This window comes from Anomalospiza imberbis, chromosome 18 (genome assembly GCF_031753505.1).
Source record: "Anomalospiza imberbis isolate Cuckoo-Finch-1a 21T00152 chromosome 18, ASM3175350v1, whole genome shotgun sequence".
Taxonomy (NCBI): Eukaryota; Metazoa; Chordata; class Aves; order Passeriformes; family Viduidae; genus Anomalospiza; species Anomalospiza imberbis.
In genome coordinates, this window is record NC_089698.1 from 9412604 (window position 1) to 9554575 (window position 141972).

The 141972-nt window shown below is 48.4% G+C and overlaps 2 long non-coding RNA genes across 2 annotated transcripts; one reads left to right on the forward strand and one right to left on the reverse strand.

The window, feature by feature from the left end:
• Nucleotides 1–6263: 6263 nt before the first annotated feature.
• LOC137484789 (uncharacterized) lies at nt 6264–94273 on the forward strand. The gene is made up of 4 exons (XR_011005036.1): nt 6264–6432; nt 7636–7764; nt 93109–93302; nt 94046–94273. It is a non-coding gene; the product is annotated as an uncharacterized lncRNA (long non-coding RNA).
• On the reverse strand, nt 58319–65165 carry LOC137485002 (uncharacterized). Its single transcript, XR_011005146.1, has 3 exons — nt 64799–65165; nt 63507–63642; nt 58319–58851 (listed from the first exon to the last, which is right to left on the reverse strand). It is a non-coding gene; the product is annotated as an uncharacterized lncRNA (long non-coding RNA).
• Nucleotides 94274–141972: the final 47699 nt, after the last annotated feature.

Below are 141972 nucleotides of genomic sequence, written 5' to 3' on the forward strand. Positions count from 1 at the left end.
AACATCTGCATTGGCAGGGGTGCTTCAGCCTCTGCCACTCCTGTGCCATCACCAGGTCTCCCCTCACCTTGGCTCTAGCAGAGAGGCACAAGTTCAAGTGGGAAACAGGCAGTGGTTTACTCCTGTAGCAGTTACGTGCCTGAATTCAGGGTTTGGTTTCCTCCTTCAGCCGTTCTGACAGCCCAGTCCCTCCACAACCCCTGAAGTCAGACATGTAAAGAGTGACTCCTTGCTAAGCACGGGTTTTCCTGTGCATGACCAGCCTCAGCCCAGGCTCTGGCTCTGTCCTGCTCTGATTCCATCCCTCTCTGAGCTGTTCAAGTGTCAATGCTCTGCCTCACCCACCCCATGGACCTGTGCTCCAGGCACCGTGTGCCGCTCTTAATGGCTTGTCCAGTCCTGGGTTCTCGTGGCTGTGCACGGAGCGCTCGGAGGCCACGCTCTTGGTTTCCTGTCGTATTTCATGGCTTTTGATGGCAGCTCAGCTGAGGAGTTATGAAATTCATATCCTCCCTGCCTAGGAGAAAATGGCAACTGGAAGATTTAATGTCCCAGAGGGTTGGTGTAGGAAGTTGTACCAGAGGGGAGGAGGAGGGGGCTAAAGCTTCAGGTCCTTCACAAATCTCTGTGAGTCAGGCTTTCCAAAGGTTGGAAAGCTGTGAATTACCCCAGCTGAATTACGTGCATGGCACAGTGTTACAGCACTTGTACTGAGCTCCCTTCCCCACCAGTAATTCCAGGATTTATGTTTGGAGGAAATGGCCTTATTTCATTTAGTGATGGATTTCACTCACCAGCATACAACACTTGGGGATCAGGAAAGACAAACTCATGGTAAAATCTATCACCTCTTTCTCTGTGCTGCTTTGGAGTCACAGATTAGGATCAGGTCCAGGGGTTTCCAGGGGAGGCTGGAGCTGACCCTTCTAAACAAGGCAGGGGATGGAAGCCTATTTTGTGTGATGACTTGGTGGACACTGACCAGCTTCTGCAGGAATTTTGGGCTGGAAACATCAACCCTGATCACTCAGGTGCACAGAGCACATGGTGTGTGTTAAGGACATGCTATGGCTGGACTCCAAACAGTGTCTCAGCTCTGACCCTTCTCCAGAGCCAGTCTTTTAATAAGGAAAAACATTAGTTGGGGATTTTTTCCCTTTCAATTGTACTATCCTTCTAAAACTAAAGCTTTACCACTTACATGGCCTAAGAGCTGCAGCCTGGCTTTGTGTGGCAGCAGTTGTGATGAAGCCAAATGTCAAGGATCAGCAAAGAGAAGCTGTTGGCTTGGCACATTTTACTGTTTACATGTTTACTTCTCTTAAAAAAAAAGTATTCAGTTTTATAACAAGTTGTAATGAAACAGTAGCTAAAAAAAGATTCTTTTATTTTCTTCCTTTAAAAAGCAAAAGCTTCATCTCCCTCTGTAACTCACCACAAAGTGTTTCAGCACCAAATTATCTTCAAGTCCTCAAAAAGAGGAAAAGGATTTAGAGGAGATGGAAAAAAAATAATTGAAATGCTTTTATAATGGAAGATTTTGTGAGAGTAATTTAGGGAGAGGCAACAAAACCAATAATTAAAAATGCTGATGGTCGGATGGCAACTATTTTTGGACAAAGACACAGATTCAATCCTAGAAGAATAGCAACTGCTCTGTGGCTCTTGGAGGCGTTTTTCCCCCTCATGGATGTGTTGGCTACGGAGCTGTCTGGTTGCTGTTACCAGAGTCATTTTAGTGAAGCTGTTCCTGCCACGTGGTCTGTTCTCATCTGCCTCTTCTGACAGGAGACATCAGAAGCCTGAGCAGAAACTATTCAATCATAGTGACAGAACCCCTTTTTTTGGATGGTAAGATGTTCTGTTGGTTTCGTATCTGTAACTCCGTGTTTGTCTCTCCACTCGCATCCAACTCCCTTGATAAAATCCACCATGAAGGGCGCCTCTGGGAGATCCCTGCCCTGCCCTGCAGGACTCCAAGGGGAGGATCCCAGATCCTGTGTGCTTGTTCTGGCTGGTGAGCAAGCAAGGAATAGGATCATGGAATATCCTCAGTGGGAAGGGCTCCACAGGGGTCATCCAGTCCAACTCCTGGCCCTGCATGGACACCCCAACAACCTCTCCCTGTCCCTGGGAGTGTTGTTGTCCAAACACTCTTGGAGCTCTGGCAGCCTCGGGGCTGTGCCCATTCCCTGGGGAGCCTGGGCAGTGCGCAGCACCCTCTGGGGGAAGAACCTTTCCTGATCTCCAACCTAAACCTGCCCTGGCACAGCTCCAGCTGTTCCCTGGGTTCTGTCCCTGGTCACAGGGAGCAGAGATCAGAGCTGCCTCTCAGGAGGAGCTGCAGCCCCTAGTGAGCTCTGCCCTCAATCTCCTCCAGCTGAACATTCCAAGTGACCTCTGCCATCCCTCTAGACCCTTCACCATCCTGGTAGCTCTCCTTTGGAATAGGTAGCTTGGTGGGAGACTAGGGATTATCCTAAATTTTGGGTTGTTTCTAGTAGGAATGCTGTACAATTGAGAAAATATAACTGGTGATACCTACAGATTTTGTTAGCTCTCTGCCAGGTGTATCTTCCCAAAAGCTTCACAGTTTAGTCTTATGTACATGGTGTCACCTGGTTGGTGGTGTGGAGAGCCTGGAGCTTGTTGATTAGGGCTTGATTCCCAAACCAGGCAGATCCCGTCCCTGCTTTGTGCTGCGTTCCTTGACTGCAGAACAGAGCTGAAAACCAGCTCAGCTGATGACAGGGGTGAAAGGAGAAAGAATCCTCTTCTCTTTTATGTTTGTCAGGATGCAGGGTGCTGACCCAGATCTGCACAATCAAAGTGCATGTAAGCTGCAGAGGGCAGTTCCACAGGACAGCATCTGGGCACATCTAGGCTGGCTGGCAAATCACTGCCTGCACCAAGATTACAAACATCACTGTAAGGCAAACAGACTGGCTGATGCTCCCTATTTAGAGCAGAGATGTGTGGGTTTTCAAGCTCAAATTCCCTGGAAGGATAAAAGGACATTTGTCAGGTCTGAATCTATGGGTGGCAGTATGTGGCTTCAGTGGTGTTCATTGCAGGGTTGCAGTGGATAGGTAAATGTGGGTGTGGATAGGTAATGTATGCCTTGTGACCTATACACTTCCAAGTCCTGTGTCCTTAAAATTCTGTAAGATCCTGTGGAGTAACTGGATTCCTGCCTTGGCTCCTCTCAGAACAAATTTTGTGTCTTCTTTGGGGTGTTACAGACTTTTCACTCAATGGACTTCATCTCTGTGCTTTTCCCTTTCTTCCTTCTCCGTCCCAGTTTAAGAGGACTCCTCGCAGCCCCCTGCCCAGGGACAGGGGGTTTTGTAAGGGATTTTTAAGGGTCTTTGGAGTGGATCCTGTCACTCCAAGGGCACTGGCAGCAGTGCTGCTGCTGTGTCTGCACTGTGCTGGCCATTGCTGACATCCAACTTCTCCAGGAGCAGGATGAAATCCAAGTGGCAGGGCAGGCACCTCTGAGGAGATAGCTCCTAACTGTTCCCACAGAGCTTGAAGAAAAAGATTTGACGGATTTACAGAGGAAAATGGCTGAGAAGGGATTGATAAACACACAGAGAGATCTAACTAGTGTGTCCCATCACTCTGAATAGCTGATCATAGCGAAAGTGCTTCAGGGCAGTGTCGGGAAGGATTTGTTGATGTGAACTCGTGTCTCCCTGAGAGAATCATGCTGTTTCGGGGAAGGGACCATCCAGGGAAGGTTGTCGTGAGGAAAAATGCAACAACAGTGGGGTGGGCATGTGTGTCAGGAGCAGTTGGTGAGATGCTCACCAGTGCTGTCTGAAGGCAGAGCTGTGAGGATGCCAGCCAGGACTTGAGAGCTGAGCTTCCTCGGAGCAACAGCACCGAGCCAAACCCCACTCCCCAGTGCCGACACTGGCCGCAGCAAGGCCTCTGTGCCAGCCAGGGTCCCAGGCATGAGGAATTCTGTGCTGCAGTTGGGAATCGCCTGTAGATGCCCTGATTAGGCTGCCCTGCAGCAGTCAGCAGTGTGAACTGGCTTAGCTGAACATCTCTGGTATAAATCACTTCCTACAGTGCTGTCAGTGCCAGGAAAGGCTCAGGACAGGAGAGAAACCATGGCTTTGTCACTGACCTCCTCAAGGGAGGAGTCAGATTTGAGCAGCTCTTGCTTGAAGACCTGGGGAAGTGTCCATTGATACATATGAATAGTTTAAGGAGGACCCTGTGTCACAAACAACTGGGCTAAAGTGAGAACTCTGCAGAGTTTGAGCATCAGAGGGGGTGAGAACTGCACTAAATATTCCCCAAATTTCTGCTTTGCCTTTGTTAGATCTCACATAAACCATTAGATGCAGTGCTGGGGAAGCTTTACCTTATGTGAAGGTAAAATGAAGTTTTACCTTGTGTGGAGAACATCACTGTCAAGTGAATTGTGTCATTTTTTAATGTTGAGCTCCATTTCACCTGCACTGACATATTTTCTTGGACTTTTAATGGAGTGAACATATATATTCCCAGCAGGGCACAATGCTTCAAATACTTTATTAGCATGTATCATATACTTATCAAGTCTTTAAAATATTTTAGCTTTGCACTCAACTATTCTGCATGAGAGTAATCATCAGAGTTCATCATTTCTGGTTGTTAATAAGGGAAAAAAATCCAAAGTTCCATACTAGCGGAAGCATCAACACAAATATTTGTACCCCACTTTGAAGACGAAAACTAGGAAGTTCTGTCTAAGTGCAAGGGAAAATAAGAGATACTAAGGCTCTGAAACTTTCAGAAGTGTGAATATTTTATGTTTGCTTTAGTAGGAGAGAGGTGTCCAACCCTTGGAAAGCTTTCTCCTAAAACACAGGATTGCTGGGGATATTTGTGTGCATCCAAGTAATTTCTGTCTGACAGGCTCTAAGCTGGGATGGCAGGCAGGGTGATCACGGTGTCCCCTCACCTGGGAAGGCTGAGGTGAGGCAGCTCTTTGTAAGGATGTTTTCCAAAGCTTTTGTAAACAAGCTGTGTGTGTCTCTTACACTTCAGGCCAGGCTAACAAATTGAGATGAGCCGCAGCAGCTCTGTGAAGGCTGGCTCTGCACACACAAGGGCCTGAGCTGATTTATCTTGATGTTTGGTTGAATTCTTCGCATTTTGGGTCCCTTCTGTAACCTTTTCACCTCGTTCTTTTTTAAGGTGGCTGCCTGGCTGTTACAATTTATCATGAACGCATCTCACTTCACTTCTGGCTCCTCTGACGGAAGGAACAGCCGGTCTCCGGGAGGTCAAAGACATTATTTTCCCCTAGTCTTTCTCAGTTTCCAGTGCATATTTGTCACTTTGAAAAAGCATGAATTCTGGATTTGATGCACTTTAATTGATTTCACCCTCAACAAGTCCAACTGTCCATCAACCTTTCCTTTTTCTTTCCTCTCCCCCTTCTTCATTTCTTTCCTCTGTCCCTTTGCTTTGAGAGTGATGCTTTCACCCTCCTGCATGTTGGAGCTGTTGCAAAGCCCATGACCCTATCAAGGCTTACTGTCACTAGCCATTCCTCTCATTTTCCTTATCCTCCAAGCTGAACTTTGGATGCTGAATGAGAATAATGTAGGGGTACTGGTCTTGTAATATCTCAGTGATGTTACACTTGTCAAAGTAAAAGTAAAAGTGGTGGCTGAGGGTCCCCTTATTTTGAGACAACTGTGTAGAACTGGAAATGTGAGGGAATTAATTAATTATATGCTGGCATTGATATTTAAAACAATTTGCAGTGTAATGGCAGAGATGAATGTGCTGTTTCTTCTTTCCCTCTGGAAAGATGTGTATCACTGGTGCTCTGCATATATCCAGGGTTATGTGGTTGTAAATTCGGTGTGTAAAGTGGCATTGTCACCTCAGAAATGGAGATCATAGAATCATCCCGAGTTGCAAGGGGTCCACAAGGACCATCCCAAAAATCCTATGAGGTGCCATCACACTCTTGTTTGGTGAATTCTTCTGGCACGGAATAAATGTGGGTGTATAACAACTTGTCCTTTGCACAAAACCCCTTAGAGTATGTCCTGGAAACCAGGGGCTGCTTATAGTGGAAGCTGAAAGAGTCACAGGTGTTCCTCTGGGTGCTGCCCAGCATCCTGGATACTGTCAGGACGTGGGGCAGGGAACAGGTTTCTGTTTACAGCAGAGCAGAGATTCCAAGTTCTCTGCCCTCTTATGAGGTGTCCACCCGAGCTCCGCAGGGAGAAGGGTGTTCCTGGGGTTGTTGTGCGCTCACTGAGGAGCACCAGCGCTCAGGGCGAGCACAACTGGCTCACGACACGTTATGTGAGTGTTTTCAAGCTGCAGCCAAGGAATCCAAGCCAGCTCTCGCCCTGTGCCCGGCGCTGGGCTCGGAGCGCGCCGGGAGCTGGGAACTGCTGTCCATGGTCCTGGGTGAGCAGCCGGAGCGCCGGGGCTGGGCCGGGGCCCTGGGGACACTGGGGATCCCTCCCTCCCTCCCTCCCTCTCTCTCTCTGTGCCACACCGTGTCAGGCACGTCTGCTCATCAAGGTTTGCCAGCGGGAGGGAATGGGGTGTCCTTCAAAGAGTTATCGAGGACTTCCACCGGTGCTTGTGGACCTCATGCCGACCTTTCCTTCCTTCCCGCTGCCAGAGGGTGGGTTTAGATGAGCTATTAGGAAACAAGCTCTTCCCTCTGAGGGTGCTGGGGCTCTGGCACAGGTTTCCCAGAGAAGCTGTGGCTGTCCCTGGCCTTCTGGAAGTGTCCAAGGCCAGGTTGGGCAGAGGGTTTTTAAAAGACATACAGATGTGGCATTTGGGGACATGGGTTAGTGGTGGCCTTGGCAGTGCTGGGGGAATGGTTGGACTCAATCTTAAAGGTCTTTTTCAACTTTAATGATTCTGTATTCTACCAGGAATAGTACGAGCTGGGGAAAATACTGTATTAAGGGAACTCTGCATGACAATACTGGAGCTGGGAATGCCACAGATCCAATCTTCCCGTCCTTGGGATGTACATTAGGAAAGTAGCAAACATTAACACTGCATTGTGGCTGCTTATAATAAAATATCAGATAACCTCAGAGTTCTGGGAATGTTCAGCTGATATTGGAATCATTTGAAGATGTAGGCTCAAGATTGATACTTGGATTGGGTTTTAAATGAAGATCAGCCTTAAAACAGTCCAGTTCAAGTCTGGTGTTGAGAGCATCCTGCTCTAGGAACCCCTTTGCTAGAAATCTGGGGTTTTAAGCAGTTTTTGTGTCTCCTGTGCTGTATCAGACAGCCCTGAAGAAGCCCTTGCTCCTGAGCAGCCCCACATCCTCAAACAGCCACACCTTCTTCTCCCAGCCCAACCCCAGGAGCCAGTGGGGTGGGAATTTTCCCAGGTGGCTCCAGGGAGGCTGCACAAGCCATGGTTTGGCAAACATGGCTGTGGAAGTATTCAGAGCACCAATTTTAATAGATAGACAAATGAGGAGGAGGAGGCAGAGCTCGTGAGAGGGTGATGCAAAGCAATTGCATTACACAGTTGATGATTTCAGTCTGAAGAGCTCTGAATTCCCCACTGAAATCTTCTCTTGGGAGTCTTAGTCCTTAAGTTAAATGACTAATTAGAGCCTGTTCATGCCACAGATCAGCCAAGCAAGGCAATCTCCTAAGAGCTAATGATGCTTACTTGCTCCCAGAGGAAGATGAAGGTCTCAGGATCTTGCAGAGAGATTTTCCCCCTGGAAATCTGTGCCTGCTACCAGGAGAACTTAGGTGGGAGGGAAGCAAAGAAAAATCCTTCCCCATCAGACTGGGTCTCCATCATTCCTTTTCTCAGACCAGTTTCTTTGCCTTGTTCTTCTTTTGCTTGAACATCTTGTTTAGTGGGAGAAAAAATGTGAAACTAAGTGCCCCAAGCTGAGAGATGTTGGGCACCCAGCAGGACCCTGACCTCCCTTGTAGGTGACAAATTAGATGGCATGTCAGCCGAGGAGGGAGGGAGGGGCATGGCTCACAGGGCAGGGGGGTAAAGTTACAAAGCCAACATCTGTTCTGAGGGTCTGTACAGGCTGCAGGCCTTCCCATTCCCTTTGGGAAGGCACGAGGGAATGGCCTGGGGTCACTGCAGGACAAAGGCAGGGGTGTGCATGGGGTGGGTCTGAGGGGATGTAGAATAGGTGCAGATATAGAAATAGATACTGAGGGGTTGCTTGTGGAGGGATAGAAGGTGGAGAATGAGTCTTCAGAAGGAGCAGTGATGTGTTCATCTGTGAGGTACAAAAATCTGGGTTTGGTTTTCTTATCTCAGGGCCCCACAGGAATTAGTCATCCCTGAGTAATGGGGGGAAGCAAAGCTGTTATTCATCCCTCCCAAAGTCCCTCCTCTGATCGTCTCCATATCCTCTGTCTCTGACTTGTATCTTCTTTGCTATTTATCCTCATGAGCCACTGCAAGGGGAAAAAAAAATCGGTAGAACTGGCAGTCTGAAATCATCTGGAGAGATGATGTGCCACAGCTTCCACAGAGGAGCAGGAGTCTGGGCAATGGCATCTCACAGCATTCAGCTGTGAGATTTTGCCCCAAATGCCTTCTGTCATCTCAGCAGACCCCATCCTTTTTACTTTAATTGATTCTGTCTGGCTTTAATCTGGTGTGAGAAGAGACCTCACACTGTGAGCACTGAGAGCTGGTTTGTGCACGGTGAGAAGCACGAGGTTATTTTATTGGAAAAGGGAGACAAGGATGTTTTGGGAAGGACACTGCCTTCTGTAAACCCATTAACAATTGAAATAAAGCCTTTCACTTCCATACAGGGTTTGTGGGAAGTGCTTGTACAACTGGAAAGCAAAGAGCTGTAATAATAATCTTCCATTATAGCCATGTGTAGGGTTTCCTGAAGTCATCCACAATTGGGTTGGCTCCATGCAGTGGGAGACAGTCCTGGAGACCTGGCCTTTCCCTGGAGATCCGGGGGAAAGGAGAAGGGAATGGGTTTGGCTGTGCTCACCCCAACTGCATGATGGCAGACATGAGAATAAATAGGGAAGCTGAAAAGGAAACCTCCATTGTGAGTCTGCTCAGGCAAAGTCTAAACAGTTCAGGAGTTTGTTTTATCAAATCAAAATATTTTGGTTGAGCGGTGGTGTTGGCTTGAGTCAGTCTGTCTGGGCTGACACAGTGTTGGAGAAACACTCAGGTTTGAGGGGCTGGATCGCTGGCACTGGGGGCTCGGGAGTTCTGAAGCCACAGGAGAGGAGGGTGTTGCTCACTGTGGCCTGGGGAGGCTGGATGGGAGCAATCCCATTTCCCATGGCTTGGGTTTAGAGTGTTCAGATATTTGAAGGCCTCTCCAAAGCTGCTCTGCGGCTCTGTTGAGTCTGATCTGCTGCTTGGAGCACAAATAAGGGTTTCAAGTGGAATGGGAAGATTTTTGAGGGAAAACAGATTAATAAGTATGGAGAGTTAATTATCTGCAAACCCCCAAAATGGCATGAGTAATAAAATATAGATAGGTACACACTTATTCCTATCATGCCATTAGTGGTCTGTGTCTCTGTGTCAGGGAATGATGTGCAAGACAACACTCCAAAATACAAAATTACTGCCTGCAGCACTGAAGGTTCAGCTCTTTGGAAGTATGGTCTGGTTGAGGTGTTCTTCCAAAAGTATCTTGCCAAAAAACCTGAGGATCTAAGAACAAAACAAGTAAAGCAGTTGAGGATAGGCTGGAATAGATCCTGTGTAGCTCCTGACCTGTCCCACATCTCCCCCAGATACAATTCCCTGTGAGAGCTCATTGTTCTTCTAAAAAGAGATTTGTTCCTACCTGTTAGTTTTGCTTAGGATGTGATAGAAACTGTAGAAAATAATACCATGTGGGTTTTGTTCAAATATTTCCTCCTTTCCTTCCCTATCCCAGAAATCTTCCTATTTTTTAACTTGTTTTTAGGCATTCCACCTGACCCTTCAATATTTCCATATTTCAAGGGGATTTAGCCAAATGGTGTGTTTCCATGGCTGATATGCAGCAATAATGCAGGGTTAATACCTAATTAGTTCCCAGGGACATTGAGCTTTTCATGGATATTCAGTAACAAAAGCAACAACAAACAAGCTGAATTCCTAGGTCTTAATTCATCGGGGAGGAGGAAATAGGAACCTAAAAATGCAGGAATTATTCAGTGCAGTCTGAAAGCCCCGTTCTTTCTCTCATGAAGCCCAGAGGATGCTATAGTAGCTGACAAGGGAAATATAACCTCCTCCTCCTCCTTCCCTCCCTCCCTTCAGGGGGGCTGGAGATGTGTCTGCGTTTGCAGCCCTGACATCTCCAAACAGGAAAATTCCCAGTTCTGCAGCACACTTTAAACAGCTCCCTGCCCGTTCTCTCCCTGCCTCAACCCCCAGCCAAGCTGACCCTGGGTTTTTTTGACATCCAGCCATACCTGATCAGTCGTATCCCCAGCAGCTGGATGTGATCAGAGCTGGCCTTCCACCTCACAGGATGGCGAGCATATGGGCCTGCGGGCTGCAGCCATTATGTTCCTGAGCACTGAGCTTGTCTGCCCCTGGCTACAGAGGGTTTTTTCCCCTCTCAAGCAATCGCAAATAAACCTTTCTGATAAGTAACAGCAAAACAAACAGGCCCTTTGGCTCTGTAGGCAGTGAGAAGGAGGGAGGAATAAAAACCTGACCCAGTAACAAAATCTTTGCTGTGTTTAGGCAGTGCCTCCAGGAAGGAGAAGCTGTCTGCCCTCAGCCAGACAGAGCTTTTCTGGGAGAGGGAATGGTTTCAGGATGATTAGCCCTCAGTGCTTTGCAGCCAGGCCCTGGTGTGGGAGCTCCAGAGGATGGAGGAAGTTTGGCTCACAGCACAGCCCTGGAGATCATCTGGACCATCAAAAGGGCACTTTGAGCTGACCCATGTGGGCAGTCTGGTCTCAGCCTGGAACTGAAGCAGTTGAAGGCTGAGGGTTGTGAGGGTCCTCAGCCCTGAGCAGGAGGGTGGTGCAGTGCAGGAGTTTAGGGCAGCTGTGGGAAGAGGCTGGGGACAATCCCAAACAACCTCTCTACATCCTTTCCTATTTCCAAAAACTTTCCAAAAAGTGTCTCAGGTTCTGGAAGGACTCACAGGAGGCCTCTGGAATTTGGCATTCTGTGTTCCAGGTGAAATGTAACCAAGTCCCATGTCTTGGGGGATTCACTTTGGTGCTTGGAGAGCTCAGGACGGGTCCCTGAGTGTCCCCACCACCTTAGTGTGACCTGAGCCCTGATCACTGTGGCAAGTGTGAGGCAACAGAGATTTTTGCATGGAATGTGTTACTGAAATGGTGGAGTTTACCTTCCTTTCTGGAGTGCCAAAGAAATGGGACTTCAGCCTTCCCAGACAATCCTGGCTTCCCAAAACTATAGAGCTTAGAGTATGTGCACGCCCGGGCATCCAGATGAGACCTGACATAGTCTTAAATTATGGTCTAAGCCTAAGGAGGGGAAGAACACCCTCGTTTTGCTCTCTGAGCCCTGCTAATACAACACCCACTGTTGCTGCCTCATGTGTGTGGTACTTGAATACCCAGGGCCACAGAAGCCTGTGGATGAGCAGGCAGGGGAAGAGCTTGTTTTGAGATGTTCAAAAAAATGTGATGAAAGGTGATGAACTAAAAAGCTGCCTGCTAACACAGGCACAACCCCTTTCAAGCCAGGAGTCTGTGTTCTGGGTAGATGTCCCATTTCTCCAGGGTTGTTTGAGGGGCTGAGCCTCTCCAGTGCTCTCCCAGCTGATGGTAACTGCAGTCAATAAATGATGGACTTTTTTCACTTGGAAGCCAGACCTGTGAGGAACCTTTGAGCCCTTTGCCTGGGCAGATATGGCCAAGGTTATCACCCTGGCAGGGCTGCGGTGAGCTCGGACTCTGCCTTGAAACGCTGCCAGAGTCTGCCCCAGGCTCGTGCTGAGAGGCTGGAAGCACATGAAGGGCCCGTGGCGCTGTCACCTCGGGCTGACAGAGGCCAGAGCACTGATGTCACCACACAGTTACAACAGATGGCACCAGGGACAAGCAGTGTCGCTGCCAATGCCTCTTCTCCTTCAGCAGGAATCACTTCTGTGGAGTGGTGGAGTTCTGCACCCCTAAACACTTGAGCTGTGGAGAGGAGCTGGAAATCCATCTGGGAAATGCATTCAGAGAGGGGAAAATGAGAGCATAAGCCATGGGATCAGCACCAAGTGGGCCAAACATCGCTGTCAATTACGTCCCAAGCAGCTCTATTGAAGCAAACAGCATTAATTGTAGATTTATGCCAGCATTTCTGAGAGTCACTTCTGGGACAGAGCCAGTTCTGGTAGAGGATTAATCTTGTTGGAAAACTCCCTCTTGTTCTTTGCTTGGTGTCTGACACTCACATATGCACAAAAACAAATCTCGGTGACCCTCCGCCAACCCAGTTAACTAGCAGGGAATTTGGGGATGTGAAACCTTAGCTTCCCCTCCAGCACAGCTCTGCATCTGCCACAGCCCTTTTGGAAGGCAGGACAAGCCACCTGCTACTTGTTTTGCTCAAAGAGAAAAAGTCTGTTGGGCACATAGGAAACAGCTAATCTGGTCCCACGGGAGGGAGCAGCCATTTGTCATTCCCACAGTCTCCAGCACAGGTACTCAGCATCTTACAGGGCTGGGATTTTCTGTGGGTGTTCTTCCCACCTGCCAATATTTCAGTGGTTGGCTTCATCTGATGGGGGTATTTCTCAGGCATTGGCATTTGGTCATTCATCTCAGGACACAGAAAAATACAGTGTGTTCTATTCCCACACATGCATCCCTTCTCAACTTAAAAATTACCAGAGAAAGCCACGCACTGCGTGTGCTGGGTGTGTGTCTCCTTTGCATATGGACACATGTTTTATGATGGGACATTTGTGCAGTTCAAGATCTTCCAGAAACATGAATCTTCTCTAGTTCTGACTTGTCTGTGCCTTAAGGATGGTCAGTGGCATCCTCTCATCACACTTCCATAGTGTCATTGCACTCCATGTAACACTGGAGTGTGATTTTTTTTTTAATTTTTTTTAAATCCAGATTTGCCAGTGGAAGTGCTTCAGATGCTTCCCTGAAGTCTCAGCAGCAGAAGGGATAGTTTAAATGTCTCAAGCAGCAGGCTGGGAATGCCTCTATTCCTCAAGAACAGCAGGCTCAGCTCTGCAGGCTGCTCAGCCTTTCCCCCTTCCGAGGGCAATAAATTGAATACCATTCAGTTTACTGCCTGCCCACAAGTTTCAAGTGGAAGAGGTGAAGCAGAGCCTGAGGCCAGCCACTCCATGGGTACAAATCAGTGTGGCTGTGCTGGCTTACCCCAGCTGTGGGGCTGGCCCTGAGGTTTTGTGTTCACATTATCCTGGGGCTCTTATTGCAGGAATGCAGGGTTGGCCAGATGTGCTGGTCACAGTATCCCCTCCCGAAGTGGCAAGGTACCAGCTGCCACTCCCTGCCCTTGAAGCAGCCTGGTGTGGCCTGCCTGCAGCATGGAAGGTGCTCTGGGATCCTTGGGAATAGCCACCAGCACATCAGGGCTAACCCTGTTCTGAGACACAACACTGAGAGAGTAAGAGCAGTCGAGGAACTTTTCCCCCTTGGAAGTGATGTTCATCTCCTCCCCCAACCCAGCATATGGAATTCTGGATCACATTTCTCTCTCTTGCCAATAAATATTGCAGATTTATTGCTCTCTACCTGGTGGGTAGTAAATTGCATTCCACCTCTGTTATAAGGCTCTTTGCTATGACACAGCCTTGCAGCTCCATTAAACCTTAATTACAGCAACACTTCATTGGGTTGCTGCGATGGCCCGAGTGCCATTGCAGTAGGGAGGAAGTATGGCCAAAACAGGCTGATGCAGAGGGGCTTTGTTTTGTTTTCTTTCCTCCCTTTTTAAGGATTATGGAGAGTTGAGCCCAGCAAGGGGAATAGAGGGAGCCTCAGCCTCCTGCTCTCTGCTCATTTTCCACAACAGCTGGCGTCACCTGCCGCAGCCCCGGCAGCTCCTCTGCGCCCTGATGAAGTGCTCAGCAAACAGCCTTGCAGGCTGCCTCTAGTAAAGGGCTGATTTGCATTTGTGCTGATGGGATGCATCCCAAAGCCAGAGTTATCCCTGGGTTTGGTTGTGTGAGGAGTGTGGAGTTTGGCCAAATGGAACACCAGGAGCAGCATGGCACTTGGATTTCTATAGGCTGCAGCAAGACAAATGTAAGAGCAGCTCTGCAAGTGTGCAGGCTCGTCCTGCAGCAGGCAGCTTGCTCTGTGTCAGCTCAGGGCACTGTTTCTGGTGCCATCTGTCCTTCCCTGCAGCATGTGACAGTGAGTGAAGCTTTGCTTCAGCAGCCTCTGGCTGCTGAGGCAGCTCCTCGGAGGCCAGTGCTGCCTGATGTGCTCCCCAAACTCCTGTGGCCCTGCTGCCTGAGACCCCAGGAGAGGCTAGGAGAGGGTGGAGGGCTCCATGCCTGGGGTCATTGCATGTGTGGATAGATGGTTCTCGTCTCTCCTCTCCATCCAGGCATGGAGGAAGCACAGTTTGGAGCTCCAGGAGAGGCTGCCGAGTGCCTGTGCTCCCTCCAGACTGAGGGGATTCTGCTTGGCCTTATGGCTTTTGTTTTGGAAATCCTTCCTGGTGTGGGATGAGTCCCTCAGCCCCTGATGCAGGTTCAGTAGGAGTGTGCATTGTACAGACACCTCTCCTCGTGTGGATGCTCAGGCCTCTCTGTGGGATGATGAGCTAACCAGAAGGCACTAATGGCTACGCCAGCCACTTGGATTTGGTGCTGTTCCAGAGGTGAGTCTGTGTTGTCAGATCTGCCCATGACAAGGACTGTTTCATTCCCAGTTTGGAAATCATTTGCCTCCTTGGCCATACTGGTGGGATACCAAGTGTCAGATGTGGAGTAGCTATGCCAGTAACCAAAATGCTGGGATTATCCTCAGGATTCCATTTACCTTCAGTACTGATCTGGACTGGTGTGATCACTCTGTGTAATGCTCTTCACTCTTTTTTAAGTCCACTCATGTGAGCAAGGATGTTTGACAGAATTTTACCACACCTATGACTTTGTCTGGTACATCCACACAGGGTGTACTCAGCTATCCACAGGGAGCTGCAGATAGGCAGCACAGAAATCTTCCACACCACTACTAGTGCAGAAAGCAGCTACCAGGAACCAGCTAAAATCCTTCTGCAAATTGAGTTGCTAAACTCTTTAACGAACAACCAGCACATGGGAAATACTTTCCTATGGAGAGCCTGTGTTCGAGCCTTGTTTGTCCTTATTCTCCCCTCTTGCAGCAACCTTGAGATGTCAGACGTAGGAAATGTGGCCACAGCTGTTTATGCACTTAGAGGGTTTTTTTCAAGGCCACATCCTTCTATTCTCCCATAGATTACTTGAAAAGATGCTGTGGGGACTCCAGCAAGCCAAGGTCTATGTGCCATGTGCAGGTGTTGCCAGGAGATTGACATTCTGAACATTTGAAAACTATCAGAGAACTCATTTGGTGGTGGGTTTTCCCCCTCTCCTCCTTCCTTCCCTCTCGAGCTGTGTGCTGCAAGACTTTTTGCTGGAGATTGATATTTCTAGCAGAGCCACATTATTCAAGCCATAGTCAAACAGGGCAGCACGTATTAGGAAGGAGGTGGGCACCTCATCCTTTTCAAAGTGTTCAACTTCTCTGGGATGAATTGTCCCTCACCAAAGCCCTGTCCAGCCCTTGACTTATCTTCCTCTATAGGGTAGTTAAGTCATGCTCACACTAAGTGGCTCAGAAAATACCACTGCATCTTCTAAGAAAATGTCATCACCTTGATGAAAAATGATTATTTTTATATGTGAAAATGGATAAGTTTTGAAGAATCTTTGTTTTAAATAACATGAGGGAAATAGTATCAGAGGTCTGACTTTGGTAGGTGCAAACCAAAGGAGTTTGTTCTTTCTTCTTGGAGGGAAAACTTTTAATTTTTAAAATGCAGTTTATGTGTAGACAAATTAAAGATGTATAAAATTAAATGGGAATGTTTTGAAGGGATTGAAAATATATATTTTGATTAACTCAAATGAATTTAAAAATAAATCATGGGGAAAATGAAATGTTGGTGGAGGATTTTTTTGGTCCTCATTTGAAATGAAAAATAATTTGCAACTTGACACTTTTCACAGAATGAAAAGTCCATTTGCTGATTAAGGTCCAGATTCATCCCGGCTAATTTCAGGCACTATTGAACTGCTTAGTGCCAAAGGGCACTTTAATCCACCTGAGGTTTAAATTGCCCTCTGGAGGTACCTATTTCTTCCTTTGATAAGACAAGGGCAACGTGACTGGTCCTACGTGTGCCTGAGGTAGCCACCTGAAGCTGGGTGCCATGGACAGGGTGCAGTGCTTGGCCTTGTTTTGGTGACCGCTCAGGTCCCTTCCAGCCCAAACTATTCCATGATTTTATGATTCTGGCTGCTCTGCATGCAGCTCTTGTGTTCATGTGCCCTTCTATCTCTCCCCTCAAAAGCTGAGGTACTTGGGCTTGGGTTGGATTCAGAAGTTGGACTTCATGATCCTCCTGAGTCCCTTCCAACTCAGGATATTTCATGATTCTATGATTGATTTTTTTTCCTGAAATGGGAGGAGATTTCCACTAAAACACAGTTTATCTACTTGTTTCCTGTTGGTGGGGAAAAAAAAATCTGGAGAACTGGCAAGATCTCCTGATGAGAAGGAAAGGAACAAGATTTGTGGTTAAGATTGAGGGAATCACAGGTTTGTTCTCTTTTAAGAACCACATCCCCCGAGTCTCAGCTCCCACATCTGCTTGGCAGAAGGCAGGTCCTCTCCAACAGCTCCTCCACAATGTGCCAAACACTCTGCTCCATCTTTAGCACTCCTTGACCCAGAACAAAAGTGAAAATACTTGGCATGCCAGGAAAGGTTAACAAATAAATGATGCACAGCCTTCTCCTCCCCATGACATCACTTCCATGTGAGAGAACAATCTTTGTGCCACACCTGGCAGTCTGGTGACAGCAGAGGGACACATCTGCTGCAAGTCATTTCCCATGCTGTCCTGCCTGGCTGGGTTCTCCACTCCCCTCTGGGTTGAAGAGGTAAACGCTGGGAGGTCAGGTCTGGCTCACTTTGTCACCAACCAATGTCATCTTGTCTTGTCCATGGGGGCTTTGGTCACCTGTCCAGTCAGCCAGATGGCTTTGCTTTAGGTAGCTGGACATTTGGGAAGTATTATTTCTTTTGAATATGTAGCCTGTACTGTTCTTATTTTGGGTTCATAAAACATAATGAGATATGGGTCAACATTTAAGCTGTGTGGAAAATTACATCCTGGAAGACTTTGTGGAGCCGAAAGCTTATCTGGTATTAACTCTAATTATACCATTGAGCTGTGCAGCAGCAACTGTGGCCTTTGGACTAAGACCTTATTCTCCTTTTAGAGAGCTCTCCATGGCTATTACACCTGGCGACATGAGCAGTGTTCATCCTCCACTGCATTTTGCTGGGAATCATGGAAAGCTTTAAGTTGGAAGGGACCTTAGAGATGATCATGGGCAGGGACACCTTTCACTTGATGGAGCATCTCACCACATGGAGATTGTCTCACTTCTTTGTCCACTGTGGAGCATTTTATTCACCTTTCAAGTTTCCAGAAACTTTCTCAAACTTGTTGCAGCAGCAGCTCCTTGGCAGAGCGTGTAGGATGTGTCTGAGTGTTTCGGTCTGAGCATCGCAGGCGTGTGCTCTTGGAGGCGAGCAGGCAGCATAGGAGGCTGGGGGAAGGAGATTAAAATATAGTTGTTGGCTGATATGAAACAAAAAAAAAAGCTTAAATAAACCACAAATTAAAAAAAAAAAAAAAAAAAGCCCTGTGAGAAAGAAAGAAAGTAACAAGTCTGTGGAGGATGGATGTTTGGAACTGTTCAGCCTAATGCATGCCAGATTCCTTCTCTCCTCGCTCCCCCCACCCCCTCCCGCTGCCTTCCCCTTACCAAATGCTGTCTGCTAAACTTCTGAAACACCCTTTGCCTTTTTGACCCTTCAACTCATCTTGAACTTAGGAAAAATTGGGGAGGCGGGAAGGACTCGTTGCCTGCGCAGTGCATGTGGCTGTGCTGGGGCAGGGGGTGTGCGCCGGGGGTCTGCGAGCGGGGGGGGGCTGACATGGCTTTGTGTGCTTGATGCTCCCCTGAAAACAATTTGTATCCTGTTAATAGAATTAGTAAATATTTGTAGCTCCCTTTGAAGCCTGTGTCCCCAGGGGAAGTCTGGGGGTGGGGGGGCTCAGAGAAATTAGAGACAAGTTACTGATTTAGTCATCCTGGCCCCTTCCCCCCGCCTCTCTCTTTCATTTTCCCCTCCTTTATGAAGACACTAAACAGACAAATTGGAGGTTTGAAACGAGGCTTGTGCTGGTGCCTGCGGAAGTGACAGGGGTGGTACTGGGGGGCCTGAGAGCTGCTAATGCAAAAGCCATTCACATCTAATGACCCCATTTGGGAGCCAAGTTCCTGAGGGCTGGGAGGGCCCTGCCAGGCACAGAGCCCTGCAATGGGCAGGTGCCCGGGGGCTGGCAGGGCTCTCTGGCAGGGCACTGCCCCATGGCACATGGGGGTTGCTCCAGACAGCAGGATTTGCCTCATGGGACTGTTTCCTGGGCTCTTTCAGCTCCACCACCCTAAGTAACCATAAAGGAAGATGTGTGTATAAAATTTCACTTCTTCCAATTACAGAACCACAGGATGGTTTGGGTAGGAAGGGATCTTAAAGACCATCTCATTCCTACCCCTGCCAAGGCCAGGGACACTGTCCATAGACCAGGCTGCTCCCTCTCTCTTCTTCCTGGTGTAGGATTATAAACCATAAAGGACAATGGAAGAAGAAAGTGATATCGGATCGGAAAACTGAGTCATGTAGGGCTGAGACGTTTCATTTCCCGTTATTATTCCTGACTTCTTTACAGAACTGCACAGATGCACAGGCTGAGCTTAGATCACCTGCAAGTTTTTAGGGGGTGGCCGTGTTCCAGCTCTCTGCCTTCAACAGCTGGCAGTTGGAGTCCCTGTGAGTGACAAGGGCCACCCAAAAGGAGGCTCAGGTTTGAATTGGGGGAAATTCAAAGAACTGTTAGCATCTCCTGATGGCAGCATTGCTTGGGAGTGATTTTGACAGGCTTTAGGTGGAAGTTTGTACCAGTTATGTTACTTTAAACCTGTGTTGTGCCATTGTTTAGGGAAACTCTCACTGAGTTGACAAATCCACCCAACTCCATAGCTCTGTGATCATGCAAAGCAGCTGAGCTCTTACAGGTGAAGTGACCTGTAAAAATGTACATCTGAAGTGAGCTTTTGCCTTACCCACAGTCTGTAAACAAACTGCTGAGTGGGGGGGACCAAGGAGGGGACACCACATTTCCTGGAAACCACTGGGGCTGGGTTGGAAACACCTTGTGCAAAAGAAGTTGCTGTGCTCCAGGTGTAGTAGAATCAGATAAATGTGCATCTTGGTGCCTGTCCAAATTAAACTGGTTGGACTTGAAAGCCTGTGTTTTGAGGGTTCAGTGTTTGTAATATCAATGCTTTCTATGTTTTTGAACCCTGGCTGGGAAGGAAATGATGGAGGCAACACTTAGCTGGGAGAAAGTGTTGCTGCTAGAAGGTCATCCTGTGCTGGAGATGAGAGGCAGCACTAGATGGGAGCCACCTAAAAAAAATCAGCTGGCCATCACACAGTTTTCCTATATGCTTTAGAGGACCCCCTTGTTCCTTGGAAACAGAACAAGCCATTCCAAGTGGTGGTGGGTCTGCCTGCTGGGTGAGGCCAGGCAGTGATGGCATCTCACACAGCTGAAAACATGTAGGAAGTGAGGGAATGACTCCCCAAGCCTGGGTTGTGAGGTTGGAAACTTGCCTTGTGAATGTGGGGGGCTGTGGATAACAAGGAAGGAACCTCAGGTGGGTAATTTCTGCCTTGAGGGAAGGAGCAGGCGAGGTAGGCTCTGCAATTGTTGGATATTGGGTTGTCTGCGTGACAGGAATATTTAATGGGATTGACAGGCTTCCCTTCCATAGCAAGAGGCTGCCAATGTCACCTCAACAAGTCCTGGTGGAGAGAAGCTGGGGGTCAGGAGAGTGATCCCTCAGTGTCTGCTGAGTTGTCTGGGCCTCTCCAGGAGCTACCAAGTCACCCAGGATTACTAACTGAAATATGTGCTTCAAGTTAGGATGGATAAATCCATTTCTCAGCTGGGAGTTTGGTGTCTTGGAAGAACCCAGATAAAATTATTTCATTTTTTTGGTTGAAGGTTGGCCTTCAACATTTGCTCACCTAAAGAATTAAAACCTTTTAAAAGCCCCAACCTTTAGCTGAAACATTAACTCTGTGTAAGAAATTAAACCATAAATTGTCTGAAGCTCATGAATTTTCCTTTCTTGAGAGCAGGTTTAGAAAGAGAGAATTTTTGCAGTTTTTTCTCTCAAGTCTTGCTTGTTTTTTGTGCAAAGGCACCAACAGGAATATTCACAAGCCTTTACTAAAGAAAACTTTCTTAGGAAAATAGTTGCAAAGCCCATTTAGTATGCTTCAACCAGCTGGATTTTCTGGCAGTTCCAGCGAAATCTAAACAAGGAAAATGATTGTCTTTTTTTGTTGTGTTTTGCAATATTTTTCTGTCCAGACTGGACAGTACAAAGCACATCCTCTGTGGGAAGGTGTCACAGGCTGCAGATGAGATAAAGTTCCCTGTGATTATATGGGGTGTTTCCCAACTGAGAGTCAGCACATGTGGAGGTCCAGTTCTTTTAACGCTCACAAGCAGGGAAAAGGGAGGAAGTGGAGTCCATTAAGGAGAATAGTAAAACCAGGAGTCAAGTAATGAGGGACTGCTCCAGCAACGTCATGTGAGCACCTCTCCCTCCCACTCGTTGCAGGAGGTATGGGCCAGTCCTGAGCCCCAGATCGTGTGAGCAAGGGCCTCTTTTGCAATCCTATATGTCTGCTGTACCTTTTCCAGACATGCATCTCTGGTTTTATTGAGCACACAGCTTGCTGTGGTCCTTAGTTCCCAGCAGCTCTTTCCACTCCCCTTCCCACCCACAGCTGAGAGACCTATTGCCAGGTAATGATGTGTCAAGCAATAGCAAGGTGGGGGAAATCACTGAAGGGAAACACTGATGTAGTGGTGGAAGCATCCACGGTTATTCTATTTTCCTTCATGACCTGGTTTTCTACCCCCAAAGCCTTTAAGTTGCTGCTGTTTCTCCTTAGGTGAGTAGGTGGCTTTGCGCACTGAGAAACAGCAGCAGGTCTAAAAGTGTTGTACTGTTTGTCTTGTCCTAAGGTGAATTATGTTCTCAAATCCCCGGACTTGGAAAAAAATGCTTTGAAGTAGTGAGCTTTAACTTCTCTTGGGTCTGTACAATGACAAAAGAGTCTAATTAACTGTGAGTTTGTGTTTATCTGACTTCTTCCAAAATTGAGTCCAGTACATCTCAAAGCTCAGTCTAACTCAGTATGACCTGACCTTGTTGGGCTCCAGGCCAGCAATAGGTGACTTCTCCACGTTCCCTCAGGGTGCTGCCTTCAGTCTAGCAGAGGCTGGAAGCATCTTAAATTGCAGTGTTGTAGAAAGCTCTGCAGAACCAAATCTGCTCCTGGATGAGCTCCCTGGAAAGTGTTGGCCATCTACAGCCTGGGCTCTGTCTGAGTAAAAGCGATCTGTCATCCCGGGCTGCACCCTTTCCTTGTTCTGATCTCAGCTAAAACAAGGGAAAGGCTTGCCTGGCTTCTTGCTGCATCATGTACCATTTTAATGGTTTCCCATATGTTAAATATTTTCTCAGTAAGTGGGAAATCCAGTGTTTCTAGTGAAGCTGATATTAAATAAAGCCGTTTTGAAAGTATTCCTGGATAGCAGATCTGCAAATGTGCAGAAACTCCTTTTTTTTTTTTAACATCAAATGCTCACAGTTGCATTCTGAGATTCCCTGCAAAGACTCAAGCCTAGACTGTAAAATCTAGTTTGAAATTTAATTTCCACCAATATCAGTGTGGAAGAGATTAAATGGGGAAGTCCACAAGGAGAAAGATTTTTCCTGGTAACAAAACAAACTCCACTGTGAGCTGGTGACAGGTTTTATCAAAAATATTTTAAAAGCTGTCATTTCATATTGTTTCTGCTTTACAAATTTGAAAATGCTGTAGAAGCTGGAGCCATTTTTAATCTCTTTAGGGAACTAATTTTACAAATCAGCCACTGTAGCTTTGATTACAACAAACTTCACTTTCTGAAAACTGCGGCTGTTGTGAGGAGGAAAAAACACATTCTTATTTTGCAAACAATTTTGGTAAGTTCAGTAAAAATATAGATAAATTATTCCAAAAGGACCCAATTGTCTTTCCAAATGCCAAAAGTAACAAAAAATTCTGGCTAAAAATTCTGTTTTTGAAAAAGAAAAAAGCCTGGTTTCAACATAAAACACTTCTGATGCCAAGAATTTAAGCCAGCTGTCATTGTCTTTTGTATCCATAAACAAATGCTTTGGTCTCCCTAACAAATCTCAAATGAGGAAAAGGAGAATGGGAAAAGCAAGGGCCGTCTGTCTGCCGTGCCTCAGCCAGCCAGAGGGTCTGACACGGATCTGGGGCTGTTTTCCTGGGATCCTTGCCGTGGTCAGGGAGCTGCTGAAGGTGAAGTCACCTGGGGAGGAGAAACCCTTCCATCAGATCCAGGGAGAGGAGATCCAGCTTGGCCGTGGGTGTTCTAGAGAGCCTGCCTTGAGGAGGTGGCTGGTGTCCCACCATTCCTGACCAGCCATTCCAGCTGTCCAAGGACATTGGGTGGGGCTCTGACCAACTTGGTCAAGCAGAAGATGTCCCTGCACATGGCAAGGATCAAGTTGGTACCAGATAATCCTTAAGGTCCCTTCCAACCCAAACCAATCCATGATTCTCTGATTCCTGTTTTCCGTGGCTGTGCTGTGACACTCAGTGGGAGCAGACTGGGCAGAGTGATGTGTCAGCAGATTTTTAACAACTTGTTGGAACTTCTGAACAGCTGGAAACCAGGAGTGATTTGCTCCTCTATCTCTTTGGTCCTAGATCCTTTATTTTTTTTATTTTTCCTCTCTAAATGTTAACTCTGCTTTAAAGCAGGAATTCCTCCTGGAATGTGGGGGACAGTATCCCCTATGTCCTATTTCCTGCAGTGCTGACAGCAAAGCACTGCAAATGTGGATGAGGATTTTTGGGTGCATACACAGCTTGCAGATCTTTGTTCTGTCCCATAGATTCTGAAGCCTCAACTGCTATAATTTTCTACCTTACAGGATTGTCTGGTGCCTGCTAAGTTTGGGGTTTCCCTCTTTCAGGCTATTATGGGAAGTCTTTCCCACCTGGTTTCCTGGTAATGCGATACTTGTCGGAACTATGTAACCCTGAGATCTTTTTTGAAAAATGTAGTATTTCAACCAAATCAAGATCTGTGGCTCAAAGATGGTGAGGTAACTGTGGGTGAACAGGCTCTGATCACACCAGCCCTGTCTCCATAGGAATCCAGGGGAAAAAAAAAAAAAAAAAAGGTGATATCATTTCTGAGTCTTCTGCCTCTGTTTAGCTTCAAGTTGTTGGTGAAGGTTAAACAGAGATGTTCCCCAGATGGTTCATCTTACCAATTCTCTCTCCTTTCATTAGTGATCTGTGTTGTTCTCTACTTCTGTGATCAGCTTTCGAGTGGTTAATTGATAGGGACTGTTTAGTTTTAGTTTTTTAACTGCCTTTATCCCTGTGACTCCACCTGGATTCAGGGAATCACTGGCCATACCTGCTAGAATGTCACAGACCAAGTTTTTTTTTGAGTGCAGGGTATGTCAGCTGTACACAACTTCCACATGTTCAACACTGATGTAAACAGACTCTCCCCTTCTCTTTGGAGTCAAACCCAAGGTCAGGAGAACAGGAGGTGCTCAGCTGCACTTCACTCACCACAGGACAGATCTGGAAGTGATGCTAAGTTACTTGGGAAGGATCCTGGATGGATTCCTGTTCTGCTCATCCCTGGGCACAGAAACCCTGGGCAGCTCTGCCCTGCCAAGGCTTGGAGCTGATAAAACATCTGCCTTTGCACTGAGGAGACGCTGCAGACTCGGGTGACTGTCACTGAGCTTCAGGATCGAGGCTGGGCAGAGCACGGGGTGGAGTGAAAAACCTCCCAGGGTAATTAATCCAGTCCTATTACTCCAGCTTTCGGCTTTGTTGTTTTTTTTTTTTTTTTTCTAAAGCTGGCCTGCAAAACCCAGGTCTCAATTAATACTATTATCCTGGGGATGACATTTCCTCAGTCTGTCGTCGGTTATTTTTTAATTCTCTAATTTGTTCTAATCTGCACATTGCCTGCACATCAAGTCAGCCATGAAGACGCTGCATTTCCAGGTTCCTTCCTCTCCATCCTCCCAAAGAAATTAAAGCAAGGAGGCTGCGGGACCACAAGTGCAGGAAATAGAATTAGGGAACATATTAATTGGGGCATCAAGTAGGATTTTGTTCCAGGCAGTTTCCTTCCGTGAGCCACTTTGATGCTTCCCCTTCGCAGCTCTGTTTCTCATTAAAAGTATCCCTTAATGGCAAATGTTGTTTATGCATGTTGCAATTATGTCATGCTGTAGCCCCTATGCTGGCAGGCCGGGCTGATTGGCGGCAAGGAGCGGGAGGAGGAGGAGGTCAGTTGTGGGGAGGAAGAGGGGGAGGTAAACAACAGACAAATAGTTGCAGCTTTGTGGTTGAAGGATGGCTGCTCCAAACCCCTCGGTGTGTCCAGCCAGGCCGGACACGGCGTGAGAGTCAGGGCTCGAGGCTGCTCCTTCCAGGCGGGTTTAGGCCTTCTGTGCTTTACTGGGCTTGGGGTTTGCAGCACTGCCAGCAGAAAGGGACAGGTAGTAGTAAAGCTCTGCTTTGCAAAATGAAACTTGGGCTCCCTTTTCCTGTTTTAGCTACCGTTTGATTTAAGAGAAATAGGATTCCGGGCTACTTAGCGGGGTTTTGGGGGGAAGGGAGCATGGGCCTTTGGAGTTTCCTCTGTTCTCCATGGCTCTTGTGTCATGGCTACAAACCTTCCATAGGGATCTTCTTCAGGGCACTGAGATTTGCTCTGATCTCCTCAGACCCAGATCCTTGAGCGAGGCCGCTCCTGGGTGACTCTTGCCAGCACTAATTCAAGGCTGTGAGAAGAGCTCATTTGTGGGAGGGTATTTGTTTTTCCATCCAGGCAGCCAAAACCTCCAGCTTCGCCTCTCCCTTTGCTCGCACACCGGGAGTGCAGAGGGTTCATTCTGCCCTTGATCTCTGAGCTTCTGTGATCAGCTCAAGGCAAACCTGATGGTGGACTTCACTTTGTTCTCTCATTTTTTAATCGCTTCTACTGCAAAATGGATTTGCCCCCATGTCTAGATCTCAACAGCAAACAAGTAACAGCCATCATGAAAGAAAACAGCTCGTGTGTGGGGAGAGCAAGCCAAGCTGTGTCCATGCCCAAGCAAGTTCAGGAGCCAATACAAATACCACTGCTGTGTTTTGGAAACTCTTGGCCTCTCTGGATTTTGGGAGCCAACACACAGCGACTGAAGCTGATGGCGAAAGCAGTGAGCAAAAACCTCAAAGCTGTAAAAACCAGAACGTGAAACAAATCTAAGAGAGGGAAGAAAAAAAACCTCTCTCCTTCCTTCCTTACTAATATCCTACCTAAAGAGACTAGAGCCTGAGCAGGCAAACAGGCCGAGAAAACCACAGGAGCTGGTGAATAAGGGGAAACAGACAAGTGTAGGAGTCGCAGAGGAGAAGTCACTCAGTGCCTAGAGCCAGAGCTGCTGTGAAATGACTCATTTTCACTTTGCATGTATGATATTTGCATGCAAAACACATTCTGCAAACCGTCACATGGGGATTCTGCTCATGGGTTTTGATCCGGGATGAAATTTCACCCTTTCCTCCAGCAAAGTCGTTTATCTTTCTTTCAGGGAGGAGGGAGGAAGTGGGAGGGAACTGCAGGGAGAGAGAAAGAAATTGTCCTTCAAGCATAAAATTCAGGGATTTATCCCTCAAAAGGGTCACTCAGCTTCTTCCCAACATGGGGACAGAAGTGGGAGATGCTGGTGAGAGCACAAGGTCAGGGCAGAGGTGGTTCTTGACTCTGCTACCTCTGCCAACCTCTGGCCTGAGCTGGAGCGGTCCCAGTGCAGTCCTTGGCCAGAAACTGGGAGCCTTTGCACTACTTTGAATTAAATCATTATTCAGCTAAAAATCTTCTCTGGAATGAAGTAAAACTCCAGAATTAGACCCATGGCGTGTTCTGTTAGTCTTGAGAGAGATGCAGGGATATCCCCTGAACAGGGCAGAAGAGCTACTTGGCCTTTGATCTATTCCCTGTGAGAGGTTTGTAGTGTTTTTCAGGATGTTTTCTGGTGTATCCATCAGCAAAGGGACTGGGATCCTCAGTGATGGACAGACTATGGTGTAAAAATACTGATAATGCCAGCATGTGTGCTGGGCTAGAGGGGTGTTGGCTCTCAGGGTAAGGCTGAGCTGACAAACACAGGAAATGCTGGTTTAGGAATAACTGAAGAGGTTCATAGCCTGACAAATCATAAACCTAATCCTGCAATAAGTCTTGCTGCTGTTCCTGGGGGTTTCATTGCTTTGGGGCTTGGACTGGTCTTGGTGTCCCTGTAGAAGCAGGTTTGTGGCAAGATGTATCTTCACTGCTTGCCTACCAAAGGGATGGAGTTTCCCAAGACTAGGATTGCATTCATGCAGTCTCTTAACATTCTCCTGTCACTTCTTCTGTGCCAGTGGCTGTTTCCAAAGCCTTACAATGCCATGTGTGGCCTTACAGGAAAGTCAAACCTTTGGTGCCCTGCTGGTGCAAGTGAGTGAGCTGAGTCTGTCAGCAGCTGCTGTTTGCCCTCCCAGAGCTTCCTAAGCCAAAGGAGCAAACCCAGAGGTGGGAATCCTGATGGCAGAGCTGTGCCATTTCCATCAACCCTATCTGGGAGTTGATAGTCTTTTAAATTTTAGTACCTTACCCACACAGGAGTTTCTCTGGCAAAGCTCTGCTGTCTCTGATGCTTATGAGTGAGATCTGCTGCTCTTGGCATGACAGGGAGAGGCAGGGGTGAATGCAGTTGGGTTACAGAGCTGTGCTCTTGGGAGCCTTTTCCCTCTGGATAGTGGCACAGTTTCTCCACTTCGGGATCCTGAGGGCTGTGTCAGTCATGGCAAGGACTGTGCCTTGCTCAGATGGATGCATTTGGGTATAGGAGGCCATGCCAGGGCAGGTGATGCTAACAGGGGATTTTAGGATTTGGTTTCCAAGGTAGTGATTGAAGTGGAAGGCTCACCCATGTGAGCCCAGTCCTGCACATCAGGTGATGAGAGAGTGGGTAAGGATCTGCCTTGCATTTGCTACCTGTGTTCAGACCCTCCATCTGCATGGAATAACATCTCTCTGGAGTTTATCCCAGAATTAAACCTGTCCAGTTGTTCTTAGGCTGTACCTGGAGTTTACATTGTGCACAGACCCAAACCTGAGCTCACATCAAACTCGCTGTGTTCTGAGCATGGGCTGATCTCCAAAACTGAGAGTGGTGAGCTTTGGGGCACCCTAGCAAAGGAAAAAACCTTGGTATGAGCCTTCCCCTTTGCCTGAGCTCAGCTGTGTGGGTAGGGAAGGGGCTGTGCCTGGGCTGGGGTCACCAGTCCATGTCCAGACTGCAGCACTGGCACTAAGGTTGTTCTGTTCTCTGATGCCATAACCCAGCACAGCTGCAGTGGGGTCTCCAGACACCTGAAACAACATGGCAGCAGATCACTGCAATAGTAAAAAGTGCTTTGAAAGGACCTATTTTAGTGCCAAGGTGGAGGAAGGACATCCCAGAACAAGCACAGCTCATAAACAGAGGCAGAACAACTGCCTCTGGCGTCCTTCTCTGAGCCCATGATTTTTACAAGGACTTTCAGCATTTCCCGACTGTTGGAGATGTTGGATCCTGAGTTTGGAGGGCTGTGTGGACAAAGGAGTGAGGATGCAGTGTATCAGCCCAGTTGTCCTCTAAAGATACAGTTTTCTCAGAAGCCTGAGCAAGGAAGGAGGAGGCATCACCAGGTAAACAACCTTAAATGAGAGCTATTTTGCTGGAAATGTTTATATATCATTCCTGAAAAATACACAAAGCATTGATAGTGTAGCACAGAGGTCAGTTTGTGCAATCAGGAGTGTGAGTAGGTGTCTGTGTTTGTTTGTGAGATATATTCTCCCCTGGAAGTAAGTTTTGGAAAACAGGTGAATTTTTGTTGACAGGTAAGTTTTGATGACAGGTGAATTTTTGCTTTAGAATTTCCTAAAATATACTGATCCATCTGCACCGAGTGACTGGGAAGAGCAGTGATAAACCCCAGCCCTCGTGTCTGTCTGCCAGTGTTTCCTGACAGAATGACACAGGCAGATGTGTTGGGGTGTGTGGATAATAAATCTAACTAAGCAGCACTGGCTGCAGGCATGGGTTGGCACTGCAGCATGTTCTGGGCCTGGCATGTGCCAAAGGCTGGATCTGCTTGATGGCACTGTAGAATTTCCAGAACTCTGGGTGTCCAGTTAGAGCTGCTGCACAAACCAATGTCCTGGTCACTCTTTCTGTGCAGAGACTGATTTTCATCACTGGCCAAAAGAGGACAAGTGGGGACATCTATGGTGTGGTGACCTTAATTCAACTCCTGACCCACAGCTGGAGGAGTATCAGAAAGCCAGGACAAAGTCTCTCATTTGGTAGTAGAAATTTAATCAGGTGACCCCAGAAACCCCTTGATCAGAGATTTTTGGCTTGTCCATTTTGTTGTGTTGTAACACTAGGGAGAAAGGCTGAATGTGCTGCTGTTGGCTCATGCCATGTTGATGCCTCAGGGTGCTCGTGAGGAGGTAACACCAACACTGTGCCACTCTGCATCTGTGCCAGCTCTTTGGTCTTGGATGTAAAACTAATATGATTCAAAGAATTGGGAAAGGAAATTGGTCTGGAATTAACCTTGTTGCAATGCCACTATTCCCAGCACGCTGTGCCATTGTCTGCCTTTTTCTTGCTCTGAATCTCCACTGCCCCCACTTAGATACACAGAGCAACTCTGCTTGTGTGTGCCCTCAGAATCACGTATGTTCCCATATTCTGCTCACAGGCACCAAACCTCACTGTCCCTGCGGTGCTGGAAATATCTTCAAATGAAAGATTTTCATATGAAAATGCCTCTGTAATTTAGCCTGCTTGTGGAAAAAAGAGTGGAAACGCCTCAAGTCAACAACACAGCTCTCAACTTGGGTGGCCAAGGGGTAGCAGGTGGGGTGCTATGGCAAAACAAAGCCCAGCTTAGTTACAGAAACCTCTGTCAGAGAGGATTTCTTTTTTCTCACACACATGTACATACATGTGTGCATTTATCTCCTGCAAGCACAGCGGGTTTGCTCGAGCACACAATTCACTCCTGTTGCCACAGACCCTTCTGCTGACTCAGTCCTTGGAACCCTGGTGTGAGCAATGCCAAATTGCACTTGGGTGTTGCTTTTGATTTGCTTGCTGCTGAGTATTGAAAAGAAATACATCTATATTGAGGCACTTTTGTAGCAGAGAGCTGAGATCGTGAGCCCCAGCTTTGGATCTCCTGCTGACCTGGATGCACCTGCTTGGACAGGGGAGACACCTGGGTGAACACTCCCTGTGAGAGCCTCCTCAGCTGAGCAGGAGCAGCACAACTGAGTCAACAGCATCATCCAAATTCCAAAGTGTGGGCGGAAGGAAAGAATCACCCTTTGTTGCCGAACCCAAAATCCTGGAGCTTTCTTTGCCGCGTAATTTGCCGGCATCAGCAGATTCTGGGTGTTTTACTGCCAGCAGCCGGACTGAACTTCCTTGAAGTTGCAACATCAGGAGGGTTAATTATGTACAAAGTGCTGGCCAGTGCCGAGGTCTGGCATGCAGGGCTCCAGCTGTGCTGCGGAGATGATCCAGAGGTGATTGTCACAGCCGGGGTTTGCGTGTTCCTGGGCTCGCTGAAGGCAGGGCAGGGCTCTGGAAGGAGCTTCCCTTTCTGTGAAGGATTCTGGTTCAAAGGGAATCACATTAGTCTGTGGAGGGTTAGTATTCCCAGGAATGGAGCTAGCAGCCCTTTAATTTGGTTCTTTCTCAACACTTCCTAGCGTTGCAAATGCCATTTTCAGCCATTACAGAATTATACTTAACAAATATAAGAAAGGAGTTTTGGGGCTTGTTCTTTTGGTATGAGTACCTGAAGTCTTTACACCTGAAGGAGTTGTTTAATGTTACTGAAGAACTGGTGAGTTGAGTTTAGCTGAGGTGTGTGGAGCTTTGTCCATAAGGCTTGGAGTGAATGTGGTGTTGAGGAGATCCTCTCTCCACACTCCTCCATCCGTTTGCTGAGCCCTCCAGAGAGGCAAAGCATTTATTCTGCTCTTCCCAAACACCCAGCAGCACTGCCAAGACTCCATCCTCCCCCTCCCAGCAGCGCTTCAAATATGGTTTGTGGATTTCCCAATATTTGTAAGCTCGTCAGTCAGGGCTTATCTCCTTGCTACATAAAAGGACAGAAAGCACACATGGGCCTTATCGGGGAGCCAACAGCGCCGGAGGCGAAGACATGGGAAGTGTTCTGTCAACAATTCAAACACTGCAATTAAAACGTGGATCAATTCCTTTTTCACTTGCACTGGTGGTGTCTCATCTCTGGCTGCCAAAGCTGTGCTTGACACTAGGCTTAGCCAAGATCATGGTGTAGGTTCTTAAAGCATTAAATGTTCCTCTTTCCTCCGTTGCCAGGCATCTGGTACCCCCATCCCGGTTCAGCCACTTCATTTTTTTGGTTGAAAGAAACCTTTAAACTCATCTTATCCCACCCTGCTGCCATGGCAGGGACACCTTCCAGTACCCCAGGTTGCTCCAAGCCCTGTCCAGCCTGGCCTCGGACACTGCCAGGGATTCAGGGGCAGCCACAACTTCTCTGGGAAATCCATCCCAGCCCCTTCCCACCTTCACAGGGAGAAATTTCTCCCCCGTATCCCATCTAACCCTGCCCTCAGCAATCTGCAAACTGTCCTTGATACTTTCAGTTTAAGGTCCTTTGCCCTAATGGGAAAATGTTGTTCTCCTTTGCCCAGTGCTTGGCACTGCGATGTCCCCACTTTGTATTTTAATACAATTTTTAGTTAATTATGACACAATTCAGTTACAACAGCAGCAGACTGGCAGATGCCTTAAATGCTTGGCTGTCATTTGTCTGGCCTAGGTCAGATGTCAGAGCTGCCAAATGTCAGTGTTGCCAAATGGGAGGGGAAGAGACTTAAATACAATTTAAAGTAACTTTTCCCCCCCTTTTTTGGTAAATGGACCATTTTCCTTTATGCTAAAACATTATCAGAGACCTCCAGCCCCTGTTTTCTTGTTAGAAATACCTGACAAGGGAAAGCCCAGTTGTTTGCACTGCTGGTGGGTGATTTTTTTAAACAGTAGTAGAGTTTGACTTGATTTTTGGCTTAGATGTGCAGTGCAACCATCTTGTGTCTTCCTCACTCCAAAGTGAATGGCTGTTTAATCTCCATCCCATAGGAAAAAAAAAAAAAAACAGGACATGCAAGCCCCCTGAGATGGGCTCTAGCTTGACACTCCAACTTAGTGTCCTCATGGCCACTGATTGATTTCAATTAACATTCCCATGCTCCAGGCACTATAAATAACCCTTGTCTGGCCGGCTGCTTCCCCACTGCCAGCTCAACCTTTCTCCTTTAGCTGCTGCTGCTGCTCATCTTGCTTCTTGGCTTGGCCTCAGGCTCAGTCTATAATTCTTTCCAAACTTCCCTGTATAAAATAATCATGTACATGAAGTAAAACAGGAGTCTCATATACACACTTAATAACTCTTGTGTACTGTATGAGTGGGAATTCCACTTCATAACCCCCAGAGCTTTCAAATGGTTCTCATTTTCGGCGGCATTCCTCCTGCGAGATCTAAAACTTCCCATTTTATCCCAAGCCGTTTCTTTCCCTTTCAACCCTTGGGTTTCTCCGCTGGATTTCGGGGGACAGGCAGCTTTGTTGTCCCTTTAGGCTGTGGTTTCAGCAGGGAGCTGATAGCCCTGCTCCTGAGCTCTCAGCCAAATGTCAGGGTTCTCTTCCCAGCACCACATTTTCCAAATTAAAGCTTGGGCTCGCTTGCAATCCAGAGCAAAAGGCTCTGAGATTTAGACTAAACTGATAAGATAAGCTTACAGGGACCCAGAGCTAATGTTCTACACGTGTTCCTCTGTCTGCCTACCTGTTATCTTGTTCCCAGTGAAAAAGAGGAGAAAGAATATCGGGTGCATTTAGACGCTTGGTGGATGTGACAGCTAGCTAACATCTGTGTATAGATATGGATATATGGATATATAGATCCATGGATGCAGGAGCACCGCTGACAGATAAGAGCCAGCAACCTGCACATTTCTGAGGCCAGCAGGGACAGTTGCATCCAAGAGTGCAGAACTGGAGGGTTTCAATCTGGGGGTGTGTTGTTTAGATGACGTTTCAAAAGCCAAAGCAAAATAGACACCTCTGTGATAAAATACACGTGTTTCTCTCTTTCCCTGCCAGCTGGAGATGGGGTTGGAGTTTCCCAATCTCAAAGTAAAAAAATAATAATTCATTATTTGTCTCTATTGCACCTGGCATTTTTTCTTCTTTTTTTTTCCACCTGGCCACACATCCAGTGGAAGTTCTCCAAACACCCTGATGTATCGGTATTTTTAATTTGGAAGATTTGTGTTGATTTGGGGATTACTCCACAAATATGGGAGAAGTACAAGGGATGATAGGTGTTGTCCTCAGAACATCTGGCTTCAAAAATTCATGATCCCTGTAGAAATATAGTGATAGAATAGAAATACAGTGATATAATAAATCAAAGGCGGGCACTTCTCCAGGCTGGCAGAGTCAGAAGTGCAGGAACATGCATGGATGGAGAAGCCCAGGGAGCAGGGAAGGCTCGTGCAGATGAGGGGTCATGGTCGGAGCCCTGCAGCCACTGCATATGCCACTGTCCCCATCTCAGCACAGGTGACCTGCCATGCTGGCCAACCCCCTGAGCTGTGCTGGCAGCCCCCTGAGCCGTGTTGGCTGCTGGGACCCAACCCTTCCCTCCAGTGCCACAGCTCCGGCTGCGTGTGGAGCCCATGTGCTCCGTGCGTGTCGTGCAGTGGCTGCTCACCCTGGTAATTAAAACAGTGCTTTCAGTGGTACATTCTTGGGCTTTTTCCTTTTTTCCCCTCCCCTTTTTCCATGTTTGGAGCCTGGCCTCGGTCCCTCTGTTGTGCCCCTAGCTCTATTTGCTGAGCTCTCTCAGTGCTGTATCTCCGTGATGGGCAGCTTTGGCCAAGGGAAAGGATCATGAAATCGTAGAAGTGTTGAGGGGCTGGACCCAAAAAGTGGAACCTCTAGTCCAGATATGGTCTCACCAGTGCCCAGCAGAGGTGGATAATGACCTTCCTTATTCTGCTGTCCATGTTTTTGGAACAATTTGCCCTGTGTGTGATGAGAAGATGCTGCCAGCTCAGCTCCATCCTAGTGCCCACTGCAGAACTGGTCCCAGGTGCTGAGCTTTCCCTGCTGCATTTTCATCTGAATCTCCAGGTCTCAGTGCTGAATTTCCTCCTTGCTGCTGGGACCACCTGCCCTTTTTATTTCTGTAAGGTTTGTGGTGCTTGTGCCAGTGCAACTCATTTATAAAGAGCAAGGTTCTGCTCCATGTTCTTAGTTGGTGTTCATTTTTCTACCCATCCTTTGAGAAGGCAGCTGTGGCGCTGCCTTCAGCTTCTGGTTTTTACCTGGTGCAGCAGCAATCGAAAAAATATAAATCTGTATAAAATAATTCAATACGTTGGCAATTAAAAAAACCTTTGAACAATGATTAATTTAGAATGAACATTAAAAACACCAAAGAGGACGACATTTTCTTTTGTGCCTGCTACAGTGGTGATATTGATCACTTTTCATGCTGCTTAATGCTATTCGAGAGGAAAAAAAAATACGAAGAAGGAATTTTTTCAATTTTTTTTTTTTTTTCTGGAGGTGTTGAAATTTGCCAATTTGATGGGTTGGGATTTAGCAGAAAATAGGAATAACAAGCCACTAGGTCAGCAATATCAACATGCATTTGTGATATGTTGTCATCCTGAAAGATTTTTTTTTTCCATAAAAAGCAGTGCAGGAAAAAAATCCACATAGGTCTAATCACACAATCTCCCAAAGCTATTAGTGGATATGCTTATAGATAAACAAGAAACAAAACATCCTGAGAGCAGTGGGAGAAATAAATAGATTTTCTGGAAGGGAGAGTGAGTGTGAGAGCGAGGGGAGTAATAGGGCAGATGTGTGTGAGTTTGCAAACTGTTTTTTGCATTACAGGATGTCATTTATTTAGTTTGAAAAAACATGTTTTTACGGTGTTATTCTGTGCCTTTCAGAGTTCTCATGCGCTGGAAGCCAGCTCTGACTTCTGTGTCAATGGGCACTTGGGGACTCCAAGCCCTGAGTTATTTGACTGTCAAATGCTGTTACTAAGTCACTGGAAATCACTTTTTTTTTTTCCTTCACAAAATTAATTTGTTTTACTCCAAGATGCCCAGAGCAATCATTTATATTATAAAGCTGCAAGTGGCAGGAGAACATCTAAAAATAGCACATTCTAAAAGCTTGATGCAGACACAGGAGGAGAGGTTTTTTCTTTATTCATATTCTGCATTGTTATTTAATCTAAAAAACCCCAAAAAGGTCAAATGTGGGAAGTCACATGGTGTACAGCTGTACAGACCATGATCTTGTCATTTGTGTCAAGTTAATCGATCTCAAAGAGATACTGGGCCACATCTTGCCAAGTCCTGTAAATTGCTGTGCTGGGCCAAAGTCTTACCAGGCAAATTACTTTTAAATCCCAGACTGGTTTGGGTTGGAAGGGACTTCCAGTTCCAGCCCCTGCCATGGGCAGGTACATCTTCCACTGTCCTAGGGTGCTCCAAGCCCTGTCCATCCTGGCCTTGGACACTTCCAGGGATCCCGGGGCAGCCACAGCTTCTCTGGGCAACCTGTGCCAGGACTCACGACCCTCACAGGGGAGAATTCCTTCCCAGTATCCCATCTAAATTTCCCCTCTTTCTGTTTGAAACCATTTCCTCTTGTCTTGTCACTGTAGGCCCTTGTCCAAAGCCCCTCTCCAGCTCTCTTGGAGCCCATTTAAGTGATGCAAGGGGCTCTAAAGCTGCTAAATTGGGATGTTGATATTTTATCTGTGAAAATGCACAAGTTGCTCATGTGCCAGCTTGGGCTGAGTTGTCTGGGCCTACAGAAACATCTGTGCTGTGGGAATCTCTGCATCCAGCAGATCACTCTGGGTTCCTTCTGTTCTCCAGGTGAGCTGGATGTGCTCAGGGTGCCATGGGCTGCAGCCTCCCACAGGTGTCTGTCCCAGATCCTCTGGGCTGATCTGCTCTGGCCTTCTCACTCTGACTGCGAAAAGAAAACTGCCAGTCCATGCTGGTGGCCTCTTCCAGGGCAGGAACACCCCTCGGTGGTTGTTCACAGCAGGCTGGGTTTGTCCACAGGGATGGGTTTGTTTCTAAAGGTTCAGAGTCCTTGTATTTTTGCCGGACTTCGGAGATGGGATGAGCTTTGGCCTTAAACTGAACCTTGGCCCTAGACCTCAGGTTTTGGCTGGCTTGAGGGCTTGTCCCCAGTTCACTGGGATCTCTTCCCAAGCTTTTGGGAAATGTGGCCCAAGCAGATTATGAGGAGGTGTGGAGATGTGTCTAATTCCTGACCCACCTGCCTTGGCTTCCCTTAGATGAATGAATTCTGTTACAAAACTTACACAAATCTAATTAAATCGTTAAGCCTCTTCTACCACCTGGAAATCTCATTCATAAGGGAAAGAATTTGACCTTTTCTCTCTCTTTCTGGTCTTCAGCATCCCATGTCCTCCTTGGCCAAGCTTTGTTATGGCCATATAAAGCAGTACCTAAAGGATGGCCAGACATCACTCCCTTCATGCCACACTTCGTTTATAAGCCTGGATTATGCTTTTGTCCAGGACAGTTTGCCTTACCCTAAAATCCTGGCAGTCTAGAGGAGAGGAAAACCAGATTAAGTGATCCTGATAGCAGGGGAGCCAAGAGCCGGTGTGAGGAGCGGCTTCTGCTCGCAGCAGACACCGCTGCCAATCTGGCAGCTGGACACAAGCATCCCAAACTGGCCTGGCCTCGTGCGATCTCATCCCCTCCGACTGCTCCAGCACGTGTTCAGGAGGCTGGGCTGGCACCAAGAGCTGGGAACCCTTGCAAAAGCAGAGGTCATGGAGGAAATGTTTAACAAATGTTCAGCTGTAGCAGCAAGGCTGCTGTAAAAATTGCCCAGTTGTGTTTTAGGGCTGTCACTCATCTGCTTTGAGCTATGTGTGACTTTTCGGGAGTTAGATGCTGTCTGTGGAGCAGGGGGGCTGGGAATATCCAGTGAATGGGGTCAAGTGCTTTCCCTACAAGGTGCAACATGCAGAGTGCTGTGGCCTTGCCTGCACTTGTGAATGAGCCCCTGCTGTAGGCAGACCAGATTCACAGAATATCCTGAGCTGGAAGAGACCACAAGGATCATCAAGTCCAGCCCTGACAGGACACCTCAACAATCTCACCCTGTGTCTGAGAGTTGTCCAGATTCTTCCTGAGCTCTGGCAACCTTGGGGCTGTGATCACTTCCCCAGATTGGGCTGCTGAGGCTGCACTTGATGATCTCCAGTGGAGTCCCAGTGGTGGTGGAGGGTGATTTGCCTGGTCATTGTGGTGGAACTTTATGGAATGCTGTGCATTTTAAAGAAATTCTCTTCTTGGAATCTCTTGATGCCAACATGAGTCACATTCCTTCTTCCAGGCAAGGGATCTGCAGCAGAAGGAAGGAAAGAAGGGAACTTTGCAGTAGATAGAAAATAAAATAAAGAGAATAAGGACATGGAGTGTTGGAGTGTGAAGGGAAGACCATCCTACCACTGCCACCCCTTGGGTGGTGTCCACCCTCCAGCCCCAAAGGGAGGAAGGAACAATTCAGCCAGACTCCACTTTGCTGCCCAAGCTCTCTGGGCTTGGCACAGGGTGAACCACTTGGTTTTTAATGTCAGGGACTTTCCTCTAACTGAACCTTGGAGGAATGGTTTGTACAGGTTACTGGACCATTCTGACCTTTTGCCTGCTTTATCAAAGACCAGAGAAAAGATCCTGTCGTTTATTTTATGTGAGGCCAGAGACTGGCCATGCATGGTCATGGCTTTGATAAAAGCCGAAATCCCGGCTGAAACAATAAATTAATTTTGACAGCTCAGGTACATATTGCTCTTCTCATTCAATAGTCAGTTCAGTCACTTTTCCATTTCCATCAGTGGCAAAGGGAGGCTTTGAGTTTGGGAAGTCCTGATGCTGTGACTGAGCACAAGGCACTGGGGCATGGCACCTCCATCCTGCAGCAGGACAGGGCCAGGCTGTGGAGCAGATCTAGGAAAGCTTTGCATGGTTGGTCACATGGATTCAAGCTGGAGAATACAGTAAAATTGCATGGATAAATTTTAATTAATAATTTAATGGATTCTAATATGTTTTTCTCTCTGGAGGTGGGGGGAATATATTTCTTGTGAGCTTTGGATGCCTTGGTTGTACTTCTCATGCACTCTGTTCTCCCACTGTTGAGACTTGGTGCAAAAAACTCTACTGTTCCCATTGTTCCTATTTGGTTAATCTCCAAATGATATTTTTAATAGTGCACAAAGTTTTCCTGTTTCCCTTTGTATTTCCCTGAAGTTTTATAACCACTGCAAGCATGCAAAACACTCAGGAGGCAGAGTTACTGCTGTGACTCAGTCCCTGCTCCTTGCACAGTTCATTCTCTTCATTCCCAGCTTCTCCCCAGCTATTCAGTGGTACCTGTAACCTGTCTCATCAGTCCCAGCTGATGATAATTTAAAGTCGTTTTGCTGTATCTCGTCATCCTTCTGTGTTCCTGAAGGTGATCATCATACTTATCTGGCAGGTTTTTCCCTTTCTTCAGGAGTTTCCCCAACTGTGTCATCCATCTCTCCTCCAAATCCAAAGGCTGCAGACAAGGAGCATCTCTTCACTTACTGGCTGATGTGTCCCTAATTTCCCAGACTGGCCGGGGAACATGACAAATCACATCAAGTGTTTTGTTATCACAGGCCATGTGTTTTTCCCTTTTTATGGGATAACGGTAGTAAAAATCCCAAAGTTTCACTTTCCTTCTTTCCTAGATGGGATGATTTCTTGGCTGATCATCTGAGATGAGTTACTGGGAATGTTCTATACTGGGATGTGCTGCGGATGTGGCTGGCAGTGGCTTGATGTGTCTCTCAGCGATGGAGATATAGACAGCACCATCATTTCTGCCTGTGATGTGTGGTGGTGGGTTTGTTCTTGTGCTTGTTGTGCCTTTGGCTGCTTGTTTGTTGTGGCCACTGTGTTTTCATGTTTGATTCTGGGTTATCATGTAGCTGTGGAGACCCCCACTGCGCTCTGCATGTCGTTGTTGTGGCTTCCTGCTAACCAGTGTTTGTTGTGGGGGATAATATGTGGTGATGTTTTTTGGCATCTTCCTTTGCTCTGGCTGCTTGATGTTTGCATTGTAGCCATAGATTTCCGTGGTAAAATGAAGAACAAACAAGCTTTCCCTTTCTAGTCATTTGTGAAACTCAAACATGATCTGGTTCAGCACGACCACGAAAACTTGGAGATCAAACCGAGCAAATTGAAAGTGTCCCACAACACAGAAATTCCCTCCTTCTGCCTTTCCCTGTTGTCTCTCCACAACCAGATTCCTGCTGCCAATTCCAAGCAGAAGGGAGGTTTGCCCACTGCTAAGAGAGCTGCTTCTGATCCCACTGAGTGGGGTGAGACAGTGGTGACGGACTAGCTCCTGAGCAGAACGTTATGTTTGGTAGTAGAAGTTTAGTAGGTTCTAAAATGTGAATTCACATATTTTGTCAGCATTTTGACTCCATAAATCCATTATTTTTATCATAAAATAATAAGCTCTGTGTCCTTGGAAATTGAGAGGAGGGGTGGGGGCAGTGGTATATGTTTATATCAAACGTTTTCGTGCAAAGAAAAAATGCAGTTTTTGAAAGGCTTTGTTTTGGTGATTTGCTTATGAGCTCCATTCCGCTCCTCTTGTTTCCCCCACGGCTCCAGTGCCAAACGTCTCCCTTTACCTGTGCAGATTAAAGCAGGGGGGATCAGGGTTTTATGAACCCAGCATTTTTCCCTAAAGATAAACCCAGTGGATAAGCAGGGTGGGAAAAACGTAGCTGTGAGGTACTTAAAATGAGACATTTGAAAGCTCCTTGTGAAACCTTTTCCCCGAGTCTTTTCTTCTTATAAGAGTCAGAAAGCCCCCCTTTCCCTGCGCCAGCCATGATCAACAACACTGAAACTCAGACAGTTGTAATCAGCCCTAATAGGAGCAGAAAAGCCAAGTGCCACGCGTTATTATGCCTCAGCCCCTGTAGTGCCGGTATCCGGAACCTCACTTGTGCTGGGATAACAGTAAACAGATGTCAGGGCAGTAGTTGCAATACTGGGTTACCCTTTCGAAATCCAGCTTGCCCCATGGATTTTTGCAGTTCTTGTTAAGGCCCCCTCTTACTGAATGCTTTTTCTTTCTCTCTCTTTCCTTCTCCGCAGGGTTATTTTATTTTTTGCAGGATCAGCTCCCTTGGCTGATTCACCGTGTGGCTCCATAAATAGTTGGATTGGCATAATTGAGGGGTGAACCGGATTTGGGAGTGAGTGGCTGGTGATTGAGGAAGGAGGGGGAGTGTGATGGGATAAGCTGGGCTTACCACTGAGAGAAATGTTTGTGGAACCACGGCTTTTCCACAAGGAGCCACAAGTCTACTGGAGAAGCGGAGAAATGCTCCGACCACTGGAGGAGTGAAACTGCTCTCCAGGCCAGATGCTGATATCATTGCTCTGAGCGTTTTGGCTCTGGCCCCAGCCTCGTGCAGACGTGTGTACCCATCCCTCAACACACTGAGCTCTTCAGTGGGATTGGACACAGGATTCTGTAGGGTGACACTGCTCTAAATATCTTTGACACCAAGGCAAAGAACTCCATCAGCTGCTGTGGAGCTGAGTTGGTTCTAAAAGTCATGTTAAATACCTGCCTAAAGAGTTATGGAATTGGGGTATTGCACCAAACCCAAATCTGGTGATTTTGAGGAGAAACAACCATTTTGTCTGTGGTGGGGTCACACAGTTGCTTGCTCTTTTGGGTGCTCCAGCAGAAGAGGGAGAGGGGGGGAAAGAGAGGGTGAATCAGGAGTGGCAGCACAGATTCTTAGGTTGTTTTCAACTGGTTGTGAGGGAGCACCTCAAGGACTGGGTTTCCCATAACATCCAGCCCAGGGTGTCCTTAGGCAGCTGCCCTGGACTTGCTCCTGGATTCCCACTGCTCCTCTCATGCTGTTCTTGCTGCCACAGAGTGAGCTGAGTAAATTACAGACTCACAGAAGGGTTTGAGTTGGGATGGACTTCCAAAGATCATCTTGTTCCAATCCCCCTGCTGTGAGCAGGACACCTTCCACTAAATTGGGTTGTTCAGAGCTCCATCCAACTTTGAATGCTTTCAGGGATGGGGCATCTGCCACCTCTCTGGGCAACCTGAATCAGCTTATGCTGGGAAAAATGAGCCCAGCAGCAAAGAAGAAAAATTTTCCTTGCTCTTCTAATACATTCTAGACCTTCATCACTGCCAAATCTCATCCTGAAGGGAGCAAGGATTGTAGTCAGAGCAGGAGGAAGGTGAGGAGGCAGTGGTGAGCTCCTCCCCAGAAGGGAGAGGTTACATGAGTGTGCTGCGGGTGAAGGAGGATGAGTGTGGCCCTTTGCAGTGACTTGTCCAGCAGCCAGCCTGCCAACACTTGGCTTTTGGCAGCTTCAATTCAATGTTGTCATCAGCTCTGCCCACTTCTTTGCAGGCAGGCCAAAATGCTGTAATTTGGAGGTGTAGCATTTTTAACTATGAAAGGGATGATTCTAGGAGCATCATAACCACAGAGTGGCTTTCAACAGAGGGGTGTGGGCAAAGAGAAGGCAGTTTGTTGGGTTCAGGGGCATTGTTGAAGGGCCTTCTCTGGAGAAGGTGGACCAGGCTTCCTGTACTAGAGCTCTCTCTCCTTTTCCCTTGGTGTGAGTCTGCAGGGAGAAGTCGGAGAGATGGGGATGTGTGTGTGGATGTGGGCAGTGACACATTCCTAGGGCATGTGCAGAATTCCTGTGAATGACCACAGCACTTTGCTGAGCAGCTATCAGAAGGTTTCTCACCCTTCCTCGAGGGAGGATGCTGTATTTCCAAAAAAGCCTCCCAATGGATGTAACGATGTTCATCCTGTTCTGTTGTGACTGTTGCTTTTCCTGTGGCTGTTTTGCTCCTCATTTTCTCCCTGGGAAGAGGCTGTTCTCTTGAGCAGCAATATCCCAACCCCAGTTTGGTTCCTGCAGTGTCCATATTTCGTGGGACTGTTTCTTATTTAGCAGCTGCCTTTGCAGGGGTGTGAGGATGCTCCACGCCGTGCCAATGATGTCAGGCAGGCTTTGCTCCCTGGTCTGGAGCTGCAGAAAATGTGTAAGAGATTTCATTGCTGCTAACAGGCATTGTGTTTGCCTTCCTCTCTGACGGGGGGAGAGATTTGGAGAAAGAAGTTAAAGAACCAAAAAAGGCCTTCCAGTGGGATGTTGGGGCGGGAATGTTCCTGCCTGTGTTCCCACATTGTTCCCAGCCTTCTGCCAGAGTCCAGCTGTATGACACAGGCCTCCAAAATGCAAGGGAGATCCCCTGATGAGTGACACACGCAATGGCAACTCACTGCCTGTGCCCACATGGCCACAGCCATCGGCTGGGTGCTGGCGAAAAGGGGGCTGGCCTTACCCAGCAGCATGAGTTGGACCCTGGGCTGCTGCAGGGTTGGACCCAGACCCATCTGTGGCCCTGAGGGTTTGTATAAAGGCTTTTTCTTCTTGGCAGCCTTCTGGGAATCATTTGCTGATGTGTAGATAGCTAACGGTGTCATTGTGGTCAGGCAGGTAGCCTGGTGTCCGGGGTATTCTGGGGAGAAGACTAAGGGAATGCCGGGTTCCTGGGAGCAGAGGAGCCGCCTCCAGCAGCAGCAGAGCACCTTTGCTGCTAATGCTTCCAGGGAGGGAGCTTGAAGAAATGCTTGGGTAGGAATAAGTAGAGCTGGCAACAAATGTGCGTTTCATTTTATGAGCATTTCATGGTGAAACTTAAAACTTCCACAAAATTTGGGGGACTGGATAGCTCAGGGGATTAGTAATGGGATACAGAGCCTTTCATCTCACCAGTGCCTTTTCAACTGCAGCTCAAGTCAATACCAGTGACTGAAAGTTGTTACCATCTGATGGCTTATGTGCAATGAGTTGATGGTCTCAGTGCATTTCCTGGCAGTCAGGTATCTGTGGCTGACGCACACAAACACCCCAGAGAGCCTGGCTGCTCGCCAGCCCTGTTGGCAGCTTCTGCCCATGGCTTGATGAGTCTAAGAGCGAAACATCCCATTTGCTTTTAGCTGGGAGCTCTATCAGGTACTGTCCTGGCACGTGCAGCATGTGAGAAATGCCAGGTGGGGAAGCACTGGGTTTATGTGGGCATCTTTCATCTGTACTGTGGTCCACCAGGAATACTGCTTTGTTACAAGGACCTCCTCCTCGGATGCTCACCCCTCAGCAAAGCTGTGATGTACAGGAAATTTATGTTTTGCCAACAGAAGGAAGACATTATGGCACAGGGCTTTGTGTTTAAAGTAATGTCACTGCTTTTCTGCCCCTCACCAAAGTGCTTCTAAGTGGAACGCAGAGCACATTTTAACAAGCATTTGTTTATTAATGCATCTGTGATGTGAATCTAGCACAGGGCTGCACCATCATCATCTCCATTTCCAACTGGGAAAACTGAGGTAGGGAGAAACCAAATGAAGGAGCAGCTCTTCCAAGATAAAAAATTCAGGAGTTTGTGGGTGCTCACCCTGGTCCAGTAATGGATTTAGACCATCGGTGCACTCTGCTTCTCCCTCAAGATATCTGCCCTCGCTCCTTCCATTGTGGATCTAAAAGCAGCCCCTCAGAGGAAACCTTGAAAAAGGCTGTTGCTTCAGGGATGTGTCCTTCCCATTTTTTAACTCGTGGTTAGGACATAGTTTGGAAAAAAGAGACTCCTAACAAAGGTGTTTAGGTGTAGATTTTGTTGCTTCTGTTCCAAGTTGTGGTGATGGGATGAAGAACCAGTGAAGATGTGGTTAATCCTCTGGTTAATGACCCGTTACCAGCCCTGGGGCTGGTTGTGGCAAGACTCCCTCGACACCAGCAGCAATCCACGGAGGAACCAGCCCCTGCTGGGGTGTGAGCATCCCTGAGTTACCCCATGCTTTGGGGAGCTCCATCCCGTGTCTAACCGGAGGATTCCCCTGGCTTTGGGAACAGTCTGGTGTCAACTGTTCCCTGCAGGAATCTCTGCACCCAAGTGGCAGTGAGTGGGATGAGTGTCCTGTGCCCTTCTGACCTTTCCACGCTCACACTGAGCCAGGCACAAGCAGGCCAGGGGGAAACAAATGATGTCAGCTCCCAGTGGCGTTATTTTTAAGCACTTTGTATATATTACTTGTCCCTGTGTATCTCTGGGCTGTTCTTTCTCCTCCTCCCACTGCCTCTCTATCACCCTCAGAGCTTTTTTTTTTCTTTTGGTTAAAACCAACATCTGTAGATTTGCTCTTGACAAAAATAAAGCCATCCATCTCCTTTGCCCTGCCACTCTGTCATGTAAGCTCAGGAAAACGGGCTGGTCAAGGTTTACAGTAGCTGTGGCTGCCTGCAGTGGGAAAGGCACTTATCTGTGAGGAGGGTTTGCAGTTCTCAGGAATGCATCCTTTCCTCGGATGAGGGGGTGGCTTTTGTTTATCCTCTGGCACACAATGAAATGATGGGAAAACATGCTTGGATGCACTGCAGTAGTAAGGTGGGGCAGGGCAGTGGTTAAAAATGGAACGGAGCCTTTGATCCCCGTCCAGAGCAGATGACTCCCAGAGTTTGGGCTTTAGGGTGGACGTCATGTTCTTTCTCTCCATCTCTGTGTACAGATGGAAGAGTTCCCCTCCTACCTTGTGAGGGGAATTAATTCTCTCGGGCAGGCTTGGGGGAGAGAGGAATTACAAGTGAGGCTGGAAGGAAGGAAGTGGTTTGGGATAAGCCATGCCTGGCTCAGGTGGGTGCTGGAGGAGGGGGTACAAGTCCGAGCCTTCCCAACAGACTGTGGCTCCATGCAACACATCCCGAGATCCCAAACTCCACGGCAAAGAGCAGCTGAGCCCCTGGGCTGCTGCCTTGGTGGGGGCTGCAGGGGCTGGCAGGGCCAAGCAGTGAGTCATGACAGCGGCTGGCGTTTGGGACAATGTTTTTCCTGTTAATCTCCCCCACCATCTCCCCCAGAAAACACAATGGAAACTCCATAATCCAGGAGATAGCCTGGGGCATACCACAACTCCAGAGGGTCCTCGCAGGAGGCTCCAAGTCCTCCCCAGATTTCCCAGCAGCCAGACCAGGTAGTAAATAACCACAGGAGTCCAAAAGATCGAAGGGGCTTGATAGAAGGATTACGTGCCTGCGCTTAGTCCTGCTCTATCCCAGATCTGGAGTGGGACGCTCAAAGGCTCTGGAGCACTGACTCCTTGGAGCCAAAGTATATCATCTGTTAAGTCTCTGGCACGCCAGACTTGCTTTAGAGTGAGCAAATTGAAGGTCATCTCTCAGAACCTGGTTAATGCCAGATGCCAAAGTAGACAGAGAGGGAGGCAGAGGGATGATGGATACTCACATGTACAGATCAATGTGTGGCTCAAGGCGTGTTTGTTTCTGCCCTGGTTCGGTTTCTGTAGCTGAGGTATATTGTTTTTATTATTTATAGTGTTGGGGGGAGGAATCCTGTGTGTTTGAATTTATTTGCTGTGCTGTGTGGTTGATTTGGAACACGTCCTGTTGCAGGGTTTTTGTTATTCTTTTACTAAGGAGCTAGGCAATCATTTGGCACTGACAACAGAAAAAAAAAAAAAAAAAAAAAACCTCCAGATTCCATTTAACCATTTACCTTTTCAGCACTTGGCCACTGTGCACATTTTAGGAATGGCCAAGGGAACCTGTCTGGCCTTGATTCAAGAGATGGAATTCTTGGGTGGAATTTTAGCACATGCCTGAGGGTGAAAGCGCAGTGCCAGCCATGGCCACGGCAAGGATGGCTCTGGCCGAGGCGGCAGCGCCGCTCCGGAGATGGAGCGCGGCAGCTGCTCCGCAGCAGCACGGGAGCCTGAGCCAGGAGGGAAAGAGGATCCATTTCATTGCAAGTCAGCTTTCAACTCGCTTCAGGGTTTGAATGTGAATCATTCACTCCACTGGGGAGATGACTGAGGACTCTCAGTTGCAAAAAAAAAAAACAAACCCGATGGAACGTCCAAGGAATGTGAGTGGGGACTTGGACCCAAGGACTTGGGCAGCCTGGAGGCATCCTTCAGGTGCTTAACCAGGAGTCCTGATGTTCCCTTTTTCTTGAGCAACTCAGGGTTCTGGACTGGTTTTCTCCTTGACTTAGTGTGTTTTTTGTATCTCTGGTTGGCAGAAGAGGCCTGTAACAATACTCTGGGGCTTTGCTTCTGAACTGAGCCACAGCTCCCCTGCATGGAGCCAGCTGCATGTCTGCAGTGGAGTGAGAAGTCCCAGGAAGAGGGAAGGCAGTGTGAATTCCCTGTTTGGGTTACCACATGCAGACAGAGCTGCTTTTGTAGGCCTCTGAACAGGGCTTGGGGAGGTCCCAGTGCAGATGTTGACACGTGTTCTTTTGGTCACAAGGCTGAGCCTGAGTCAAGAGATTGGAGCACAGCACATACAAGTGTAGGGCTAGAGAAGGAAACTTGATGCTTCTGCTCAAGACTTTCCAAAAAAATCAGAACTCTAGAGGCACTGAACACTGAGTCCCATGGTTCTGGGCAGAAGATAAAGGTCATCTTTAATCCTCAGAGCCCCTCAGCAATTCAGTTCTCCAGTGAATTCTTCCTCCATGGTGCCCTGTGTCAGGGATTTCCCCAGTCACATCTTTCTGCAACTGGAGCTAACAGCTCAGGCTGTGCAGCCAAAAGCCAAATGGAACACCTGTCCTCAGAGCACGGGCAACAGTTCTGGCCTCTTACATGTGCAAAAGCAGTTTAAATGGATCACCAGGACCAGGAAACCCAACCTGCATAGCCTGGAAGCTTCACATTGTAAGTTGGCTGAGGCAGTGTTAATTCAGCTGCTTTGCTCTCCCTTGGCATGAGCTCCACTTGTTTTCCTTGTGATGTGCAAGCCTTGACACTTGGCTACTCCTGACTTTTCATCTGCACTGAACTTGAGACCCAAACACAGGCACTTTGGCTGAGTGGACACTTCAGGAGAAACCTGAGCTGGTGGAATTGCCCACCTTAGTGTCATTCCTAATTCTTCACTTGGACTTGGGGGATTTGTTTCTCACTGTTGTGCATTTGGGGAAGAGATACCGCTGCTGATCCCTTCTTTTTGTCTTCTCGTTTCATTTCCAAAATATTGGAGGCAGAGGAAGTGCACAAATGCTTGGTTTTAAAAATGTGTAGCATTGCCCTTCCTAATGAGTTTTAAGGTGTGTGACTGTCAGCATCAACATGTAGATTTAAATTATATTCTCAATCTGATTATTGGAATTACAGAAATTCCTACTGATTTCAATGCAGGCTGGTACAAGGAGACAAAAGGTGGCCCTGACTCACTACAGACTCCTTGGACAGGAATCAGCATGGATAGGAAGCAATACTCCTGTATTGTTTTGGACTGACCCTCCAAGGTGTATTCACATTTCTGTGGCCAAATTCAGCACAATATTGTGGGTTTGTTGAGTATGTTCCCAGTAAAACTGGTCCAGCCTTTCTTCTCCCTCTGCTTTGTGTAACAGGTTACACTGAAAAGGAAAACCAGATTTTGGCTAAAATCAAAACATCTTCCAAGAGTGTAAGCTTCAAGTAATTTTCCCATCAGCTGACATTGGCATTACTTCCTTTGGCTTTCAGTGTTTTGTTTGCATACCATCAAAAGGCTCTTGTTTCAATGGACTTGGGTCTTGTCATTTCAGCAGCAGCATTTCACTTCATCCTGGTTTCTCTGTTGCTGTAAGTTCTTTGGTGTTACAGTGAGCAAGGGGGTTGGTGTCCCCACCTTTAGAGGGAATGGCTAATGCCTCTTCCAAAAGGAATTCAGAGACCATAGCTTTGGAGGGGTAGGGTAGGGCTTCCCACAGCCATGACTTAGAGACAGGGCTTGGGGCAGGAACTTTATGGGCTTTGGTGTTCAGCACCAAACTGTGACTGTTGTTCTTGTCATGGCAGGGCTTTGGTTTTACCAGAATGGCAAAGATATGGTTTTTGTCCTAATTAAAAACTCTGGGACTTTCTACTTAATGGAAAACTTCAAAATCTTGGCTGGGTTTTCTTCAAATGGGACTCTGAAGTGAGTTTAGTCACACTGGAGATTATGACAAGGGTGTGAAAACCCTGACCTGCTCCTCAGGAAAGTCACCTTGGATTGAAGCCAATGGTGGTTTTTGGGGGTTTGAACCCACAGAAGTGTTTGAAACAAAGATGTTCTCAAGGCTTTGAGGAGCACAGGTGCCCCAGCTTTGGGGCTGCTGAGTGTCTCCCGTTTCTTCATCCCAACACTCCATTTCAAGGGGTTTATTTAAATGTTTGTTTAAATGCATGAAGTTTCCCTGGAAGGGTAAAGAAGGATCCTTCCTCAGTGTCCTTGATGGGGAAGAAAGGTGTAGTGAGCTGTGAAGATTCCTTACACTGACATGAGTTTTAGTTGCTCACTCTTTGGCTTCCTGGTCCATCGGTGTTTCCAAACCAAACCCCAGAGGATGATTTTCCCATTTACAAGGCTGAATTGCTTGTCTGTGTTCCTGAATTCACTGCATTTGTTTGCTTCTCAGCCAGCACAATTTCTCAGCAGGTGCCTGTAGTAAAACCACAGACCTATGAATGAAAGCACAGACAGTTCTTTGGAGGCACTTTACTCCCTTGTTGGTGCTGGTGGGGAAGGTGAAGGGCATTCTCCTGCTTTTTTCCCTGGCTTTGGTTTCAGTCTCTTCTCAGGGCTGTGGACCATTAAGTAGGGCATGCTCCTTCCCTTGTGCCACACTGAAGGCTTGGGTTTACCCAATCTAAAGATATATGATTGCATTCTGAATGGAAATTACATCTGAAACCAGTTTTATCAGTTTCCTGGAAGATGACAGGGAGAAAATATGTGAAAAATGTCTTTTCACCTCTGTTGGGACTTTTTTTCTTTGTCTTTTGTTGCCCATTGCATCAAGCTCCCTTATCATTTCACCATGAGAAAATGTTTTCACCCAGTAAAAGAGAGGCCAAACCCTTATGGGTTCATTAAGGGGTGAGTGGCGTGACCAGAGATACCTGATCTGGCTATGAGGGAGCGCCAGCTCTGGGACCTGTGCTTTGGGCTGGCTTTTATTTGCTTGGTGGTGATGGTTTGGGCAGGGAGACAAAGACACGTTTCTCCTTCCTAACCCAGCTCTGCTTGCAGGTAACTGAGAGGAGCAGCTGGTGCCATTCCCAGCTCCACATTTCCCCTCCATGTGGACAGGAGAGAGCAGCAGGACTCTCCTCAGTGGCACTGGGGCTCGCAGTGTGAAGGAATGAGGGAGCATTTGACAGCTCCTGACTCTCTCACACAGAAACAGGGCAAGAAACCTTCTCACTTTCAGTGACGTCCCCTCTAGGCAATATATTTTTCCAGTTTCTCCCAGTGGATGCAGCTTTACTATCTGTGTAACAACATATTAGTTAGGTCACTTCACAGCTATGAGTCTGTTGTGCAGATTCCCTCTCTTCTAGGAATTCTGCCGATGAATCATCAACACTTAGAGCCGCAGTTTGATGTCTTTATTCACACTTAATGCTCGTACTTGGCTGCAGAAGTAATCCTGTGCAATCCAATGGGACTAACTGTGGAGCGAGATACCTTTAAATCTTCAGCCTTTTAACAGGAGTAATGGGTTACAGCCAGATTTGTGAATAAAACTGAAATGCAGTCCTGGCTTTCTGAGGGGTTAGGAGGGAGTACAGGGCTGAAATGTTCCTGATGAAACCTAGACCCATGTGAAAATTCCCTGCTAGCTGGCTTTGTTGTAAAGCCTTGGATGTGATCCTCTGGGGAAGGGCAGTCAGACCCACCTGGCCTCACTTCTCACAGGGACCACTGGAGTTGGGAAAAAATTACATCCCAGGGTGGAGTTTTTTGTTACTTTATTTCATTTGTTCACTATTGTTGTAATTAGGATGTTCCAGAATATAATTAATTGTCTTTCTGAACCAATAGCTTTTTAATGCTGGACATGACAGGATATTCTGTCTCATACTGAGGACCACAGACTGTGGAAGATGCAGTTTTGGCATATGCAATCCTGCTCTTCAGGAAGGAGTTTGGGATCTGATGAGGATGCTGTTTATTTGTAGGAAAGGATTGCTCTGATCTCCATTCAAATTCTAGGTGGATTTGCTGGAGTTGTCTGAACCTGCAGTGATGTGCAGACTTTAGCTTAGCTTTCTTAGAGCGTGAGGGAAGTAAGTGCCATTAACCTAATTTTCCCATGTGGAAAGAAAAAAGAAGTATTTATTTGAAAAAGCAGCAGTGCTGTCATTGGTCAACACTATCTTGGTAATGTGGTGCTTGATGAACTTCAGATGTAACACCAATAGATTTGGATTGGATATTGGGAAGAAATTCTTCCCTGGGAGGGTGGTGAGGCCCTGGCACAGGGTGCCCAGAGAAGCTGTGGCTGCCCCTGCATCCCTGGCAGTGCCCAAGGCCAGGCTGGATGGGGGTGGGAGCAGCCTGGGATAGTGGAAGGTGTCCCTGCCATGGCAGGGATTGGACTGAGTGGGCTTTAAGGTCCATCCCAATGCAAACCATTCCATCATTCTATAAACTTTAAAAAAAGGAAAAGAGATCCAGATCCAGTGAATCACAACATGCCTGTGCTTTATTGTTATTTAAGAAAGAAAAAATCAGCAGAGTTGTGGATCACAAATCTTCATTCAGTGAACTCCTGGGAGTCAACCTCAGCTGCAGGGCTGAGCCCCAGCCATGGAGGGGACAGTGCCACTTCCTGTGCAGTGCCCTGGTGTGACAAAGACCTGACAGGGGCAGAGGGCAGCTCCTGGAGCTTGGCTGTGCCCCGGGCACCTCCACAGCCCTTTGCCATGTGCCCAAGAGGAGAAACCCCAGCAAAGACACTCCGGTGCAGCTGTACAACATTACCCTGCAGGGGAGGAGGGTGGGGAAATGAGGAACAGCCACACATCCTCCCTCGGGCAGGGCTTGGTTTACACTGCCCCACTGAGGGTTTGTTTTCTTTTAGACCAGATTGGGTTGTGGCCATGGGGCTGGACATGAAAACACAACTAGGCTCGGTCCCAGCACTGCTGGTACCCTGGCCCAAGCTCCTGAGAGGACGAAACAAGACTTGAAGTCTCTCTTTCTTCAGCCTCTGCTTCTCCCCCCTCCACTCCCTTCCCCTCCCAAGGTGCTTTTAATCCCTTTGGTTAATGTGAAATTAAGATAATAAGTCAAAGAGAAGAGAGGGCTGGGAAAGGGGTAGCAGGGGGAACAGGGAAAGAAAAGAAAATAGAAAAAGGAGAGATTCTTCTGACAGATAATTAGGGAGATTGGTTTACCAGCCAGGGACTAATGCTGGCTTCCCAGCTCAAACAGTCCCTTGTGACTCATTTTGTGACTTTAATTTCTATGGGGTTCCTTAAGCAGGTGCCCTCTGACAGGTAGTCAATAGGGGACTTCTGGCTGAGCACCAGCGCCTCTTTGGAGGGGTCAGAGCCAGAGGTCAGAGAGCGGGGCCTGCAAGGTTGGCAGGTCAGGAGCCATCACGGTGACAGATGAACCTAAACGTGTTCCCTTCTCCCGGGCTGTCCCTGCCAGTGGCAGCACTGGTGACCCTCGGGACCGGCCCCCTCTCTGCTCAGGGACATCCCTGTTCCCTCTGCTCGCACCTCTCAACTGCTCTTCATTAGCCAGAGGGGCTGTTCACAGCCACGATCCGATGGGGAGAGGGTGCTGTCTCCATACCTCTCAACTGGTCCTCATTAGGTAGAACAGTCCCCTTTTGTCCTGCATGAAGCCCCTTTTGTTTCTGAGCTGCAGCAGGGCTGCAAGAGCAGAACCTGATACAAAACAATGCAGCATTATTTAGCCAGAGCCTAAAGTCAAGGAGGGAGCAGCATTTCGGGAAGCTCTGGCTGCTGTAGCGTGTGTGTGTGTGTGTGTGTGTGTGAACACCCATGGATTCTTGCTGTGCATCCATCTGTTCTTCCTGCTCCAAGCTTGGTTCCTCTTGGAGTTTCCAGCTGGTGTTCACAATGTCCGCCACCAGCCCAGGTTGCAGGACCCCTCTAAGAATGTATTTCTAAGGTGCTGTAGCTACAAGGAGCTGCTTCTCCTCTGCCCCTCTATGTTCTGAGAGAACTCAGTGCTCCCCCCTTTCCTGGACAGGTTGCCAGGGGGTCCCCTGCTCTGGCAGCATTTCCCTGCTTGGCAGAGGAATCTGGGACCATTCTGTTTTGCTTCCACCCCTCCCAGGCTGCCTCCCTGCTGCCAGCAACTGAGGTTGTGTTGGCTGGAGCCAGATTAGTCATTCTGTCTGAGATTTCTTTCATATTGAGGATAATGATGACAAAAAAAGAAATTAATTTTCGTTATAATTAGATTTCCGCTGTTCCCTGAAGACCTCATGCCTTTTTAAAAAGCAGCATCTCTCACCTCTGTGTTGGTGGCTGCAAACCTGCTGCAAGGTAGGATCCCCATAGGAGTGTCTGGTAGGTTATAAATCGGGTGGCAGAATTAAATGCTTACATGCCTGGAGTGCCAAGGTCGGGTCCCTGATCCCATTAGCCACTTCTTTCGCCTTGAAACAGCTGGAGCAGAGCTGAGCATCAGCTGCAGAATACCTCCTCCGAGTAGAAACTGCAGAGGCAAACTGGAAAGAAATGATCCCAAATGTCGTGCTTTTGGGTCCCATCCACTGCAAAAAAAGTGAGGGCTGTAATTAAACAGAGTCCTACCCCAGAGAAAGAAAACAAAGCCTGACTTGGGAACAGTCATGGAGCCAAAATGCTGTTTGCAATGAATAGCATTTGCAAAATTAAGGTAATCTTTAAATTTTTCTTAATAAGAAAAGGAAACCCAATGTGCATCAAGCTCCAGCAGAGCTTCAAAGAGGCAGGAGTGAAGACAAGGAGCTCATTGTCTGTGTGCCAGTGATCCAGAGAGAGGAACCTCTCTGTCCTATGCCAGAGTCTGAATATGAAAGTCCTCTATAAATCCAACCTGATTTGAAAGTTAATTGGAGTAGGAAAACCAGGACAGCAGGATGGAGAAATAGGGCTTTGTGGGTTTCCTGGTACACCTCTCCCAAAGAGATCCTCCTGAATTAGCAGAAGGTTTTTGTGGCCTGGAGGGCCAGCATTTACACCAACATCTCTGCCAAGGCTGTTGCGTCACGTCGGTCAAGGTTTGTTTTGATACAACCACAGGCGGCCTCACGGGTTGCACACCAGTCACACCAGCATTTTGGCCACCTTGGGAAGCCCTTGCCTGGTGATCACTGAGTCCAAAGGGTGCTGTGGGAGCTGGAGCCATGGCTGGGTTCTGCAGCCACGACCCATTGGGTGTCGGATGTTCACACCCTGTTGTACAATTGAATCCTGTGCAACCCAAGGAGAGAAGCTGGTACCAACCTTCCGTGTGACTCAGGCAGCAGTGACACATGGCCTTGGGTGTCTCTGGCAAGCAGATGTTTCAGTGGCCAGCTAAGAATTTTCAGGGGGGGTGGTATTTTTGCTGTGGAAACCTCCAGCGCCATTTGCCGAAGGGCTGGAAATTGTGCCAAGTGGCTGAGCAAGGGTTGTATGCAGCGGTTTGGACCAGGCTGGTGCCTGCCTTTCATCCCATGCTCCCACCTTGCTGGTGGGTGGGATTTTTGGCTCACTGCACCTGCAGCAGGGTGGTCACCTGAGAGGACCAGTGCACATGGCAGACTGGGAGCCGTTTGCTCCTGGAGGGTGGATTTGCTCTGTGGATGCTGGGATGGGGCCAGGCATAGCACTAGGCTCCAGGGCTGCTCCCTGTTTACAGCTCTTCCAGCAAGCATGGGCCGAGGGTGGGTGGGACTTGGAGTCCTGCAGTTGAGGGTTTTGTGTTTTGTTTCAAACCGTAAATATAACACAATTGTGTTTATGTAACGCAATTCTGCGAGATGCTGCACACGGGTTTTAAATAGAATAAGGGTTAAATTTAGCCTCTCTTTTTTTTCCTCCCATTGATTTTGCAGAGATAGATTTGTGTTTAAAAGACTTCTCACCCTGGAGTTTACCGGACTCTGTGCTGCATGATCTCATTGCTAGGATCTCACTCTTTCTCCACCCTTCCCTCCCGTTGTTTGCTATTCTGACTAAAGATGAGACAGAAGAAGTTAAACAAACTTTTTTTTAAGACAGGGAACGCATCATCCTATGTGTTTATGCAGTATTAAACACAACAAGATCATTATCTGGAGACACTGGAGACCGGATTCCCTTTGGATATAAATGAGTAAAGTTCCCATCAAGTACATGATTTACACCAGTGCGGGCTTTGGCGCCAGGGTGTATAAAGATGAGCAAGGGAAAAAAAATTCAGCTATGCAGAGTTGGACTTTAACATTTCTTATTAGCCTCCAATTAGCAACTGGAAAAAATTATTGGAAGAAGGAGAACAAATAAGCTGAACATCATCAGAAGAGCAGACTTTGAAATTATGAACGTATTTTGTGTTTTTAAACCTCACTTGGTTCTTTTCCAGTCATCAGCAAAGGGTTAGGCCAACGACTGAGTCTGAATTTCCCCACTTCTCAGAAGTCAACACTTGTTATTTACATCCCTAATATCAGCAAAATTATATCTGGGAGTCAGAGCTAAGTGCCAGTGATGCAGAGGGGTTTGCAGATTGGGCTGGCTTCGCCATATGGGATGTTAGGAGCAGCTTTTCTCCAGCTCCAGCCTCTCCCAAGGTTATTTTGAAGTTTCTGTTGTGATTCACACATCCTGGGATGTCTGCAGTAAAGGATTGGAATTTTGTGCTTGGAGGCAAATCTTTGGGTCAGCTAAGCTAAGTAGTAAACAACACTTCGTGTTTCCAGGGCACTCCAATAGCAGCATTCCCTCAAAAGCCTTCGATACAAAGTCATTTTAGGTTTACTGGCAACATTTCTGAGGTAGAAATTCATAATCCACCCAAGCCAGAGCAGGATCCCAACTCAGGCCTGTTACTGTCCAGCTGCTTCCATGCTGCTGCTTCCTGCTGAGACACCAGAAATACTGGGTTTTATTCTCTTAGGAAGGAAAAATTTTATCTGACTTTTGGAGGAAAAAATGACTGGTGAGCCAAATTATTTGGTCATATCTTATTCGTGTTTTTTATGCAGCCTGGAAGAGTCTTCCAGTTTGTCACTGGCTCTTCACTCATATTTGTGAACTAAGTACAAGTTTGAATTTTTTCCAGCTCTAACAAGGATGGCATCTGTCTGGGGAGCTGGAATAGGCAACAGGCAAAAGTAAGTTTGGGTTTTTCTCTAATATGGATCCAGGATTTAAAATAATCTGTGCACCCTGAGGACCTCTCTGTTTCCCCACTGTTCCTTCAGGAGAGAATTGCCGAGGTTTCCTGGCAGCAGAGATTTGATGCATCAAGGAAATCTGGATAATTTCCCGCAGTGGGAGATCTGGATGGAGCAGTTGTCTCCCAGTTGGTGAGGTTTAAACTGGTGAATGGAGTGGCACTTGGAACATTCTCCTGGCTTACTGGGGACACAGCACAGGTATGTGATGTTTATTGGTTCCGAGCTTGGCCCATGCTGGGTTGAAGCCTAGGTTTGTTTTTGAAGGTGGGACGATGCTGTGGTTGAATGACACATCATTCAATGCCCATTTTTGCCAGTTGGACTGTCTGTGGTCTCTTCCGTTGCTCCATTCCAGGGCTCCCTAAGTCCGAGCTAATTGGGTGCTGGCTCCAGGCTTTCTATTTTAATGCTGTTTGATGATAATCATCATTCCCGCAGGATGAATGGTTGAGAACAAAGACAGGAAACGTCCCCCTGATTAGATAGAGGCAGGAGAGCCATTGGAGGAAAAAAACAAATGACAAAAGTGACAAATGAGGGTCCTGTAACTTCTGCCATCCTCCTGGGGCATGTGGAAGGGCCTGGAAGGAGACATGAATAAGACTTACTTACTGTTTTGGAAAACCATGCCTTGGAAGTCTTCAGGTTTCATCTCCATCTGCAAACAAAGGCCAGAGGAGAGATAAGGCCAGGCAGCTCCCAGGGCTGGGCTGTTTTGGGGACAGTTACACAATCCCTCCTTCATTCCAGTCAGATCAAAACTAATCATCAATGCTGCATAGGAGGGAAAGAGGCAACATTCAGATGTAGGTTTAGGTGATGAGCAGGGTACAAATTACACTTGCAGTGTATTCAGAGCACAGACCTGAGCGCAGCTGGAGTGTGACCTTGTTTCATGTTGACTTGTGTTGATGCCATGCCCGGGCTAAGCTTGGTGTGTTCCTTGGGAATCACTGGAGAGGCAAAATGAGCCTCAGCAGCGACCCAAATGTGTGCAGTGCTGCAGAGCAGAAGGGTGTGGTCTATCTGGCATTCCATGCATGGGTAAATGTGTCCTTTACAGTACTGTCAAACAGTTTCAGAATCCTAAAAGGGCTTGCAAGTGTCTTGCTGCAAGGACAGGAAGGTTCTGTGGGAGTTGGGCTTTAGGTGTCAATCCAGAGAACACTGAGAACATGGAGCTTGGAGCAGGTCGTGTCCAGCCCTGGGTCCTGTCCAGATCCCAGAGATGCCATGAGAGTTTAGTTTTACCTTTTTTTTTTTTCCCAAGGACAGAGGTGCTTATTTCTTGGGGGAAGGATCAACAAAAGTAAACTCATTGACTTCAGACAAATTGACATCAGAATATTGTAACTTCTTAAAAATGGAGAGGTTTTCATTTTCAGTGGTTGAAAACTGAGTGGGAGCTGGAAGTACAGGGGAGCTGGTTCTGATTAGCCCCAAATCCCCACATGCTGTCGTGCATTTTGGGTTTATTTTTGTTTGTTAAGTTTTGTTTCAATTAATTCTGTTTAGTGCTCATGTTTAGAGCATGGCCTCGGGTTTGTTTATGATTATTGTGCACTGAGGGGATGAGCAGAGTCTGGGCAGCCCTGAGAAACCCCCAAACTGGGGCGTTGGATTAGAGGGCACTCTGAGATGCCCAAGGAGTTTGACATTTCCGTGGCTTGGAGAAAACCTTTAAAAGGTTTTCTGAGGGTGGATGAAACATAAAGGCCCAAATCTTTCCTTCTCTGTTTTGACTGTAAAAGAGGCTAAAACCTGATCTGGAGAACAGCTCTTGGGCTGGTATTTTTGGAGGTTCTTCCCCAAACCTTGGTAACTTGTCCTGCTCCTTACCAGACCCTTTGAATTAAGGGTTACTGTGGTTCTCAGTGCTGTCTAGGTTTGAAGCCAATAGAAATCTCCCAAAGGAAATGGAAATACAAATATTCTGATTTAAATACCTTTAATTTAAGCTCTGGAATGAAGCATATTTTGTAATGCTACAAGATTTTTGTTGATGGTGTTTCTGAAAGTGAGGGTGACTTGCTAGGTGTGCTCATATAAACCCAAGTCTTCCCTCTGTGTTTAGTGATAATTTATAACTACTCTTTAAGATCTCTGCTGTGAAATAAATTAAGGACATGCCTGGAAAATACTGGATTGGCTTAAATGTGCTGCAGAGTCATTTTCGTTTCTTTTATCCTGCATTTTTAAATTAAAGAAATGTGATGATTTAAGGCGTTTGATCTCCAAATGTTGCAATTTTTATTAGCATTTGTTTCCAGTTGTGTGTTTTCCCGGTAATCGGTTTATGGAACCTTTCACCCCCAATCTCCTCCTCCAGGGTCGTGTGCCTTGCTCAGGTCCAGCCATCTGGCTCTTCTCTCCCACCACTGAGCAAATGGGGGTCACTTTTTTTTCTGGAAAGAAAGAAGAACAAATGCTGCTGCAGCCATTGCTCCTTGGCAGCTCTGTTGGGTGGCCTCAAGCTGGGTCAAGGACTTAAAAACTGCAGACTGACCTCCTGGTCCCTTTCTAGGTAGGATATTCCAGCCTGAGAATGAGATGTACAATGTTGCTGGAAGTTCTGCCAAGCAAGTCAACCTAATGCATGATTTCACTTCTGAATCAGATATGCTTCCCCCTCCTTTGGAGGGCCTAGTGAATCAAGATGTGCCTTCAAAACCACTCATTTCAAAATCAGGCAGATCTGTCTTTTCCCATCTTGGGACCAGTTCAGACTCTGTTTGAAGTCCCTCATGTTCACAGGCAACAGCCCAACAGTTGGCCTAGAGCAGCACTGAAGGCAGAGCTGGTCTGCTTCAGAAGGGAGGTTTTGCAAAGATCACTGAAGTTCAGAAATCCCTAAGAATTTATTCTTGTCTTTTATTTCCAGTAGAAACACTTCCAAAAGTGTTTCTATGTCAGTCCCATTCCCGTGTACCTTTGTCTGTGTATTATCTGTGGATTCTACTAGCCCACACTCCTTCAGCTGCTCTGATGTGCCAATGCTGTGAGGATTCTGCTCTCCCAGAGCGCTGTCCGGTCAGCTTTGGTGCATCCCGCACGAGCTCCCACTTCAGCAACGTGCCATTCCCTATGTTAGAAGGGAAAAGCTGTCGTTTGGTTTAACCAGCCACAGCTCTGGGGCTTGGGTTGCTCTCCCAAAGCTCAGCCTATGGTTCTGACCTTAAATAGGCTCTGTAACAAGTCGTTCCAGCCTCTGTGTGCGTTGTTAACTGTTTCCATGTTTTTGACAGATGGCTTGGTGTACCTCACAGCGAAGCCAACTTCCTGTTGAACAAACAATGAGGAAAGAGGAGGGAGGAAGAATGGGGTGTGGGAGAGAACACAGGATGCCATTTATATTTTATTTATGCAAGTGTTGGATTTATTTTTTTTATTATTTTTAAATCTTGGGTATGCCGAGGACTGAGAATTTGGGGAGAAACTGGAATTTTGAGGCTTCATTTATGAGGAGTCTTCAAGGTTTCCAAACCTCCCTCCAGAAACTGAGACTTGTCATTGCTCCTGTTTTACTGATACCATGGGGAGTCACAGTTCAAAGAGTGGAGTTACTGTCTTGTTAGTCTTTTATAAGGAACTGTCCATCCCTCCCTGGCAGTGATGTTCATTTTGGAGAAGCTTTCAGGATTCAGGCTGCACAAGGCTTTGCTTTCAAGGTTTTATTCTTGTCTGAAATGCCAGAAGCTATCACCAGGCTTCATCTCTCAGTGAATTCCTTTGCTAAGTGATTCTTATTTCATGACCTCATGGTCCAGCACATTCTTTTACTGTCCTACAGAAGATTTTGGTGGTATTTCTTTTTGGTCGGAGCACAGGACTGCAACTCAGACTTAGGTCTGACAGGGTGAACTTGGAGAAGCCAGGGCAGAGTCTTGTCAATCTGTAATATAAACAGGAATATTTGACTGTTTTTGCCAAGTATTTTTAAGATCTCGTGGCAGAGAAAGCCTGGAAGCCTCTCCAGCTAGCAGAGGTTGTTTATGTTACTGTGGTGACCAGCACAAGACTTTCTCAGTCCTGTAGGGAAGTACTGGTGGCACTGACAGAGCAAGAATTCCACATCAGCCACAGAGTGGGACCCAAGTGCTGGTAACTTGCTTGATGAATGGCTTGAGAAGCAGCACAGCTTCTTGTCTGTTATTGTTCAAGTCCTTATTGGCCACAACTCCTGTCCAGCCCCTCCCTAGCAGCACACAGTGAGTGATTCCCAGGGTTTCTGAGGGCTGGGTTTGGAGCTGTCTCTGCTGTCCCCTCTGAACAAGGGCTGCTCTTGCAGGATTTCAGCCCTGGCTGGCACTTGCCCTGCCTGGTCAGCGTGATCAGTTTTGATGGACACAGAGTTCAGCTGACCCCAGCTCCTCGAAAAAAAAGCTGGCTCTGCTCTGTGCTTCGCTCTATGCCTTGCTCTGCTTTCTGTTTACTGTGACCCAGCTCTTCTGTTTATTTCTGAATCTGCTTTTTAATATGTTTCTCTCAAATTTAATGTTTTTCTCATTCTTCTATGTTTCTGCATCCCTCCTTGGGGTGATTCATCCTTGTTTACAATGGACTTCTCCCTGGACACTGTGCAAGGTGTGGCTGATGGAAGTGAGTTCCTCCCACTTGTGATTTTGCCACCATAAAACAAAACAGATTTTGCCCCTGAATCTTCATAGGTCCTTGTCAGCTCCTCAGCACAGTCAAATGACACCAGGAAAGCAGAGCTGGTGATAGTTCCAGTTCCGAAACCCCTCTGCTTCCTTGTTTACTCTCTAGTACCTCCAGGGAACTGCACCTGGGTGATCCCTTCTGAGATGTTGCGAGGGTCTGCTGGACCAGGCCACCCAGCTCTGGCCAGAGGCTCTTGGACAGTAATTCCTGCCAGAATATCAAACACCCATCCTGAAATGCTGCTGACTGCCTTACCCCAAGGCTGTACCCCACATCAGGGTATATCAGTATATATTGGGGTATTTCCCCAAAAAAACTGGCAGTTCCAAGGATGGAAGCATGGATGAGAAGCATCCATGCAACCCTCCAGTTCTGCAGAGGCATTTGCAGGGATCCCAAGTGGTTCTCTGTCCCTGAAATAGCACAGCCTGTTAAACGCTCCCAGCTGAAGGAAACCCACACTCAGTGGCAGGAGGTTTGGGAGGCACCACGATGCCAAGTCCCCTTTGCAATCCATCATTCCCCTTTCCACAAGTTTCCCAGGCAATGGGAGTGTTTTTCCATCCTTCCCTGCTAGTAATGAAGTAAAGTATAAAGTGAGTTATAAAGATGTTTAAAGCAGTTTTTGCCCTGGCCTGGCCTGGAAGAGCTGAGGTCATTCCCAGTGCACATTAGAGAATATGTGGAGGGTCTTTGGAGCTTTCTTCCAGGGAAACAGCTAATAAAGCTGCCTGTGTTTGTTGTTCATGCCAAGACACATTCCAGCATCTGATTATTTTATGTCATTACTTTAATGTGGAAAGAAAGAGCGAAGCATGGATTTTTCCAGGTGGATTGGCCCGTCTGGGGGAGGTCACAGCTTAGGGTAGGTGTGTTGGATTAAAACTGACCCAAACTACTCTGTCAGAAATAAACTTTGTGCAACTAAACTTCAAATTTTAGTGTCACTAAAGCTGAATAAGGAAGGGTATGGCAGCAGAACCAACAGCTTCCATTTGGAGGCATTTGCAGACTTGATGTGGAATTGAAAAAGGAAAGAAAAAGAGACAATGGTGTTGTAATTGCTTAAGTGGCTCAAACTGCAAAGGAAATGTTGGAAACTCGTGTAAAAGACCTCCCTGTAGCCAAATGTAGTACAGAAGGTACCAAAGAGGAATTTTGCTCCCTCAGAAATTCTGTAGTTTGAGGAAGGGATTGTTCCCAATTGGAATAAAATGCTAAACTTCCCATGTCCCACAGGCCCACTTAAAAGATGGATTTAATGTTACCAAGACACTTTGTCAAGGGGATTAGTCGCTTGAACTTTTTTGCTGTGGTAAATAATGCAGAAATCTAACAAACATTCTGACATTTCTTGGAAAAAAAGTCATCAAAATCAATACTTCTCTTTAGATCTCTGCTTTTTAAAGGTAATTACCCCGTTTCAACTCTTTTAAACCAGCTGTGCTCTGTCTGAGGTCTTGGTCTTTGGCTATGTGACCAGTCTGTACTCATGGGAATAGGGAATAATGATTTTGTGAAACTGGATACATGAGTATGGACTCTCTATAATCAGAAAAAGTCATAGATTCATGTTCTGTAGGTCTGGTTTAATTTTTCACTTTTGTGTCACTTCATTGGCATTTCTCTTAATTCTCCCCAACACAGCCAGAATTGGAAACAGGACATATAAGTCTGGGAATTTGTGGCCAGCTTCTTATCTCCCATTGGTTTTCCACCACTATAACTTCAATGACGGATCATCTTTTTTTGTTTAAATATTCTGGTGTGAGAGAAATGAAGACCAAAGGACTTGGGATAGTTTATGATGGGTTACTGGATATAAGTGGAAAATTAGAAGTGATCCATATCCGGTCTATTCAACTCTGTTATCCATTTAATCATCGCAATTCCAGGCACTGTAAATTTCTAAATGTTATTTGGAAATGAAGTGGCTCATTACAACTGATGTTGCTAATCCTTTTGCTGGCAGTAACTCCCCTGCTGAAATGACATAATTTGTGTCTTGCAGTGATCAATGGTGTTGTAGGCAGGTTAAATCTAAAGCCCAGTTTGCAATGGTTTTGCTCATTATCTTACAACACAGTTGTTAACTGCTACATGTGGCTGTTATGTTTGACGTTAGATGGCGAAGGGAAAATAAATATTTAAATCCTGTTTATATGTGGTCCTGCCAAGCAGCACGGAGTTAGGACTGGTGTCCAGTCCTCCCAACTGGAACTCCATGGCTTTGGGTTCTAACTAAGGTGGAAATTCCCGGTTTCTGCTGTGCACTATGTGGGCTTTCCCGCTTATAAAGAGGATCCTAAAGAGAGGAGCCATTAATTTTCCAGGTCTGAGGACAGACGAGAATAAATAGATCTTATTCTCAAGATACTAAGGAAAACTAGCAGAAGATTGGCTGTTGCCAACAGCTGTCTACGTCTGGTCTAAATTGTAATATAGGATTCCTGTCCACAAGTGGTCTGTGAGTAAGTTTTCATTGAAAATTCTTTGAGATCCTATATTTCCTAAACTTCTGCTGGAGATACATTGCATGCTGCAGCAGCTGCAGCTGTGAAGACTGTGGGCAGTGCTTGACAAGCTGGGTAAAATGGTCTCATGAGTAGGCAATATGTTCATGCAGATCAGCACATTTTCTGACTGGGTGTCTGAAAGGTGGATTAATTGCAATCTGAATTGAAATATATTGACTTCAGGGTTTGGTGGAATGTTGCAGGGATGAGCCCAAGGAGATACGGATGTTTTGGATCCAGATGAAAACTTTAAAAATTAAAATAATCAGATTTGTTTCCATCCTGAAAAACTGGGTCTGGTGTAGAAGGTAGTTCATTGTTGATCTGTGGTGAGGCTCAGATGATTTAATCCCACTGTATTAGTACCTTCTTCTAAATCAGTGTTTAGTACAGCACTCATCCCTTATCCACATTTTTGTTCTGTTTGGATTTGTGGAAGTTTCTTATCAAAAGGAAAACATTCAAGGTCTGAACGTAGATTTGAGAAGGGAAATGAAAAGCACTGGCAAGCCAGAAGGGAGGTATCGGGTTGGTTGCTCAGCTTTCTTAATAAACTGCTCGAGTTTAAACATGGCCTTGCTCCTTCAGCCCAGCTTCTCCTTCCTGGCTTCAGCTGTAGAAAAAATAACAACAAAACCTTTTATTGTGGTGGAGAATGTTGCTCACAATGCCATAGAATCACTGCATTCACCCATCACAAAGACAACACAACATCGGTCTGAATCTTGGGTGGATCCAGGGGTTGAATATCGGCAAATTCTATGAATCTGTTTGGGTTTGGGTTTTTTTTGCTGGTTTCTCATGCAAAGAATTCAAGTCTCAAAAAAATATGTGTTCCAGTGTCTCAGGAACAGTTTCACACCCATCCTCTAGCTCTAAGGACTGTAGGGAATGTGCAGGGTGGACACAACAATGTGGGGCAGACATGAAAATCATGGATGACCTGCAGTGATTTCTCTGCTGGGCAGGTAGGGATACACAACATGCCATGGTTCTTGGAAACCCTTCCAAAGCTCCAGGCTTGGACGTGCCTCCAGGTATTTTTGAAATGCATGGTACTATGAATGTGTTGGAAACCATAGGGCTTTTGGTTTCCTTCAAATTATTTCACTGGTATTTTCTTGAGTTGCCCTGAATATCTTAGACATGAGTGGAGAAGAAGAAAATTTGCAAAACTTAACATTTCGGGACTATTTAGCTTTTTGATAATGATATTGGTAAAATAATGAGATTATTCAAAGCAATCACCTGCTCTTTTGTCACCTTGAGTCACTTTTGAGGAACTTGTTGAACAGGAACAGTGGATTTTGCATCCTTCATGTTTTTCCCAGAGCTCAGAATTTCTCTGCAGTGGCTGTTCTGCACTTACCCTAGGGACACAGGATGCTCTGCTTGCAGATCAATCTTTCACACAGTCCTAAATCCTGCTGGGGTGTGGGAACCTAAAGCCCAGGGTTCCTAGAAGCTGGGAGATTGAGGTGATTGATAATGAAGCAGATTTTCCACTGAAAGCCAAATGGTTTGTGCCAGGATTTTGTTGAGACCAGCATGCCACTGAGGAACATCCCAGGATTTCTCTCATTTGGACTCTGAAGTTTTCTGCTGCAATTTCTGACCAGTTTGGGTCATGGTCCCATGCCTTTGGTGAAGCTGCAGCAATGAGTGGGTCATGAAAAGAAAGCTCTTCCATCCACCCAGATCTGACCCACTTAAGTGTGTCCAGATGGACAGATGACCTCCAGAGGTCCCTTTCAGCCTAAATTATTCAGTGACTCCGTTTCCAGCATTCCAGAGGGAGTGTTAGGTGAAACTGGGACCATCCCATCTGGGGAGGAGGATAGAGTTGTATCTGCAAGTTCTGTATCTTGACCCCATCCTCTGCCCTGGCCATCCATCACTGGGCACTGGTATTTTATTCTACCAGGATGTCAATCACCTTTTCAATTAGTGAGTGGGAGGGGAGAGTGTGGCTGATAGCACCCAATCTTCCATTTGATTTAGGATGAATCACACTTAAGAGGGCATCTGGGGTTAAAGAACACAGGATTCTGGACACACATATAAATCAACAGACTTGAGGTTTGCATTATTCACCTTCTGGAGTATGAAGTGATATGACTCATTGGATCATAAAAGAGATCAAATAGCTTTGTTGCTAATAATTCTTTCCTTGACCCATTCCCTGGCACATTAGGTTTGTAAACAGAGTTTTAATGGCATCCCTTGGAAGTAATAACATCATGCCTTTATAGCACCTTGGCTGACTGTATCCTCCTGGCTGTAACTGTGCTTGGGTTTAAGCCTCAGCCATTTGTGGGAACTAATGTGCTTCCATATCTTAAGTTTGCAGTTATTGCCTTTTTGAGATTGATCATCTCCAGTTACTCTGCCTCCCACCCCTCCTCTTCCACAGATGACATTTGAACCCTCCCAAGAGCCCACAACTCGGCTTCTCCCAAATGATAAGCACACCCTGTAATATTCTGGTGCAGATAACATGCTTGAACTTCAGGGTGTTGTCAGTGTCTAATGAGCTCATGGCACCGTTTACTGTTTTATGGCTAAATAATGATTGTTCATTAACAAAAACAGCTCTAGACCGTGTGCCAACTTTGGACAGAGGAAAAGGTAAAGCAGAGTTGTGTGATAAGGATGTGGCACCTGTGGCAGGACAGGCAGCACATTTCCTGCTGGCTCCTGTGTCCATTCCACACGGTGGCTCCTGTGGAGAAGCCTGGAGGGGAGAGAGAGCAGTGCAGGGCTCTGGTGTTGTGGCTTTACAGGCATGTGGTATCAAACGGCTCCCGAGTTCTGCTCTGATGTGATGGTGTGTTTTGGCTTTCTGGGCGTCACCCACAGCAGCCTGCTTTGAGTTGTTTCATGGAATTATCAATGTTGGGAAAGACCTCTAAGGTCATTGAGTCCAACTGTTAACCCAGCATCGCCATGTGCACCACTGAAACAATGTCCCCAGGTGCCACATCTACATGCTTTTTGAGCACAGAATCATAGAATGGTTTGGGGACCTTAAAGCTCATCCCATTGTACCCCTTGCCATGGGCAGGGACACCTTCCACTATCCCAGGTTGCTCCAAGCCCCATCCAGTCCAGCCTTGATCACTTCCAGGGATGGTCATTCCAGCACTTCCTTGGGCAGCTTCACTTGCCTCTGCCTGTGTCTGTCTTATTTGCTGCCTGGCAGGTGATGCCCCCTTGCACCACGCCAGCTTTGCTCTGCCTGCCCAGGCTGCAGGACTTGCACACAGGTTTGGTGGTTCCCAGGATAGGAAATCACATTTTCAAGCAGTAAAAAGAGACAAAGAAGGTCCAAGTCTCCATTAGAGGGTCTGTCCTGTTGGAAGAGATGGAGATAGCTGGTCTAGGGAGAGGAGGAAAGGGGTAAAGGAAGGGAAAGAAAGTTGGGAACTGTCAGTGTAGAACTGTGCTGCTTCGTCACAGTCTCAGGTTCATCACGTAGTCTCAGGTTGCTGCTGAGCCTACAGCAGGTAAGAGACCTTTGTAGAGATAAAAACTGGAACAAAGTCTCAGAAGTTATCTAAGAACTGGGAGATTTTTGTTGGCTAATTTAATCATGGGCTGGTGGTCACTCAAAAGCAGCAAGCTGTAGCTGATGGTCACTAAAGAGGGGTTTAGGTGCAATAGAGTTGAAAATCTCTAATTATAGCATGAAATCTTGCAGATACACAGACCAGGGAGTTTAAGAAGAACGTTAAAGAAGGAAAACAATATGAGGGATGAGGAGTAGATGGGGATCTGGGAATATCAGGATTGTTCCACCGCATCTGAAGGACATTCTGTATCAGTTTTCATGTTATCACTATTTTGGTCAGTTCCTATAGTTAATACATAAATTCTTGCATTGAGACCTAACAAAAGACTGCTCAGAGACAGCATATAAATAGCTTTTGTGCTGCCTTATATTTATATATGTTGGTTAAGCAAACTTACATGGATAAACAATAGCAATATAATGACCTTTTTATAGATATGGCTCCGTGCATGCACCAGAGCAGTCTGGTGTATTTATTTCAGCTCGTAAACCATGCGTGGTTAGTACAGGATGTGTACTCTTCAGCATTTACAGTTGTTTAAAGGGAGGCTTTTGTGGTGGTGCTGTCATACCAGGAAACACCACCAGCCTGGGGCACACAAAGTATTAAGTGTCAAGGAGTGGATGTATTAAGCATGAGATTTAATTAAAAGGCCATCATGATACCTTATAGCTAAAGAGTATCTTCAGTTAAAAACTGAATATAGGAGCTGAATAACCCTATGAGATACCTGAAATGCTTTGGAGGGGAGTTAGATACCCAGTAACTATGGGATTTTGGAGAATGGGGTATTTAACTCCTCTTAAAGTCTTTGGAGTGGTTAGTAGTGACCTGAAGGCTGAATTCATCCCTGGTCTTGTAAAATCGCTGCTTTTGGCTGGGAGTGGCCTTGGCTCAGGGAAGAAAAGTTGCTCTCTGATGTGTCCTGGAAAGCAAACAGTAGGTTTGGGATGCACACTGTGCTCCTGCCAGCTGTGCTCTGGAGCAGTGTGGCTCACAGAGCAGCAATGAACAGCCCTCACAGCACTTATATGGGGAATTTTGCCGTAAATCTTCTAAAACTCTTGGAAAGATGGGATGTTTCCCCTTCTCTCTTCTCTGCCTTTCTTTGTGAATATAAATCCCCAGTGTTTAGGAGCACGCAAGCCTCATGTCTGAGGACAGATGGTCTACTTGTTTTTGCTGAGGGATTTTCCCCCATGGGTGGTTTGTTCTGGAAGTAGTGCCCAGCTCTACCCAACCACTGGACTCAAGCTCTTTCCAGAGTAATTGCACATGGGGAAAACCAGGGCACAGCAAAGGAGTTGAATTACCCAGGCCAGAAGTTGAACATCAGGCTCTAGGGCCCATCTGAGTGTTAGGGGATGGTGATGTTCCCCCCAGGCAGCTTCTAGCTTGGCGGAACCTGCTCTGGTAAGGTTGTCTCTGGGCTTTCCACGTGGGTGGACACCCTGAAGCTGCTGTTTGCTCAGCCATCAGCACTTTAGTGCCTGGACAATTCCTGCTGAGAACATGCAGTCTTCATTTTATGAGTGTCCATCCTGCTCAGTGATGTTTCTCTATGGCAGCTGTTTGTGCCTTCCCTCCTCTTCAGCTCCCTGTGTGCTGCTCCACAGCCAGGAGCAGGAAGGCCCATTCTAGTGTTACCAGCCTCTTCTTTTGTATCCTAGGGAATGGAAGCAACTGCCAAGCCCACTTTGCCTCCCAAAGTTTAACAGATTGGCCCACATCTATTTTCTGCCTCTGTTTACAGAAGGTGGAGGACGGAGGGGAAGGGGGGCTGCTGAGCAAGGGAAGAGGGCACAGAGAAAAAAGAAATTACTAACCCTCCATCAAAGAGCTGCTTTCCTACTTGTGGTTTCAAAATGCTTCCTCCTTCCCCAGCTATCCTGTAATCACTCTCCAACATTCACCAGAGCAGTGTTTACATCCAGCCCTATTACCGGCAGGGGAGACAGGAGAAATTAAGGGCTCCCATGCCCCATTATCTCCCCCTCTTCCCCCTCCTCTCCCCCTCCCACAGGCAGACACACTTCTCTCCCCTTACCCCTTTTTATCAAACGCCTCCAATTCATGAAGGAGTAAAAGCCCTTTAATGGGATTCTGGAGATCTTAAAATCCAGGTGGTTTGTTTAAAAAAAAAAAAAAAAAAAAAAAAAAGAGGGAAATAAAAAAGGGAAAAACTTGGAGGAAAAAATACCACCAGCTCACTCTTTTTGGCTTCTTTTGGCTTCTTTGTTCCTTTTCCACGTTGTCTTGAACCTTTTTCTCCTCCACAACTCTGCTTGGCAGCTGGGGTGAGCTGAAGTTTGACTTGGATGGCTGGTGAGACCACACAGAGCTCACCCTGGCTGGAATTAATTTCCGATGTACGGCTGAAGAATCCCATGCACACACACAAACACAGAGAGCCCTTGCATTTCCTTTTGATTTCCTTCTGGTGCTTCCTTCCCCAGATACCCTTTTTATCAGAAGCAGAACGAGCTGCAGTGCCAGCGCTGGGGCTGCCCGGACGAGAGGCTCTGCCCCAGCATGGCAGCAGAGCCAGGGGAGGGCGGAGGCTCTTTAGATGTTGGGCAGGCAAAGAGACGTGTGAAAAATGGTCAATGTTGGACAACAATAAATGGGGATTATGACTTTTTTTAAAGAAGGGTAAAAAAAGGATACTCATCTGGTACTGGCACTTGACGGGGACTTGAGGTCTGATTCCAATTCCTTGTTTAACCACAGATTTCCTCTAAATAATTCTCATAATCTCTTGATTCCCTAGCTGAGGTCAGGGGCCCATTGTTCTACACCCTGTAACAACACAATGGGACACAGTTCCTGCCCCAAAGAGCTTACAGTGAAAACAATCAAAGAATGAAAAAGAAACCCAGGCTTGCCTGGAGTTACACCCTGGTGTTAAATTGAAGATTAGAACCAGACCTCCTGACTCTCTAGGTTTCGAGTCTTCTGAAATTGTAACATTTTTCTGGCTTCTATCTTGAGAGTCACACTGCAGTGTTAAAGACCATCAAAATAGAAAATACTGAACCTCTTACCCCTTGGAGCAGAGGAGAAGGAGCTGTTTATGATGGACAGCTCTGCTTCTGTAGCAAGGACAGCCTTGTTGATTCTTACACAGAGTTACCAGCACGCAGAGGGAGGTTGTGAAGTTTGGGAAGCTGGTTGACCTTTGAGGTTCCTGGGTTTCCTATGAGCGATGGACCAGTGCTGCAGTGGGCTGGGTGGCTGGGAAGGGATTGCAACAGGGCTGCATTGAAGTACCTTCCTCAATGGGAAGGCAATAGGCCGTGGGCGTCCGGGGACATTTAAGCGGAGAATATTCACTCCCACATGTAGGAGTTGTTGGAACAGCTCCGTGCCCGGAACTCTTTCCCCTCCCAGGGCAGGGATGTGCTGAATGCGTGGGGCAGCGCACGCGCGAGTGAACTCAGCCCAAGTCCTCCAAGCGCTGGCACAGCCGTGCTTCGCTGCAGGAATACTCACGGCACCACGGTCCTGGAGAAAGGGGACAGGCTGGAATGGGCTTCTGGTTGTACTGGCAGTGCTCTAAAGCATCAGAGCACGATGTGGGCTCTGTGACTGGAGGAGTAAAACTAAAGTAAAACTGAAGCAGGCTCAGCTAACACCACCCTCGGTATCACTCGGCAAAGAGAGGATCTGGCCCTACATGTTGCTGGAAATCTCATGGTGTTATGGCTTTCTTAAGCACCTGGAATGACCTGGTAATATGGAAAGTGATGATTTGTGTATGCTCAGCCGTACATATACAGCCATATATACACTCCCCATTTTCCTTGGTTTCCCACACCCTCACTCCTACATCCAGCATATTCCCGTGGCACTACTTGGGCTTTGGATACTGAGTTTTATTAGCGGGGGAAAATGTGAGTGCTCATATCCTGTTTTCCTTTTCCTATTTGACAGTTTATATGAAACTTTTAGTCACTCTGAGATCTTTGATTTCATCCAGATTCAGTTTTTAGGCTTGTCAGAGAGATGGACACACACACATCTGGATGAACACAGTGTGCAGGATTCCTCACCCCTAACTTTGGGCATCAGAGGAGATTTCCTCTCCATCTCCACAGAGATTACATCTTAAATGTGCTCAAAGATCTACATTTTTGCCTGTATTTTATGGTTGAGGGAGATGGCTATTTCTAGGCCAGGCTCAACAACTTTATTCCAGTGTTTCATTGGGGTGAGAAGTTTCCTCTGAATGCAGTGAGGTTGCTGCATTAAAAAAATACTTCCAGCCTGCTGGGGCACTTTGTTGAATCACCAGAGCTGTGTGGGTCTGTTTGAGGGCTCTCAGTGATCCCATGTGGCCCTGTTGGATGTGCTGGCCTTGGCTCCAGATCCTGATCCTGGAGAAGGCTTGTGCTCAAGAGCTTTGTTAGCCACAGAGTTGCCACTGGCAGATTTGTTCCTTGGCACCAGGGCTGAGCTGTTGAATAAGACTTTATTCTTCAGACTTAGGGATGACAGGTTTGACGGTACAATGAAATCAGCTTCATCCTCCTGATACTCTTAAATTTATTTTCTTTGTTTCAGAAAAATGTGGGGAAATTACTGGATTTCCAAACATCTCTTCCAAAGGGAACTGCACTTTAGACCTCGATTTCTGTAGAAGTCTTGGCAAAGGGTAGGAGGAGGAGCAGGAAAATAATTCTGGTAACATAAAATGCTCCAGAATCAAGAGATAGGCATCAAAAACTGATAAGATTAAATACACAAGAAGTCTCTTTGGCTTCTGGATTTTGGGATTTGGGATGTACTTGGGTTACACTTTCAAGATTCTCGTTGCACAACAGCAAGGAAATTTGTTTCTTTTAACTTTGTTCTTCTGTTGATGAGAGCTGAGGCTCTCAAGTAATTACTTGTTTCCTGGAGTTGGGGCCTTTAAGTAAATATCCAATATCCAGAGATTTGTGTTAAAGTCAGGAGTTGGCCATTCTGTTTTGTTTTATTTTATTTTAGAGAAGCCTCTATTCATGTACAAAACCTAGATAGCTTTGAAATAGCCATGGAAAGAGAATTATCATTGGTGTTTTTTACTACTAATAACTACTCTAACAGCAGTTGATTTTTTTTTCCCTGTGAGAATTTATTCTACTGGAAAAAAAAAATTGGAACATAGCAAAATGTTTCTTTTTGGAGAAGTTGAAAAGCTTCCTCTTGACTCAATTCTGCCTTCCATTATAGTACACTTTATATATAGTATAAGGGATGAAAGAGCTGAGCTCTGTTTGAAATATTCAAGTGGAAATAAGATAGTTCTTAATAAAAAAAAGGATTTGGGGGAGAGGGTCACAACAAACTATTTTAATTAGTTTTCATCTCCCCCAAAATCTGAGGGATTAGGCTTTCCATGCCAATTACTTGAAATGTGGATATCTCAGAAATTTTTGCTGTACATTCAACTTTTGACCAGCCTTTTCTATTATTTCAGATGCAGATTCCAATAGAAACACGATGATACAATTTGTTTAGTTATGAATATATTCCTTATTTTCTTGTCCTCTGCTTTCCAATTTTATTGGCGACCCATTTCAAAAGCAATTGTTGCAGGCCAATACCTTGATGCAACATTAATAAGAACAAAGAGTCTTAAATTATGGAAATAGCTGTCTATGTAACACATTAGTAGTTTTACTCTCCATTTGGCAGATCTATTGTGGATAAAATTGTGTGTGAAGGGATGAAAGGGAAGAAACTTGGATAAGAGTGGAAGGATTTGCTCCAGGATAATGAAGAAGACAGACCCACGTAGAGATTTATTTTATTTGCTTTTGGCAATTAGCATTAGCAATACTGTCTCTGAGAAGCTGAAACTGCCACAGATAATAATGGGATTGCTTTTGAGATGATTTACCCAGTTCTTATAACCAGGGATTGAATTGTGAGGGCTGTGGGGACTCAGCACCACCTCTGGAGGTGCTCTCATATGTGCTGCTAATCACACAAACTTTAAGGTATCCAATGTAAGGAGCCCAGGGTAAGAAATTAGGCTTTAGAGCTGCCAGGTGAAAGCAACCCTACCCTAAGTGTACCATCCCTGCTGCTCAATCTCACCACCCTCACAGGGAAGGATTCTTTTCCAATATCTCATCTATCCCTACCTTCTGGCAGTGGAAGCCATTCCCTGTGTCCTGTCCCTCCATTCCTTGTCCCCAGTCCCTCTCCAGCTCCCTTGGAGCCCCTTTGGGCACTGGAAAGGGCTCTGAGCTCTCCCTGAAGCCTTCTCTTCTTCAGGAGAGCACACCTCCAGCTCTCCCAGCCTGGCTTCAGAGCAGAGGGGCTCCAGCCCTCGGGGCATCTCCATGGCCTCCTCTGAACTCACTCCAGCATGTCCACATGGTTTGTCCTGCATTTGTCCTAAATACCTGTAGCTGTGTATGGTAGACTGGGCATTTACACCAGGGTTTCACATAAACATCAAGGCTTTGGTGTATTTGTTACCAGGGATCAGCTGAGACGTGGCACCCCTTTTGGGCTGTGCTGGTCCATCTCCTTCACCCAACGATTCCCTCTGGTTCTGGCTTTGATCTGGGATGGAGAACTGCTTCTGATCTTGCTGAATGTCAGAAAAGTTCTTCTCTGATGTAAATCTGGCTGTCAGCAAGCTGCCTTGACTTGGCATAATGCAAATGACACAAGAGATGGGTCTGAGAAGTAGAAGTAGTCCAGTGGCTGGTGTTTGGCCAGTGTGGCTGCCGTGAGCTGGCCTTGGCTCAGCCTGTGGCAGCTGCAGTGAAAACCCTCAACACCAGGATGTTCACAAGGCATCTCATGCATTTCCAAGGCCTTGCCAGCTGTCCCAGTCCTGGTGACAACTTCAGCAAGTATTTCTCAGTGCTTTTTCAGGTGCAGACAGTGAGGGGCAGGAGGTCAGTGGTGCCTTGAGCCACAGGACAGGTTGGGGGAGGAGCCAGAGCCATGGGTTTCCCATCCCCGTGGCAGCTCCTAAAAACACCGCCCTGAAATGCTGCCAAGGCAGCAGAGCCAGGAGGTGTCTCAGTCCCCTGGGCCAAAACACAAGCTGTTGGCTGACTTCAGAGCAGGAAACTCGGGGTGCAGGTTTGAGCTGGCTCAGTGGTGAAGTGCCACCAGCCAGCTGCTCATGGCACTGGTGATAGAGACCCCCCGGGGGTCACATCGTCACCGAAGGCTCTTGGCGGCGGCGTATGCGGCAGAGGCTGTGTCACCCATGCCTGGGAAGGTGCCTGTGTGGGAGTGTTGAGCAAGATCCTTAAGCTCAAGGGAATGTGAAATCGTTCCCCTTCCTGTCTGTACTCTTTTAGTGTGTCTGGACAGGAGAAGGGAGCTCGTGCTGTCTCTGTCCGCTCCCTCCACGGGAAGGTTTGGGGAGCTGGGAGCCAGAGACTTGCGCGCCCCATTCTGTCGCAACGTCCCAACATCAACACCCTCTGATCTATGGTATCCTGAGAGTTTGCAGCTCTTGTGTGGAGATGGAGTATGAATAAGGGCCCCCCAGTGTATTGGGAATTGGGCCTGTGGGTCTCCCGTGTCAAGTGAGTCATAATGTATTAGATCCGAGGACTTCCCCCACGGGTGTTTAGTCTCAACAAACCCAGCTAATTCAGATTTAACTTAGCTCTTAATATGCTACATTGCTGAGTCTTCTAATTAATGCCACATGTTGCAGTCAGCTGTCATACTGAATAAATGTTTACAAAGCTATTAATGTACTGTATTTGTAAACCAGACCAGCTCCTTTTTGGAAATCATGTGGTATGTGTTTTCCCCTCAAAGATGAAAAAAGTTTTTTAGCAATAACGGATACTTTATTTTTGCAGCAACAGCCACGTCCCAGGAATTCCTTACTAACTTTCTTGGGCTGCAGCCATTATCCCAGGGAAAGAGGTGGGGAAAAGCACCGTCCTTTGAACAGAGATGCTGAGCTGAGCCCTCTTGCCATGGTGGGACGAGGGGCTGGTAGGGATGTGAGATCCCCGTGCTGGGGGTGATGCCGGGAGGAGACAGAGTCCGTGCGTGTGTGTGTTGGTGGCTCTCCTGTCCCCAGCTGCTGCAATCCCTCCCCTCCAGTGCCACGTGAGCAAGGACACCCGGCCACAGCTGAGGGAACAGGGACACAACTGTGCTGTCAAGCAGTCTGCAGGCCAGCTGCCTTCTGCTCAGGGGCCCTTGCGGGGATGAGGACATGGGCTGGCCACTGCCATCTCCACATGGCCAGCACTTGCGTGCCACGGGGACTGGGTGACTGGAGCGGTGGGATCGTGGGGGTGGGAGCTCCAGCCTTATCCTCAGAGCCACTCCCCAACAGCTTGCTCTGTACAAATTCATGTTTTCTGTTTTCTGAGTTTGTTTGGTTGTGTCTTTAATTCCCTCCTGGGGCTCCAAGGAAACAGCTTTCTTCTGCTGGGATTCCTGCACTCCTGTTTCATCTCTAATCAGCTGCAGAAGCCATGGGAGATGACAAAGGACTTGAAAGCTTAGGGAGGATGAGGCTGGCATGTGTACACTGCCACCAGCTCCTGTGTCCCACTAGCCAAGGCATCTAGCTAAGGGATTTGGGCATGTTGTCCTAGCTGAAGTCCATGACCCTCACAGAGCCTATTTAGAAAGGTTTCACTCTAGCAAGAATGAAGTAAATTGAAATGGTGTTTTCTCTGCTTTTAACCAGGTGAAATTTAGAATAACACTATTTTGGAAGAATTCATAGTGAAGCCTGTACAGGTAAAGAGAAGCAAAGCAGTTAAGTGATTTCACTGGTGGGGCTCAGCCCTTTGCCCTCTTGCTCCACTGTCTCTGACTGGCCCAACACAGGGATTAGCTCCACACCTGGACATCTAAGCAGGGGAAATCCAACCTCCTCCTAGTCATTGTGCCTTGGTGAGAAGCTCAGTGCACTCTCAGTAGAATGAGTCAAGGAAAGGAAAAAATATTCTTACTTTTCTCTCTGTATGTCCTGCAGCCCTCTAATGATACTGCACCTGCATGTGGATTGTATTTTCCACCCAAAAAGGAAGAGAGGGTCATTTCATCCGGAAAATGTTTGAGTACTTTATTAAGGAATGATGCTGCATAAGTTAAGAACCGCACCTTACAGCCTTCCTGTTTCATTTCGTGCCTATTTATGGCTAAATATGGCTGAAAGAGTGGGAGACCTTTGGTTCCCTGGTGCTGGCAGCAGGTGGAAGGTCCTACTGCACCACAGAGCCGTGTGCTCCACGGGGCACTGAAGGTGCCATCAGAAATCACCAAACAGCAGGACTAAGTATCCCTCCCTGTAAGAACTATTCTAGGAAATGGCTTTTGCACTTTACATGAGAGCCTACAGGCATCTCTGTGGAGGCTGCTTTCATCCTCTCACATCCCCTTGGACAGTATCTCCAGTCCTTGGGGTTTTTCTCCTTACCTGATGCTTGTCTCCCCCCTGCAGTGTGATTTCTGTTCTGTTCACCCACGAGATCTCCCTGTCTCCCTCCTCAGCTGCTGCAGCCCAGAGCTGAGGGCTGTGTCTGCAGAGGAGCACAGGTAATGTGCCACTGTCCCAGTGCCTTGGCCACTTCAGATGGGGGGACCTGCTGCTTGCCTTCCTCCCTGGGCTGGAAAGGGAAGAGCATTTGGGGTGGGAGATGGAGCATCCCCATGACTGGGGCCATGGCCAGGCTGTGCCTCACTCCTGCCTGGAGTGACCAGTGCCTTCCAGTACCTTCCAGTTGGTTCAGACTCAGCTCCATGTGCTCCAGCTTGTGTGCAGTGAACCAAGAACTGAGATCTTTTTGGTGTTGCCTCTCCCTGGGAGCAATACCCCTGCTAGTGGAGTTAACGCTGTGTGCCTGGGTATTACCTGTTATCTCCCAGCCTGGTGAACCCCTAACAGAGGCCTCGAGGGGTTGCTGGTGACTGGTGGGGCACAGCCGCCTCTCAGAGCCCCACACTTGCAGGGAGAAGGAAGCAAGGCAAGCTGAGCTGGCTTTTCATTTCGGATCATGGTTTCAATGCAGGATCCCTTCAGGACCATGTTTTGAGGGGCTGCCCCAAGCTGCAAACCTTAAAACATCCAGCCCTCACCGCTGAAGCCAAGCACACACCTGCTCTTGCTGTGGAGCTGCCTCTTCCATATCTTTAATCCTTTTTTTTACAGCCTGCCTTGCCAGTGCAAAATGTGCTCACGATGTTAAACTTCCCTCATTAGGCTGAACATTCCTCTTTTTAACCTCTTTAACCTGCAGCATTCCCATTGGGAGCACCCTGTCTCCATACTTCTCAACTGCTCTTAATTAGATTGGGCATTTCTTGCCTCCACTGTATATTTACAATTTAGGAACAGGAAAAAATACCGCCTGCACTTAAGGGCTTTCTTCCCTTCGTTCGCTTCCCGTGCTTGATATGTTGGACAGCAGGAGGTGGAAATTTTAAAGCCCAGAGGAGCAGAACTTGTCTGGGAGGACAATCCAAGGCAGTTTAAGTCATTCTTTAGGCAGGGCTGATTTCATATCTTGATGGATTTTTACATCAGCTCTCACTTTTTTTATTTCCATGGCCCAGTGTGCGCATGTCCCTGCGCACACACACACACACAACCTTATTGTCTGTCGTCTGCTCTTCTCCTGCCATCAGCCTTTTATTATTGTTGATGTCTTTTCATTCCTGATGCCAAACTTGATTTGGAGATCACAGTACTGAGGATTTGGAGCACTGTAGATGGAAAACTGAAGTCCTAAGTGACTGGAGCTCTTGGCCAATCTAATTGTTATTGACATTTGTGTCTGATTGTTCATCAAGGGAGATTTGACTTGCAGGCCAAATCATTCTATTACCAGGGTTCCTTTCAACCTTTTCTCTAACATAAAAAAACACCCTCACCCCAGTCAGCAGCAGCAGAATCAATGGCAATATCTGGAGATGTGAGAGGCAGGAGTGAAGCTGGAGATCACGTAGGTCCCGTTTGAAATGTGCGAGCAAAAGATCCGAGAGCTGGCGGTGTTGCCTTACAGGGGGGAAAAGGATCTCATTAACAGACTACCGTTTTCATGGCAAGGTGAAGGAGGCAGAGGAAGGAGGGGCTGGCAGGGATAATTATATTAAGGTCATTTCACCTGTCAAAACTTTCCCTTTAGTGGTGTCCCTGGTGCCCTGGGATAACATCCAGATTTGTCCTGAATGGTGTCTCTGTTCCTGCTTAGGAGCCTTGACTGGTGGGTCGTGAAGCGAGCTGCATGAAAGGAGCCCTGAAGGCACCCTTTTGCCTTCTTTTCACCTCCTGCTCTCCTTTGATTTTGCTTTTCCCCCCTCTTGAGTTTCAGGGTGGGTAATGACGAAGCCCTGCTGTGCCGCTTGCCCGGAGTCGCGCTCTCTCCGGGAAGCACCGAGGCAGCTGGCACAGCAAACGCCCCATGTGCAGCCAGGTTCCTGTCTCCCTGCATTTCCAACCCACTTACACCCTGCTGCAATGCCAAATTTATCCCCCTTGAAAGCTCTCCTCTGGAGCAGAGAGGGATGGAGTGAGGCTGATTTTGCTCATTAGACTAATGGTGGAAACCGGAATGATGCAGACACAGGGATCAAAACAGAGCCAAGGGAAATATTCTGTTTATCCACTTGAAAGAGGAAGGAGTAAGGGGGTGGCTGATAAACCAGAGCATCCTCATTCTGGTGATGAGCCTTAGAATTACCTACCCTCCTTCATGTTCCGAGACATTAAGTTATTTCGTTTTCCAGGAGTTTGGGGAGTGGATAATTTCTGCAGGTAATCTTTCTCTCAAGGTAGGTGGAGATGGCCTCGCTTCGCTAACATTAGCAACTAGAAGTAATTTGGGAAAGGAGGCGATGGGAGGAGCACAATAGGGTTCATTCAGGATCACGCAGGTTTTACGTGTCACCATGGAAACAGCAGAAATTTCAAAGATCAAAGACTTCTCCACCAAAAGTTGCTACCTCAATGTGTTGGGTAGCTTGAGAGAGAACTGAGGATGAGGAGGAAGTGAACCTAATTCCCCTGGCCTTCGGCAAACAGCTCAGTGAGTCAGATTTATCCTGCTGAAGTTGCATTGTTGGGGTTTGAGAGATGGTCTTGGCTTAACATGCCCTGCCTTTGAGAGATGCTCAGGAGCAGCAGTGAGTCACGAACAGTTGTGACATGCAGTAGGAGTTGATGAGTTTCCCTAAATCGGGACATATTTGGATCCTGGGATTCTCTTTCAAGTAGGAAAATAAGCAGAACCACATAGTTGCTAATAGTACGTAGTTACTACTACTTTTTAATTAATTATTTCCTTTGAGAGATGAGCGAAAGGCGTTGAGCTGTGGATGCAGAGTGGAAGCGCCTGGTGAGTGGTGCCATTAAGGTTGAACTGTTGGACATCTGCATTTTGCTCCATTGAAAGAGTTAAATGGCCCCCAGTGTTAAAAAGGATTCTTGGGGGCAAAACCCTGCAGTCTGTGGTTCTGAGAGTGCCAGGGGAATTGGTCAAACTGAGATGTGTGTGACTGTGTGTAACTGTGTGTAACCTGTCACACCAGCCTCTGTCACTCCAGGCTTGTCCCATCATATCTACCATATGAATAGCCATGATAGCAGCCTGTTCTCTGTTTCTGTCTGACTGTTTGGCCCAGTGCTGCTCTTCTACCCTCCTGTCTCCTGAGCCAGCTTAATTCAGCAGGAACATAACTGGCCAGACTCATCTCTGACTCTCTAATTGCTTTATTTGTTTTTGATGAAGTCTTTTGGGAGATATTTCTCAATAAATGCCACTTTCTCCTTTCTGGAGGCAGGCAGGGGTGTAAAGGTACCATACAATGCTTTGGCCCTAAATAAGGAGGAAAAATACCCAAATGAGGAGAGTGCATCCTCACTCCTTGAGGATGTGAATCTCCCCTTGGGACCAGACCAAGTTGCTGTTTCAAAAGTCTTTCAGACCTATAAAAAGCTGGTTTAATCATAGCACAGTTTGTAACTTGGGCCTTGAGGAGGATGAATGAACAAGTGTAAATGCCATTGCTCTTTCAGGAAAGGACAAGCCAGAATTTTGATCATATCAAGGGCAATGGGAAGCAAAAATATGTGCTGGGGCTGGCACTTGAGTATCTACCCTGAGTCTCACTCCTGCCAGGTGTTCCTGCCATGGCTCCCAAGGCAGCGACGCTTCCAGTGCAGTAACCTGAATCATTTTAAAGAGCAAAGCAGAGACAAAGCACAGCATTGTCAGCAGCAAAGGTTGAATAAGAAGACCTTTGGGAGCCCTGCCACTTCTCCCTTTTAATCTGATCAGCAAGCAGCATTCTTGTAATTCCCTCCAGGTCACTCTGAATTCCTGCAGTTTCTCAGCCAGGTTGAAGCCTTTCCCTCTGATATTAAATAATCTTCAGGCTGAGAGAAAAACAACAGAGCAGGATCAAGGCAAGGCTCAGTTTATATCAGAAACCAGCAGGAAACTGCTGCTACCTTCTCCCAACAGCTCTGAGACTCAGGAATTCAAGCCTTACCTTGCACTGTGAGCTCTGCTTTTAAAATACTTTGCCAGGTCATTTTGAGAGGGTGTGTTGTGGTTTTTATCATAAAGCAGTGCTCGCTCTTGTGATGTATCTGTAAACTTCAGTTGTTCTGGCTTAATTCAGGTGAAACAGCAGCTTCAGTGGTAACCCAGAGCCATGGGACTGCTCCTAAAGCTCATGAAGACAAGGTTGGCTTGGTTCAAATCTCACCTCTGTTGTATGTTGGGGGCACAGTGAAGCACACAGACACAGAATGAGGCAGGAAGATGAACCAAAGGAATTAAAACCACTTCTGTCCCTCAGTGGGAAATAGTGCTAGTGCCAGAATTCCTTACTCCAGCTGCCCTAGAAAAGCACTTCATTCACTTCAGGGACTGCTAACTCCAGCTTAATGTTGAACTCCAAAGATTTTAAGTGATGCTGGAGAGATGAGACTATTTTGAGAAGTGAGGTGTTTCTGTTTTTCTGAGGACTTGATCTAGAAAAGGAACAAATTTTCTTTCAAAATATACAAAATAAATATTCCTACCATGGAAATGCATAGCCTGAAGACTCAAATGACATTGGGTCACTGCTTTCTTTTATCAATAACTTTGAAGTCTCGTCCCAGTTTTCTAATTTAGATTCTTTTGATAAGAGGTTCTCAGGGAGCCTGGGCAAAAGCCAAGGCCTTCTCCTGCTAATAATGTGTTGGGAACAAAAGTACCAGTAGCAGTTCCAGTTTTGAGGATGGGCCAAGTCTTAAAAGTGGCTGTGGGGACTCTGCAGAGACAAACCCTGAGACTTAGGACTGTTTTACATTTCAGCCAGCTCTTGGACCCAAGGGCATGAACCGTGTGCTGGGATTGATCTTTAAAAGCATCATGCTGGTTCTCCATTCCTGGGCTCTGCCATGCTGGACTGATGTATGAGGTGGATTTCACTGACTTGCTCTTTGAACTCCCTCCTCGTCTCATCTGTTCACAAAAACTTGTTCATGTTTCAAATAATAAGATGGAGAATTAAATGAACAGCTTGTAGCTAAGTTAATTTTTGAGCAGGTGCTCTTGGGGATGAGCCAGCCCTGGACAGAGCCCATCCTCGTCTGAATGACATGGAGATGTGTGGAAGGAATGGGGAGTGATGATTTCTAGAGTGGACAGTGACTGAGTCCTGTTATTCCTACCACCTGAGAGTGGGCAGTCCTGGAGAAGGTGGGAAGGTACAAAGGCTACCTGACTCCAGAAGTTACCTCCTCCTCCGTGTAGGGTTGGGGGATGCTCATGAACACTAAAGAAGAGCTTGAAAAAGAGCTTTCTTTGCTCCAAGACCTAAGGCAGCTGCCAGCTGAGCACATCACATCTACAGTTTGCTGGGTGTTTCAGCAAGAAGGAAAATGGGATCCTTGTGTCCAGGGGAGCACCCTGGCTGTCTCAGCCACCCCATCTCCAGGACTGGTCACTGCAGGTGCACTGAGCACTCAGGCCTGCCCTGAGGAATGCTAGTGCTGGGACATTTGTGCTGGAGCCATGGCTCTGGGAGCAGGGGGACCACTGGATCCGTGCTGGCTGGGCACTGCCCCGTGCTTGCACCAGCTGTGTGTGCAGGACCTGAGCCCCGAGAGCTACAGCTCATTCTGTAATTAATTAGTGATTCCTGACCCCAGGCAGCTCCAGCCCGCTGACAATAACAAGATTGCAGGAGCTGCCTCTGCACCCTCACCACTCTCATTACGTTAACTGAAATCCCCTGCAACAGGGACAGGAGCTGCTGTCAGGGCAGGGATAAACCTCCTGCTCTCCTTGCTTTGGGTCTGTTTCCCTGTGGAATGAGCCCTTGGGTGTTTCCCCCACCCTCAGTGGCTCCTTGCCCCGGGGCATTGCCCCAAAGGCCTCGGCAGTGCCAACAGCACAGCTCACCCCCATTGCCCATCCAACCCACTCACCAGCTGGGACGGGAATTCTTTAGGAATTCTCCACAATGCCCTCTGTAGGCTCTAGATGAACAAAGCACACACTTTCCAGTGCCAGGGGAAGCGGGAATGGGCTGGGGCTGCAGCAGGACACGGCTGCCTTGGAGCTGGAGTAGCCCTGGGGAGGACCTGGCTGTGGTTCCCTGGGTGTATCCTGGTGGATCCCAGCAGCGCTCCCGGCTGTGCCAGCTGTCCGGGAGAGCTCTGCAGCGAGGAGGTAAGCTGGGAGCTGTGCTAGCGTGTTTGCTGTCTCACACGGGGGTGCTTTCACACTCAGAATGGTTTTAATTATTTGTTGGAAGATTTTGAGAGCTCCCAGGGTAATGGAGAGGCCTCAGTCAGTGTTTCCTAGCTGAAGGCATCCATGGATGTGCGTTCCTCGCCTTACTCACAGCCCAACCTTGCATCAAGAGTGGGGCCTGTGCCAAGTGCCTGGGTGGTTCCTTGGTGGCTCTGGTCATGGTTCTCAATAGTTGGCAGCTCCAGGCGTGTTGGAGTTTGCACCAAGCTCTGTGGAATTTGTAGAGAAGTGTCTGCTTCTCCTAAATTATCACTTATTATTTTGCCTTACAACAGTGCAGTAAACATAACCTTGCATGGGTAAAACTTTCTTTGTGGGAATAGCAAAGTGACTCGGAAAGACAGTGAAAGGGCTTCAGCTGCAGAGGTGAGTTGTGGCTGAGCTTCAACCCTATATTCCTGTCCCTTGTTACACTGTGCAATTCCTAATGTTCAGGAATCCCTTTAGTGTCAATTCTTGAGCAAGAAAAGACTCCCTCCTGGTTTTTTTTTTTCCTGGAAGAAAGTACCAACAGATGCTGCTGACTAACTGAACTCACACTTCCAAGCAGGAAAAATCAAAGGAACAGGTTCCTTTCCTTGCTTGGCCTCAGACTTCATCTCCTCTGGGTGAACAGTGTAAGGAACTAGTCCAGAATTTTTTACATAGGTTTTATAAAGTCATGTTTGTGGTGGAGGTGGGAGGAAGGATCCCAAATGGGGGGTGATAGCTCCTGCTGAGGGCATCTCAGCTCCAATGTGATCCATGCATTCCCACAGCGCTGAATTGCCCAGCATCACTGCTCATCACCCAGGTATCTCCCTGCAAGGCTTGGAGCTCGGCTCTGAGCGTCAGCTCTGTCCCTGTGACCCACAGCGCGTTGCTGGAGACCCCACACACCTTCCCCTGCAGGCTGGGTGGGCACAGAGGAGTGAGTGTGGGTACAGCGTGAAGGGCGAGCACAATAGAGCAGGGCCAGATGTTGGCACATCAGTAGGGAAGCAGAGTGGCCAAGAGCTGTCACCAGGACAACCAGAACACTGATGGATTGGTCCAGCCCTGTCCCCTGCACTCTGTAGCTGCCTTCCCACCCTCAAACCATCCCTCCCATGGGCTCTTCCGCCCATTCCTTAGATCCTCTGCAAGGCACTGACAGAGCTGTAGCAGGGCTAACATTTCTCCAGACAGTGCTGATCTGCAGGGGGCTGTTTCCATTTCTCTCCAGTACTTGAGGATATTTTATGGGGAGAAGAGGCTCATGGTTTTGGGTGGTTTGGAGTGCACATGGACACAGCTGATGTGGTCCACTTCTCTTTCCTTGCACTCACCCCACAAATCCCACTCCAGTGTGGTTCTTCATCAAAGCCCACATGATGTGATCTGATACTTGCCTGTCCTTGGGGAAAGAAAAAGCACTGAGTGATTCCTTTTGTTTTAAGCTGTGTAATTGGTAAGGAAAACATATCCTCTTCTAGTGGCTTTTCTTTTATTGTCATGTTTAGGAAGTTTTCTCGCATGTCATAACATTTTGTCTCTTTTTACTGAAATCCTTCCATGAAGGAATGATTGTTTGCACAAACAGACTGACATGTTGATACAGGCTGACAACTGCATGGCTAAGACCAAAATAAAATGTAAAGTAAACACATTTGCATAAGTTTATAATATGACCCAGTTCTTACGAAGCGGAGGAAATGGGGAGATGTGAATCTAAGCAGCTTATCTTGCATCTCCCATTTCTGCTGTGCCCCTCATTCTTAACCTCTGCTCCGTGAGTGCCATGGGAGAGTTGTCTGATTTTTCCATTCAGATTTGAAACAACAGGTCCCTCTTGTAGTTCACTTGTGGTTTTGTTTTGCTTAGGAGCATTCCTGGTTTTCCCCTCATGTGAAACTGGTTGGTCTTTTTCATCCTTTTTCTACTCGGTTACACTTTAAAAGGTTTCTGTCAGTGTATTTTCTATCACTTTGAAATTGCAATGACATGCTGCTCTTTTGTCATAACTGTGGCATCACAAAATGCTGATTTGGTACTATCTATTTTTGATCTGCTTGTGGCATGATTTCCTTAAGGATTGAGATTGGTGCCTCTTTTTCCAGATGAGAAAACCAGAGCGTAGAGCAGTGATTTCCTTTTGGACTCAGATCACTGCTGCCCTGGCTGAGTGAAGTGAAATTTGTTCGTTCTCAGCTGACTGGAAATGATACAGCTCCCTTGTTGATGTGTGTGACTGGAAGCAAGCCCTTGCCCAGACACGCAGGAGTTCATCCAGCAGTTTGTGGCATCAGTCAGGTCAAAGTTGTTTGTTGGCTTTCACAAAACTACTCCCAAAAACTATGAATCCTAAAAATACCTTTTGAAGGGCCTTCTCTGAATCTGGCTGTCCCAGAGGGAGCCAAAGGGCCCTTATTCCTAAAACTGCAGTTAATCCATGCTGCAGTTGGAGAGAAGGAATGAGGGAGGTCTTGGAAAAATAATGTTAAGTCCTTGGAGCAGAAAGATGCTTAAACCCGACTGCCACAATGGTAAAGATGGACTCCAGCTCCATCAAAGGACATTTCTTTGACTTGCCCAATTTCTGCCTGCACTTAAACATCTCTGTTGGATTTCCTACAGTAACCAAAGGCAGAGGAACTTCTAAATTCAACTCTCAATCTCAGAACCTTAGATGTCCCTCAACTCCCTGCAAGCCTCTCCCAGCGGATGTCCATGGCCCCAGCCATTGTTGTTGGTAGTAGAGGGGCAGAGTTAAGTTTTCTATCAGCTTTGAACAGAGCCATCTTGGTTTTGATTAGGAGGAGCCCATTGGTGCCAAACAATCTGACTAACAGTGCCCTCTGACTAACAGAGTGTGAGCAGTCCTTGCTGTGGAGAGAACACAATAGTGCTTTACAAATTTCTTGATGAGAGCTCAAAGCCCTGGTCTCCTAGGGCATGAGCAATTCAGATGCACCATCATTCCATGTATGAGTTTCTGGGAGAGAGTGGGATTTAGGGGAATATTTATTTCTGGGTTTCCTTTTGCCTATTTTGGGCAGTTTCTAGGTTGGTGAGTTGTCATCCATGCCTTGCTTGGATGGTCATTATTTTAGGAACTGGCATTCAGTCCTTGGAGCTGTGAGATCTCACAGTGACCCTCATGTCACTGTCCTTAGGAGGGTCCCAGCTCTCCATCCCCATGGCTTGCTCAGCTGAGCTCCCTCTGGAGCTCCAGAGCTGATAGGGAATGCAGCTGTTTTCCTGCTGGCCCCTCTGGCTCTGAGTTCCAAAGGGAACTGGAGGGTCCGGGCTCTGTTCATCACCATCTGACCCTGTTGTCATCTGCGGGGCTTTGCCAATGACATTGCAAATGAGGAGAGTGGCACAAGGGTGCTTGGTTGTGGCAACATCACCCTGGAATAACAGTGGGGAATGCTATTTAGGACTTTTTCCCATGTTGTTACACACACTAGTAAGAGTCTAACAAGAAAAATATGTGTTTATGAAATCCTAGACATGGTGTCCCCACAGCCAGACCCTTCATGTGTCTTTATTTTGTTGGATTTTGGATGTGCCTCTCTCTTGACAGGACATGTCCAACCTTAAAAAGTGTCAAGATTTTCAAGACTTATAAGCCATAATTTTGATTTCCAAGAGGCAGCAATGGAGCTGTGATATCCAAATTATCCATGAAATACACTGGTGCCTTGGCTAGTGCTGGATCCTTTAAAGGGTGAGGTTTGGGTAAATATTCTAGAAGAGTTAGAGCAAAAATACTGTTTGCAGAAGAAAGAAGACTTGGGAAGGGGTTGACTGATGCTTGTATTTTGTCATTCTGGGTATTTTTCTGTGTCACATATCCACTTTAGGACACTGGTATTAAACTCTGATGTCATATGTTGCAGGTTCTGTGTCTTTTCCAGTTTTTTTAGAAGAGCTGGGAAGAGTTTTGGTGTATGTGGGAAAAATGTGGCAGAGATGAGTCTGTGAGCACACAGGTCCCAGCAGATGTTCCTATGGCCAGGACACCCCAGGAGAGGCAGAGCTGAATGTGACTCATGGGATTTTTAGCTGTGCTCTCCCAGACTGACAGTGAAGCTTCATCTTAACTGAGGGAACTGGGCTGAGAGTGTTCAGCTGGAGAAGGCTTCAGGGAGACCTCAGAGCCCTTTCCAGTGCCTAAAGGGGCTCCAGGAGAGCTGGAGAGGGACTGGGGACAAGGGATGGAGGGACAGGATACTGGGAATGGCTTCCCACTGCCACAGGGTAGGTTTAGATGGGATATTGGGAAGGAATTGTTCCCTGGGAGGGTGGGCAGGCCCTGGCACAGGGTGCCCAGAGAAGCTGTGGCTGCCCCTGCATCCCTAGAAGTGTCCAAGGCCAGGTTGGACAATGGGGCTTGGAGCAGCCTGGGATAGTGAGAGGTGTCCCTGCCATGGCAGGGGGTGGGACTGGATGGGCTTTAAGGTCCCTCCCAACACAAACCATTCCATGATTCTCAGAAACTGAGAGACCTGAGTCTGTAATTGTGGGTTTTGAAGGTGATCTGGAACAAAAGGGGAAAATGTCAAAGCCAGAGCTGAGCCAGTTTATGTAACCACCACATTCTCTCCCTGGCCTTGCTGCAAGCTTTCTGAGAAACTATAGACCAGTCATATATTTCCCTCCACTGCCCTGGTATTATTATTTGAGAATTAGAAATAATTAGCTGTTTTTTGCCTGTTGCATCTGTTCAGACCACAACTAACTGGAACTTGACTTTCCACTCTGTGGCCAGACACGAGAGCAAGACGTTAGTCTGAACGTTTGGCTTGTCTGATCATTTTCATAGCTAATGTATCAGATAAAACCAAGTACAGCAAGAACGTGTCTCATTCCTGAGTCTGCTCTAAAGGTTGGCTTGACAGTCATGTATTTCTGCACCAGTGGAGCTGCTTAAGCCAGTGTAATTGTGCTGCCGCATACATGGGTGGGACTGATTTTGAACTGGAGACATTAATGGCTCGAGCGTGGTGTAGGACTCCAAGAACAAAGGACATGGAAGTTTGACTCCCAGATCACAAGTGGGAGATGATAAGGGCATTATTTGAGTCTTCTGGGTATCATCCGATGTATATCAGATCATCTGAGTCCCCTGATGAAGGAGGTGGCTGATAAACCTAGCCTTGTGGCAATTCTACCACCCCAGCTTTCAACGTTCACTGGTTCATGCTGGCAGGTAAAAAGATATTAAAGAGATGTGTACCTCTTATTCCTTAAAAGTCCTTTTTTTTTACTACCCTGTGTCTCCCAGGTCATCTGCACTGGTTTTTCATGTCATTCTGCTGGGGAGGAACACAGGGCTTGAGCTGGCATCTGCGGGGAATTGCTGGGAAGCTTCGTCCTGATCGTGCTCACGCTCCAGATCGTTTACACAAGCTTTGCAAATCCAGTGCTTTGGGAATATGGTCGGGATATGCTAGAATAAACTAAGCATGCTGCTTCCATGAAGTGTGGGAGCAGTGAGTCACATTACACAGAGGGACTTACGTAGAAAAACTCCCTGCTAGGTGTCAGAAGAAAATGTGTTTTGTGCCTGCAGCCTCTGCGGTTGGGCAACACATGCTGCAAAAATGTTCTGGATGTGCAGGAAACCAGCTAGAGCTGGGAGCTCTGACCAGATCCCAGGAATACAGAAATCCTACGCAAACGTCCAGAAACTTCTCAGTGGGAAAACAGGACACGAAATAGACTCCTGATAGATTTACAGGGCTATGGTTTGCCCCTTTCAAAGGGGATTTGTTGGATACACCCTGATGCAAGTTTGGATGGAGCTGCTGCTGCTCATGGCAGAATATCTGAGATCACAAACTCCCTCCTTCCCCATTCCCATCAGAGAACCCCTTGAGGAAGGGAATAGCCTGGTATTGAAATTGTCTGCAAGCTAGTTAGATCACATCCCTAGACTGCTGCAAGGGCTCTTGGATAATGTATGTATAATGTTTTTTTATGGCTTTTTATGAAAAAGGAAGTCAGGGCCAGGTTGGTGAGACTGGAAGAGCAGGGAGTGGATTGGCTGTCAAGGGTCAACCTCCCAATAGCCCTGTGATCAAAGGCTGCTCTCAGCAGCATGAGTTTATAGGCAGCCAAGACAAACAATAAATGACTTTATCTCCTTTCAAAAAAGAAAAAAAAAAAAAAAAAAAAAAAAGACGTAAGTTCCAGATTTCTGGACTAGACAAATTTTGGTTGTTATTCCCCTTCTCTCTCCTAGTGCAGCTATTTCTAGATGTAGGATGATAACAGGGAGGCAGCAAAACAAAGCCCAAACGTGAACCAGGCTGTGCCGTGTTCACAGGTGGTGAAAATTCGTGCAGAGCTGAGGAACTCCAAGCAGCAGGACCAGTTTACTCCTGCTGAGAATCTGGCCTTCACCAGCAGCTGTCGCTGGAAAAGCAACAGGAAACTGTGAATTGAACCGTGGCCATTTCCCCTGCTTCGATCCCTTCTCTGAAGGTGTTGCCTCATTTGTTTGCAGTTGGAATATTGCCTGTTTGGCTGTCCCAGCTGGGCCTCCAAAGTCAGCTGGTCAGAGCACAGCTGGCCAGTTTTAAACATGCTGGCTGCAGTCAGCTCTCTGGATAAAGTGAGCAGAGGGGAAAAAACATTTTGGGCTCCTGTGTACTTGATTATTTGTTTGGGAGGGAAAGGAAGATATGAGAAGAAAGACTTTCATTCCTAAAATGGAAAAAGTTTCAAAACATTTAGTTGGGTTTGGATGTGAGGGAGAGGAATCTTCTCAAACTGCAGAGTGTTCTTGATTTAGGATTTCCTGTTGGATATGTTTCAGAAAGCTATTCCAGTCATAAGTGGCCAGATTCTCAGCTAGAATAGATGTGTAAAGCTCTGCTGATATGAATCCATGTAGCACTTTGACCCCAGCCTAAGATCTTAGGCCATGGTCTGGTCATGGATTGTGAAGATCTATCCCTGTTTATGGGCTCAGGGCAGGACTAAATCCAAACAGAAGTCACAGTTCTGAGGTTCAGAACTGCATGTGGGTGTTTAATCCCCTCCAGTGCTGACACCCTCAGTATGTGAGGGTTTGACTGTTCTTGGAAGATGTCTTAATTCAAGACTGAGAGGTTTGTTTGGTGTTATGCTAAGTGGGCCTGGTCACATCAGTCTGGGGAGAGGCAGGAAGCCCCCCAACCTTCCAACCAAACAGTCTTGGGGGTTTTATACACATCACATGTTTGTACCCTTCTACACACTGAACATGGAAAATATTGTGAGAAAATATTTCCAAGCCAGGATTTAGTGCTGAGAATAGAGGCAAAAAAGCCCTGGGGGCTCAAGAGAACATATTTCCATAGTCTTTCCAGATGTCCACACAACAAAGTAGTGGAGAGTTGGGAGGGGATTGCCCTTTCCAGTCGTGAGTGCTCCTGAGACAATCATGGGGACTGTGGCCTGGATGTGTAGGAACAGGACCATGGCAATGGAGCTGCTGCCCAATGAAGGATGAAGCAGCAGGAGAACTTCACCTTCTCTTCTTCCCATCCACCCTGGTGGACTCAAAGGGATACATCTAATCTCCTGTTCTGGATTTTGGGATAGAAGGGAAAATTGGGTCCAGGCCTGCATACTGAGGCTAGCAGCATAATCAATAACAGGATAGGTTGTCTGGTTCTCTGTCCTGGGTCTTACTAAGTGAAGCTGATCAGGTTTCGCCAATGGCTGCAGCCTAGGGTAGAAGGGGTTTCTCCAGGGGTTACTGAGCTCTGGCTGGAAGCTCTGAGCTGAAGCAGAGAGAGATTTGTCAATATTTGTGGGGTTTTGATTTTTTTTTTTTGTCTCTTACCCTTTCTCCCACCATGGGAAGGAGCAGCTGCTGGAGACCTCCATATGAGGGGAGGATTTCCAGGGCTGGGACAGGAGGGCCCTAGATTTTGTTTCCTTGGCTGGCACTGCTGCTCCAGGGTGTATTCCCAAATCCCTGACTTTGTTTCCACACCTGTCAGCAAGGGCTGGGCTGTGTCCACTGCTGCGCTCTCCCCTTGATGTCTCATTCTCTCTGTTCACATACTGTGTGTTCCTCTGCCTTCCTCCCACCCTTCACAGTCAACACTGCAGCAGCCTGTGAGTGACAGCAAAAAATGAGAGAATTTATTTTGTTGAACTTTATTGACTTACAGGCCTTTGTTTTAAGCCTTTAACATTCAGTCTGCTGCCTGCTGCTCCTGCCTTGTAGGAGCTGTTGAACTCCAGAGGCACCAGAGCTCACAGGTTGGTGCTAACACACCTGGTACCTTCAGAAGGTCTAAGAAAACGAGGTTCTTGCTTGCCCAGGGATTTTAGTGAAGTTCAAATCTCCCGTTCCTAGAAAGTGCTTGTGAGTCCTCCAGTGAAAATGTGCTGCATTTCCCCAGCATGGTTCATTATTTATACAGTATTTCTGCATAATTACCAGGCTCATGTGAAGGTCTCAAGGTGCTCTGCAGATGCCAAGGTGTGACCTCACCTGCAGTTAATGAAACTCTGGTGACCGATAGACCTGTGACTTGCCCAGGGCACAAAGCACTGGGCAACGTGAGCCGGCTCCCTACCTCCACCCTGATGAGTTACCCCCATTCTGCTGCTCCAGAGAAGCTGGAAATCCAGTTTAACCATCTGCTTGGGAATTCCCCAGTAGCTGGAGGGGATGGAGCATTCTCACACCCCAGCACCGAGGGTGCGGTTGAGGTGAAGGACGCATGCGTGGGATTGGTGCGCACTGCCTGAGCCTGGCTGACCCCCAAGCTGTCCCTTGGGAATTGGGACAATTGCTCAGGACTCAGCGTGGCACTTTGGACTGCCAGCTGTTTCCCAAGGTTGGACAGCATGTCCTCAGCATCCTGGAAGCTCAGTGACTGTGTTTTGGCTGGGATGTAGCTGGAAGAAGAGTGTCTGATGTGCAGGTGTGGGGAATCTTCCCCATCTCTCTGGTTAGATGGATTGTGGTAACCTGGGGTTTAGCTGCTCTAGAAGCCGAGGACAGAGCTGCATTGCTCTTGAGCAGAGCAGACTTTATGAGGGGGGAATACTCTCAAAACCATCAAAATCTCCCTCTGCAATTAAGGACATTTCTAAAATAATAGCTGTAAGTACCCTCAAACATTCTAAAAGTGGTTTGCAGCATAGTATTGTTAGGGCCTGGTTCTCCAGAACTCACACTGGAAGTTATGCCATCTTCCACTGTCAGACAACAATTTGGAAAGCCCCAGCTGTTGAACAACATGTGGCAGCAGCATGTGCTCCAAAACTGGGGAGAAATCCATAAAGTAGTGACAGCCAAGCCATAATTTGGACCACCACTGGTCTGCAGGGTTGGGTTTTTTTTTTTAGCATCTCTGATTGGTTTTTCAATTCATCCTGATTTCTTCACAGAAATAACTCAGTGGTTTGAAGGAGGAACCTGTGGTTCCCTGTTGAGTGGAGAGGCCCTGCTGCTGTGGCAGAAGAGGGGGGCTGGTGCTGCTCTGTGGTCACTGGTGGTACAGTAGGAGCTGAGAACATCACCTGGACAGAGGTGATTTATTCAGTAGTGTAGGGATCTATTGCCAAACCCCACAGATTATTGCATAAGGACATCTTGGGAGGCCAACATTAAGGTTATTTATTGCAATAAGGAGTTTTAAAATTTATTTTTCTGATAAAGCTCCCAATGAGAGCAGCTCAACAGAGCTGACTGGATCTCAGTAGGATATACCCATATGGAGAGGGCAGCACTTGGAGTCTTGCTCTGTGCTGGGTGTGGAAGGCCATTCTTATGACCCAATAGTCAATATATTGGAGAAATCTGTATCCAGCAATGAAGTCTGGATTGAGTTAGAATTGCCCAATGACCTATTAGTGCAATATACTTGTTCTTTTTCCTGGCATGCTTGGGTTTTTCTCTACCCCTCATGTTTTTTTCCTGCAGTTCACAGATAGCTGGGGAAAAGTACTGCCTTTATTTTCTGCATGGCAGAAAACATCTTCATTTTCTGCCTTTTTTTTTTTTTTTAAGCATAATTAACAGAGCAAAATTGCTTGCAGATTCTGCTTTTCAACGGTCAAAAGACAAACTGCCGGTTTTGCTTTGGGGTTTTTTTATGGCTGAATTTTGGGAAAGAGGGGATAGAAGAATTAAAATTACCTGCTTTTTTGTAATGGGTAAAAACAGGAACCTTTTCATGAGAATTGACTGACGACAGTACTTTTTTTCTAGGGAGGAGGCAGGATTAGGGTAAAGAGCAGAAAGAGCAGCACGAGTTAAAACTCATTTTGCCAAGTGAGCGCACATCAGCACACTCAACAAAATTCCACCCTGCCTCTGCTCTTGCTACATTGAGTTGGATGCCATTAACCTCCCAACTGCACTTTCTTTTGCAAATATGGTTTTCATTTTTCCTGTTTTGCTGCTGTTTAGGCCCTTATCAGTTCCTTGCTTGACAAGAGATGCTTCTGCTTTTTCTTATTTGTCCTTGCCTTCCACACTCAAGCTTGAACATTTCCCATCATTGTTGGCTTGTTTCATCACAGACCAAATCATTCCCTTGCCTGTCCCCCCTCCCCTGCTGTTGAGCTTCATGATGAGGAGTGTGGAGGAAGGAAAATACAGAGCTCATTTATTTTTAAGTAACTGTAACTAATGGCTTCATCAGCTAACGTAGTGGAAAATATGCAAACTGCTTGGAGGAGAGTGGATGTTAAAAATGTAACTACAACATTATTGAGACATCTTTCAGCTCTAATGACAGACTGAATAACAAACATGTCAGAAACTTTGTTGCTTCTCTAAGCAAAACCAAGTAATTGGATTTATTTTCAGTGATGATTTTTCCTTTTACATAGTCAGCTCCTCATCCATTTTGCTGTAGACCTTGTCAGATCTCTTTGAATAAACAGCTTTTTTTTCTTAAATGGTAGAGTGAGCTGGGGGACAGGACTTTTTTGTACCTCCCTTTCTTCTCTGCTACACACTTTTTTTTGGTTTATCATGTAGGACCAATTCTGAAATGTTTCTGCTGTGGCTCCATCACATGCATGCATTGGTTGTAGCTCTCTGTTCCCCTTGAGCACATCCATGAGTGATGTGGACTGGACCCAATTTATTTATTTCTCAATAATTATATTAGCTTGTATCAGCTGATGATCTGGTCCCCGTAGTCTGGAGCTGTGCAAGTTCTTGTGCAAGCCTTTGTGTAAGTTAGGGGCTGCTCGTTCTGCTGTGGCCAGCAGGCTCTTCTCTGCAAGAATACCATGATGGTGCAGGCTTTGAACAGCACAGGAGAGTCTACAGTGGGATCTTTTCTCACGGGAAATAGGGGAATCAAATCCATTTGTCTAATGGGACAACCCTTGAGAAAGCATGCATTGTCTTTAAAGGTATCCTCCCAAAGAAAAAGGTTGGTTGGATTTCCATCCTTCCCCGATGGAGGGGCTGGGGAGGCCCTCATGGCACCGTGCCGCGCCGCACCTGCCAGCCCCTGCAGCTCTCTGCTCCAAATTGCTCCTTGCCCTTCTTGGCACCAGGAGCTAAACCTGCAGCTCTCCCTCTCTGAAAGGGAACCCCGGAGCTGGCCCGCAGCTCTGCACAGCTCTGGGGACACGGCAGCTCAGACACATGGTTCTTGCATGTGCGTTTCTTTTTAATTTAACGCAGAGCTGCAGCAAACCATTCCACCCACAGGTGAGATCCTTGGAAAACTGACTGCCCAGAGCTCTGAAGCTTTCAGCCTTCACGCTAACGCACGGGCCCAGCTGGCTGGAGATTAAAGAGCACAGTTGAAAACCAAAAAGCATTTGAAATTGCACCACTGAGCTGGCAGGAAATTCCAGCTTTTTGTAGATGTCGGAGGCGTTGGAACGGCGAGGAACCAGAAGGTAAAATTCCGGGGTGAATTGCATCATCAGCGTTTCAGCAAAGCCTCGGACATCGGTTGTGCATGGGCGGGGGGGCACTATCCCCACCCCTCCCAATCTTGGAAAGGGGGGAAGAGCATCCTGGCTTGCAGCCTGGCTCATGCCTCAGCTGTCTCTGAGCACAAGAGGCCTCTCAGCTCAGTGTGAATCCCAGAGCGGTGCTCAGCACTTGCTCTGGGGATGGAGCTTCCAGCCCTGTCAGCCTCAGCCAGCCCCAGGCGTGCCAGAGATCTCCAGGGCAGATTGGAGGCTTTTGTTGTGCCCAAGATAAACGTTCCCTTTGCTTCTTGGACTGACTTGCTCGTACTCTTGGAAGATAACTCACTGTTTAGTGGGGTTTTAACTGCTCTGAAAGGAGTCAGTGTTGTGTATGGTTTGATCAGAGAGGACATCTGCCTGCAAGGAACAAGAGTGGGAGACCAAGAGGTCTAAATGGGTTTTTGGACCTTTATCCTTTATTAGAGTAGGCATGTGTGGGCCTGAAATGAGACTGTTGGTGAACAGTGATTCCGAAATCCTCCTGAAAATCGGTGCGACCGCTCATTCCCTTCCCCTCCTAAATGGGCTGCCAAAGATTATCACTCCAGCAACAATGCTTACAGGCAGCTGAAGAACTCGAGGCCTCCTGTGAAGCCATTGGCACCAATGGGAGACTTCAGCTTCCTTTTCTCTCATCCCCTTTCCTCCCCCTTCACCAAGAGCAGATCAAGCCCTGCCAGCATGAGCGGTGGAGAACAAAATCTGCATTGACGACAGATGGAACGAATGTTATGGATGCATCCCAGGCTCTGAGCTGTTGTGCCACATAAATCAGTAGTAAAACTTTGCCAACTCAGAATGCTTCACAGGACCAGACTATCAGCCAGCTTAATGCCTGGCTCTGCAACCCCAAAATTGCATGGTCCAAATAAAAGAAAAAATAAAATAGTGAATTCATGTGCCCTCAGTTGAACTTCCAGCCAGCAGGGCTGGGTTGGGTCCAGCTCCTGGAGATGAATGTGTCTCTGTGATAAGTGACTTGTGAAAGATAATTCATGGTTTGGAAGCCTCCCACTGCACCAGTGGGCCGTGGATGCTGCAGATGAAGTGTGAGGTCCCAGGCTGCAGATGCTATCGGAGCTGGGCGGGCGGCTGGATGTGAGCGATGGCCAACCCCAGCCATGAACCCTGATTAGATACCGAAGAATCAGGGCACCCAAAAATACTTCATCTTGCTCTCCTTGCATGTGTGCCAGTGCCAGGGCCACTCCTTCACAGAGAAAAGCTGGAACCACACACAACCATCGTGTGTGAAAACTCACTCCCGTCAGGAAAGCTGCGTCCTGTGCACTGCATAAATCCCTTGGGATTTAAGACCAAAAAAAAAAAAAAAAAAAAGAGGCAAATAAAAAGATTTGTTGTTAAAATTATGGCTTGGCAACCCCATAGATGTGCGTGGGGGAGAAGTGCCTGCAACCTTTTTAGAGGCATACTTGCCCTTTGGAAAATGAACTTCCATTAAAGTAACAAGGCTTCACCCTTCTTGGTGGGATTTTGGCAGCATGAGGGGGAGAGGAAAGGATGAAATGATCCCTTCAGCTTTCTCACTCTGTCTCAGCAATGATAAAATAAAATATTTTAATGCAGCACTTCAGATCTCTGACAGCTGTGGTAGCCTGGTGTTTACAGAAGACATCCTGTTGTTCAAAGGAGACACTTCTGCCTCGCTGAAATGAAGGGTTTTTAATTTTTTTCCCGTCCTCACTGCTCTTTTATGCAATTTCCATTCCAAGAGGCCATTACAAGGGTGACTCTGCACATTCTGAGGGTTGTAACAGCAACAGTTCTCCATCAAAAAGCAGATCCAGCTTGTGGGAAAACTGCCCTGGCACCCACACGGGGCTGAGCAACACTTGGAAGGGAAAACAAAAGCCTTGATGGTCATGGAACCTCTCGCTGCAGCACAGAGTCCAGCACGTGAGCGTATCCTCCTGGGATTGCATCCTAGCTTGCAGCACAGTGGGATGAATCATAAGGAAATGCCACCCCAGGGAACGAATTGGTCTTTCTTTGAAAGAGCTGATGGCTCTTGGACTAGCGATGGAAGCAGGGAGGGAGGCTGCATCCAGCTTGCTGCATTCGCCGCAGCGCTGCAGGAACACGCCGGCGAGGCCGGGCATGCTTTGCTGCCTCTCCAGCAGAAAACCCATTTCCCTGTGTTTTTGGTTCCTTGATCTTTCTAAATAAACAGTTTCTTTGTACTGAGAAAAAAAAAAAAAAAAAAAAAAAAAAAAAAAATGCTCAGCCATTGGTGCGCTGAAAAGAATTTTTTGGGAAATGGGGAATGTGGGGACTTTCACCTGCTGGCAGTGTCTTTGGTGCTCCGCAGGGATTTTGGAGTCTTCCTCTTCTGAGCAGGGTGATGGGAATGATAGCTCTGAGCCTTGAACAGCTTCTTCAGCTTTGGATCTCCAAACCTGCTGTGCTCTCAGATCTTCCCCAGCCTCGTGGGCATTCATGGCTTTGTTCAGCTGTTGCTTTGCCTCTGGATCAGGACAGCTCGCGGGGCTCCCTCAGAAGCTCAGAGTCACTGAGAGGATTAGCAGCAGGGCCAGAATCAGTGTTTCAATGCCTGCTTACCACGTGCTGTGGGGTAGCTGGAGAAGGGGGAATTTTGGTGTTTTGGTACTGCTTTGCTTGGCAAAGGCTGTAAGACTCAAGGATAAAGTCTGGTTTACCTCTGTGGGATCTTCAGTGGAAAACAGGCGAAGATCTCAGGTCTTTCTGTGATGACACACCAAAGGGAATCCCTATGAACACCACCCTGGCATCCTTTGTTCTTATGCAGGAGATCCTGGGAGCTGTGACTTTAGAGGCCCATGATGTCACCAGGGAGCAATCCCTGCGGATGCTCGAGTTCATTCAGCTGGCTTGGGTAGGAGAAAGGGTGAGTCCCACAGACTGATGGATATCTTGCACCTCCGGCCACTGATTTAAGGGGAAATGTGTCGCCGTCCTCCTGTCTCCCCACAAAAAGCCTTAGATGGAAGAAACTGGGAGATCTTACAAGATCTCTATCAGGAGACTGGCTTTCAAGTGACAGCCACGTCTTTAATCCAGCAAAATCTTTTTGTTTCTATTGATGCCCTACAATAAAAACAAAAGTAAAGAGAGGAAAGAATTAAGAACAGGGAGACTTGCTTTTAAAAGGCTTATAAAAATACATATAAAGCGAGACACGATGAGAACAAAGGGGTAATGGAAGCCGACAGACAGTTCTCATGCCATTAAACTGCATCTCAAAAAAAAAACCCTCTCAAAAAATAATAAAAAAAAGAAGTTAATCGTTATTTGGAGGGGGGGAGTGTTTTTATTGTGAACATGTGCAAATGGAGGCTTCAGCCATATAAAACCCATGCCCACAATAAGTATATTTGTGTAGCAATTAATGTGAGATCACAGGCTCGGCTTTTGCCAAATAGTCGTGTCAGCATGGGGTACATTATGTGTGTCAGGAATCCAGTTTCCAAATGTGGAAGACATTGGGCCACTCATAATTAAATGTTTTGTCATCGCGGGGCAGAGCCGCGTGCGCTTCGGCTGAACCGAGCGCGGCAATTCCAGTGCCATCGCCCAGGGTTTGCTCTTTTGGCAGCTCTTAAGGAAACTTTATGCAGGAGGAATTTCAAGACACTTGTAATTAGATCTCCCCCCCTCCTTCTTTTCTTCCTCCCCCTCCCTGAAATGCAGAGGGCAATTTTGATTTTCTCTCTCAGCCAAGAAAACGGAGTTTCAATTTCTCTTTATCGTAGCAGGGATTATCTCCCTGATTGGTTGCGTTGAGATATCATTTCCATGGGTTTGTGTTAGTGTTTCTAGTAACACTTCCGTGGATCCAATACTTTCTGGGAAGTTTATTACAGCAGCTGCTAAAGGCAAAGCAGAGACATCCAAATAGTAGTGCAGGAACATGCATTTACCACACTTACAACTCCAACAGATTCAGTTGCAAGAACTGCGGCAATATTTCTCTTTGTTTTCCCCTCCTTTTATTTCCTTTTTTTTTTCCCCTTTTCTATTCCTTGTGGTCTTATTAAGATCCAGCAAAGGCTGTGGTCCCTGGTGCTATGTCTCTGAATTAATTTTAAGTAAAGCAGAGGCTGGAATGACGTGTGGGAAGGTTCTTGGCATGGATGGACTTGGCTGGAGTTTTCAGTAGAGAGACATTTAAGGGAAGGGAGAAGAGGATTGCGTGTGTGTATATGGGGGGGACAATATTTTTTATATACTCTGCACAAAAAGCCATCTCCACAGCTATCATGCTTTCATCACGCCAGTCCGATCCAAGGATGTTCAAAAAGTGAAACACGTCGTAAATCTGGCAGGCTGGCTGGAACTTGGAGAGGTTTGAAAGGCGCTGGAGGGTGGGAGCATCCCGGCTGGGCTGGGCTGGTCAGCCGAGCCCGTGGCGGGGGAAGCCCCTTTCCACGGCTCCGGGCACTTCCATCGGGGTTTTATCTCCTTGCTGAGTAGATATCCCAATTACTCCCCCCCGCCCGCTTCCAGGGAGATGGGAACAGATGGGCCCCACTGTAGAAATGCTGAGCAGCAGAGAGAGAAGCTTTAGAGTTCAGAGTGATTTTTTCTTTTGATTATTTTTTTAGCTATTTAATGGTTTTCTCTGTGGTGCTGTGAAGCATGGCTTGAGAATGAGGAGGACAGCACAAGTCAGTTTTTATTCCACCTTCCCCAGTTCTTCAAGTGATCTTCCACTTGATAAGAATTGGGAGAGCGGTGTAAAAGATGATTGGGGGTGAATGGCAGAAGCACTGGTGTTTCCCCACTTTCCCCTTTTCTGCATGAGGTTAGATGTGGATGGGCAGTGCTGGATTTCGGAGCCTTTCTCTCTCCGCTGGTGGTTTGTGACTCAATCACCTTGGTTAAATCAGAAATGAGATCACTGATGCTCCAAAACTGCAATAATGCCTCTTGTTTGCAGATCCCATGGTGGTGGGCTGGTATACACAGCTGCCTTTTACCAAAGCGTATTCCAGGAATTTTCCCTACTGTTTTCAGACCTCACACTTTCCAAAAGCAATAGGAACATGCACCAGTGATGGGGACATATTTTACTCTAAATGAGCGAAACACCCACATTTCCAACGTTTGCCCTTTATTAACTTTAACCACAGCTCTTCAGGACAGACCGTAAATAAAACGTCAGCCGTATTAACTTTGGAAGATCAAGATCTTTAAGTGTTACTTAACGACACCTGCTAATTAATTACAGCCAGAATCTTAGCAAGGCTCTAAATGAGAGGGGTTCTCACCTCCCAAGCAGTATTTCATAGGAGGCAGGTAGCGTGCCGAGTTCACGCATACTTCGCTCTGTTTGTTTGTCTTGTAGGTGTTGCAGTGGGATGTAAATTCTTGTTATTATTAAGAAAAAATCCCCTTTTCTGAAAATGATTCATCAAACACCTCATCCTCGTTGCATGTAACATCTTGTTGGGCCTGGAATTGCTCTCTGCCGAGCGCTTGCACCGCAGGGAAGGCGCTGGGTTCGACGGGAGCCGGGGCGCTTGCGAGAGAAGCCTTTGCTCAGTCTGTGCTTGCCTCCCATGGCTGCATGGTGGAGAAGCCTCTGGAGGGGTAGAGGCCAACAGGGGTTGGTTTCAACTTGTTCCAAAGAGGTGAAACCCTCCTTTCCTCTAAATCTCACCAGTGATGCTCGGTTTTCCATTTCCCCTGCAAATGTTGTCCCTGCTGGGGAAGTCCACTGAAAGGGAGGAACCCAGGGTGGACTAGGAGGTCCTCCTTCCAAGAGGGAGGAAAATTATTTGGAATTAGTGGTGAGGCCACCTAATCCTATAAGAAAGAGCTTCTCCTGGAAGGCAAAATCTCAATGAATAAATCTGCAGAAATTTCAGATATTAATGGTGAGATTGAAAGGAGAAGGGGAGAGGGTGGCAGCAGCAACTAGGGCTGGATTGCCTGACGTGGTGGGGTGCACTTTCCATCCCTGCTGGGGGAATCCCAAGCTTTTCTGTGCACTTTCTGTGCCTTCTACCACAGTGTTGAAATTGCCTCTCTAGGTGGAAAGGCTGAGGGTGGTAAGAGTGCTGCAGATGCACATCATCCAAAAATGTAAACCTATGGCACAGGGGAAATCTGTCTGAAACTCACCCAAGATTAGGATGGCACTGAGCATTTGTGCAGGGGCTGTTGGTGTTTCTGCTCCTCCAGGCACAGGGACCCCACAAATTCCCAAACATCACTGATGCTGAAAGAGCTTTTGGGGCTGGAGCTGTTTCCAGGGCAGCACCTGGGGCTGCACTTGGGTGTTTTGTGGGGCAATCACAGGCAGCAAAGGTGATGGCATCTGCCTGCTCTGCATGCCCCATGCCTTATCCAGGGTGGGAAAATCCCCCCATGCCAAGAAGGTGGATTTAAGGCTGAGCTTGGTTTCATGGATTGATGGAGTGCCTCTCTTTGTAGTAGGATGAGGTTATCTGGGCCCCTTCTCCAATGACAGCTGAGGGTCTGACGCACACTGAGGGCTTAGTGCTGGCTTTGCCATCAGGGAGGTTGGGAGACTATCCTGGTGGTTTCATCTGCCCTTCCCAGAAGCGGTGCTCTTCTTGTCCTTCATGTTGGTAGTGTTGCAGGGCAGGGACTGCTTTCTGCATCCCAAAATCCCTTTGCACCAGTAGTGCTACTGCAAAAGCTACCTGGAGCAGCCCAGCAAAAAACCTCACCTTTTCCTTCACTCCCTACCTAGACAGAGCTCAGTCTTGAGCTAGGAGCCAGGCTGTGTCCTCACTCCCAAATTCTGGCCCTGTGGATTAAGTTCAGTAACACCTGGATGCACCTTTCTGCCAGCAACCCCAACAGCACTTCCTGCAAAGGAGGGTTTTTTTCCCCCTGGCCTTCCCCTTGGTCATGGCCACTCTCCCTGCAGAAACCCTGGCTCACCACTTCCAGGCTGAACTTTTGAACCTTCCTCCTCCAGCCCCAGCCAGGTCATTATTTTTGACACCCTTTCCCCGAGTTATTGCACAGCTGAAAAAGAGAGGGCCAGCCTGGCCATGGCTCCTGGCTTTCCCCAGTGTCTGACACTCCCTGCTAGCCCCTGGCACCCATTCAGGTGAGCTCGGGGCAGCCCTGGACATGTGACAGCACAGTGGACAAGTGCCACTAGGGAGGAGAGTTGCCTGCCTGCTGGTCTTCCCACTTGTATGATTTAGGGAGCATATTTTTCTTGATCTGGATCCTGCATTAATTGTTTCCCAGAATATTTTGCTATATGAATGTTGCGCTTCTGTCTGCTTGGCTTGCCCTGGGTTGAGCAGAGGTATTTATGAGTGGTTTATTGCACATATTTTTCACCTTTTTGAAATGCTTGGCACTGTTCTGGATGCTGGAACAGATCCTTGCTGTTAAAAACACTGAACTCAGTTAGTCTGGTTGGGGACTGAAGGGAAAAGCAGTGGTTTAGCTGCTCAGCTCTGGCTTTGCTGATGCTGAGTGATGGTGAGCCCTGCACTCCAGCAGAGCTGGAGATGGCCAGTGCAGGGGTCAGTCTCTTTGCCCATGCTGGTGTAATTCAGAAGTCAGAAAAAGCCTCCTCTTCCCCAAAAAGAGCATCAAGGAAATCTGTCCTTCCCAGAGATGGCTGCAGCTTTTCCCTGCACACAAGACTTACTGCAGTGTTTTGTTTGTTGTGTGACAGTCCCTGAACCAGGTTCAGGCCCATGATCAAGTTACCAGGGCTCAGCTGCTCTGCATTAACCAGCCAGGGGGGTATTCCCATCCTAGGACAAAGAAAAGGTAAAACCTGTTCATTTAAACATCATTCACAGAGGTTTTAACAAAACATCATTTGCTTTATGTACCTGTGTGCAATTAATGAGGCAGTAACTTGATTTGAGCCCCTGGTTTTCCAACTCTGATGGTCACTTTGGTTTGGACCAAAAGAGAAGCATCCCAAATGTATTTATTTATTCCCCTGCTGTGGCACTGGCAGACAAATGGAGGAATTAAAGCTTTGCTCATGGAAGTGGAGCTGGGTATTGCCATAGATATCTGACAACCATTCCTTGGAGGCCAGAGATTCATGTCCCCTTGGAGGGGAGAGGGTTTCAGACCCCACCGAACTCTTCTTTCAGCTCCAGCAGGAATTAGGAGGTTGATGGTGAGCATCAGGCTGTAAATTGTATTGAGAAAATGAAAGGATCTTTAAGGATCCCATACTTCCGCAAAAGATGTCCCCACATTTTCACTTTGGAGTGAAAGGATGCTGTGCTGGAGCTGGGAACACAGCGTAGAGCTGGTGTAGGTGTGCATTTTAAGGCTCAAAAATTAGTCAAGAAGTAAGAAAAGTGGTTCCCAAGATGTGTGAGGTAACAGCCCTCCTTCCAGGGCAGGTTTCCAGGTGCCTGTCAGTCCCAGCCCCAAATGCCCCAGTCCTGGCACTCCGAGGGCACGGCTCTACCCCACTCTGGGACAACTGTCTTCGAGCCCTGTTGCAACTCTTCAGCTAAACAGGAGCTTAACTGTGTCCTCCTGCAGGCCAAGAGCTTTGGAGCTGGCATAGCAGAGCATGGTTTGAAGATGATTAAGCATCTGCCTACGCTGTCTATTATTGGAACTGCATGGCAGCTCAGGCTGGGGAACCATTTTCTGAGCAGCCTTCCCGGCTTCCTGAAATCGATGGTGAAAGCAAAACATGTTTACATTCCCCTGTGCCGACAGCTGAGCAGGTTCTCAGGTGCCAACTCATCATTTATCTTTCTTTTCTCTTTTCCGGTATCCCCCAAATTCCTGAAGAAACCCCAAGGTGATTGTTCTCACTCTTGTTCAGGGCGTTCCTTGGGCTTTGCAGAATTTCAGAGCTCGTGGCAGACAAACAAACAAAACCCCCTTTCTTGAAAACATGTGTGTCATTTTTGACTTGGATACTGGCTTATTCCTGTTACTTTGGTGAGTGGTGGCTTTGTTTCTTCTAGGTCTATTAATCTGCTTTTTTGTTGTACAGAAAGACAAATTCCAATTTATATTCAAGACAAAATTCTAGTTTGGTGTTTGGAAGTGCAGTACCCAAGCTAAAATCCTGAATTTTCTGCCTATTTGAACTCTTGGGAATTGTCAGGCTTCAGCTCTGAGCCATCTCTGAATTCAGAAACTGAATTCAGACCAGGAACTATTTACTACGTCAGGGAAAGCAAAGTTAAATATAAGTATAAGGAAAAAAGTTCACAGGCTTTACAGTTGTCAGACTTCCTTGCTCAGGAGCATTTCTGCAGTGGGTTCATGAGCACTTGGTCCTTTTCTGCTTTTCTTGTTTGTATTTGTATCATTATGTTTTTGAAGCCCTGCTGTTCATTCCCTCCATCCACATGAATCCGTGGGCTCATCTGATAGAATGCGCTGCAGCAAAGTTCTGCTCAGCTCCATTATTTTTACTGGAACACCGGTAAAGGAAGAAGTACAGCAGAGCATCTCACAGACCAACCCTCAGCTCTCACTAGTGCCATAAATCAGAAATAAGAATCTCACCTAAAGCCAAGGAAAAAAGCCATTTTTGTAAATGGAAACGGCTGCAAGTCCCATATGGATGTCGTGGTAAAGGTTCCCTGCCCCAGAAGGAGGTGGCCCCGTCACCCCCATGCTGGGTTTTCCCCATGGGAATGGGAATTCATTATTTAGCTTTTTCTGAGCCGTAACAACAGAATGTTTTGCAGAGCAGCTGAACAGGACTGCAATGCTCAGCCGACAGAAATGCCACGGCCTCCAGAGTAAATCAGAATTTCCTCTTTGTTTTGAAGGGGGGAAAGCTGATTTTTACAAGGAAATTCAAAGGTGATCACAAAGCTGCCCTCTTCTCCCTGTTCCCCAGTGATATTCCCCAGCAAGCAATACTAGAAATACAGATGTTGGGTTTGCCTTTCATGTTTTCTTGGTAAATATCTGAATAAATATTTATCAGTAAACAGAGCAAATTTATTTCTGAACTGCAGTTGGCTGGGTTTGTGCATAGTTTTCGGTGAGGGGTTTTTAGGAGTGGTGGAGGGATGCTCAGTCTCAGGGACTGAGCTCTGCAGAGAGAAGAAACGAAATAGAATTGGGTTTTGAATCAGAAAATGCTGTTTAATGGTTTCTCCCTCATAACATGTGCTGATGGAAAAATTTTATGCAATAAAAACAAAATACACCTCCTTCCCCCTCAAAAAAAAAAGAATAGGGAGTTTCCTTGCAAAACGTATTATTGGATGTTTTCAGACTGAACAAACTTTATTTCATTTTTTAATTCATTTCAGGGGAGAATCCATAGAGAAATAATTGAACAGAGGCTCCAAACCCAGATAAAAGAACTTGCCCTGACTGAAACAAAACATTTTGTTGAGCTTGAAAGTATTTGTGTGCTTGGAAAGCAGCTCACTGTGTGTGTAGGGGGGTTGTTTTGGTGATCCATGAAATATTTTTAAGATTTATGGGACCTGGTGGTGACTTTGAAGACAGAAAGTTCCTTTTTCAGCACAGCTGCAGCCGCTCATGTCCGTGTGCTGTGTGGGCACTGAAGAGATATGAAAGCAGTAAATATATTTTGTGAAATGTATTCTTTGCAAAGATAATAGATGTATTTTATATAAATATATGTGTATAAAATAAAATTTAACCACAGAGCAGTGGGGAAGTTGATGAGATTAACTCTTGCCATCACCTACATTACTCTGTTTGAAGGGAGATGTCCTGACTCCCTAATCCCATTTGAACCTCCCCAACTGGGATATTATCCTGACCAGTACAAAACCAGTTTGCTTCTGGTAGGCAGCAGGACTCTGCTGGGCTGCTGCTGGGTTTGGAGGCTCCCCTCAATTCTAAAATAGCTGTGTTCTCCTGGGAATGCAGGGCAAGCGAGCAAAACTTCAGGCCCCTCACTCCTTGCACCTTTACCTTTCGGGGAAAACTCTTCTTCAAATGAGATGCCAAGCAAAAAATTCATGTCCCCTGTTTCAGGAGCAGGTTTTAGGGCTGGGAGAGTCTTTGCTGGGCTCTCCAGAAAGTAATACACCCTCAGCTCGTGTTTTGAGGGAGGGGAGGGCACCAGGGAAGTGCAGAGCAGGGTATTTCCAGCCCGATGTGCCCGAGGCACACTGCAGGATTCAGCTCCAATGATTAAACCCGAGTGAGTGATGGATCTGGAAGGTGGAGGGAGCCTCCTCTGCCCTCCTGCTCTCCAAACCTGGGGGCCCTCACTGAGCCTTTAGCAGGCAGGGCTGGAAAAGGGGTGGCTGGATGTTGTGAGGGAGGAGTATGGAGGAAATACCTGCTTTTACAGGAGTGTTTCCATCACATCACTCGTGTGTGGTGCTTGTTTAAAAGACACATTTCTCTCTGCACAGATTTCTCCCTTCAAACCAGAGAGGCTGAATGGATAAATCCTGAGATTCGGGGGCTGGCTCACATCTGTGTGTTTGAGGCAAAGGGGTTTCCACCTCCTTAGAGCTGAAATTGTTGAAGAAATCCAGTATTTCCACATCTTTTAGCACTTCAGAGCATGGCAAAGAAAAAACTGTTTGGGGGAGAGGCAGAGCTTTGGGCTGAGCCTTGAATTAGACAATGAAATAAGCTCAGGAATAGAAGCAAGTGCATCCAAATGGTTTTGTGATGACAGGCACGTGGTTGTGTCCCTTCTCTCTCTCTGTGCCATGGTCCTCAGGGAGCAGCAGGTCCCAGGGTGCCTGGAAGGAAAAGGAACTGATGGAAAATGAGTGACTTGGGATTCACATCCTTTCTCTGGTGCTCACGAGGAACTCCCTGACCCTGGCAGACGGGGCTTTCGCTCAGGGCCCGTCCAACACAAACAGGAGAATTCAAAGCTACTGGATTAGGAGCTGGTGTGGCTTCCATTAACCCGGGGGTTTTGCTGAGCTGACTCCTGGAAGAGCCGTGCATCAAACGCAATGAATCAGGAGGGAAGCCCCCAGATCAGAGGAGCCCGCTGACCTCTGGAGTGAGACAGCATTCCCCAGGCAGCGTCTTGGGAAGGGGGGCCGGCAAAACCAGGCTGGCCTCCTGTTTATTCATTTCTTTAATGTCTTGATAGGCTTTCAGGCCCAAACTCGTTAATTTTGCCCATATAAAGGCAAAAGGAAAGGTTTGGGTTTTTAGCACACAGATTTTTGTCAGTGGGGATGGCTGGGGGCTGAGCCTCTGCAAGTATTAAAGTAAAAAAGCAGCCAGGGAAAAAACACTGCCTTGTAAGCAGGGAAGGCTTTACTACAAGACAGCCAAAAAAATGCTGAGCCCTTCCAGGGAATTTGCCTGCTCTTTGTTTTCTCTTTGCATGCTGCAGATATATGAAAATATTGCTGCATTCTTCAGGCATCCATCTGAGCCTGGAAGTGCATCAGGGAGCCCAAAAGCAATGCACACCCACGTGCAAGTGTGTAAAATAGATATTGTTACCCTGAGACCGTGGGGCTGCAGCTTTCCTCACTGGGACCAGATTCGTTTCATGCACTGATTGAGTTCATTCCCTAGCCAAGCAGCATTTCGACTACTGGAGGCAGTTCTTTTTTTAACCTTAAAAGTAAAAACAAAAAAAGAAAATAAAAAAGGAAAATGCCTGAAGTAACTCCAGCAGTGGTTAGGTGAGCCCCTTGCCAGCTAGGATATGCCTGCGCATATGGACACACAATAACTTTGTCCATTGCTGTCATAAAACTAAAGGCACTTACATGAGGGTGAGAGGTCAGGGGAGACCTTGATTTAATAACAGAGGAAACATTATTTTTCTGTTATTAATTACACATTATCCCTAGTACATTTGCTGCACTTAGCTTCGATAAGGTTACATCTATATTTTTGTTAAGGAAACTTCTCAGGTCACGTAGGGGAAGGTGGCTGGAAGGCAGGGAAAAGAAATCTGCTTTAGAGAGCTGAGGAAATGCTGCATTTCTCTGTCACCTCCCCCTTCTCAATCTGCTCTTCTGGGGACCGATCCTTGCACATTCCTGGGATAGCTCACTTGGTGAATACTAAATGAATTGAGGTGCAGAAGAAAGTTGGGGCAGCAGCAGCTTGGAGTTCCCAGAAAGTCCAGAGGGATGGATACATCCTTACACCTGTGCTCTCTCTCCCTACCTTGTAGCTACTGGATCAGTCAAATTCAAAGTGAAAAGTTATGGTCAGTGAGAGGGAGACTTAAAAGTTCAAATCGAGGTCTGGTTCAGTGCATTCCTTCTCGTTTCCTCTCTTTCAGCTGCTTTGGAGGAGCATTCTGGGAGGATTTATCCCATTCCTGCTGGGGGGGACTCCCAGCCTGCAGAGATGATGGGCAGTGGGGATCATTCCAGGGGAAATGTGGGGCTCAGCCCCAGGAATTGTCCCAAAGTGAGAAGCGCAGGTGCCTCTGTGCTCCCCTCCCAGCACAGATCAGGAGATAACAGCACCGCTCTCAGGGATGGATCCATCTCCCCTTTCCCAGCTGAGACTTTGCCTAAGGAAAGGGCCAGGCAGCTGATGGGAAAGCAGGAAAAAGAAGTGAGAGGAAATAAACAACCCTCAAGGAATCCACTCCACACAGATGGATAGTTTGTATTACAGGGAGTGAAGAACCTCTTCATGTGGTGTCAGCACTTGGGAAATTTCTCCTCTAGAAGTAAATTTTTGGGGGAGGAAAAAAAGAAACAGAAAGGTTTGAGTTTTTAGCACAGCAAGGCTCAGGATTAGGATTTATCCACATGAGACCTCCATCCCTGGGAGCAGAAAGGGCTGAGGGAGATGCTTGCCTGTTACGTGGGACAGCGGATCATTCTCCAGGCACTTAATTCCATAGGAAAGGGCGGCTGCTGCTCTGTCATCATCACAGACTCATTAAGTTTGGCAGGTGAGGCAGTGCCAGTGCTGGACTGGGGATATAATCCTGTGTGGAGCCTCTCCTGCAGGTGAGGGACAATTTGGTGTCCCTGGAAATGTGCCCCAGCCCTGTCTCTGGCAGTGCACATGGAAAATGGGAATCAGTGGCCATTCTATCCAAGTTGATCTCAAATTAAGCTGTTTCTTTTCTCAAGCCCCTCAGGGCATGAGGGGATGCAACTCTAGCAAGAAAGTAAACACAGAAGTGTCTGCTAGTCTGGGTGATCTGTAGAAATGGCTGGGGGCTGGATGTTTTCAGCAGTAGTTCCTTTTTTCATTATCTTTTCCATATTCCAGCAGTGCTCATGTCAGTAGGAGCCACAGGCTGAGAGATCTCTGCTGGGTTTCCCCCTTGGGAAGTCTGACAGGTCAGGTACAAATTCAGTGATGGAGACCCAGCAGTGCCTGCTCTGGCTGAGTTTGTTGCCTGCCCAAAGCTCAGCACTTGTCCATCTTTGTGTACCCATCTATTTATTCCACTGCTCCCAGATGGCTTCCAGTATCTACAGAGTGTTTGCCTCCTGTGGAGACAAAGACTTGTTTCTTTCTGGAAAGAAACAAGTGGAATTGTCTTTTTTTTTTTTTTTTTTTTTTTTTGGATGTGAACAGCAGACACAGCAAAACTCTGGTTCTGCTTTAGTGGCTGAAAAGTAAAACACCTGAGGGCCTGATGAGTGTTGGGACACCAATTTGTGTTACTTGACCAATCAGCTGGGAATCCTGGCTGAAGTCAGCACAGTGACTTGCTTAATTTATTAACTTGATTCATTTGTGTGAACACAGTGACAGCTCCCTACTCCAGAATCCTGGTCCCAGAGCTCAGCATCCCTTGGATGTCCCTTTGGAATGTTTGCTCCTGTCTCCCACCATCAGTTTCCAGTAGTGAACTTGATGTTATTTCTTTGGGAGCTGTTTTATTCTCCAGATCACTGTTTCTAGCAGTAAAATCAGAGCCAAAAATCATCTGTACAGCTCAGGGTGATGATGTCCTTGGATCAGTGGTGTGTCTGTCTCATGCTCTGAAGGGTGATGTGGTCCCCAGTGATCTGCCTCATCAGGATCTCCTGTTTCATGTGTTTTGTTCCAGGATATGTTCATTTATATGGAAAATTATACATCCATTTTCATTGCTGGCATACTTGTAGCAAGGCAGTTCGTGCAGATAAAGCTTTCAAGTCATTTCAAAACTTTCCTAAAAGTCTGGCTGTGGAAATTCTCTCCTTGAAAACACTTGTGCCTTAAATTAGGGGATTGATTTAAGCACAGTTCTTAAATCAACTTAATGTCCCTGCTACAAGGAGTATTCATGTAACAGTCAACTCAGTCCCTGCAGTCAGAGCTTTTCTTCATAAGTAAATAGAAATCAAAACAAAACAAAACAAAAACAAAGAAAGCAACCCCTGAGCTGAATCAGAGCCCTGTCGCTCCCACGCAAAGTGGAACGATTAAAAAAAAGGATGCTTTTGTTATAAGTGCAGAACCAGTCATAATAGGCACAACAGGGAAGTGCTTAATAGGGTTTCAGTTTGCAAAACAGTAATTAGAGATGATATTCCTCTGATTGCTCAAGGCTGAGTTTGTGATAGGTCATCCCTCAATCGGGGCTGAATATATGTGATGTGGAGGCCCATACTTGCAACATTACAAGGCAGGCATGCTTTTCTTTAATCATTATTATTTCAGTTACAACCCGGATGAGTGATCCCAGCTGGTAGATAAGAATCAAACACACACAAATAGGGCTCATCTTTCTTACCATATGGAAACCTGAATTGCAGAAGTCGTCTCCATCTCAAACCCTGCTCAGCCCCCGTCCACCCCGGCAGTGTTTCTGCCCTGTTTTTGCTGTTGTTAAATGATGAGCAACTCTCTAACCCAAGCACAGCCTCTCCTTGGGTGTAGGGGCAGGGATAACTTCATTTATTTATAGCCCTTCATTTATAAGGGCTTTGAGTCCTGCCTGGCTCTCCTTTCTTCTGAGCTCGAGGTGCCATCTTCTCCTGGCCAGTTCAGAACACATTTTCCATCTGCTCCTTCTTCCTCTTGGTAACAGCTTCATGTCCCAGCCACCAGGTATCCAAACGGTTTTCTCAAAGTCCAAGTGGAAAAACGGGTCCTGCTTTTATGAAAGATGCCCTTTACAAGTTTTAGGGGGGATTTGCCTTCTTTGAAGGGGCACCTGCACAGCCAGAGCAGACAGGACAAGCCCAAGGAATGCTCTCATCTTCCATATGTGAGCATACTTTGCCCTGTGTATTAAAAAGTAGAGGGGGTAGAAAAATCCCTGATGAAGGGGAAGGGGCAACAATGTCTAATCACTGCAGAGCCATCTTGAGCTAATTGAGTTTGTCTAAAATTCATCCAGCCTTTAAGGTTTAATAGAAGATGATGGTCTTAATGCATCACATGCCTTGGAGTAAATGGATACTCTGCTTTAAAGGCCCTGTTGATGTTATGTGAAGGGGAACAACAGTTGTTATGATTCTGAAACTCAGATTGAACCCAATTAATCAATGCTGAGATGATTTGAATCATGTGGCATGCATGGTCACCTCTCTGATATTCTATCCTTATCCCTCCCTGGACTGAGACATGATTGATGTCAACTGTACACTGAATTTTCAGGGGGAAGGCTGAGCCAAGTCATTTGGACAGAGAAACAAATTAGATCAAAAGTGTGATCCAGGGGAAAGGAGATCAGTTTCAGAGCAGAAGCTTAAATTTCTTTTTATACCTTGGGTGCTCTGTCTGAGTGCACAAGCCCTGGGGATTGCACTTGTGTGTATGTGTTTTGTGGGGGGTGTTTTGTGTGTGGGGTGCATGCACGAGCAGCAGCTCAGGACACTCAGCAGGGGATGGCCACACATGCCTTGGTCAAACCCCAGCGTGTAGAACTTATCCAAAGGCACGTTTGCATCTTCAGGCAGCCCTTAATGTAAAAATAATCTGCAGCCATCCTCAGATCTTAGGTTACAGCCAGCCGTGGTTACCTTGTGACTTTCCTTGGAGAAAAGGGAGCGGGAGGAGGCAGGAGGGGGCAGAGCTGGGGGGGAGCAGCCCGGGCCCTGCACACCCCTGTCCACCTTTGACTCGCAGCTTTTCCGCCCTCTCAGCCTGCCAAGCCTTGGCCAGGGGTTCACAGGGAGGGGGGGATTTTGGATCTCGCCCTTTATTTCCTTGGGCTTCTCCTCCTGGATTACAGAAAGTAGTGGGAGGACTGGGTGGTGTGATATGGGTGTTTCTAAGGACTGGGGGTTGGGGTTTGTTTCTTTTTTTTTTGTTTTTTTTTTTTTTCCCTTTTCCTTTATCCATCCTATCTCTTTTCCTTTTCCTTCTTTTTTTTTTTTTCTCTTTTGTATTTTAAATTCCTTCTTTCTTTTTTCTTTTTTTTTTTTTGGTCCCCTTTTTTATCCTTTCTTTTCTTTTTTTGTTCCTTTCTCCTTGGTTTTTGTTTGTTTGTTTTTTGGGTTTTTTTGTGTTTGTTGTTTGTTTGTTTGTTTGTTTTGGGCTTTTCCTTTCTTTTCCACAAAGGGGTTTTCGCTGCTGCTCTCCACTCTCCCCGCAAACCGTGTGCCACCAGTTTGCGGGTGGAAGGACTGTCCTTGGCACAGGTTTCTCCCCAAAGGAGGTGTCCGGGGACCGGAGGTTCCCGGCACCCGCAGCCGCTTTATCCCTCCTCACCGCTCACCACCCGCGCCGCACTCCCGCTCCCCTGGCAGCTCCACAACAGCTCGGCATTTGGAGAAGACTTGGCCAAAGGCACGCGTGGGGTGAGCAGGGAACCGGGGCGCAGATGCCGCTCCCTCCGCAGGGACGAGCGGCTCCCCGGGATGCTGCGGGCGGCCGCTCCCGGCTCGTGCCCGAGCCCCGTGCCAGCGGCCGCGTGTCGCATTTATTTCCCACAAGGAGCTAGAATCGCTGTCGCTTCACCCCGTGGCGCCTGCGGGAAGGGGGCACGGGCTCGGACGCGGTGTCACCTCCCCACGGGGCCGGGACCGGCGGAAGGTGGAGACGCCGAACCCCGAGGTCCCCAGCGAGCTCCTATTAAAGGGCTTTGAGAGCCTTTGTGTCCACAAATTTTCAGTGTCCGTCTCCAGCTGCTGGTGCTGGGAATGCTGGAGTTCGCTGACGCTAGGAACTAAGGAATTTTTTTCTTTTATTTTTATTTTTTTTAATAGGAACTTTCCTTAATTGGGATATTAAGCGATTCAGCCTAATTCTGATGAAAGCGAGCGTTCTAACAGCTCAATACAAACCCGTCTCATCTCTTTAATAGCTCTAAAAGCGTCTGCGGGGGAAAGATACCTTAAGGAAGTTAAATGATGTCAAGATTATTTTTCATTACTGCAGTTTTGAATAGTTAGAAAAGCAACAAACACTGTTAATCTGGTTCAGTGAGGGGGCAAAGCCTTTAACTACACTTTTTTTTTTTTTTACTCATTAAGTTCATTTGTGCAAAAATTCTTGTAATATAATTGCGTGCTTATACTACCTTTGCTCGTTTTCCTCCTTTTTTTTTTAACCCCTAATCGAAAAAAAATCACTGCTGCTGAAAATCGCTGATTATCCTGACACATTTTTTCCCCCCCAGTGGAAACGCTGATGATTTGAAGCACAAGGAATAGGAAATTCTGACGGGAGATCTATTGTTTTTCAGAAAGATCTGAACAATAAATGTCATGGAAGGCTCCGCGCTTGTATATGTGTTAATTAGAGGCTGCATAAATAGGTGCACAGAGGAATAGAAGTGGCTTCCTTAAGTTTCCAGAGCTGAGCTATAGTTTATGTTACAAACAAAAGAAAATTCGGGTTTGGGTTAGCGTTTTTTTAATGACAGTGCATAAAACCTTCTCACTTTTCTCAGTACCGTCCATCCAGCCCTTCCTGTTTCTCGCCTCGGGGAGGGGGATGGAAATAAATAAAGGAAAAGTGGGGAGGTAAGAGCTGCCTTAAGAGTTTGGGTACTTTTAATTCATCCCCGCTTCCTTTCCTGCCGAAATTCTCGGGAATTCGCACACCGGCGGGGAGAAGGGATGGGGGCAAAACCCAGGCTTTTCCAGAACACCTGGCCCGGAGGGTTGGAGTGAAAACGCTGAATTTTGGTGCCAGGGTGGCTGGCACTTCCGTCTCTTCGCAGCGTTTCCACCGAGTTTGAGCGGCTGCGGTGGGGGCTGAGCTGGGTGCGGGGATTTTCCCCCGTGTCCCCAGCGCTGCCCCTACTGCGCCGAGCTTTCACCCCCTACGCCAGCATCACCCCCTCCCACCAAAAAAAAAAAAAAAAAAAAAAAAAAAAAAGTGTTTTTGTCTTAAAATTCATACCACTTGCTTCAAAAAAAGACCCCAAACAACCTCCAAGTCTTTCCCCCCTCTCGAAAGCAGCCCTGGCTTCCTATTGATTTTATTCCTTGCCCAGAGCCTCCTAGAAAATGGCATTTGCCGGGATGTTTTTCCCTGCGCAGCCTGGGTATCGTCACTCAGCGGCAGAGCACTCTCCATCCTCCCTCCTTTTGTGTCCTTCCAGCCCTCTGCTTAATTGTATTCCCAATTGCATTTCCTTTGATGGATTTACTTCCTTTTATAATTTCCCAGTTATGGACCCTGGTTTTGCCTTCCCGACACTTAATGTGGAAAAAAATGCCCTTTATGTGTTCAAGTTGAGGAGGAATCGCTTGCTTTGAAGGTCTCTGCCGGGATGTAAGAGGGGTTCTCCCCTTTTTAATCAGGCCTTGATATCCCCCCCGTTTTCCAGCGGTTCTGTCGAGTCTCCCCATTTCCCCGCTGGTGTTTTTACAGCGTTAAACCCCCGAGCTCCCCGAAAAGCCAGGGAGAGCAAGGCGGGGGAAGCCTGGAGGAGAGGAGCGAAGGGCTGTGGAGGAGAGAGCGGGGGTCAGTGCAGGACAGTGGCAGGATCGGGGTGAGCTGGCCCCCGCGGGGTGCTGGCTGCGGCTCTCTGCAGGGCTCGGTGCATGGATATATCGCGATGCAGAGTAATGCAGATGGGGGGGCGGTGCTCGTCCTGCGCGCTGGTAACGCTCATGAGCATGGAAAAGGTTCAGGAGGCAAACCCAGGGACGGGCGAGGGCCAGGGGTGCTGCTCGCCGCGGGCCGGGGGCAGCTCCCTGCGGAGCCGCTCCCGGGACCGGCCATTCCCGGCGGTTTGGGAGCATCTCCCGGGCCCGTCCCGGAGCATCCCGCGGCCGCTGTCCCTGCGGTGCCCGTGGGACAGTGCCGGCGCTGCCCGCTCCAGGGTCCGGAGGGCAGGGCACGCAGCTCCGCCGTGGGCCAGTGGGGTTCGACCTCCGCTGTAAAGGAGCCGCGTTCCAAAGGGCACCAAATCCCTGCTTTTCAGAGAGGGACGGAGCGGAGCGGGAGGAAATCCCGAGAGAAGGAGCCGAGGGAGGTGGGAGCGGGGGCCGCGGAAGGCAGAGCCCCCCACGGGAGACACGAGCCACGGGCGGCCCCGGGCGGGAGGAGCGCTCCTGTCCCCCCCTCGGAGGGGACGATTTCGTTTACGGAAATAAAGGTGGGGATGCTCATTAATCCGGACACAGCGGTTCTTCTGCTGATCCCCCGTAGCGGAGAGGTCCCCGCGGCCCCTTCGCAGTGGTTTTGGGGAGGGATGATGTGTTTATCCCTCTGCAGAGCGGCTACCTTTTCTCTGCTGGTGGGCAATGCTGTTTTCCCCCTCTCCCGAGTCCGGCGCCGTCCCGGTTTAAGACATTTGCAACGAGGTCTTTTTTTCTCTGGCAACAGTCGTGGGTTAAGCGGAGGTCGGGGGGAGGAGGTGCCCGGCTGGCAGTGCCCAGGGGCCGGAGCCCGTCGCCCCTCCCGCTCGCACGGCTCCGGCAGCGGCCCCCGGCCCCTCCGAGGATGCTCGAGTGGAAGGGATGCGGGCGATGGGGAGGTGGATGTGGATGGGGCTGGGACTCAAAACCGGTAGAAAACAATTTAAAAAGTGGGGATGGGGAGTAAGGAAGGAAATGAGGGAGCAGTTCGGGCAGGGGAACACCTCTGCAGGCACAGAGTAGCTGGCTGTCCCCACGGGTGGCTCCCCATGGGGTGTGTGGGGGAACCTGCAGCTTTGGGAGTAAAAGAAACAAATTATTCCGTTCTCTTTTCCTGTCCCTGTGCTGAGCAGGTATGATGTGGGGTTTGGGGTAGGACATAGCTTTCCATAGGGGGCTGAGCCCTTTTTATCCCTCTGTGTGTGTCTGTGTGTGTCTCCCGTTGCATGAGTTCATTCCCAGGTGGAGGTGGATGCCTGATGCCTTAGAGACGGAAAAAATATTTCCGTACCCTCCCAGCACCCTTTTCCCAGCCTCACTCCCTCCCCTCCTGGGTGAGCAGCTCCAGCAGTGGCCAACCCCCCCTCGGTGAGCTCGTATGGGAGAAGAGGGGTCGGGCAAAGAGGGGGCAAAAGGTTGTTGAGGCAGCAAATAAATCCCAACACCCTGCTCCCCCCACGTCCTTTCTCCTGCCCCACGTATCAACAACAACAATAACAGCCAGGCTGACACTCCAGCCGTTTGGGGAACAATCCTTTTAATCGGGGAATAATCCACAGGACACTTTAAAGAAAAGCTGGAGCATTAACCCTGTGCCCCAGTATAATTCTTCCAAGAAGCATCTGGTACTTACATCACAACATGGGATTAGCTTTCCCCTTGCAAGTACTGCAAGATCAAAGGGGTTTTCCCGTGCCCTGCAAGGACCTCGGTGAGGTGTCCCTGGCAGGAGGGACACGCGTGGGATCCTGTGGTGTTTCTGACAGAGCAAACTTAGATGAGCTCAGCCGAGCCTTCTGCCAGGGCACAAGGGATGATCAGGACTCGGCTGGGTGGGGAAGGGTTGGGGGTATATTTTAAGGTTTTTCCCACCCTCTTCTCTGCTGCCAAGAGCTACTTTTGGGCATCATGGCCCCACCTCACCTGCAGCTTTCAGGGAAGGAGACCAGAGCAAGAGATGCTCTTCAAGGAATACGACAAAAGGACACAGCCTTAAGTTGTGCCAGGAGAGGTTTAGATTGGATAACAGGAAAAAAATCTTCACTGAAAGGGTGGCCAAGTACTGGAACTGCCTGTGGAAGGGGTGGAATTACTGTCCCTGGAAATGTTCAGAAAACATGTGAGTGTGGCAGCTGGGGTCACAGTTTAGTGGTGAACCTGGCAGTGCTGAGTTAGTGGTTGGACTTGATGATCTTAGAGGGCTTTTCCAACCTTAACAATTCTGACAGGGGATTCTGTGATTCCCCTGTCCCTGCTCCCTTACTCATCCTGCTCCAGCTCCAGTTTAGGCCTCACTGGTGTTCCTGGGCTGGGTCATAAAAAGATTTACAAGACACTGTTAAACCAGCAATAAAAACAATTAACTTTAATGGCACCTTGGTTGGGTTTTTCTCTCTTCTCTTTTCACCTCCAGAGCGTGCAGCAGGCCAGGAGCAGTGCAGGACGTGGTGGGGAGAGACCCCAGGGAGGGAGGGGGCAGCCAGCTCCCAGCACCCCGCCTTGAGGGTCTGGGAAGTGGGGTCAGCTCAGACAACTTGGGGTTTTGGGACGTTTGGGGCGTGACTCCCTCCCCACAGACGCAGAGGAGCTGCTGAGCTCTCCCTGCACCAGTGGTGGGACCTTCCACCACTCCCTGGGGATCCCCACAGGGCATTCCTGGCCCTCACCAGAGCAGGGATGGAGGAGCAGAAACTGCTCCCATGCCTGGGGCTCTGCCCTGCCCAGCCCTGGCCAAGCCCCATCAAAAACCCCACAGTCTTGGGCTCGGTCAAGGTATTTTTCTTCCTTTAAAGTACAGAAATTAATTTCTAAGAAACTGGAAATGCCAACTGTAGCTATAAATCAGAAATTGCCAGAGGACGAGCATTATCCAAAGTGAAGCAATTTAGTAAGATCATCTCTTTCCTTCCATCTTCCTCCCCCCCCACCCCGCTCCCCAATGAAAATTAAATTATTAGCTCAGCAGTATAAATGATTAGTGCAGCACCAGTTGGAGATGCTCTTTGGGGTGAGTTCATTAAATAAATGGCATGGAGAAAGATTTGCAAAAATACAAATAAAAATTGATGTTTACTTCTGCTGATCATCAAGGGGGGGTTGTCTGTTAATATTGTGACAGCAAATATATTTCTTGTAAGGACAGAAGAGAGGACCTTCTCTTCTTGGAGTACTTCTGTATTGGTATTTGAACATCTGGACACGTTGTACAAAACATTTGCCTAAAATAGCATTGCTTCGTTGATCTTAGAAGTTATTAAAAATAAAAGAGCTGGCAACAGAAAGGAATCATAAAGTACATTTGGATTTCATATGAAATTTCCACCCTGAGATAAAACTGTAGTGTTTTACAGAAGATGAGAGATCCCAACCAAGTTAGGCTATGTAAAAAAAATCATCAACCCAAAGATTTTTAATGTTCCAAAGTTATTATTAGTATTTTTCCAAAAAGCTTTGCTAATGGAGAGAGAGTCTGTGAAGGTAAATCCCCCTGAGCAGAAGCCTGGCTGAAGCAGCACTGCTGCAGTTGACATTCCCAAGCCAGAGCCCTGGATTTGTGTCTGAGACCCCCAGGAACTGGTGTTGGGAGGTTTCAGCCCTGAGTCCACCTGTGAGACACGGGTCTGGAGTGAGGATGGGTTAACCCAGATGGAAATTTTCCTTCACAGGGGCACCCACATCCCCCTGGGATGAGCGAGGATGTTTGTCATCCCTCCAGCATCCTGCTTTTTAAAGCGCAGCCAGCTGATTTCTCACGCTCTCAAACGCAGAGACACCTTATTAGCACACAGATGCCACCATGCAATTTGCTTTAGGTTTGTGCCTCGAGCTTTGCCTCTGTGGAAATGTCCAGAGAGAGAGAAAGAGAGAAGTATAATTATCTGGTTACAGCTCTGCTGACACAGGGCAGGGCCACGCCGACAAGCCACAGCCTGTCAGTGCTCCTCACTAACTGTCCGTAGAGCTGCTCCTACCCTATCCCAACTGGGAAATCACCCAGAGCAGCTCTTCCTCCTTCCCTTTTCACCCCACACAATTTTTTCTGGCCTTTTCCTTCTTAAAAAAATATTTGCTGTGCTTCAAAAAATGCTTTGAAAGCATCACGGCTTGCAGCACTCGAAAGAGGGAGATAAAAAATAACCGGGGCTGAGTTTTACTGCAGAGCCACCAACCCTCTGTCTTTGGGGTTCCAGCATTGTAGAAACTTTGCTGTGGAACGGGTGTATTAATTGCTGGATTATTCATTTACTTCCCCTCTGTGCTTGGTGTAGAAGAGAGTGGCTGCTGCAGTCCCGCTGTCACACCTGGGGAATGACAGCACGGACAGGTAGTTGCATGTAATTAAATCCTATCATGAGTTACCACTCCTCAGCTGTGCTCCCCAGCTGAGTCCCTGCTCTGGGCATGCCCTGGGCCCAGCCATTCCTCCCTCTGCCAGCCCTTGAACAATTTTTTTCCCCCCGCTGGGTGTGGATGCCTGAGTTAGTGGTTGAACCCCGGTGACAAGTCGTTTGTTTTCCAGCCACCTTTGCAAACCTCTCAGAAACCAGCCGTCCACTCTGAGGCTGGAAATCGCTGTCGCAGCCCACTGGCAGCACAAAGAGCTTGTCCCAGCTCTCCGGAGGGAGCACAGGCAGTTAATGCGCCTCAGCTAACGAGCAGTAACTCGTTAAGTTTCAGTGACTTAGTCCTTTATGTTGGCCTGTCTATAAGGGAGAGACCACACAGAAGCAGAAAGAGCAGCCAGCTCTGTGGCCCCGTTCGCCAGAGTCAAGGGGGAGGTGATAATTATTTGTTTGGACTCTCCTGTTTTAGGGGAGTTGCCGATTGTTTGTTTTTAAGCCGATCAGGAGTTGAACCGCGTTTGCCTTGTGGCTCTTAAGCCGGACTAGTGAGGGAGCAGAGGCAGCACTGGCACAGGCTGTGGGCAGCCTTGGAGCGGGGGGTAGGGGCAAGGAGCACAGGGGATGCTTGGGATGAGGGGATGCGACTGCTCTGGGAGTCATTTGGGAATCTCAGCTAATGATGATTGTGGCTTGGAGGTGTCACACGCAGGCTCCAGCAAGTTTAGGAAGACAGGCACCCCTAACAGCTCTCTCTGTGGTGGGAGGGGGATTAGGGGATGGTTTTATGGCATTTAAGTGCCCTCCTCCCCCAGCTTCATGACAAATAGCCAAAGGGGGAAAAAAAGGATTCTGTTTCCTCACCCTGCTCTCGCTGGAGCTCCGAGTGAAAGGGAGACAAAGCCCAGGCTTATCTCCTAAGTGTTTCCCACTGCCTTGCTTAGCTCTTGGTCTCCTCTGATTCCAGTTGTAGGCCCCCTAATTCTCCTCTGGTGTTGTAGATGGGGCTGGAGACAAGGCTGGGCACTCTGCAGGACCCACACGCCAGGAGACCCCACAGCTTGACCCATGTCCCCAGCTCCCGCTCCATTTTTGGATGGCAGACCAGTAGAGAGCAGAGCATTGGAGCTGTGGCTTCGCGGATCAGCCAGACTCAGGCTCCTCACTAGCAGGACGCTAAAGGTTCACTGTCACCAATGTTCCTGCTGGTAACTTGAGCCCAAACTTTCTTATCACGTCCCATGGGAAGGCAATAGCAGCGTCACACATAACTCCTTGGGGCAGGAGAACGACAACATGGAATTGCTACTTTAAAAAGCCGGCTGCAGATAAGCTTTTCTGCCTTTCCTTTGCTGGTTATACAAGCACTACTTAGGGAAAAAATATAAAAACAACACTGGAGACAGACTTGAAACAACTGCTCTGTGCTGGAAGAGCGTGCGTGTGAGATATGGAGTAGATTAGAACCTGACATGGCACGTAAAAACACTCTTTCCTTTTAACACCTTTATTGCAAGTTTTAAAGGGCAATCAAAATACGTTCTTAGCTGTTTGCCTCCATGCTATAAAAGGACACTCATACCTGTGAAATCTTATGACCTACAAATAGAGAAAATGGGGTATTTTTTGCGTCAGTGACCTCGTGAGTGAGGCTACGTAAATAAAACGTAAGTGAAGGGTTGGGGATGCGTTGTGTAACAGGAGGATGATGGGGACAGTTCTGGTTTCCACCAAAGAGAGGGAAAAAATTGTTATGAGCACTTGATTGAAGAAAATTAATCCAGTCCTGAGGGAGCATGTTTTTTCTGAAGTCAGTGTAATGATGCCAGTGTGTGTTGGGCTTTGGAGAAATGCTCAGTCATGCTTGGAAGGCACCTCTGTGTGCTCTTGGATCCTTCCCTACCTCCCAGATCTTCATTCCAAAGTTTTCTTTACTGCTTTTTCTCCAGAAGGCCCAGATAGGTGGATTTATGTGTGATGGGCTTAGAAAGGAGTAAAAGAATGAATGGATATTTCAAAAAAAAATGCCCCCAGCAGCCAAAGCTCTGGGCAGGAGGGAAGAGCAGTGAGATTTCCCTCCCTGCAAACTCTGCTCCCTTTGGTTTTATTTTTATTTCTGCTGCTTTGTGTTTTGTTATTGGATGTTTTCTTGGCTTTTTTCCTTTCCCCAAGTCAAACTCAATGAAAGTCTGAGAATGAAGTCAAACAAGTGAATTTTGTAGCCTTGCCTCCACAAGGTCATGAGATTTTGCAAGAGACCAGAGGCTGGAATGCCTTGAGCTTTGATTGCTGAGTCGCACAGCGGCTCAGGAAGGTGGTTTCCAGCAAATAGGGCTCACACAGGTACCTGGCCCTACTCTGTGGTGTTTGGAAAAAGGAGCAGGAGCAGTGGAAGCACTGGTTCAGCCGGATGGAGCCTGACTCCATCCCTCTGTCTGGAAATGAAGCAAATGCCTCTGCCCCCACTATCAGCTCTGTGCATCATATGATTCATGCTCGAGGAGTCCCAGAATTACAGCTGTAAGGCACATTGTGTTTAGGCTCACTGAAATCATTCTGTCATAAAAGGGCTGCCATTGTGGGCGCACTGGGGAGGGAAAAAAAAAGAGGAAGAGTCACAAAGGCAAGGCAGGCACCCAGCCATCTTGTGCAATCAATATTCCTGCAACCGTTCCCTTACGGAAAGACTTCAGTTCTTTTGAAATGCCAAGCACCTTCTCCCCTCTACATCAGGCAGCTGCCTTGCTCTTCTCCCTTGGGGAGGGCATGGACCCACTGTGGGCATCCTTCCATGCCCATGCAGCAGCTGCATCCAGCCTTTCCCTGCTCTCAGCTTGCCACAAATGTATCAATTTTCATTTGTTTCCAAATTATCCTGGCATGACTTGATTAAAGGCTGGTTGAAATGTACAGTGCAATCTGGTTCATCTCCACGCTGTCCTTTTTTTTTTTTTTTTTTTTTTTTTCCCTGTGGATAACAAGGGGCTGAGCTTGGTGGGAAGGGTCTTTTCCAAGCCTGGCTCAGAGCATAGCTGCTGAGATGGGGGGCAATGAGCACGTGGAAAACATCCCAGGTAGTTGTTGTTCTCCTGTGTTTGGGAAGTGGGAAAAGGAAGAGGCACTTCCCATCACCTTTCCTACACCTGTTTTGGGAAGAGGTGCTACAGCAATCCTTGTGATTGTGCCTGTGCCTCACATGACTCCTGCCAGGACACAGCATCTCCTCACAGCACGCAGGAGAATCCCTCAGTGCCAAGGAAATCCCCTCCTCACTCCTTGCACGGCACCTTTTGGCTCTGAAGGGCTCTTTGCCCAGGCCATGAGCTGGTGGGTTCCCTGGGATGGTGGGAGCAGGTTCTGAGTAGCAGGACCACTTCTCTCTCACGCCTTTCCAACTCAAGGCACTGACTTAGGGCAGTGCAGTTTAGACTGATATCCAGCTGCTGCTCAGCTGCATTTCCAGGTATCCCACCCTCTGTATGATCCTCCTGGATCCCCCATGTCCTTGCAATTCTCACCTAGGCCCGACTTAACTACAAGTTCTTAGTTGCCAGCAAAGCACAAAGCTTCCTTTCTGCCATGGGTGTTTCTCACTCAGCTGGTGGGTCACAGCTCAGGGAAGGCAGCCGGTGAAGGGAGGGAGAAGTGAGGGGGAAGGAATTGCTGAAAACTTTATTGCAATCGAACGCCAGAAAAATCCTGCTCCTCCGCTTTGCTGGTGCCAGGGATTCTTTGTCAGAGCGCTCTGGAAACGTCTGCCCGTGCAGGGAGTGTGGGGACGGGGAGGTGTCGCTGAAATGTTCCTGGGTTTACTTTCAGGGAGAAGGAATGGGAATAACAATGTGGATTTGGTGTTGTTTTGTGCTGGATTTTGTTCCCTGAAATAATCACAAAAGACCAATGAGTTGTTCTAGATCAGACTCTTTGGAGCACACGAGTACAGGATCAACGTTGTTACCATGCTTCTGTTTATTATTCCACCAGCTCTAATTGCTATTAGTCATAAAGTCATACTACAGTTAACCACTTTCCAAATTCATCCTGAGGACACCTCTCCTAAATTATTTCCATGCTGGTCATTTGCCATTTATTTCCTTCTCCTCTGTTTTCTGTCTCAACAAGTTTTTAATCTATGACAGCACTTTATCTCCCAACCCCATGATTATAAAATTTCCTTCAGAGACTCTACTGAAGGGCTTTATCAAAAGCCCTTTGAACCTCTCCATAAATTAGAATCTCTGTTCTACTTTTCCTACTATTTTGTTAACTCTTTCAGGGGTTCAGAGGGATAAGAAAGGTTAAATTCACCTTTAGCAGGACTGGTTTCCCATTTCTTTTCCCATACTCAAGGTGGTTAATTTACACCCATATTTTGGCATTATTCTCTCTATTTATCACCCCTCTCTCTCTTTGGCCAGATCCCTGGCTTGGGACTACAGGTTAGTGCTCTCCTAACTGGGGAATGGCTCTCACTGAGCTCCCATCTTCCCTCTACTCTTCCTGGCACTGGTGATGGATAAGGTAGAGCAGACCTTGCTGATGTTTAGTGAGCAGAGCCCTGGCTGCTGGGGAGCTGTGCTGATTTACCCCAGCCCACAAGTGACACCATTATGTTTTTGCTGGTGACAGACACTTTATTCTCAGATAATCTCCTCTTGATATTTCTCCATTTGCTGCTCTTTGGCTGCGGCCTGGCTTCTCATTTTGATAGGAGGTGCCTCTTGCTCCCTGCTGTTATGAGCACATCAAAGGGGTAGGTAGGAGCAACCTTGTCTGAAGGACTGTGTTGGACTGGCACTCTGGAGCCTTGGATTATTCCTCCCTGCCTCTATTCTTGACCAGATAAGTAACCCAGGGTGAGTCAGTTCAATTCTCCTCAACCCTCCCATTTTCCCTCCCACACTCTTTCTGTCTCTGCGGCTTAGATTTTAATATATCTAGTGCAGGAAATTGTCTCTCGCTGTTTGCACAGTGCCTGTTGCAATGAGATCCTGGAGGAAAAATCATAAGTCAACTTGGAAATCTTTTCCTTGAATATCTGAATCTCCTTTCCCCCTTGATGGATTCTTTCCTGTAACTTATTCTCTGGTTGCATGTGGGTAATACACAATTATTCCTTTTTCTTCAGAGAGTTGTCAGGAAAAGGAGGTTGAAGTGGCTTTGCCCTTCCTGTCCATCCCCTTCCCCTTGTACCTTTTGAATGGTGGTTTCAAAGTTGAAAAAAGGGTGAAAGTTTCCTAAAACTTTTGTGGGAAAGGACAGCAGTGGGATAGACGAGGAGACCATTAATGATCCCCACAAAAGCAGTGGTTATCGGAGCAAGCTCTCATTTCTGGGCAGAGGATGCACTCTGGGAGCAGCTGCTGGGTGCCCACAGCAGGTATAAACCAATCCCTGGTGTCCCTGAGGATGCTGGAGACACTGCTGGACAGAGTCCATGGCTTGTGCACAGCCCTGGGGACAGAGGAGGGATGAATTCCTGCCTGAGCCTCCATGGGATTTCATTAAAATGGGAAATGAGCTGTGGGTGCTGGGAGCCAGGCCGTGCTCGTGGGGTTCTGGTGCTCGTGGCCCTACGTGCTGCGTGTGACTGAGGTGTCTCCTGGCAAGCAGCAGCACTGAGCCTGCTGTGGGGCTGTTTGGAAATTCCTCCCTTCCTCCCACCTTCTGCCTGCACACTGAGCTCTTGGGCAGAAGAGGGGGAAGCTATTACCTGCTTTCCTATTTTCCCCTCTAGATATCTCTTCAATGGAAGTGCAGAGAGGTTGAGATTTGGGGCTCATTAATAGCATACCCTATTATCAGCTGAGTGTCACAAACCACCAGTTTTGGATGCCCTGATTTTTTCTGAGTGGGTGGTTTGGAAGAAGGATGGAATTGGCTTTCCGGAGCGCTGCAGAATCCTTCCACCAAATATTTGGCTGCTCAGCAGCCCTGAATACTGAAGCCTTTAGGGCATTTTGGAGTTGGGAGTGTGGAAAACGAGGAATCCTCAATGAACAGACTCGTGAAAATTACAGGTTTCCCTCTGCCGTGCCTCAGTTTACTCATAAGTAAATTGGGCAAAGTAATCCTTGGGCTTTCGCCCCAGGGGGCCCCAAGTCAAAATTCTTTAAAGTCCTTGAAGGCACTTGAATGAAAGACTCTGGACCTGGTAATTACAGAGTGTTGTGCTTGCATGAGGCTATGAGATAGGGAAACCTCTGCCAGGCAAGGTTTGGAGAAGGAAATCAGCCTGGCTCTGCCAAACCCTCCAAGGGGAAAATGGAAGATTTACTCTTGCCAGCATAAAAATCAGCTGTTGTCGTTCAAGGCCATTGCAAATGGATTTGTGGCAAGACTGTATTTGCACAAGCCAGGAGGGAAGAGCAGTCTTTGCCAGGGTGAGGCTGCTGCTGGTGGTAGTGGGATTTGCATAGGAGCAGGTTAGGAGGCAGCACTGCCTGGCCAAAGTCAGCTCAGCCCCATCAACCCAGCCAAGCTCTGTTCATTTCCCTAAGCTCAATTTTTGGCTTCTTTCCTTGAAAAACATCTTCTCGAGGAGAGAGAGAGCGAGAGAAAGGAGGTCAGCTGTGTCAGAGGATGTTTTGCCTGTCTCCCTTAGGACTCAGTTATGGATTTAACACGAGATTTCCTTGAAGCCCTCGGAAAAAAAGCAGGCTTCAAATTGTAGGTCAAAGCTGTGACTCACCCCTTGGTTTCTGTTTTGCTTTGGGAAGGAGGAGAAGTTGTTGGGGCCAGTTCTGCCCTGTGCAGGGTTATCTCCAAGCTGTGCTGGCTCCAATGTGGTCATTGGATTTGGGAAGGCAGTGGGAGCAGAGCTCTCCTGCCTGCACTGCTCTGCCCCATCCCTCTTGCCCTTGCTGAAGAGGGAGATGTGGCCTTCAGAGGTTGATTTTCCTCCCCTGTGCTCTGCCTGGCACTGGGCTAGAGAGGAGAGCATAGGGAGTCTCATATTGTGACTGATATTCCAGTTCAAAGGTATAAACATGCCTCGGGTCTTCCTTTGCTTGACTACAGGAAAAGCTACAAGACCCCTCACGGCTCATTCTGCTGACACCTCTTTTAGAGGTGCCATTCAGGAGCTTTGTGCATCAAGGAAGTTGTCAGCACAAGATGATAAATGATGAGGTGCCGGCGCTATTGCTAAGGGCCCATTAAAGACGAGACACCTTTGAATTCACAGGGTAATAACAGGCACGGGGTATGGCTTATTGGTCTCTTTTTCAGCAGAGAAATGATAAATGTTCCTGTGGAAAGAAGTGCCACACCCCTTCAAACAAGCCACCCTTCCCTCTGCCATCAAAATTCCTGGGTCAGGGGAAAGGATTTGATTTCACTGCTAATACTCAGCCAGCACAAATATGTGCTAGGTGTGAAAGCCACCTGTTCTCAGCACAAACCTGGCAGGGAGATGTGCAAAGAGGCAATTTGGCTGTCACTCATCTTCTCAGGAACTTTGGAGTGATGTGTGAGTGTGTAGAGGAAAACTCTTGCTTGTGGTGAAAAATGCAAACAACTTCTTTTACCATTTCCTTTCTTAAATAAAAAATAAAATCCAAAGTTGCCTCACTGCACAAAAAAAAGGGGAACTAAAATATCTAGGGTCAGTGTGTTTTTACTCATCTACTTGCAAGGGGCTGAGCATGGCCTTTGGAAGTCCCACTGCTGATGACTTGGCTCAATGCTAATCTCGAGGTCTTTTGATCTTTATACATTTAGGGCTTGACCTGGAGTCTGGAGAAATTAATGGGAGCCTTTCTCTCTCTCACTGGGTATTTGCTCAGGGACTGATAATTGATTTTTACATTTGTTGACTGTGCCTGTATCATGGACTCAGAGTACACCATGAAAGTTTAATGAAATATTAAAATGGGATATTTGTTGACAAGAGTGACCCTGTGTGTCATGCAAGAAAAACTGCACATTTGGAAGTGTCTTCTGAATGTCCTTAACTCCCTCCAAATCTGATGTTTCCCAGCCATGTGCTCCATCTTCAGGACTTCTTTGGCTGGAGGAACCATCTGATCATGGCAGCTCTTGAGGAGGCTTAGAAAATGTCTGGGGTTTCTGAGCACACCCTTTTCCATGCCTGGAAATTATGCTTGGGCTTAACACACGCAGCCTTCCCAGACGTGGGCATTGAATATATGCAGATCAGCTGTGTCTGGGCGAGAAGCAGCAAACCCAGCGCTCCTGGGGTGCCCTGGATGTGTTGTGTGTGCCCTGGGAAGTGGGATGGAAATCCAGCGTGTTTGGGACCTGGCAGGGCAGCACACATTTCCATCTGGGAAATCCTTGATGGACAAGGAGTGGATCTCCACCAGGAGGGTGCCACAGCCAGGCTTTGGTAGAGGGAGGTGAGAAGTGGTTGTGCTGCCAAGGGCCTCTCACCGAGCAAAGCCAGCTGTCAGCACTCCCCCCCCACAACCTCCCCCAGTACAAACTCCAGTGATCCCAGCACACAGGAGGGGGAAGTGGTCTTTTTCTGAGAGGCAGGTTCCACAGCATTTAAGGGAATGAGGAGGAGACCTTGACTTTGACTGCGGGGTTGATGGCAGATCCCCAAATGTAGGTAAAGCGCCCTGGGTGTGAAATTGTGGACGGCAATGGCTGAGGAAGTACCTCCATGGAGAGATTAACTCTTCATGGTCATGCACCTGGATCGATGCCTCCCTTGGAATATCACCCCATCAGCTCCAGAGTGGCGGGAAAAAGGTCATTCAAAACAGTCTTGTACTCCATCCTCTTCCCCCTGCCAATCCCAAAGAGCACTTTTCTATCTTCCCTGGAAGGCATTTACTCCACAGAGTAGCCATATGCAAATTCACCTGCATATTCACATTGCACAGGAGAAAACATAAAGCTTTCTTCTTAATTTTCCTAAGGGTATTCCTGGCCTCATCAGTTCCTGCAATGTCTTCCTTGGCAGAATCATCCCAGAAAGCCTCAGCTGTGGAAGGGAAAGCAGTAGGGAGAGGCATCCCAGCTCTTTCCAGGCTGTAAAAGGTTGAATTCCTCTCTCTGTTCCCCGTTACCCCTTTGTGATATCCTCTGCCATCCTCACTGGGATGAGTGTTACCACAAACGATGTTATCTCATGATTACCGCGTAGCAATGGTGTGTATCACAGGTGAAGTGGTTAGTTATTAATCCTAATTATTTTAGGGAAGGCACACTGAAGTTGCACAGCCTATTTTTCTGGCCAGAGACTGAAAACTCAGCTATTAGGAAACAAGCTGTGAAATCTCTCTCCAGGCATCTGAAGAAACCTCAAGAGATTTTTAGAAGTGCCGAACCCTTAGATGTTCCCAAAGATTTTAGAGGAATCTCGAGTGCTTGCCTCTGGCTATAACCCCATTCCAGGGCTTAGGGTTGTCCCATGAGCAGAGGTACCTGTTTGCAAATCCCCACACTTGCTTCATTCGGGGCTGGTTCTCTACACTTTCCTAGCCTGGGGCAGTCAAGAGTCCTCCTGTGAGGCATTCCCAGTCTTTTCTGTTGAAACTGACTCTGTGTAATTGGGAAATCATTGCTGCAATGAGCCTAATAGGGACATGTCAAACCTCTGGCTTTTGCTTTTTTGTTAGAACTGATGCCTTTGGCTCCCTTGCCTGTTGCAGGAGGAGGAATCCAGCTGGAGATCTCCAGCAGAACGTGGCACTTAACAAAGTGAAAATGCTGAGAGCAGCTTGGGACTTGTTGTTTCTTCTCTGCCCGATGTCCCACACCTGTGCATCCCGTGCCTGAGCACTTTGCTGCTCGGGAGCTCTGTCCTGGGAACACGGTGGGCATGTGGGATCCATCAGGAGACCTCTGTTACGTGCTGCCATGTCGCGGGGCTTTTATATTCGGCTCTTTGACTGTAACTTCAGGCACCCATGCTGGAGCAGAGCCTCCCAAGGTCCTGCTCAGCGCTGTCTGATGATGCTGAGTGATGAGATGCTGGGCTGTGCTGCTTGCTCACAAGATGCTTTTGGCTAGGGGCTACTGAAACGTATTCCAGTCGTCTCCAGTGGGCCCTCAGCGACACCCCCATGCCCTGAGCCAGACTGGCTGCAGCCTGCCAGGCGTGCTGAGCGCGGGGCTGAGTGGTCCTGGCTCCAGCAGGCGGCCCACTCGAGAGCTGGCTTTGAGGAGGGCTTTCAGCAGGCACTAGGAGGTGGCAACAGGCCCTTGGGGTGGGAGATGGAGAATGCAGCCTTTGTCCTCTCCACGGATGAAGATGGCAGCTGGGTTCAGGCAGATTCCAGAGGCATCTGGACAGCCTCTGTCATCGAGGTGGGATGTTCGGGGGGAGACAGGGCATAAGGGGGGTTATCTCCTCTCTGCCTTCTTGTCTGGGAGGGGACAGCTGAGAGTTGGAGAAGGTTATAGCAGGAGGCTGGAGTGTGGTAAACGCAGACCTTGAGCACCCTGTGTGACCGAGGAGGTGCTGAGAAGGGGCTCCCCGGGGTCAGCTGTGATATTCCTGGGGCACAGGGTGGCTGGGGGAGCCTGTCAGTCGGGTCCATCCCTCTGTGCTTCGTGTGGTGCCATAAGAAGGCAAGGGAAAGGGAGAAGGAAGCAGGAGGGGCAGCGGTGGGGGAGGACAGAGTGAAAAAGCATCAAAAAAGCCGAGTGAACCTGCTGACTGCCCCAGACTCCGCGGCACCACTGGTCATTTCTGTAGGCTATAGGGGTTGTCAGAGTAGGCTGTAAGGACAGGTGTAAATCTGTCCTGTCATTCCACCCTTCCAACATCTTCTCACCTGAAGGGCTCCCATTTGTTGCAGAGAGCAAGCAAATAAACCCAGCCATTGCTTTGACTCGCAGAGGGCATGAAAAGACACCCCGTGCCGCCGGTTAACCTCCGTCCCCTGCCTTTCCCCTCCCGTGTGGAGCTTTTACAGCCAGCCTGAAAGTAAATCCCCCCCTCCAGCTGTTTGTTAAAGCAAAGCAAATAAGGGCTATTACAGCTCAGACCAAAATCCACTTGTTTGCAGTCTGATTTTTAACTGTCATTCCAGCAGAGAGGGCAGGGGGAGGGCTGCAGGCTGGCCCCAGCCCAGGGCAAGAGGGGCCATTTGTCTGCCAGGAGGAGAGGGGTTTCGGCAGCTTCCAGGGCGCTCTGGGGCAGGCAGGGCGATGCTCCGGGGCTCTCTGAACCGGGGGAACATCTGCGAAACGACCCCGAAGTGTGTGTCGGGTGGAGACGTGACCTCTGGCTGCGGCTTCACTGCTCAGCCAGGCGAGGCGGCTCCCTTCTCCCAACTCCTTCCTCTCTTCTTCCTCTTGCAAATTGTGCCGCTGATTTTTGTCCTCAGACCCGGAGCGAGGATTCCTCTCCCTCTTCAAGGAGCCATCCGCAGCATCGGTCTCCCCATGGTTTTCATTAAGGAGTGGATGGTGTGTTTCCCATCAAGAACAACTTTAATCTTGACCGAGTTCTGAAAGCTAAAGGTTTGCAGTTTTCTTCGGCCACCTTTGATTATTACTTCTTCTTGTTTTCCAACTCGATATTATAGATTCTCCCTCCTGGCTGAAGTCCTTAATGGCCCGGTCCATCCCCACTCCCCCAAGTACCCATTCTGTGGATGTAGCAAACTCTAATTAATTATAACTTATCTCATGACTTGTCAGCATCACATGTTTGATCCTGTTTAGAAACCATATTCCCAGGGGACGGAAAGACTCGGGAGTAGGTTGATGCTACTCAACAGTGATTTAATGGACGCATTAATGCCGAGACAGATAACTGTGTAGCCATGTTAAGTAATACATCAAGAATCTTTCCAGAGAGGCAACTTTACAGGTCACTGCAGAACTGCTAACTGATATTAACCCGCTTTGCATTGTGCTGTGCATACGGGCGCTGGGAGTTCACACACTTTCTTTTGTCTGTGGCTTTTTTCGAGCAGCCTCTTCCCATTCCCCCCTGGAAGCGATGGAGATATTAGACGCCTAATGACAATGTTTCACACGCGGGGGTGGGGTGAGGAGGACAACAGGCTCGTTAGCCGGGTTGATTTTAAGCACACCCAATTACTGGCCCGGTGGAGGCCGGGGCAGAGGCTGCTGCCCGGCAGCGGGGATGCTCCGGGCTCTGCTGGGCTGTCACCGGCCCCGCGGCGAGCGCCGCTGGCTCCGCGCCGCCCCGCGCGGGAGATGAACGCACCTCCCGGGCACGGAACGGGATGCGCTCCTTTTCCAAACCCTTCTCTCCCCAAAACCCAGCGATTTTTGCCTTCCTCCTCGAGAGAGAGCGAGGTTCCGGCGCCGACAGGGATGCCCTCGCAGCTCTCGGGGATCTGCGACCTCCCTTCTGCCAAACTCCCTCCCGGGATGGGGGCACGCGGGGGACTTGCAGCGGTGGCCCGGGAGCTGGCCAGGAGTACGGCAGCAGCGCCGGGGGCTGCTGCCCATCCCGGGCGGCCAGTTCGTGTCTCCGGGGCGCGTTCTTTGCTCAGCCCCGGAGGAGGGGTTAGTGTTAGTGTTAGGGTACTCGCAGGACAGGGATCGCCCTAACTACAAGTAGCAGAGTGCAGCGGATTTTACCGTTCGGCAAGGTCCGTCTGTCCGTCCCTCGGGCTCTCCCAGCCCCACGCGGGATGCTGGGGGATCTGGACCCGGGCTCCTCCCGGTGGGCCACAGCCTCATCCTGCCGGGCCTCGTCCCGCTCGGGTACACGGAGCGACCCCCGAGAGATCTCTCCAGACACCCGGCACCCCCTCACAGGGGTCCCGTCCCCACCTGCGAGCCCGCAAAGCGGCTCAGGGGGGACACCCACACCCAGCTGGGAGTTCCCGTGGGCTGAGGGCTCCCCCTCTCTGCTCCCCTCGCTCCATCCCGGCTCTGCGCTGGTCCCGGGCAGAACCGGGGCCACCTCGGCGTGCGGCTCCCCCCGCCTCGGAGCACCCGGCTCGGGACACCGACACGGCGGGGAGTAACATTCGCCTTCAGTGCGGAAGGCTTTCCTCCCGTGAGGACTCCTGTCCTGAGACCGGAGGGAAGGCGCTGCCGGATCCCTCGCTCGTTCCCATCTCTTTCCCCTCGTCCCCTCTTGCCGCCAGCCGGACCCTTGAGGGCAGGCGGAGGGAGAAGTGTGTCTGGGAATTCACCTCGCTGAGAACCAGGGGAAGCTCCCCTGCTCAGCCGGGGGACAGCCCGGCAGGGATGCGCTGGCCTGGGGCCGCCGGGCTGCGCCGCCTGCCCGGGGGGGCGGCCCGGAGAACCAGTGGGGGACAAGCCGTGACTGCCTCGAGGAAAGCAGGCCGGGGAGAGGGAGAAGCAGCCGGCGGAGCCGGGCTGTCGGCAGGGCGGCCGGGAAGCGGCGGCCAGGCGGTCCCGCGGCTGGGCAGCGGGGACCGCCCCGTCCAGCGCCGCGGGGAAAGCTCCCTCCGGCCACGGGCCCGGCTCTTGCCCGGCTCTGTGGGGGAAGGCAGAACCCGAGGCACCGCGGAGACCCAGCCCTTGAAGCGCAGGGACGGGCGAAGCCCCACGTGCCCGGCTGGGGTCTCGCCGCGGGCAGCCGCGGCTGCGGGAGCTCCGCCACCGCCTCCCAGCCCGCGGGACGGTTTCACCCACTCGGGAAAGGGGGGCTCTCGGTTTTTTTTCTCTCGGGACGTTTGCAGGGCGGAGGGAAGGGAAGGTGGTGCGGTTTGCCCAGGTTGCGAGGGGAGGATTGTGTGCCACTGTTGATTAAACGCTCTCCCCGAAAGATGGTATCCGACATGAGATAATGAGGCTCTGTGACCGGCCCCAGGTTCCCTTTAAGTTTTCCCATGGACTCGAGCTGTCGCCAGTTCACAAAACGACAGTGTAAGACAGCACCACGCTACTCAGATCCAATTTACGGCACACAAAAGCTGATCCCCAAATCCCCACTAACAAACCGGGACCCGCAGACAATTCCGATAATGTTTAGTTTTTATTCATTTCTCGACTAATTAACTGGAATCCCACCTCCTCTTCCCCCCTCTTGACAGAGCCCAATTAATCCGCAATGTATGTCAAAGGTCTGGAACCCACTGTAAACTGCTAAACCTTTGCAAAGATTTGTGTGTGTCTATATTGATCTGATTAGGACCGCGATGCTTTTTCCTCGCTATTACTGCGTGAAAAATAAAACTGTCGCGGGTTTGGGTTGGGGTTTTTTTGGTGTGATTTTGTTTTTGTTTTTTTTTTTTCTTTTTATATTGTCCCAAAAGCTTTACTTTCTCCAAGTCTAATAGGATTTCTCCAAGGCGCCTTCAAACCTTGCGTGTCCATGACTAACAGTGGCTCCAAAGGGAATCAAGCAAAATAAAGTTATCTACGAGACAGGAGTGGGGCGTGCGTGTGCGCGATGGCGGGGTGCTCGAGGAGGGTTAGAGTCAATTTGGATATGTTGCTGCAAATTGGCTTGTCTTGAAAAATAAACAGGAATGGGGAGGGATAGGAGTAGGGAATTTTTTTATCTATATATTAACTTTTTCTTTGTGCCAGCGGCTGGGCTGGTGGCGGGCTGGGAGCGCGGCTCCCCGGCGGAACGGAGCGATCCCCGCCGGCCGGGGCTGCCGCCCACCCCGCTCTGCTGTCGCTGGGGCTGGGGCAGCTCGTTTCTAATCTTCGGAGGGAGCGAATATAAAAGAGGAATTTATTAGCTTTCAGGCCATCAGAGGAATAAACATTGATTTTATTGACCTAATTATGGGCCAAATGACTCCTTCCATCGATCACGTAAAATACTTCATTTGGAGAAAACCAGGCGCAGGCGCCCGGAGGCGGGGAGGAGAGCGGGTGGATGTGCTGCAAGAGGGGGAAAAAAGCAAAAGCTCGAAAATGTATGGAGAGGTTTTAATGCAGTTAACGTGCCTGTCGCGCTGGAGCTCAAGCCCTGTCTCCTAGACGTTATAGTGCGGATGTTTTGCAAACTAAAGCTTTTATGTCGAATTCCAATCCGGCCAGTCAATTTGGCTAAAATAGCATTAAAGAAATGGACAGCAGTTTATTTGTATTCCGCACACACAGGCTGTATTTTATAGACAGAAAAGAATTACTTGAAATGTATTTTACAAGCACAGGACAACACGTCGTTTCAGCCCGAGAGCAGCGATTTCTCGTAATTAGAGTAGGCTCGACACTAATAAAGAAGCAAACAGGCTCTTTTTTATGTTTAAACCCAGCTACTGTCCCCGGCGCTTTGCTGCGCGGTGGGATCGTGGTTGGGTGATGGGAGCGGGCGGTGGGCGCACCTGCCCTGGGAAGGAGGCAGCGAGGGGCGACCGGCTCCTCTCCTGGTCTGATCCGGAGGAGCAGGGCTCATAAAACGCGAATTTTATTTTTTTTATTATTTTTTCTTGGCTGGTGGGTGACAGTGAGACGTGACTTTGGATTTATTTGCTCGAGGGTTTTTATTTTGGGGGGGGCGGTCACTCTATTTCGGGGGAGGAGGTGGTGCAGGATGAGAGATGCTTTTGGCAGGGTGTTTGCTCCCTTCTTATGTCACCTGAAATATTAGATCTCGTACACCTTCACCCAGCCTTCAGTCTGGAGGGGGAGGGTGGGTATTTTTAGTCCAGCTGTTTTGAAGAACGGATCTTTCCCTTCCCGGTCCCTAAGTTTAGCTCAGCGCTTCTCTTGCTCCGCCGGGTTTTTCTTCCCTCTTGGCGAGCTCAGGAGCTGCTAATACTGGCGGCGAAACTCTGACCGCCAGGATCTGAACTTTCCCCCTTCCCCTTGTCCAAACTCTGACCGCCAGGATCTGAACTTTCCCCCTTCCCCTTGTCCCTCCTTCCTCACCACTCTCCCCGGGGACAGGTTATCCTGCGTCACCCGCGGGTTCCCGGCGCGGGAGCAGGGATGCTGTGGCCGTGGCTCTCGTTGTCTCTCAGCCCATAAATGCCTGGCTGTCACTTCTAAAAGCTCTTTTATTGCGATCCGTTCGGATGAGCGGTGCCACTGCTCCAGCCGCTGCCCTACTCCCGGGCCGGGGGAGCCGGGCCGCCCAGGTGAGCTCCGCTCCGGCAGGTGAGAGGCGGCGGCCGCGGCGCCATCCCGTGGCCGGAGCCCACGGAGCCTCCGCGGGGCGAGCCCGGCCCCCGGCGGGACCCCCGCGCCCCCTCCCCGCCCGCGCTGGGAGCGCGGCGCTCAGCCGGCGTTCTCCCCTCCCTCCTTCCCTCGCTCCGTCTCATTAAGATAGGGCTTTATGCAGAACATCTGTAAGGGAAGGCAAAATAAATGACAACACTTTTACACCACTTCCTACTTAACTTCTCTTTTTATGTGGCTGCTCTGGATTTTCCGACGCTTTGTACTGCTCGAATCTTGTTTGGATGTTTGTACATGTAATACTCTGCCCACTCCAGCTCTTGGGACGGGCTTGTCTTGTATGTTCTTTTTCTTTTCCCCCTCTCCCACCCCCGTCCCAGTGTGTAGAGGCTTCACAATCTGCTCTGCTTACTTCGCGGTCGGGGATCGAGCAGCAGGATTTGTGAGCCAGGGTAGGGACAAACGGCTCCACAAGTGTCGGACATTAATCACACCTTGTCTTTGCAGAAGGTGAGCTCCAGGCACTATGCACCCACTTAGTCGCTCTTCAAATCCCCCCTTCTCCTTCCAAGCCGTCGCCTTCCTGTCTCCACTGAACAGCATTTTTCCCTGACCCGGAGTCCGGACAATTGTCCTAATGGTATTTAAAGAAAACAAGGATTAAACATTCATTAATGCTTTCCCCCCCTTATTTATACTGTAACATCAGAAAGTTGAGTGCCCCGCTCCCGGAGTGTGTGTCAAGCCTCACTGTAAGGAGAAAAAAGCTGTTTAACGGGGGTGGCTCCCACGGACCACGACATGATTTGGGCTGCTGAGTACTCCTGATGAGCAAGGAACCAATTTTCGGGGGGAAATAATGCTCCCAACACCCCCGAGAAGCGGTACAAAATGAGCAGAAAGTGACTGTGCTCTGTGAGAGGGCATTTTCTTTCTTATCCCGAGGATCAGGAGCGATGCCCCGTCTGTTTTATCCTCCCTCATCTCCCATCTACCTGGAATCATTCCTTCCCGCCGCCGCTTTTCCGAGATCGCTTGTGAGCATTTTAGCTTCCCCTAAAGCCCATGCCATTAAAGAAGCGGCTGAAGCAACAGGTGAGCAGGGAATTTTCAGGGGTAGGAGGTGGCGGCCGGTGGCCCCGCGGGGGCTGCCGGCACCGAGCCGCCCAGGCGCGCATCGACCGCGGGGAAAGATGCTCCGCGCCGCGGAGCCCGGCGCCGGGCCGAGCCCGATGGCTCCCTAGCAAAATCTCCTGCGGGAAAAAAAAACCCCAAACCTTTCCCCTCTAACCCCAGTTAGAGCAAGGGGAAGGAGGCGCTCCGGGAAGCGCAGCAAGAGCTGCACAAATGCAGTTTACACCTGCGACACGGAGCGGGTTGTATTCTGCTCCGCTCGGCTTTAACTGGAAATCTTTTCCGTCTGCCCCCACTCCCGAATCATCTGGGTTTAATAAATTTTCGCAATACTCCCGCTGCTCCAGAGAAACGCTGTGACAGAAGCCGGCTCTGCCCGCGTTTCTGAATCCCACCAGAACAGTAATTACCGTAGGAGCAAGAGTGGCCTGGGACTTGTTTTTGGTCCAGGGGAGAGGGTGGGAAGATGAGGAGAGAGAAACCTGGCCGTGAAATGGGGGCTGTAAAGCTTAGAGATGTATAAACACACACATGCATATATGTACAGAAAAGCAAGGAGCAAGTGCAAGATCGAAAGCAGAGCCCAGCTTTGCTGCAGCCACGTGTGCCATTAAAAGCAAATAATTCAAAGTACTTTTAAACTATAAAAACATGGGATCTTTCCCCTTCTATTACTTTTTTTTTTTTTTTTTTTTTTTTGCGAGGGGCAGGGGGGAAGAAGGATACAGATCCCGTCTCCCCTTCTCAGATGACCTCGAAGGACCGGTTTTTTCACTTTCCCATGTGTGCGCGTTTGCGCTTTCCGGAAATCAATCTGAAGTTTGTTCAAAATACTAAACTAAAATAAAACTGCGCTACAAAACCTCCCACGCCCCAGAGACAGAGAGGAGCCCCTGATTCATTTTTCTGGATTTTTTTTTTAATTATTATTATTATTTATTTCCATCTTGTCGTGCTCCCCACGGAACTGATCTCCGGAGGGTTTTGCTGGATCGTGCGTGGATGTGTGAGCGTGTAGAGGAGATTTTGGTGAAGCGCAGTGGGAGCCAGTGCCCCGACAGGCCGGGGGCTGGTGGCGGGGCTGTCAACACCCCCCAAAGCAGGGCTGAGGGGCTGAATTACTGGCTCAGCCCCCGCGGGAAGGTGTCCCCTGGCAGTGGGGACAGTTGGGAAGCAGTGGGGAAGAAGGAGAGGACTTTCTCGGTCCACCACACCCTGTGGAGTGGCGCTCCGAGGGACCCCGCAGCGCCCTGCCCTGCACGTCGGGTGACAGTTTCAGGCTGACCAAAGCGGTCAAGTTCTTTAAAGAAATTTGCCGCTACCCAAAAGTTTCCCAGGGCTGAGCTGGCACATTTCGGCCGCCTTTTGCAGCTCCCGTTTGAAGGGAGGGCGGGTGAAGCCCTTCCCTCGCCCTTCGCAGGCAGATGCCAAGGGTCAAACGCACAGAGGGGCTCCACGAGAGGAAAAAAAACCCCGTTCCCAGCCTTCCCCTCCGGCCCCGAACCTCCTAACTGGGACATTGAAAAAAAATAAATAAAGCCCTTCCGTCTTTCACCAAAAAAAAAAAAAAATATGGAGTTTGTTAGTTTTTTTTTTAAGCTGGGGATAATTTAGGATTTATTTCACGCTAGAAGGGAAGAGCAAAATGAAGTTGTTGGGAACACGGTCACGCTGTGGGTGCCCACGGCTGCGCCCCGAGCTCCTCTGCTGCCCAGATGCGCGGGGAACATCCACCTTTAGCAGTTTTTAAGTCCTGCAGCCCATGGCGGGAGGCGCTGGCGGGAGAGAGCCGTGCCGGTGCGGGGTCCCGCTGCCCGCAGGGACGCGGCTCTGCCCCGGCCCGGCCGCTCGGGGCCGGGGGAATTCGCTTGGGCACGTCAGAGGCTCGGGGCTGGCAGGAGTTGTCCGCTGCCTCCTCGTCCCTTTCATGTATGCCCTGCCTTGGGGTGTGCGTGTGGGGGTTACAGCTCTTTAATTGAAACCTAGTAAGGAAAATAGTAATGGATACCAGGCTTCGATGGAGAATACGTGTCCGCGGCTGCATGATGAGTGTTAGTTCAGCAGACTTTAAGAAGCCGATTCTTCTTCCCTGTCATTTCTTTATTGACAGCAGCCCCTATTAGATTTACCATGTCCTTTTGCAACAGCTGGTCCTCCCCCTGCCCGAGGTATCAATCGATGACCGGGTGACTTGGTGGCATCTTGAAGAAAACGGGAGCAAAGTGTGTGTCAGTGGCGGTGCCAGAGGCTCCCACTCCCCTCCTTGACCTGCAGCCCAGCGTCTGCGTGTGCCCGGTGCTGCTCAGCACCTCCCGGGCTCCGGCCCCACTCCGAGCCCCGGGGGAAGCTGTGCCCGCTCCGCCGGGCCGGGGGCGCGGAGGAGACGCCCGGGGGGCGTGTGGAGATGGGAAAGGCTCCGGTTCTGGGTTGTTAAAGAACACGGCTGATGGTCAAAGCAGATAAAATCGGTTTCTTTGCCGGGTGCTCTCGAGTGCCTTGTTCTACTGGGTCTGCGGGGAGGTGGGGGGGCAATGCCGCGTCTGGAGAGCTGGAGGGCTTCTGCGGGAGGAACCGGCGCTCCTTGGCCCTCTTGTTGTGTTGTGTGTGTGTTTAAATAATTGAATAAACCTATCCACTCATTCTCTCTTTCTCCCTCGCACGCAGAGACACAAAGACAGCATTGAAAAGATAGATCTGTTTGACTATAGGAAAGGACAATTAGCGCGACTTCCTGAGTGGCAAACTGGATGTATGGCTTGGGTATTAAAAAAAAAAAAAAAAAAAAGCCTTATCCAAATAGTGAACCCTATTTACAATTTCTGCTCAGCCAATGATGGTGGAAGCAGAAGGATGGGTGTAGAGAGGGCAAGGGAGGAAACAGGGCTTTCATTTTGTTTCTGCCAGCAGCACATTGGTGAGAACAAGACCAGTCGGTGCAAAGGGTCGCTGGATCTGGGAGTGCAGAGGGTGTTGCTTTGTGGCAAGCAGAAGCTGAATGGTGCAAAAAGGGGTCAGAAAAGGTAAAAAGGGATGTGAGCTTGGGAGGGAAGAGGTCTGGCCCCAAACCTTGCTGTGCCCTGACATGCCTTGGTCGGTGAGGCAGGGCCTGGCCCGAGGCAGAGGGGAGAGCTGCAGCAGTCAGCTCTGGGTGCTCCTTTTTTTTCTTTTCCAGTCCAGGACAAAGTGGAGGCAACTGGAGAATGTCAGAGCAGCTGGGATGGGGATGAGATGAATGCAGGTCTTGTGAGGAGGGGAGGAACTGGGGCAGGGCTGGTGATATGAGCACCTGGAGCCCTGATGTTTTGGGCTTCCACCAGAGCCAGCAGCGTGCAGGATCCGACCAGGCTCTGGGTGCCCAGGAGGAGAGAGAGGAGTTGGGAGCTGTGAAGGGCTGCTCACTGCCAGCATGGTGGTGACCCCGTGCTGGGGGACAGCACTGCCTGACCCCACAGTGGCTCTGCCACACTCAGTGCTGCACTGCTCCCACCAAGCTGGGCCACGAGCAGCCTTCCCCTGAGGATTGCATTCCAGTGAGAGATGGTGGAGGAGAAACCTCTCCAAGTGGTGCTTTCCTCTCTTTTTCCCCCCAGTATTACAACAAGCAATGCTGTCTCTGGTCTTCCCCCAACTGCAAAGCCCTCACCTCGGCTGTGTTGGGAAAGGGGCCTGATCCCCCTGGTGGGGGATCTTCTGTTCAGAGAGATGGGAACGGCCCCTTTGATTGCAGTGGGACACGATGGGGCTGAGCTTGCTCAGAGGGAGACATGGGAGATTTAATTCCTGATATTTTTAATGCCTCACAATGCTTTCTTGGACTCTGGCAGGTTATTTTTTAAAGTTTTTGGGCCAGACTTTCCATGAAATCCAATTTGCAGTTGGAGGAAGTGTTCTGCCAAAGGGCAAGGCAAAGAACTGCTACAGTGATTCCCCACTCTCCCCATAGCAGTTTGTATGATCTAAGTGTATAGACGAGCTCCCTAAGGGAGCTGCTCTATTACACTTGTGGCCTGCAGTGCCACTCCGGGATGGATCTGTGTCAACACGGCCCCCATCTCCTGACACCTTTTGTGGGGCTGGGGAAGGGCCTGCCCGGGGCTGGGCACACTTTCCCTCGGAAGAAGCGTGTAATCACCACTCCCCAGATGCCCCCCGTGCTCCAGCCAGTATTTACTGCAAACCTGCCAAAGTAAACCAGCCCGCTGCGTTTTATTTCGGATAAACACAGCGTGGCCACGCTGGGGTGTTGCCTTCTGAAGGGCTGGAGACGGAGCAGAGGTTGCATTGCCGTGGGAAAGGGAGGGAGGAGAGGGATAAATCCTGCAGGATGCAGAGCTGCTGGCAGGCAGGATGGGTCTGGGCCCCTGGGGATGCTTGGAACAGGCGGCGCGATAAGGAAATGCATAGATAGGATGCAAAACCCCACTTAGGCTGTGCACGTTGGCCCTGCTCACCATGCACCGAGGCTTGTTCTTTCCTGCAGAGCACCCAGCGCATAGAGGGGGTGTCAGGGACACCTCAGGGGCTGCTGTCGGAGCGGGGATTGGCGGTGTGCCCCAGGGCACGAATCCCTCCCGGTGCCACACACCCACAGCGCATCTCCGCAGAGGCCGTGGAGCACACACAGCCCCTCCACGCACGCACACACGCCTCGGAGCTGCTCCCGCAGGCCTGGGAGAGGACGTGTGGGCCCGAAAGCTGGGCTGCCTTTATTTTCCTCTCGCCTCCTTCCTCCAGCTGGCTCTTCAGGCCACCGGGAGAGAGCCAAAGCCTCTCTCCTCCCACACCTCCAACACATACGCTGGGGGAATGCTCGCTGCAGCGCCGAGCTCTCGTGCAAACGCTAAAAGTTGCTTAGGAGGGTGAAATCCGAGGAAGCGGAGCTCTCCCAGCCGCTCAGCCACCACAGACCCGGGGTCTGGATCCAACCGGGGAAAACCCATCGAGGTGCTGGCGATGGTGGAGTGAACAAGAGCTGGGGAAGGTGGGAGCCGCTCCCCCCGCCCTGGCCTTTAGCTCTTGTGCTACGAGATTAGAGAGCCCCGGCCTGGCCGCTCTCCGGGGAGACAGCAGAGACCTTTCATGCCTCTTTGAAGAGCCAAGATAGTGTCGGCTTTGGTGCAAGCCCCGGCTGTAGACAGGCCGGGAGGCGCGGGGGCAGCCGGCTATCTCAGCGTGCTATCACCCTGGCTCCCCCCGCCACCAGCCCCATTCCCACCTCCACCCGCTCCCGCTTCACCGTCAGCCACCCTCATTTCTTTCTCTTTTTTTTTTTTTTTTTTTTTTTTTTTTTTTTTTTTTTTTTCCTTACTCCCGTACCATCCCTTCGCTTTGCCATTCATTTCTGCGGGTCTCCTTATTTATTTACTTCTGCGTCTCGCTTATTTATTTCAGGCAAAGAGGAGGCTAACAAGTAGCTGGAAGCACTGGCCAATATTTAACTAAGATGGCTGGCCATCAGGTCCCTTTTGTTTGCTTGCAAATTAATCATCCAGCGCGCAGTCGGCGCCAGGGTAGATTTATCACACACAGAAGGGGGAATGAGGCGGCCGAAGGGAGACAAAGACTGTTCGCACCTTCCCGCTTTTGATCTTAGATTAGTGCAGCCTCCCTTCATAATACGAGTCTCCGGGGGGCTTCGTCGGGGAGGTCACTCGGAACTGGCGGAAGTTTGCACGCCATTAGACAGACGCTGGAATTGGAAATCATAAGCGGCAAACATTTTATTTTCCGGCGCGGGTGGGTGCGGAGCGCGGCGCAAGGTGCGGGGCAGGCGCGGAGGGCGGCAGCGACTCCGGTTTGTGCCGCGGCGCCGAGGGCGCGCTCCGGCGGGGCGGGCGCGGGGGCCGGGGCGCGGCGGGGCCGGGGGCGGCAGCGCTTGTCCCGCGGGAGCCCGCGGGCACCTCCCGGTCGCCGTGAGAGAGCGGCGGCCCGGTTGGGGTAAATTGCAGCAAACTTCTTGAGGCCGCCGGGCGTTTGCTGTGGACGCTGATAAAGGGAAGGCATAGGCTTTGGAGGTTCCCACCGCGGCAGGAGCCCGAGAACCGGTTCCGAGCAAAGGTTGGAAAGATTCGCTCTCTTGGTCGATAAGCAGCCGCACAGCGCAGCCGAGCGCTGCGCTGGTAACCAGGCTCCTGGCTTCGTGAAACACATCAGACTTCCCCCCCTCATCCTCTTTGAACGCATTACTCCCGCTTCCTTTCCTCCCTCCTCCTCTTTTCACCCCCACCCCCGACTAAAGGGGAGATATTTTGGTGAATGCAAAGCGATCCTAGACGCTGGTTACTACAGGGACTTCACCAAGCTGGCGCCAAGCGCTCTTAACCATGTGCGTCAAAAATGCAATGTTAGAAGAGCTAATCACTTTAGAGGTTCCGCTCCCATCTGCGCGCAGCCAGCGCCGAGCCCCCGCGCTCCCCCGCTCCGCTCCCGGAGGATTATCCTCCCCTGTTTAAAGCAGGGTGGGGGGCGTCAGGAGATTCCCCCCTCCCTCCCCAGGGCAGGGTAGTGATTCGGCACCTCCCAGCGCAGGGATACCCTGCCTGACACGCGTGGGCGCTCCGTGCCCTGCATGCCCACGACACGCACAGTCACAAGCCCCCTCTTGCTGCCCTGCACTGTCACACACCCATTCCCAGCAGCACCCAACACCCCCCACGAAAGGAATATATCTCCCCAGAAACTTCCCAGGAGGATCCTGCCCGGCTCTTCCCTCTCCGTGGGGTCGGATCAGACCCACGCGTGACGCCTTCCCCGGGGGGTGGCTGGCTCCATGCGAGCCCGGGTCAACCCGGAGCTGGGCCCCCCCGCCCGGCGCTGCCCCGGCCCGGGCGCAGGGAAAGCCGCACTTCCCGTCTCCTCCCCGCGCACCTCGTGGAAGAGGAGGGGTGTGGGAGCGTAACCCTGTCGGCGCCGGTGCCAGCCGAGTGGCCTTAATCGGCAACGCCAAAGAAAGAAAGAAAAAAGGAATAATATATACATTAAATTTTCCAGCGGCCTCCCGCTTCCCTGCGCGCACCCGCCTGGATCAGCAGCCGCCGGGGCCGGAGCCGAGCCAGCGGCGGCCGCCGCCCGCCCGCCGCAGCCTCCAGCCGCCCACCACAACAATAATAACGGCGGCCGCGGCCGCTGGGGCGGCCGGAGCCGAGCTCCGAGCGGGGGGAAGAGCCGCAGAGCCACCCCCGAGCCCCGGAGCTCACCCCCAGATTCGCGGGGGGAAGGAAAGCGCCCGGCTCCCGGCCT